The sequence below is a fragment of the Urocitellus parryii genome, chromosome 14 (genome assembly GCF_045843805.1).
Source record: "Urocitellus parryii isolate mUroPar1 chromosome 14, mUroPar1.hap1, whole genome shotgun sequence".
In the NCBI taxonomy this organism is placed as follows: domain Eukaryota; kingdom Metazoa; phylum Chordata; class Mammalia; order Rodentia; family Sciuridae; genus Urocitellus; species Urocitellus parryii.
Window position 1 is genome coordinate 11930705 of NC_135544.1, and position 144179 is coordinate 12074883.

The 144179-nt window shown below is 35.2% G+C and overlaps 1 long non-coding RNA gene across 3 annotated transcripts; it reads right to left on the minus strand.

Annotated features, from left to right (window-relative positions):
• Positions 1 to 18630: 18630 nt before the first annotated feature.
• LOC144250237 (uncharacterized) lies at positions 18631 to 97341 on the minus strand. Of its 3 annotated transcripts, XR_013342422.1 has the most exons (4): positions 97274 to 97341; positions 96213 to 96278; positions 22860 to 23003; positions 22614 to 22679 (listed from the first exon to the last, which is right to left on the minus strand). It is a non-coding gene; the product is annotated as an uncharacterized LOC144250237 (long non-coding RNA). The 3 variants fall into 3 exon arrangements; XR_013342423.1 differs by lacking the exons at positions 22614 to 22679; positions 22860 to 23003 and adding an exon at positions 18631 to 18838; XR_013342421.1 differs by having other exon boundaries at positions 22672 to 23003.
• Positions 97342 to 144179: the final 46838 nt, after the last annotated feature.

Here is a 144179-nt window from a genome sequence, read left to right on the forward strand (position 1 = left end):
GTTGATAATATCTATGTAGAGCTGAGCACAGTTATCCAGCAAAGAGTGGCCCCCCAACAACTCTAACAATCCCATTACTTGTTATACTTATTACCTTCTTTATATTGTGTACCTGTTATAGGTTACCTGGTAGTGACACAAACACAGGAATTGTTTTATGCCAAGTCTGGATCCCACTTTTGCCACTTATTATTCATTATATCTTTGGTAAATTCCTTGCTTTCTTGGTCTCATTTTTCTTTTCTCAGAAATGTTCCTAATAGATACCAGCCCAGTACTGGAAGCATCCTGACAACGCACCCCCCCAAAAAAAAAAAAAAAACTTGTTAGAGTTCAACATATTTTGCCATTATGATCAGCCAAAGAATTAATGCACAGCCCTTTAAGCTGATGGAGCTCACAGTTTAGCAGGAATGAGAAACATGTAAACAACCACAGCAGTGTGTGTCAGACATCCTATAAACACAGGTGCAATCTGCAGGGCAAGAGACTGCAGATTAGAGACCACGTCACCTCATTTTTAGGAGGCTGCATTTGAGGGTATCAACAAGGTCAAGGTGACAACACAGCTGCTTCAGCAAAGCTTGAGGAATAGCAAAGGGATTCCACAGGAGAATTTAAACTTGACTCTTAGAAATACCCAGGAAAATGGCAAGGTTGCATTATAGGTTTAAATATAAATTTCATCAGAAGCCTGGGAAATATTTCTGAGGTTCAGCATTCCGTCTACACACCTGAAAGCAAACCTTTGTCAAACTACAAATTCCATCACAAAGCAATTCTTCACATTATTTGGCAATCATTTGTCATGTAGTAATTATCCTTTTAATCCAAATTAAACCCTTATCTTCTGCTCTTCATCCAAAGTGTGAATATAACAATTACTGGGGAGATGAAAAGGGGGAGAATTTCAGAACCATGCCTTGTCATGAAACTAGATGTCATGCATTTTTAGCAGCAAGAAAGAAATACAGTATCAACACATATAAGAACTGAGATATAAGAATGTGTCTCATAAATACAACAAATTATAGGTTTTTAAAGGTCTTCAAAGTTCACATAGTGATCTTCTGGGAGAATCTATAGAAAGAAAGCAGGCTCAGTTATTGAGTACACTGGATTCTAGAAATTTCTTTTACATATCTAAAGACATTTACTTAATACAGGATCCTCTGGCATAGATCCAAAACACAGCAGCAGTGAGACCCACCACCACGGAGGAGCCTTGTGTGAATTTCTAATCATCCCCTGGAGGACCTGTTATTAATCAGATTTTGGAGCCTCACATTAGAGACTCTATTCAGTAGATTGAAGTGTGGTTCTGAGATCTGCACTTTTTATTTTTTTGTTTGTTGTTTGCTGTTTTTGTCATTTTTGGTGTATGACAGTTAATATGATTGTGGTTCATTTTGACATATTCATAAATGCATATAAAATAGTTTTCTCCATTTTAATCTTCAAAACTAATCCATTCCCTTCCCCCACTCCCTCCTCTAATCCCCTCCCTGTACTCTGTGGTCTTCCTTCTGTTTACATATTTAATTTTTTTAGCTGATACATTATAGTTATACATAAAATTGGAATACATTGTGGTACACTCATATATGCACCTAGTGTACTTTGGTCATCTTCATATTCACCAGTTCTTCCCCTTTATCTCCCCTCTTTTCTCTTATTTGATTCCCCATTTCTAGTCTGTTGATCTCCCTTCTGTTTTATTCCATTTTTCTCTAGCTTCTGCATATGAGAGAAAATATTCAACCCCTGACTTTATGAGCCTGGCTTATTTCACTTAGCATGATATTCTCCAGTTTCATCCAGTTACCAGAAAGGGACATATTTCATTCTTCTTTATGGTTTAGTAGAACTCCATCGTGTATATATACCACATTTTCTTTATCCATTCTTCTACTGATGGGCACTAAAGCTGGTTTCATAAATTGGCCATTGTGGATTATGCTGCTATAAACATTGGTATTAATATAGCACTGAAGTATGCTGTTATTAGTTCTTCTAGATAAATACTAAGGAGTAGGATAACTATAGGGTTTTTTTGTTTTTATATAAGCTCTCCAAGAAATTCCCAGAGCTAAGTGTAGAAAATTAGTGACAACTGACAAATGCAAATCTCACATGATAATGAGAAGTCTTAGGCTGTTAGATAAAAATGCAGACTTCAGGCCACAGCCAGACTTACTGTATCAGAACTTGTGAGCTCTGAGCCTACATGCTCTATTTTAACTTCCCATGCCTTAGATTTAGCTTCTGTCCTAGTGTGAACCTACGTACATGACAGAGGTCTATAAATTTTTCTGCTAACAGTACCAGTTAGTTCAGCACTGGGGACAGCTCTGAGTTTAATTCACTTTTACCTACTGGACTTGTTATGGAATTCTGGGTGAGTTCCATAGCCAACTGAAGTCTTAATGGCTCAGCTGTGAAGTATTCAGAGGTCATTGTGAAGATTAAATTGTAGCCAGTTTAAAATCCCTAGTAAATTTTCTGGCAGATAGTGAGAACTGAATATTCACTTCTCCCTGCCACAACTTTATTTATCTCTTAATAATATGAATTCAGATTTGAGAAAGTTCAGAATTTTTGTCAAGTAATTATGATCAAAACAAAAATAAGATCATTTTTCACTTCTGCTAAATCATAAAATAAAAATAAGGATAACACCAATTTCTGATAAAGCTGAAATGAAACTGGAACATGAATACATTACTGTAAGCAGTATACATTGGCAATGTCTGTTCAAAATTTGATGCGCTTTTAGATTTTTTTTTTAAAGTGATCAGATTTTTTTTATTTAACCATTTTCCTCCTGGGAAATTTACTTAAGAAAATTGCATTCAAGAATGGAAAATTATAATTTTTAGAAAGATGACCATTTCAGCATTATTCAAAAAATAAAGAATTTTACAACAGTCTGAGTGTCTAACAAGATATTGAACAAGAAACATCAGATTAGATGTAATGTTATTGCAAAGGTTTAAATATGTCTCCCAAAGTTCATATATGGGAAACTGAATCCACAGTGTATCAGTGTTGAGAGGTGGGACCTTTATGAGGTATTCAGATCCCTAGGGCTCTGTTGTGTGAATGAATTGCGGCTGTTAGTGCAAGAGTGAGTGAGTTATCAAGGGAATATATTCATAATAAAATAAGGAGCTCTCTTTCTCTCTTACACTCTCATGACTTTCTGCTTTCTACCATGGGATGACAGGTGAGAAAGCCCTCACCAAATATAGAACTTGACTTTGGACTTTCCAGTCTCCAGAACTTTAAAATATAAATTTCTGTTGTTCCTCATAAATTTCCCAGTTCATGGTTTTTCATTATAGCAACCTCAAAACATACTAAGACAATATGAAGCCACTACAAGTAACAACTAAAATTACACAGATAAAGGAAAAAAGTCACTATAATTTGAGAAAACCAAAGTATGAAATTGTATCTATTCCATGATTATAAATTTAAAGCATTTATATATATAAAGCATGGGAAATGAATAATTAAGTGGCTATATGGATGAAATGTTATGGTTTTGCTTCACACACAGAGGGTTCTGATATAAAGCCACCTTGAACATCTCTGATAATCACAAAAAAATATAATTTATATAGAGATCCACCCTATGTGGCCCTAAACAGAAGCATATCAGGTTTCCTTGACAGGAAACCAAAAGGAGGATATCCACAGGTGCAAGTCAAACTGGACACAGGAAACTGAGACAAGCCCAGAATCAGGTGCAAATGCAGGGCAGGAAGGGAGCATTGGTCCACAAGGCAGCTGCACTCTGATGGGATCAGGAGTGTGGATACCCTCATATGATTGTTAGGTCATGAGGCATGGACAGATCCCTCTGGCTCAATGAATCAGGAGTGAAACCAGCAAGAGTGCATTTTCACATAACAGTTTAAAAAGAATTGTGAATCAAGAACAGAGCCAGGCACTAGCTTTGATGCCTTAGAGAACAGATTACTCCTGTCCTGTGCCTTCCCCTCTCCTCCATGTCTCTACCTGCTCCAAGGCCATGCTCAATACCCTGGGCAGAGTTTTGTTAATTAGAATTATGCAGGGAATGTATTCATTTACTAGGGCAATCATAATAAAGTGACTCAGATCAGTAGATTAAGCTACCAAAATTTATAGTCACACAATTCTGGGGGCTGGAAATATGAGATCAAGATGTCAACAGGGTTGGCTTTCTGTGAAGGTTCTCCTCTTGGCGTGTAGATGACAATCTTTTAACTCACATCTTCACATCATCTTTCCTTTGTAACTATCTGTGCATTAATCCTCTTCTCTTATGGACACCAATCAGATTGAATGAGGAACTATCCTAATGACCTCATCTTAAGTTAATCACTTCTTGAAAGGCCACAGAATACAGTTACATACTGAGATTCTGGAGGGTTAGGACTTCAATGTATGAATTTTGGGGTGGAAACAATTCTGCCAATGGCCATTGCCCTACTTAGCTCAGAACATGAAAAGACTCCTTTGAAAAAGATAGGTCTCAAGTCATGTGACACTGTGTGTGCCTGGGTAGAGAGACTCTGGGGTCTGGGAAATATCTTAATGACTGCCTTCCCTAAATTCTTATTTTATATAATAGGATGAGGCTTGGGAATTAAGTCGGTCTCACAAAACTTTAGCTGGTGAGTTCACTGCTCATTTTTTAATCTTCTTTACCTATTGGCACACTAAACAAGGCTTCACTTCTTAATTTCATCTTTCTCATTCCTGGACTTTCCTTTGAAGTAGTCCCAGTTGATTGTGTCCTAAATAGGGGTCCCTACAGATGCTGACCTCAGTATGGAAGAATTCAGAGCAAAGGTCAGAGAATATAAGACTCATGCTTCTCACGCCTGAGGTGTGGCTCTATCAGATACCATTGAAGGCCAGGGAGTCAAAGGCTCTATCATATCCCAGATGAGGCCTTTCCTCTGTAGGCTCCTGGCACAGGCAGAGTGGAAGAGCAGTTCTCACCAGAGGATTCCACTTCCCCACCTAGCAAGAGGAAAGCCCAGGTCAAGATAATCCCTGATCCTGGGGATCAGTTAGGCCATGGAATTGTCTCTCTGTGCTCCCCATCTGACTTCTTCTCCACACTCACCCTTTTCTAGCACTCCTTGCTGATCCTTAGATATGCCAGGTACCCTTGTTCTGTCTGAAGAATTTGTAGTGGTCACTCATCTCTCTGTGAGACACTTCCTTCAAATGTCCACATGGCAATGTCCTTTATATTCTCTCACTAAAATCTATTTGATCATCCCGTTTTAAATTCCAGGCTCTATGCCCTCCAGTCCGGACCTCTTACCATCTATTCTATTTATGTGTTTCTATAGCAATTATCATATTCTAATATATTCTATGATTTATTTAGTTTATTTTTGTTTATGGTCTATCTCGGTACAATTTTAGTCACAACAAATTTTAGGAAGTAAGCAGATATTCAATAAATAGCCATTGAATGGAATGAATGAATGAATGAATGAATGAGTAGCAGTGTGTGAAAACTGAGTACTCTTTCTTATAGGCAGTTTAAGTTATTCAATAACAAACATGGAAGGAGAGAAAAAGGAGTGATTATAGAAGGGGGTGACTGGTTATTCTTCTGTGTCCTGAATTGGATTGTAGAGGAATAAAAATTTCAACTGTCATCATATAATAGCTATATGTCTTATATTTACTGAAAATCTATTTTACTCCAGTCAATTCACAATGTTACATCACACAACAATTACATTTTACAGGTCCAAGAAAGTCCAGAAAAAAAACAGGTGACTGGCTCAAGGTCACACAGCAAGTAAGAAGAATGAAATCAGCACTCAAATATAAATCAGTCTAGCAGTCCATTGCAGTCCATTGTCATCCATTTAGTAACATACCAGATGCTAACACTCCATCTTTATATTCCTGGAGGAACAACATTGCAAATGGGGGAAAATTCATTTTCTAAAGATTTTGAGAAAGACTTAGTCTGACCCCAGTTTTATTTTATTCTGAATACCAACTCAATTCTTCCAGAGGAACCCCACTTCAGTGTTATTGATCAGTTTTAGGGTGTGTCCTCTAGCATTTGATATTAATAAATGTTGAAATATATCTTACATGATGAGGGAATTTTATAAAGTGAAGAGAATTAAATATTTACAGCGTTACCACTCTTTTTTTTCTTTTCTATATTCTTTCTTTAGCGTGGGGGGGTGGGGTAACAGATGGGCAGTAAGTGCCATTGGCTTTCCTAGACAAGGGATTCATTTGTGCAAGTTCCTGCCCATCATCACATGTATCTGCTCAGCTAGGGGACAGATCCCACAAGATGTGCACAGCAGGCCTGGGACTTGGAGTCACATATGTCTGAAACAGGTATGAATCATATCACATAAGAGAGGGGTAAAGAGCATTCATTTTTCCTAAAGTGGAATTTAATATATGTTTTCAGTTCCCATTTTGACAGGTGCAAATATTTAATCTGAATAGATTTAAATCTGTCATAGGCAGCTGGTTCATGGTTTCCTTACTGTGGAGGAGAGGCCATCAGATGCCATGTTTTGCTGAAGATGGGAGTAGAACAGATATCCTATCCAACAGAACAGGGAGAGCAGTGTTCACACTCTGAAATAAACCAGCAAGCCCTCTTCATCTTCCCTGATTTCCTCATCTGAGATGGTTAGTTTCATGTGTCAACTTAACTAGGTTAAGGGTTAGATGCCCAGCTAGCTGGCAAAACATTATTTCTAGGTATGTCTTTGAGGGTATGTTTCTGGAGGATATTAGTATCTGATTTGATGGACTGAGTAAAGAAGATCCAACTTTAATTCTAAGATATTTTGATAGAATATTTTGGGTTTTTTAGGTATAGAATCATATCATATGCAAATAATGATAATTTGAGTTCTTCTTTTCCTATCTGTATCCGTTTAATTTCTTTTGTCTGTCTGATTGCTCTGGCTAGAGTTTCAAGAACTGTGTTAAATAGAAGTGGTAACAGAGGGCATCCCTGTTTTGTTCCATATTTTAGAGGGAATGCTTTTCAATTTCTTCCATTTAGAATGGTGCTGGCCTGGGTCTTATCATGAATAGCCTTTACAATGCTGAGTTATATTCCTATCCTTAGTTCTTCCAGCATTTTGAACATGAGGGGATGCTGTATTTTATCAAATGCTTTCTCAGCATCTATTGAGATGCTCATATAATTTTTATCTTTGAATCTATTGATGTGATGAATTACATTTTTTGATTTCCATATGTTGAACCAACCTTGCATTCCTGGGATGAACCTTACTTGATCTTCATGCACTATCTTTTTGATATGGTTTTGTATTTGATTTGCCAGAATATTATTGAGAATTTTTGCATTTGTATTCATTAGAGATATTGGTGTGAAGCTTTCTTTCTTTGATGTGTCTTTGTCTGGTTTTGGAATCAGGGTGATATTGGCCTCATAGAATATGTTTGGAAACGTTCCCTCTTTTTCTATTTCATGAAATAGTTTGAGAAGTATTGGTGTTAATTCTTCTTTAAAGGTCTTGTAGAACTCAGTTGTGTATCTATCCAGTCCTGGGCTTTTCTTGGTTGGTAGGCTTCTGATGGCATCCTCTATTTCCTTGCTTGAAATTGATCCATTTAAATTGTGTATATCTGCTTCTAGAAATTTGTTGATGCCTTTGATATTTTCTATTTTATTGGAGTACAAATTTCAAAATAATTTCTAACTATGTTTTATTTCTGTAGGAATATTTCCTTTTTCATCACAGATGTTAGTAATATGAGTTTTCTCTCTCCTTCTCTTCATTAGCATGGGTAATGGTTTATTAATTTAATTTATTTTTTCAAAGAATCAACTTTTTGTTTTTTCAAGTTTTTCAATTGTTTCTTTTGTTTCAATTTCATTGATTTCAGCTCTGATTTTAATTTTTTCCTGTCTCCTACTGCTTTTGGGGTTAATTTGTTCTTCTCTTTCTAGGGCTTTGAGATGTAAAGTTAGGTCATTTATTTCTTGATGTTTTCTTCTTTGAAGGAATGAACTCCATGCAATAAACTTTCCTCTTAGCCCTGCCTTCATAGCATCCCAGAGATTTCAATATGTTGTTTTGGTGTTCTCATTTACCTCCAAGAATTTTTTAATCTCCTCCTTGATATCTTTTGCAACCCATTGTTCATTCAATAGTGTATTATTTAGTCTTGATGTGTTGGAGTAGCTTTTATTTTTTATTTTATCATTGATTTCTAATTTTATTCTATTGTAGTATCCAATGGCATTTCTTATAGAAATAGAGAAAGCAGTCATAAAATTCATCTGGAAAAATAAGAGACTCAGAATAGCCAAAGTGATCCTTAGCAAGAAGTGTAAAGCTGGTGGCATTACTATTCAAGACCTTAAACTATACTACGGAGCAATAGTAACAAAAACAGCATGGTGTAGGACAAGGGTGCAGAATAGAGGCCAGAGTCTAACCCACATAACTTCAGTTATATTATACAAAGGCACCAAAAACACACATTGGAGAAAAGATAGCTTCTTTAACAAATGGTGCTGGGAATACTGGAAATCTACATGTAACAAAATGAAATTAAACCTCTATCTCTCATCATGCATGGAACTCAACTCAAAGTAGATTAAGGACCTAGAAATCAAACAAGAGACCTTTCACCTAATGAAAGAAAAAGTAGGCCCAAATCTCCACCAGGTTGAATTAGGCCCCAACTTTCTTAATGAGACACCTGTAGAACAAGAATTAAAACCAAGAATCAATAAATGGGATGGATTCAAACTGAAAAGCTTCTTCTCAGCAAAAAGAACAATAAATGAGGTGAATAGAGAGCCTACACAAAGTGAACAAATATTTACCACAAGCATGTCAGATAGAGCACTAATCTCTAGGATATATAAATCACTCAAAAACCTTAACACCAAAAAATAAATAAATAATTAAAATAAAATAGCACAATAAATAAATGGGCCAAGGACCTGAACAGACACTTCTCAGAAGATGAAATACAATCAATTAACAAACATAAGAAAAAAATACTCAAAATCTCTAGCAATTAGAAAAATGCAAATCAAAACTATTCTAAGATTTCATCTCACTCCAGTCAGAATGGCACATATTAAGAATACAAACAAGAATAAGTGTTGGAGGATGTGGAGAAAAAGGCACACTCATATATTGCTGGACTGCAAATTGGTGCAGCCAAACTGGAAAGTAATATGGAGATTCCTTGGAAATCTGGAAATGGAACCACCATTTGAACCAGCTATCCCACTCCTCAGTTTATATACCTAAAGGACTTAAAAACAGCATACAACAGGGACACAGCCATATCAATGTTTATAGCAGCACAATTCACAATAGCTAAATTATAGGACCAACCTTGATGCCCTTCAATAGATGAATGGATAGGGAATCTTTGTATATATACACAATGGAACATTACTCAGCATTAAAAGAGTATAAAATCATGGCATTTGCAGGTAAATGGATGAAGTTGGAGAATATAATGCTAAGTGAAGCAAGCCAACCCCCCAAAACCAAAGGCTGAGTATTTTCTTTGATATGAAGATGTTGACTTATAATGGTGATTGGAGCAAGGAACATGGGAGGAATGGAAGAATTTAGAGAGAGCAAAGGGAAAGGAGGGGAAAGGAGCGGGCAAGGGATGATGGTGGAATGAGTTAGACATCATTACCCTAACTACAAACAATCAGTGTCTTGAAAAATTGTGCTCTATGTGTGTAATAGGGAATGAATTACATTCTAACATCATATGTAACAGATTATAATAAATTTTAAAAAATAAAAATACATCATATTATTTAAAAAATAAAAAAAAACCAAGATCCACCTTGACCAAGGTTGACAGGCATCATCCACTCTGAGAGAATATAATGTAAAGCAGAGAAAGGGCAAATTTGCTCTCTACTTGAGCTAATGTATCCATCTTCTCCTGCCCTTGAACATCAGATTCCCTGGTTCTCAGACCTGTGAATTTCGATTGAGATTGGCACTATCAGCTCCCCTAGTTCTCAGGCCTTTCGGTTTAGATTGGATTTTCCCAGGCATTAAGTTTGCAGATAACAGATATGGGACTTGTTAATCTCCATAATCATATGAGTCAACCCACCATTATAGAAAATCTATATATCTCCTATTATTACTTTTCCCTGAAGAACTCTAACTAATACATCTCCCACATTTTCATCATCTTTTTCTGGAGAGCATCCTACAGCCCCTGTGTACTCAACCATACCAAGAACTCTCCCTTCCTGTTGGAAGATCATAGAAATAGGAAGCAACTCTTAGCATAAAGCCCAGGCTTTCTCTCTCAAACATACTAGAGGCTGAGACTTGAGCTAGAATCCAGGATATGGGGCACCTTATCCAGGACTCAAATTCAACTCAGTTCTCCCTTTGCTCTCCTGACTCCCTCTTCTACACACAGCCCATGGACTTTTTAATAATCTGGGAGCAAATTTGCTCAGCTCTCTATTCCTTTTTCCCAATCCACCATAGATAACTGAGGTTTATCCTCACTATTCTTTGTAGCTTAGAACTTTTAAGATAAAAGCTTACATTCTCCAAATCCCTAAGCATATCCCTTCAAAATCCATCAGGGAACTCAAAAGCCTAGAATTGACTTCTCTATTTTCTGGGTCCTACTATAATAACTCTAACTTGTGGCAGAAAATCCTTTCATAGACTGAGAAGAGTCTTAAGTTTAAAAAATTATCAGACAAAAAACTAGCAAAATAATAACTCACTAGCCACCTTACCCAATGAGCAAAATAGTTGGCCAAACTCATCTATAACTATGGCAATCCTGCTAAGATAAACTGTTAGGCATATCTGTGTTGTCAGGGACATGGAAATAAGGAGAATTCAGAGCAAGGCAATCACATATCCTCTTGCTTCCTGGCAGGTTTGTGTCTGTCAAAGCCTGAGAGTTTTATTTTTTTTATTTTCATATTTTTCCAACTAGTCTGTCAGCTACTGTGTGCATGGCCTAAACTGGTGCTTCTCAAACTCCTGCAAGTCACTCAGGACATGGTCAAAATGCAGATTCAAATTCAGCAGATCTGGGGTATTGTCCAAGATTCTGTTTTTTAAAAGAGCAGCCAGAAGCAAAAAGTGCTGGTCCATGGACCCATCTTGAAGTACAAATTATTAGCTTGAATTCACCTGCCAGTTTAACACATGGATTCTATCCTTCAGACATACAAAATATTGACAACTTTTAATTATCTATCTTTTCTTTGTGCTGTTTGACCTCTGTCAAGGAGAACTACCCAGAGTAGATGATCATGTATATCTGTTTTCTTCAGTGCTCAGACCAAGCTTTCATGATACTTTGTTTCATTTATGTCTGTCCAGTTTTTTTTGTTTTGATACAATTTCATGTCATAATACATCATACTGCACTCTGGCTTTAGGGATTTTTTTTCATCTGATTATTAAATGATGTGATTATGTGCTTCCTTTCTCATTACCTGATACAGTGAATGGTCTAAATCAGATAATAGTGATTGCTCTAATGGATAAATGATCAAATGAATGAAGCTTAAGGCTTGACAGGTAGACAAAGGTGTGAAAAAACTCTTATTCTCCCAACTGTCTGTAGGTCACAAAGCCTGTGACAGAAGAGGGACCAAAGACCCTGAGATTTTGTTTTGTCACTAATGAGATGAATTGATGTGTGTGAAGCTATTCGACTTGTACCTCCAGCACTCTGGGAAGCAACCAGAAATTGGTGAAGATGAAGATGTTCCCTGCTGCTCAAGGTCCCCCTCACCACATAGTGCAGATCACAAGGGGATGTGCATGATGATCATTACCTTTTGAAGATGGGTGAATTCATTTCTGCAGAAGCCAGTTCCAGGTTTATTCCCATTAATCCCCTGCTTGATGAGAACGGCAGGGTGTACTGCTAATGGTTCCTGGTTGCTTTTGGGCTGATGTGAAATGCCTGTGATAATTAGCTAACTAATTTAGTTCTGTTCTCATTATTTTTAATATAAAACGGTTTGTAGGTATTTTTTTTCTACAATGATTTCTGGTCTAAATCCTTATTATCGCCATTGAAAATAAGCCAATAGCATTCTTCTCCCCATTCTCTGGGGTATCTTTCTTGTTCACTTTTCCTAGTGCTTCCTAACCTGCTTATGTATGACCTGTTATCTACATTAAACATGGAAAGCCTTTGGATTTCTCCCTCATGACTTCTCTTTTTGGTCACAAGACTTTCATTGCTGTTGGATTTCTCTTAAATGTTCAGAGATTAGTGGAGATTTTTTTTTTTTCCACAGCTGTTGTGGCAGAAAGAACTACATAAGATTTACTTAGCACTTTCTGGTACTAGAAGAACACGAACTTTCCAATTCGACACGTTAACATCCCAGACGTATGACATGAGCCACTCTCTGGGACTTACCCATCTGTTCTGAGTCTCAGCCACCTGGTGATTATGCAGAAAGAGCAGAATGTGGCTTTTTGTCCTGGCATGGTCATTAGGTTTTAGGACCTTACAAATCCCTGCATTTACAACCTGCTCTGCAGATGCCCTGTAGGATTTTTTATGGTTCATTGTGTTGAGTTGCTTTAAATTATTTGAATTTACACCTCCTTCTTAGAAACAGATTCTTATTTTTGAACAAATCAATACTGGACAGTCTTATATTTAGGAAAATTTCTAGCTAATATTGTAAGTTATATTATATGATTTTACCTATGTTGAAACTCAGCTACTTTATTGGTAAAGTAAGATGCTCTCTGGAGTTCACTTATCTGAAATGTGATAACATGAACCATGGAATGGTATAACAACATTTAAATCTCATATGCACTGTGTTACCATGGTATGGCTTTTCAAAAGATGGCCATAAACCCTCTGATATTCTTCCTGATGACAGATGGGGTCTAATTAATTTTTATCTTCATTATCTGGGCTGGGCTCGGTAAGCTGCTTTACCAGGAGAAGTTACATTCTAAAATTTCTGAGAGCAAGAAATCAGAAACTTTGAACCCAGACTATTGGATGATTGACATCCCACTGCACAGGATATCAGACACCATATAAAGAATCTAACTACTCTTATACTGCCATGAGAAAGCCCAGGCTCAACAGGTGGACAGGAGAAGGAGAAAGGGAGAGAGCTTCAAAGCCCTTGATTAGGCCATCTCAGTTCAGGAACGATAGATAGGTAGGTAGATAGATAGATAGATAGATAGATAGATAGATAGATAAATAGATAGATAGCTAGATAGATAAATGTCATTGTGAATACCCAATTCAACAGAGCTTTCAGTTTACTTCAGCCACAGCTATGGGTAGGAAAATCAGTGAATGAGCCATTCATCTGAACCCAGTCAATTCACAAAGCCATGAGAGATCATATTGAAGTGTTTCTCTATTTATTTCTGTGTTAAGCTAGTAAGTTTCAGATGATTTGTTAAACAGTTATAGAAAGTAGAATAAATAAGCAAAATTTTCAGTATCCTCATAAATAAGCAGAGATATTGATGTTATCTCTTATGAATATTGAGGATATTTAAGTATAAGTAGGTCAGTCCTTTAACACATTACCTGCAAGAGGAGATTCTTAACATTTTCATTTTCTCTTTCTTTCCAGTTCTAACAATCTCTTAGCTGACACCCCATTAGATCTGTATTTTATCTTCTAAAATTCAGCTTTCTGAAACATACTTAGAAAAAATGAGACACTTAAAATCATGCATTTATTTCATTAGTCATTACTTTTAATAATAGGTAAATTTTGGCCACAGAGAAACACCAAAGAAAAAACATTCTGGAGAATCAAGTTTTACAGAGTTCAGGGTATATTTTGTATTCTCCAGTTTATTTTGAATATTCCTAATTTATGTGTAAACCTTGTTAATGTCTGCTAGTCTTCTTCAAGCTATCAGGGCACAATCTACAGAACATCCTGTTAATGTTCACTGATCACTTTGTCACTGTTTCTCATTGTCACAGAGTTATCATGCAGCAACTTGTCCCTACACAGCAGATTCATGGCTCCTATGATTTTTTTTTTTTACTGTATTCAATTTTACACCCATGGTTTTTCACTTATTGGTCAGCTGTCACATCTTAGACCTGACAGGATAATTGTTTCTAGAGATATTTCTGGACCCCCTGGGACAATGGCAAGACTGCAGATGTCTTCCTTTAGGTGAGATGCTCCTCCATAGTTCTGCCGGCTCTGGAAGGTCTGGGTGGCATGACAAAAAAGAGTCTACTGGGAAGAATTCAACAGACATACCTAGACAGGCCCATGAATATCCTAATATCTAGCCCACCTGAGGGTTAGAGAGAGTCCACTTGAGAGCCAGTAAGCTGCAGCTGTTCACACTGATCCAGCTCTTCTGTGCCCATAGTAGCCCAGCCCATGGGACTCATCTTCCTGCTTCCCCTGATGGGATGGGGGCTCTTTCTGGCCCCACTTGATTGGGGCCTTAGAAATTTTTTCAACCCTTGCTAACCCCAATGCCTTCTCTATGGGGTCTGGAATTCATTCAGCAAGCTGCTGTCTGTGGCCTTAATCACATAAGATACAGTAGAAAGAACCAAAATGCCATCATCCTTGTATATTACCACCCCTAGAGATGAATAAAGAAAACAAAACAAAATCAAGCCTTGAGTAACAGTGCCGTTCACAATGAGCCAAACAAAGATCAGTCATCTCTCTCTGGAAAGCACTGCACATTTACTAGCATCATCCCAATAACCATAATAATGACTGCTAATATTCAGAGAGCAACCATATGTTCCATGCATTGTGCTCAGCCTAGTCTTATAAGTTAGATATTGCCATTAGGCATGTACCATAGAGAGGAAATGGAGGTCAAAGAACTTGAGGGAATTCCTTAAAGCTGCACAGTGAGCAAGGAGGAGAGCGAGGTTCCAAACCAGTGACAGTGGCAGAGCTTGCTCGAGTAACTGCACCACAGTGCTACCCAGAGGCTCACTAGCCTTGCCAGCCCACTGACCCTATGTCTGCAGCTCAGTGATGACACAGCCCAGGAGGCCTATGGCTTTGTAGTCTAGAGAGGGCATGGGAGCTGTCTTCAGATCACTGTCAACGTAATGAGAGAAGCAGAGAAGACTTACCCTCCCCCCCCCAAAAAAATTAGCAACTCTGACCCCATGATTAGGCTTACACTTTTCCTATCCAATAGTGGCATGTTTACAGGATTTTAAATTCTTGTGTTCCTTTAAAGAATTACAATCTTGGAAGCACCTCAAAAATTTCACATCCCTTAACTATATATTTCTGGTTCTGCCCTACTTTGAATTCCTGGTGGGAAATAGTGTAATTATTTGTGAAGATTACCTGGAAACATAACATTTTTTTTTCCTCCTCTCACCCACGTGTCCTTCTTAGCTATCACTCTCCTTAAATTGAAGTGGAAATGATTTCATAAATTAGAAAGTCCACAAATGTCATTCAGACATATTACTTTTTATAGTTAATTTGTATTTAATTTTCCTTTACCTACTTTTAAACAACAACTCTTTTCCAGGGTTTTAATTAAGCCTGAGTTGTTCAAAAGTCTATGTTTTCTCTCTTATTAATAGGGGATTTAAAAATTCTCCCAGCCATTTTATATTTAGCCATTGTGTATTCTTCGTGTGAATAATGAACAGGCTATGTAGCCTATATTTCTAATTCTTATTCCTTGAAACTGAGTAATTTAAATTCTCAGGAAATTCAGAAGGATCCCCTGAGGAATTTGATTTGGTTTTTGGCTGTACATATGGCATTCACAGAAACCCTAACTTGGTAACTTTATTATTCAAATAAATATAGAAAGATAAAAATGTAGATGGTTTTAACAATATGAATTTAGAAATAAGAATCTTGTAATTTTTTCCCTTATGATTTGTTAAAAATAACAACAGAAATGAGGATGATTGTCAGTCTTGAACTTTACAAGTTCTAATTGAGTGACTAAAAAGATTGCTCTTGTAACAGCAAGTTGTACCCCAAAACTATTAGATAGAACAGACAAAGGAAAGTTGAAGTAAAATGGTGTTTATTTCTTTCCCCACACCTGCATTACCCAGAGAGAAACAATACCAACTATAATGAGAAACAAGGAGAGGGATTTGTGTGTATGTGTGTGTATGTGTTTGTGTGTGTGTTTTAATCTTTGGCTCTAAAGAGACACAACTGATCAGGTAGTTAACAAAGGTTGTTTTCTATAACCTAAATATAGGCGAGGGTGTTTCTCATGAAACTCTTAAATGGAAAAAGGCAAAACAGAAATCCATTTTTAAGTGAAAATTTTCAAGATTCTTAATCCTCTCATTTGAGTGTGGGCTGATGGACCAAAACCTGAATCATTCATCTCAGATGCTGTAGTCTAGCCAGATGGGAGCCCTGTTTGTGCACATATATCTGTGTGGTTCTTCTGTAGCATGGAATTGATTTTACTCAACATTGCAGACAGCTGCTTGAGGTTAAACTATACTACCCCTGAGTTAACTTCATCCTAACCAAACTTCACCTTGGAGTTGGGTCCAATAAGTTTCTGCAGCACTGACCAATAATCTCTAGCTCCTCAAATGGAAGGGTATAGCCTGGTTCTTCCCATTTTCTCCTGTTTCTATATGTTTCTGTACCTTTCAACAACACTCCAGTTACATCTGATCATTCCATAAGTCATGACAAGACAGATGCTATTCTTTAGTGTTCCCTCAATGTTTGGTCTGGATCAGCCGGGTTAGCATGGGTTCAAAGAATTCAGAATAATCTCTTTCCATGTCTGACCTTCCCAGAGGGTCTACAGTGCGGTCCATGTAATATCTTGGGGATGATGATGAATATTTTAGGAGGTCAGAACAATCCACAGCAAAAACCATAGTCCCAGAACAAGAAGAAACAGATTATCCTGAACTAGAATTATGACAAACAAAGGCTACATATGTGAGATAATCTTCAAAATAAATGTCATGAATTTCTATCCCAGGAAAGGAAAATTAGAGCTTGTGGACTTTTTTTGCTGATAAGAAATGCCTGGCTAACTAGAGCCTTGTTGTCAATTCATTATGAGACCAATCTTACCCTAATACAAATCCAGACACAAATAACAGATTGGTAAACCTGAGGAATATGGACCCCAAATCTTCAACAAAATACTAGCAATCTGAATCCAGAAACATATTAAAAGACTAATGCACTTTTGCCAAAAGGGATTTATCCTTGGATTACAAGGCTGGTTTAAGATATGAAAATCAATGGTGTGTTAATAAAAAAGAAGAAAACTACATGATCATTTTAATACATGGAAGAAAATTATTTCACAAAGTCCAAAATCTTTTCATGATAAAAAAAAAAACAATTAAACTAGTAATTGAAGGGATCATTATACATCACAGAGAGAAGCTGGATGCTTTCCCTCTGAAATCAGGACAAAGCAAAGATGTCTGTCCCCTCTTACTACTCTTATTAAAATAAGAAATAAAATATAATTTAATATTAAAATAAGGATAATATTAATAACATTAAGGTCATTATTTTAATTAATAATTAACTATAATTAATGTTAATAAGAAAAGTAATTATTATAAAAATAATAATATAAAAAATTAAAATAGAAATAAAGAACATCCTGGTTGCAAAGAAAGAAGAAAAGTCATCACTATTTACAGTTTACATAATCTTACATGCATAAAATACCCCAAACTCACAAAAACACTATTAGAAGTAATAAATGAGTTCAGAAAGCTTACAGGATAAGCTATCAAAATTCAGTATTTCTAGCTGGGTGTGATGGTGCATATTTGTGATTCCAAATGGTTGTATTTGTGATCATTTGCTATACAGCAATAGAAAACTGAAGTTCCTTACATTAAGAAGAAGAAAGAGGAGGAGAAAATACAGAAAACTTCCCAAGACCACAGAATCCCCCTTAATATTAGGGATCATTCTCCTCTTGCTCCTAGGAAACACTCCTAAAACAATTGCTATGTTCACTGTCCTCATTTACTTAACCTACTTTCTCCTTACCCCACTCCAATCTGGTTTCTCTTACTAACCTTCATTCGAAAAGTTATTTCTGGTCTACATTGCTCAATCCAGCAAACAATGCTCAGTTGAGCAGAGCTTGACTCAGCCACCCTTTCCTATTCCTTCTTAACCCTTTGTCTTGGTTTCTGTGATGGTTCAGGACTTCTGCTCCTTCTTTCCATTCCCATTTGCATGCTTAGCCCCTACTATGCTATGCAGAAATTAAGTTATGATGTCTGTCAAGATTTGATCTTATGTTTGGTTCTTTTCTTGTTCCATCCCTTAGAAGAGTTAGTAATTATTGATCTAAGCTCCTAAATATTTAATCCATCTCATTGATACTGTAAACTTAAGGAATCAAGTTTGGACAAAACTTAATCATGTCCAAGTGCACATATTAGTAATTAGCAGTGCTGGGTTTCCAATGGCAGTCTAGAGTTGGTAAAGCCACACTACCATCTGCATCCCTGACTTCACATAATATCTACAGGGATAAACAAACTGCCTGCTCTTTCCTTAAAACCTAACCCTTCCGTCATAATCTTTGACATAACAATACCAAAAAGTTAGAAGCTAAAACAGCAATTTTTTATTTCTCCCAGATGCATGGGTTGGTTGAGGTGTTTCTCTTCCTGTTCACCTGGAGGTTGCTCATTTGGAGGGCCAGGAGTCTGAAAAGTCCATTCTGGCTTCATGTACAAGTCTGATAGTTATTGCTATCAGACTTTTAGGTTCTCAGGAATTATTTTTCCATATGTGTCCTTTTATTCACGAGTAAGTTAGAACCACTTTCAAACACTGCAAGGGAGAGAAAGCAGAATGAGTAAGGAATTTTAAGGTTGGGTCTCAAAATATTAGAATTCCAATTTCAACACATTAGTCAAAGTAAGTTCTGAGATGGATACTGATCCAGTGAATGGGGAAGAGATGCCACTTCTTGATGGGAGAAGCAACAAAGTCACACTGTAAAGATATGTGGAAGCCAGGGTGGGAAGATTATCATGATAATAGTTTTTAACCCTTCAACACAACTCCCATTTAAAACAATAAACAAACAAGCAACCTCCTCTTTCCACAACCTTCCCTTTCAGTGAATGGCAACACTTTCATCCACTGGGAAAAAGTCATAGTTGTGAGCTCTAAGATCTACTCTTCCTTACCCACACATGGAGTCCATTTCTGGGCCTTGATTTTTTATCATATGCATCACCGCAAACCTAGTCCAAACTGTCACCAACTTTGTTTGGTATATTAAAATACATTCTTTGGTGTCCTTCTAATCTACTGTGCTTTGCAGCTACCTATGTATTTCAATATGAAAATTTGTTTATGACATCAGCATAGCTCAATCCATTACCGGATCCTCATAATTTGCTCATAGGGTAACCATCAAATTCTTTTTTGATTTATCCCCCCCCCCTTCCCCAGTACTAGTGATTTAAGGGATATTCTACCACTGGGCTTCATCCCCAATCCTTTTTAACTTTTATTTTGAGCCCAGACTGGCTTTGAAGTTGTGATCCTTCTGTCTCAGACTCCCAATTAGCTGGGATTACATGTGGGTGCCACCATCCCTATCATCAATTTTTTTATAAACTGGAAGATAATCGTAATTTGTCTTCCTTTAACTTCTATGGTCTCTTTAAGCCCAAGGCCTTTGATCATGCCATTTCTTCTAAGTGGCATGTTTATCACCTCCCTTTGACCTGGCTAACTTCTAGATTGTCATTAGATTTTGTTTCAAATATCACTTCCTCTCCATGACTCCAAAACAAGATCTCCCGTTTTATTTTCTAATACTGTGCATAATCCTTACTAGGGTTGTTATTTTATAGGTGTAGTTTTACATGCTTGATGAATAAACCTCCCACAAAATTATAGATTACATAAGGAAGGGCAGAGTCTTATGCCTCAAGGAGCATACTGGACAAAGTGAACATAGAATAAGAATTTGTAAATAATTGAATATATGTATGAATAGCCAGAGTCATCAGATATTTTTTATATACCAATTCTCCACTCTTGACAATGTTACAGTAAGGAAGTTATTTATTTTCCCAAGCTAGGATTCCTTATCTGTAAAATGAGAGTAGCTATGCAAGTATTCTGCAAGGATTAAATCAGATAATATATTTTAAAAGCTTGTAGCTGAGCTCAGTTGTGCACATCTGTAATCCCAGCTATTAGGAGCCTGAGGAAGGAGGAACACAAGTTTAAGTCCAACTTGGACAGCTTAGCAAGACCATGTTTCAAAATAAAAAATAAAAAAGGGGGCTGAGGGTGTAGCTCAATAGTAGAGTATTGACCTATATGTGAAAGACCCTGGGTGCAATACCCAATACTGCAAAAAATAAACAACACAAAGTTTCTCATACAGCACCTGAACTACTTTACATGTTCAGTGTTCTGGCAATGTGTTCTCCCACAGCTTCATCTTAAAACAAAGCCCTGGAGATGGGTGGGATTTTCCCAGTATCAGACAGCTTGACATGAGCCTGAGTTGCATTTTTACCACATCCAGGCCTGTGTTGTCTTATTCATCTGTGTGACATGCTCAAATTTCCATTTTGGCAATATTTTTCTGGCTGCAAATTGTGTGTGTGTGTGTGTGTGTGTGTGTGTGTGTGTGTGTGTTGAACAATGGTCACCATTCCTCTCTCAAACCAGACCTTTAACATGTAGGTGGAATCCCATGCCCTTACAACCCTCAACCCCCAAGTGTCCTACAGGAAGAATTATAGAATTCAAAGGCTTTTGTGTGTAAAGCTGAGGGCCATTATAATTCTAAGCCCACTGTTGTTCCATAATCCAAGTCAGGTGATGCACATTGATTTGCTTTTGCACACACACAACATCATCTCTGTGTTGTTATTATTCTACCAAGTGATTCAAGCGGGATTGTGCATCAGAAATGCTTTGGGATGCATACTGTTTGGTAAAAGGCATTGCTTCTCTGCTGACATGGTGTGCAGGGGTTTAGTCAACAGCTTGTTCTCTCTGCTTTCACAACAAGAGCTTCTGAACTTCAGGATGTCTAACAGGAAACTGAAACAATCGGAAAGCAACAAGAGAAAGGTCCATGGGGGGCAGCTATGGCTGCAAGGCAGGGGGTCTGCAATTCACAATTCCTGGTTCCTGTGTCAAAAGCAGCAGCCTGACTGACAGCCTGGGGAGAGAGCCTTTCTCTGTCTTGCTTCCTGGGCCGCATGCTTACCTTGTCTTTTACTTCCCTTCTCTTTCTGGGAAAGGAAGTGAGAAGATCATTTGCTGTTAGTTGCCGAAGGGGTTTAGGAATGCTTTTCCACTTAGTACTGAAATCAGCCCACAAATTACCATTCACCATCATGGACCCTTCTTAACTGGGCAAATCCAGACTGCCAAACCTATCTTCTTTTTCTCAGGTAGAATTATCACTCTCAGGTTGATATTTTCTTTTCTTTTCTTTTTTCTTTCTTTATTTTTCTTCCTTTTTTTCTCTTATACTAGTCTAATGTGGCAGGGGGGTGGGGGGTGGGGATCATTGTTGTGTAATTAAACCAAAGGTCAAATCAATGTTTATTTCTTCCTCAAGTTCATATGCTGAAGCCCTAACCCCAATGTGTTGGTATTCGGAGGTGGCACCTTCTGGAAGTAAGCAGGATTGGAGGTCATGAGGGTGAGGCTCCTTGATGGAATTAGTGCCTTACAACATGAGACACCAGAAAGCATGAACTGAGGGAAGGCCATGTGAGGACTTGGCAAGAAGGAGCTTTTCACAGGCCCGAAAGTGAGCCCTCACCATGAACTGAATTAAAATAGCACCTTAGTCTTGGAATTCACAGCCTCCAGAACTGTGAGAAATCAATTTCTACTGTATCTAAAGCACCCACTCTACAGTATTCTGTGATAGCAGCCTGAGCTGACTAAAGACAGCCAGTCAAAGGGTACCATTCAATGAAAGAGATATAAAAAGATGTCACTTTTGTGATCTCAGAGGAAGCATGGGCAACTTGGTAATCAGGTTAAAATGAGAGCAGAAGATTGGGAGAAGCAAATGAAGAAACTGCATACATTTTTGGTTTCTCATGGTTAATTCCTGAATGTACCCTGTGACTCAGCTCTCTAAGAGCTGGGGCCAACATAAGCTGAAATCATTTCAGTGGATACTTTGCAGTTTGTTTGTTTTTCTACTCTCTCTGCTTCCTGGTGGCCATGTGCTAAGCTGTTCTCCTCCTCCACACCATTCTACCATGATGTTCTGCCTCCTCTTGGGCCCAAAGCAACCAAGTCTGCCATCTATGGAGTGAAACCTCTGAAACCATGAATAAATCATTTTCTTCTTTTCTTAGACCCAAGACCTTGAGGAAACCTCAGTAACAAAAATTACTCACCAATAAGAATTAAAGATCCAATATAACTCTCAAAGGATCCATATAAGTCACCCCTCATTGAACCACCCCAGAACTCAGGGTTCCCTGTCCATAAAGTTAAACGATTGAACAGCCTTATACTTAATATTTTGTGTTCTCTTTGTATTAAATGGAACTTTACATGTTTCTTAGATGCCCTGTGGCATCTAAGCTATGGTGCACACCTGTAATCCCAGCTATTTTGGAGGCCAACACTTGAGGATGATAAGTTCCAGACCAGCCAGGGAAACCTAGTGAGGTATTATTTCAAAACAAAAAATAAAAGAGGGGATGTAGTTTAGTGGTAAAGCACACCTGGTACTTCTAAATAAATAAATATACCAAAATACCCCAAACACTTATTATCTTATAGTTTCTTTGGGCTAGGAATAAGGTCTTGTAACCCAGGGTCTGTCACAAGATTGCTCAACCATTGGAGGATTTGCTTCTGAGAATGTTTCCATGATTGTTGGTAGGGATCAGAAACTTGTTGGGCTTGGACTGAGTCCTCTTTTAGTTTTTTGTCCCATAGGTCTCTCTACTGGGTAGCTCACAATAAAGTAGCTGGCTTCCATCTGAAAGAATAAGAGAAGAGCAAATGAAAAAATGGTTATAGTCTTGCTCTAATTTAATCTTAGATGTGCCAACCCATTGCTTTAGCTGTATCCTATTCATTAGAAGTGAGTCATTGGCCCAGTGCCCTCCAGATGAGGTGATTATATGGGCATGAACCAGGAGGTAGAACAGAGGTGACAACACAGAGGCAGCCCACCACACGCACACTTCCTTCCAGGGTGTCACAGGCACTTAAAACTCCACATGCCACAAATCAATTCTGTGGATGTTGTTCCCAAACCTGCTTTTCCTTCCAGATCACTCTTGAATATAAGTCACAGGTTGTCATCTACACAGTTTATTCTTTGTTTGTGTTTTACTTTTATTTTTGGCATGTGAGTTTATTAAATTTACTCTTTTTGTTTTCTTATGTTTTAAAATTCTGGAGGGTGGGGAGAATCTGGGAAGCTGATTGATGTAAGCTTGTGTTACGAGTTGAGAGACCGTGGACCACAGTACAGTGGGAGGAGAGCACAGTCTGTATGTGTCATTTCAGGAGACTTCATGGAGGGTGAATTTCTGTCTGAAAGATCAAAGATCTCTACTTTTCTTTTTTTGCCTGGCCTGGTCTCCCTCTACCCCATTTCCTTTCTCTTTTACAACTGTGTGGCATGGTGATATCTGGCATCCTTCCTGAGGTTGCCTTCACTCACATGTCATGTGGAAGCACTGCTTCTTCTAGAGTTAATGGCCTTCCCTTGCTGAGACTGTGAATGACTTGTCTGCACAGAACACTGCTGCCGAATGTCAATGGGAACTGGGAACCCAGAGGAGTGGATCCGAATTATACTATGCCCTTATCTCAAGGCCAGCTCTTACATTTTCAAGTCAGAAAGCTTAACATCTCCACCACTTGCTTCCTTGAATTCTCAAGCAAAGGAATCACAAGATGGTTTAGATCCCTTATGTTACATATGTTGGCTGTTTCCCTTTATTTTTTTTGAATGTAAATAGTACCTCATGATGTTTTCATATGAGCATTTCTGTTGATGATTTTTCTGAGATCTGGGATGAGTTGGAGGTAAGTTGAGGCAAATTATAAATGTGGATTCAACTGCCTTCTTTATACAGAATTTTCTTTTCAAAAAGAAAGAAAGAAAAACTTCATTGCCTACCTCACTAACAAAATTTGATGCTATTATAGAGACTTAATAACGTCTTGAAAATTTCTCCTGTCAAAAATAATTAGCCACCAGTTCCTCCTTGTCCAACCATTTATTTGTCCTTCCCAAAGAACTCTAGTAGATTACTAAGAGCTAATGTTGCCGTGTTCTCAATAGACTGCATTTCTGAAAATAGCATTATGCCTGCAACTTTCCTGCATGGAAGTAAAGCTAATTTAATTTCATGTGCTCTATTGCTTTTTCTGGAAACTTTCTGAGGGTTGGGGCACATCATGGCATGCCCTCTCTGGTCTCTAAAAGTAGCTGTTTGTATGACCATGGACATGTACATTAATTATGGTTTATACAATTTATCCTTATAGTTTACCCAAAAGTTTGGCTGGAAATTCAGTTTTTGTGTTTTACTTCATCAAATAAAGCAAAACAACCAGTCTCTATTCTCTTTTACATTTTACTTGTCTACTAAGATTACTTGGGATTGACATTCTTTATAAAATCTTGTAAATAAGCTCCAAAATAAAGTGTACGGAAGCTTTGCTGTTTTCTTGTCATTCCCGGGCATGAATATACTACCAGAAAGATAAAGTGGCTCCAGAGATTTAAATTTATTTAAAGAAATCTTTTATCATAAACTGTATCCACATGGCCAGTAGTCCCTGGGAGTGCCCAAATGTTTACTCTTATCTTCGTGCTTTATTTTTCTAAAATTTTCTTTACATGGTTAGAGCCATACTTTTCATTTCCACTCAACAAATGCTTAACTGTTTTGGTATCCTCTGTTCTGAAATTGAGTAAACATCTTGTGGATATCAATGACATCAGGGCCTCCACTTGCTGCCAACCATTTCAAACATCAATTTTCTTTTTATGCCTCTAGTATGTGTCTGGAGGCATTTGTCTATATTTCCCGGCTTAGCTTTTCTGCCACTTCCTATAGTTGTCAGTTATCTGAGCATTTAGAGGATTACCTCACTGTTCCCCTTCTCAACTTTTGACAGAGAATCTCTGTAAGGCTAGTGTCCATTTTTTGCTGCTCTGTACCCATCCTTTATTTCAACATTATTTCCTAAAAAAATCACTTTTATGAACATTTGACATTTTAGTGCTAACTGCCTGGATGCATTTTTATTCATATATTCTTTCTTTTCCATCAATAAGTCCTTCTCTTTATGATGGAAACATTTCTTGTGAGTTTGGTCAAACTTCAGGTGGAAGCAATGCTTGTTCTAGACTTAATTTATTCTCAGTGTCAAAGTGGAATCAGCTAATGGCTTTGATTTTTATTTCACTGATAATGTTCAAGCAATGACAGGAAAACTGATTTACTTTCTTGTCACCAGATTTGTCAAATCCACATACATGTAACAATATATTTTATCTTTCCTCCTGCTACCAGGCACCTAATACTCCCATTCTAAACAAGGCATCATATTATGCACTTGGTTTAACTCATTTTCTTCTATTCAAGGGCTTTTGCTCCTACAAATAAATCATCTCTTTTCCGCATCATCAAATTTTTCTTTTTAATGAATGATTCCCATTAGCATGTAAACATAATACAATATTTGCCATCGAAAACAAGCAGCCTAAACCCAGTGAATGATGATTGATGTAATTTTTCAGTTATTCAAATTTTACTTCAGTCAGATTAAAATTACATATATAGTCAAAATGTATATGCATTAACAACATGAATACTTCCTTGTTTATTGTAGAAAATAAATAAATAAGGCCAACAAATTTTCATGTATTTGTTAGCCAACTGTACAAGTTCAGTGTAGTCTCTTGGCATCAACTTTTTTCTATGAACTATATATAAAAATTCTTTAACTTTATTGACTTCTTTATTTTAAAGAATAATTAACACATATGATCTGGTTAAATTGATGATATTCATTGTAATATTTCCCTACATGTGTATATCATGCATTAATTGTATCAATTAACCCTTCTACATTCAACCTCTCCCAAACTCTTTCCAATACCGAAAAGTTCCTTCTAATCTCTTTCCGAGCTCCTTGCCTCTTGCCATTCTTCTTATCTAGTGACCACTATTCTGTTGCATGTTTGTACAAATTTGACTTATTTGATTCCTTCAATGAGTGAAAATGTGTGGTATTTGTCTTTCAGCATCTGACTTGTCTCACTCAACATAATGTTTTCTGTTTGTATCCATATTGCAGCAAATGGCCATATTTCATTCTTTTTATGACTGACTAGTATTCCACTGTGTAAATATGCCATGTTTTCTTTATATGTTCATCTGCTGAAGGGCATCTGGTTTGGTTCCATATTTTGACTATTATGAATCGTACTTCAATAAACAAGGAAGTACAAGTATATTTTTGGTATAAAGATTTTTAACTTCTTTTCATATACACATGGTATTGGAACTGCTGGATCATATGGTAGTTTTATTTTTAGTTTTTTGAGAAATCTCCATACTGTTTTCCATAATGACCATAATAACTTACATTCCCATCAGCAGTGTCTAAGTCCCTTTTCTCTGAATTCTCACCAGCATTGTTATTTCTTGTCTTTTTGATGGTGGCCATTCTAATTGGGTTGAGATAATAATCACATTGTGATTTTTCAAATTGCATTTCTTTGATGATAAATGACAGTAAGCCATTTTTATGTATTTGTTGGCCATTTGTATGTGTTCCTTGGAGAATTTTTTGTTTAGTTCTTAAGCTCATTATTTTAATTTGGTAATTTTTTGGTGTTCATTTAATTGAGTTTCCTACATGTACAAATTCTAAAGGCAAGTCTTATTCCAGAATAAGATTGACCCAGAGCATACATGTTTTAATTCTTTGACTATCATCAAAACAAAAGCATTTTTAAAATTCAAAAAACAATTCCTAGATTCCTGATGAGGAAAAATAGAGTTTGAGAAACATTTTCATTCAAAAAGAGGATAGGGAATTAATTCCAAAACTCAGATGTGCAATACAATGGCAAACATTTATTTATTTACCCTGAGTATCTCCATATCTCTATGGATATAGAGAAAAGAGAGGGCTCAAAGACTTGAATATTCCAATCTAGTCATTTCTTGCATTTTTCCAATATCAATATTCAACATCAAAATGATCCTTTTATATATATTTAGGTAGTGTTTATTACTAATAAATGTAATCACTCAAATAGATTCAGACTTCATAATCATCAGCTAAGTGAAGCATTGGTATGGTGTAGTAGAAAGCAAGAAAACCAACTACTAGAGCCAGGAAACTGAGTGAGGCCTGGCTGTATGTCCTTTGGGAAATTGTTTTTCTCTTTACAGATTGAGTGTTGGATTAGATTATCCATATGGTCTCATTTGCTCTGAAACTCAAAGAATATTTTTTTGGCTAATAATAATTAAACTGCTTTGATCTCTTCCAAGTTACATTTCAAAATGCTGTTATAAGTGCTTAATATGGATTACATAATTTAATCCCACAATAATCCTTTGAATTTTGGTACAATTAATATCATATATAAAGACACTGGAGCTTATAAAGGTTAATTAATATGCCCAGAACTTCACAGCTGGTAACTGGGAGAGCTGAGACTTAAATGTAGGCTGTGTAACACAAGAGCTATAGACCTCTAACCATATCAAAAGGCTACCTCTCTCAAAGTGTAGACAAATTCAGAAAGAGTGAATGATAACATAAATTGAATGATTGTTTATTTTTAAAAAGATTTGTGGTGGGATTAAAATTCGTGATATTATAAACCTTGTCATTTCCTCATTCAATCTACTTGTTCCCAGGAGACTCCCCTCCTCCCCGAGAATCAAATATTGCTTCAGGGGAATGATTTCACATAATACAGGGAATAATGATTCAAATTTTATCCCTTTGAACATCTAAGTTGATTTTTAAACTCCTAGGGAAGGCAATTAGTCTATTGAAGTAAAATTTGTGATGTTTTTGAAATTTAAATGTCTGGGCACCCAGACATATTGAAACTAAGTGTATGTTCTAACCAATGTATATTAAAGGGCAAAAATGAAGAGCATGTCTATCCTTCATTCAGAAATTAGAGTATCCTAGGCAGTAAAGAAGACACAGGAAGCAAGTAAGGTTGAGTTCCAGAATAAGGGTCTATGATGATTCTTCTGAGTCTAAAAACCTAGGAGGAGGAGGCAAGCAATAAAAGTTCCAATAACCCTGCTAGGGATTTGGAGAGTAATGAAGATGTCTGAAGGTTTTTGTTTTTGTTTTTTTAATTTTTATTGTAACCCCGGAGTTTGGCAGCCTCTCTGAAGATCCTAATAGAAAGAAGACCCCCAGGAAATGAATGTCAAGAGTGTATGTGCCTCTAGTGAAGAATCAGAGGGCTTGAGACAATCTTCAACAATTTTTCTGAGTTTGTGTTAACATGTGATAACATCTTGTTTTCCTTGTGGATTGTGTGAAAGTTACACAAAAGAGACTTTAATTCTGTAGTGGACTTGAATTAGGGATAATGAAGATACAGAGTGAAAGGATTCAGCTAGAAAGATCAGGAAAGATGAGTAGTGATGACCAGATGTCAGAAGAAATAGAGAAGTATCAGCAGGTACTGAAGATGTTATAGGAAATACTGTAGCTCAAGGTAGTCCTGATTTCAGCATCTCTTGACTCTCCTTATCCTACCATTTAAACTCCAATCATACTGACTCTCTTCCAGTTCCTGAAGTGAATTAAACTCTTGTCTGGCTGATGTTATTTTCACGTGTTCTCGTGCAACTCTTTTCCTGGTAACTTTGTGTATCCTTTGGTTTCAATGACTATCATTTCTAGAATATTCTGCTTTGAACCTCTATCCAAATCAAGACTTTATTATAACTTTTATCATATCATTTTTTTAACACTAACGTTTCTAATTACACATTTATTTGCTGAATGCTTGTGTCCTCTACTAGACTATACTCCTCATAATCATATCTGTTTTGTTTCTTGATCAATTTCCAGAAGGTGGCCCAGTAACTGGCACACACATAAGTTTTCTTTTGAATAAGCAAATAGAAGAATGTCAGTCAGTGATATGAAAGCCAGGTTTCAAGTTTGATGGAAGAAAAGATTTTTTTTTTTAAAAACATGCTAGCAAAAATAAGAGTTGGGATTTTTGCAGTTGTAAATTATAGAAAAGCAAAAGATAAAAAATTAGCTCTTTCGTATCTTGGGATACATGGTTTAGCCTAGTGCAGAAGCTCCATATTCATCAGAGCCTTAGATTCCATATATTTTACTGTCCTGATTTCCCTAGAATTTTCCTGTCTGAACCATTGAGATGGCCATACAAATTCTCCCACAAAAGACTTCTCTTTATGTCTTATCAGCCAAACATTCAGTGGCCATATCTAGTTTCAAAAGGGCTTCCCAGCTTCAACCAGAGTTCTGTTATCAAAAAGGAGAGAATGAGTATGTGTTTGCACAACTCAATGTCTAACAAGGTAGCTATGATGAAAATTGGAGGGACTGGAACAAGTATGGGCCATTCTAATTAGAGGGGCTCTACTACATTGTGTTTCATGGCTGAGAAAAATGAGGTCAGCTAGAATGAGTGTCTGCACCCACACATTTCTTTCCATCATTCTGATAACATAAGGCTCAATCCGGGCAACAAATGGTTTCACTTCTGCTGACATTTTCAACAAATTTCATTTGAACTAAAACTTTATGAGAAATTCCAAAACATCCTCAAAATGCTTAAGCAGTTTGCACAATGTAAATATTTAAAACAAATATATCCAAATACATAAACACCGACTGTCTCATCTTTCTTGTAGATAAATCCAAACATGTCAATGGGGCGGTAAAAAGTCAGCTATCTTTGTTCGGATGTTCTTTAGCATATTCTCAGATACAGTGGAAAGCATTTTGGGGGTGTTCTTTCTGTTAATCTTTTTATCATTGTATAGCATTTTAAAATACAGAGACATAATACTGCTATTGTTGATTATGCCCAATTAAAATGTCATCCTTATAAGTGTGTCCCACTCACAGAATGAAATTTTAAACGATGAAATAAAGGTTCTGAAATATCAGCAACTATTTTGTGTTTAATTATACCTTATTTTAATCAAATAACATTCTGTTCTTGCAAAATATCTTTTATAATATGTAGTAGTTCATCTTCTAATGATTTTCTTTATTTTTCTTTCTGGTCAAATTTGCAAGTTTCTGTTAATAATAACTTCTCATTTCAAGTATTAGCTTTTGTCAAAGTTCTATCACATTGAAGTATAGTAAATTGATTACCCATTCATGGTAATAGAACCATGGCAAAATAACAAGAAACAAAATAATGGTCAATGAGAAAGTATTTATAGAAGTATGAAGGGTGTCCTTGATACTTAACATACATTATCTAGTTTAAAATGAATCATGATTATTTTTAGATTTCATTCTTTTTTTTAAAGAGAGAGTGAGAGAGGAGAGAGAGTGAGAGAGAGAGAATTTTTAATATTTATTTTTTAGTTCTCGGCGGACACAACATCTTTGTTGGTATGTGGTTCTGAGGATCGAACCTGGGCCGCACGCATGCCAGGCGAGCGCTACCGCTTGAGCCACATCCCCAGCCCTAGATTTCATTCTTGAAGAAAATAAGTTCAAACACATTAAACATCATGTTTAAGGGTATACAGCTCACAAAATAAAGCCATATCTATGTGACTCAGGGCTTGTACCATCCCACTTTTGAGTATATGTACTCTCTGTCCCTTTTCCATTAATCTTCTGACAGATACTTCATTCATTTAAGAACTCAGAAAATGTAGCTAAGGAGGACTGACTTATTTGCTTTCTTGGAAGATGTGGGTCAACAATTACATTAGCTCTTATCAAAAGTTCATAACCTAGACATCCACAGACCCCTGTTGAATTTAAAAAATATGTGTCCGAGTGCCTATGAACATCTGAAATTTTATGTGTTTATTTAGGGAGACTGTTCATGGGCTCCTTCAGATTTTTACAAGAGCCATGATTTCTAAAAACCTAAGACTATAGAAAAATCAATAAATATTCATGAATGATGAACATGAAAAAGTAGTAAGAAATTCGTTGATACATTCCTTTGAAATATAGCAATGCCTTTGTTTTTTTAAGGAAGCTTGAGTAGATGGTAGGTGACACTTGTTGAAATATATCCACTACTTTAAATTACTTACTATAGGAGAGTGTGTAATAAATATTTTTCCAGGAGGCTGTTGACTTGTTGAAGGTACTGAAATGTGTGGTAAGAACACAGAAGAAAAGGTTTGAAGACTGAACTCAATTGGGGATTCAGATCTTTTCTTCTCTTTGAGGTAAGTTTCTTAACTTTTCTCCTCAGTTTAAAAAAAAAATGAGATGATGATATAAGTCCTGTCTAGCTAACAAGGGCAAATGAGATCATGGGTATAAAACAAACAAACACAAACAAATGAACACCATTATTAGTAACAGCTAATTGAACCTCTAGAGTTTTCTACTGCATCCCAGGTTTTATAATGACACAAGTAGGCAAGTCACTTCACTGAGCTGGGACTTTACATTCCTCTTTGGAAAATGAGAATGTCCTCTTTTCTTTCTGTCTCCCAGAAGCAGTGTTTGGGAGAACAATAATAACCAAGGGATAGTCAAATGTTATTTCTGCAGTGAGCTTGGCTATCTGAAATGGCATCTAGTTCATTAATGCAACAATGAACTAGGTTCTTTAACTAGAACTGGAACAATGAAGTAGGTGCATTAACTTAATCATTCACTCTTCCCTGACTATGATCCTTTTTTCACTACATGAGGTTAAATTACTTATTTGTTCCTTTGCTTATTGTTCCTTTGCCCCACTACAGGGGGAAAAATCTGTGAAGCCCAGGGCTTTATTTTGCCATAGACAGTAGTTAGAATAGTACCTGAAATATAGTCAGTATTGGTAATGAGTGTCAGGTAATTTACACATGTAAATACATTGATAAGATTAAGAGAAAAATACTACCACATAAGATTTAAATTTATTACAACTCACCACTGACTCCTCCCTTATTTTTCTGTTATTTTCTCCTTAGATCCTTTCCTTTCTTCCCAGTTATGGATGAGGTCCTCCCCAGTTTCTTACCACCACTATCACAAACTTCCTGCTTTATCTACACTGGGCGTTTTCAAGTCATCACTGCAAACACATCACAAGTGTCAATGGCTTAAGCTCCAGAGTTAGTCATGAGGGGGCATCCTGGTTCTGTCTTACTAAAACTTGTTAACCTTTTTAAGACTTTATTTTTTTCCCTATAAAATAAATTTTTAAATTGAGAATAGAGCCAAAGAAAAAGAAACTAAGAATCTTTTCAAACTTTACCTTGACTAATGGGCAAAGACTAGGAAAAAATCTTTAAAATGAGAATTCATAGGATAAACCTGATGGCAATTAGCAAAGTAAGTGATTTGTAAAGTAGTAATGTAGACTTTGATCAGGTTTCAAGTTTATCAGCAGCTTTTGTAATGTTCTATCCTTCAGTAATTATGCCAACAGGCCCTCCTGTAGTTGTTCTTACTATTTGGACTTTAACAAATCCCCTAAAATGTGTGTTTTCCAGGGAACTTTCAACTGTAGTCAGAAGCACACCAGGAGTTCCTATGTGGGCAGAGGCACAGATTGTTGGGGCCATATGTGCCTGTGGACTTCAAGTGTAATCATGTACTAAGAAACCTTCTCAGATTATTTCTTCCATCCAAAACCTCCTACTTGGTTCATGTTCCTCCTTCAAACCATGGCACATAAGTCATTTCATACTGAGAGTTCTAAACTTTCTCGGTAGGAAGGTGAAGAATGAAGACATATGAGGTAATTCTGGGGAAAAATCAAGTTATTACAGATGCTATTATTTTAATGATTTTGATGAAAACAGAAAGTTTTAGAGTCAGTTATATGCTAAGGTGGAGTTAGGTGTAGTTGATTTCTCACTTTTGGATATTAACAAAATCCATTCTACCTAAGTCTGTTGGGAGGATGGGTCCTAAGAATTGGCTGAGATTATTTGATGTGGTGGGATTAAAAAAAGCTATAAAAATCTAGGTACAGTGGCGCACGCCTGTAAATCCTCCAGCTGAGGCTGGAGGATTGTGAGTTCAAAGCCAGCCTCAGCAACAGTGAGTGCTAAGCAGCTCAGTAAAACCCTGTCTCTAAATAAAATACAAAAATGGATAGGGATGTGGCTCAGTGATTGAGTGCCCCTGAGTTCAATTCCCAGTACCCTCACCCAAAAAGGGCTATTACTAGTATCAGATAAGTCTATGAATGAGATCTTCCTACAGAAGTTGCTATGAGATGACCTGTTTTCCCATTGGCTCCATAGATTTTTTTTTAATATTTATTTTTTAGTTGTAGTTGAACATGATACCTTTGTTTTACTTATTTATTTTTATGTGGTGCTGTGGATTAAACCCAGGGCCTCACACATGCTAGGTGTGTGCTCTACCACTGAGCTACCTACCTAGCTCCGGCTCCATAGATTTTAACCAGATGATTATGATAATGAATGCTTTTTAAAAATTTTTGACCTGTTTTATATTTATACATTGACTAGATTCAACTGGTTTTAATGAGAAGCAAATTAAGAAGCTATGAATTTAAGTTTTACTTATCAATCCACAAAGGATGCTGTATGTACCTGCATGCAGGTTTGTACCTGCAGGCAATTTGTCTCCATATAACAGTAATTGGCTTGGTCTGCTACAATTTAAGTCTATGTCATTTTTGTCAGAGTAGTAGGGAAGCTTACAAGTTCTGTTGCTATATAGGAAGGTACTGTTACTGTGGATGCTTTGCCTGTATCTCCTTAGCACTCCCCATTCTGTACACACCAATGGATTATAACTTGTGTCCCAATGGTATGTTTCTCAGTTCTTTTTTATGTGGCAACTTGGAAATATCTGGGTAATAATTCTAAGAGCAGACTAACCAATGACTGACAGCGGATAAATATCTAGCTTCCTTGACCTTTGAGTTGAACAAGTTTGTGGCTTGCCTCATGGAGAGTCCCATCAGCTCCCAGAAGAACTGAGCCCTAACTGTTGGACCATGACAATCTACTTAGTGATATATTTTGCATAAGCTTCCTTTCCTGTCTCACTTCTTCATTTCAGTCCTTAGGCTTCCTGGGATTATTTCTCAAATAATCTATTACACTCAAATCATTATCTTCATCTTTTTTCCTAGAGGGAACTTAACCTAAGATGGGGTCAATAGGATTCAGAAGCGCTGTGGCTAGTAAGACAGATGCTATTCATTCATTCTTTCATTCATTCATTTATCATCTACTGATTGGCGGCCTGCAATGTGCCCATAACTGAGGTAGACATTTTAATGATGAATAATACTTGGTTTCCCTGTATTGGGAGCTCATAGTGAAATATCAGGCCTTTTAAAAGCTAAGACTATTTCAAAAATATTTTCTTGCTGTTTTAGGAACCAGATTCCAAATCGACAGGATGAATTAATAAGGAGAATTTGATAGTTCTTCATTTGTAAATGATGGGGCTTTAGAATTAAGCACAAAGCAATGTTAAGGCAGGGTGGCTCTTGTCTACATGAGCTGCCATTTTGTTTCATACGAAAAGGGAAATCTGTACCATACTAACTGAACTCTCTATATCCAACTCCTAAGGGTGCCACTAGTGAATTCTTTCATAGTGGCTTCCCTGGGCTTATGATGGCTCCCAAGTACAAGATGTTATGTTCTCAACTCTTGCAATATTTTTTCTTTAAAAAAAAACCACACAGTTTTTGTTTAAAGTAGTGTGTAGGAAGGTTTTAGAAAACACGTTTTATGCCCTCTCTCTTGTTCAGTTCCCTCGGTGCCATCTGGTACAAGGGAGAGCCTCCCTAATTGACACTAATGACTGGGAGATCCATTACAAATTACTGAATTTTGCAGATTAGCAAACGTGATTAGAAAAATCAAGGGGTCTGCATTGAACTAATGTATTTGTTGAGAACTAAGAAAAAAAAGTTTAAACACATTATTAGAGCTTAATATTTTAATATAAATAGATATTTTATAGGGGTGACTATGCTATTAGAAACACTGGAACAGAATGTTCTGTGGAAGAAATTAGTTGCAATTTAAAAGGAAAATGTGCTCATGCTTTATGCATTTTCTGAACCCTACCAATATCCACAATGTGTAAGAACTAAAACTTAAATAAAAATTTTCGGTAAAAATCCTAGAGGTCATCTAGTGTCATTTATTCTGATACAGGAAATACAGAGAGTTTATTTGTGTATGTGTGTCTCTTTATGCTGTGCCTTATTGCTTTATAATAACACTGCTTATGTTAATGGAAATTTTGTGGTTTGTAAGCATTTTAAATGTCAGCTGTTGAGGCCCTTAACGTTTATTATTCTCAATTCCCATTCCTCTGTTATCCTTGCTCTTTATCAGTCAACAAAATTGCCCTCTTCCTCCCACACACCAGAGTAAATAGTTTAACACACAACCCATATATGCATACAACTTTCTTAGGCCCAGCTGTGTGTGCCTTCTGGATCCTTCAGGAATTCAGTCATCAAGTTGGGGTGAGAGAGGGAGGGAAAGAGAAAATGAATGTAGATATTTGTAGCAAGGACAATTTAGAGATTTTTTTCCCTACCTTAAAGTGTTGTGATATACAGTATGTTATATGCTATTGTAATGTGAGTTATTTGTCAACTTTTCAAATTAAAAAAAAAAAACTCCTTTAAGATTAAGTGAAGTGTGGGATTTTGAGCTTCAGCTATTGTTGCTCTGAATTACCTACTTTTCTCATCACAAGAAACTGGGATGAAAAAAGGTCACTTTGTTGAGATACAGTAAAAAGCCAGCAGGAGGAGTGTCCAGGCAGAGGTGGCTGAGAAGTAACCCTACCTGCTTTCTCCAGTTGCAGGCTTAAGGACACAACATCCTAGCTTGCATGGGACATAGTTAATGCTTCTGTGACTAGAAGCGGGAAAAGTGAAGGAGGCCTCCTGACTCTGTTTTTTTTTTTTTTATTGGTTATCCAAAACATTACAAAGATTGCAGAATCACAATGGTTACACATCCACATTTTTACATAATGCCATAATAGTAACTGTTGTATTCTGCTACCTTTCCTATCCTCTACTATCCCCCCTCTCCTCCCCTGATTATACATTTTTTTTATTGTTGGTTGTTCAAAACATTACATAGTTCTTGATATATCATATTTCACACTTTGATTCAAATGAGTTATGAACTCCCAATTTTACCCCATATACAGATTGCAGAATCACATCAGTTACATTGATTGACATATTGACATACTCATGTCTGTTGTATTCTGCTGCCTTTCCTATCCTCCACTATCCCCCCTCCCCTCCCCTCCCCTCTCCTCTTCTCTCTCTACCCCCTGTACTGTAATTCATTCCTCCCCCTTGTATTATTTTTCCCTTTCCCCTCACTTCCTCTTGTATGTAATTTTGTATAACCCTGAGGGTCTCCTTCCATTTATATGCAATTTCCCTTCTCTCTCCCTTTCCCTCCCACCTCTCATCCTTGTTTAATGTTGGTCTTCTTCTTGTGCTCTTCTTCCCTAGTCTGTTCTTAGTTACTCTCCTTATATCAAAGAAGACATTTGGCATTTGTTTTTTAGGGATTGGCAAGCTTCACTTAGCATAATCTGCTCTAATGCCATCCATTTCCCTGCAAATTCTATGATTTTGTCATTTTTTAATGCAGAGTAATACTCCATTGTGTATAAATGCCACATTTTTTTTATCCATTCGTCTATTGCATCTAGGCATCTAGGTTGCTTCCACAGTCTTGCTTTGCGAATTGTGCTGCAATGAACATCCATGTAGCAGTGTCCCTGTAGCATGCTCTTTTTAGGTCTTTAGGGAATAGACCAAGAAGGGGAAGAGCTGGGTCAAATGGTGGTGAATTAAGAGAAATGATGGCATCCATTGATTTAAAACAAATAGGAAGCTATTGAAGCCATTGCTTATTTTTTAAAGCCCAGGTTTCCTCTAACACGAGCTCTTCATCTACATTTCGTTCTTGAAAATGAATTATCCCCCCAAATTAAACAAATACAAAAGCAGTGATAAAAACCTAATTCATTCTGTTATGTTCATGTTTCATTTAACACAATATATTAAACTTTCTCTAAGAGGAAATGAAGAGGGGATACAAATACATAATACAGTTTTGGTTTTTTCCTACTGCTTCTTTTGTAATCAAGCTTTGTGGAACTTTCCCACTCCTCACTGACCAAGTTGAAAAAGATTAGACAAGATCATCCTACTTCAGAGAGTATGTGGACTTAGCCTTCTCCCACTTCATCGTAACGTCTAGGAGTATTTTCTCTAATGTTTTCTCTTTTCTGCTGTTTTAAACACGGTCAATATTTTTGTTTGAAGACTCCTCTATAACTTGAGGCTCCTAAAGAATTTTAGATTATGAAATATACATGATTTAGTCACTGAATGGATTATGCTTATAATAACTAAAACCCCACGGATCCTTCTAGCAAATGTATTTATTAAAAGAATGATTTTTTTCCCTTTGGTTTTTATAGCACGAAAATATGTTCACTTCATAACTTCTTCCTCAGTTTTTTAAATTTATTTTTAGCCTCAGTTTGTATTATTTCACCCTGCTGACAGAATTGGGAAGAACATAATACAAAAGAAGGGTTAATTGCCTACACTTGCTAAGAGAAATGCTTGACAGCGGTGGCAACATTGAATTGAGTTCAGGACAAACTGAGTTGGATGGTGCAGCCATAAAAATTGCTCTGGATAAGGAAGTGTAAGGAAGGTTTCAGGAAACAAAAAGCAATCACCTATGCACCAGCAAATAAAAGAAATATCCATAGTGAATGGAGAGAAGCTCTAATCTCCTTCGATAAGGAAAATATTCTCTTGGCATTCATAGATAAATTGGTAAAGGATGGGAAGGGTGCTGAGTTTTGTTTTGGTATTCCTGTTTGTTATTGATGCAGTTGAAAAGCAGTCATTTCTCAGAACTTTTGAGGTATTTCTCAGCAGTCACCATAATGTTTATCCAGAGGGATATGGGCCCAATAACTTCAGCAACCAAATTGGCTTAAACACATCAAAGGTCTCTGTAGTGTTCAAAAAGAACCAATTGTCTTTTATCCACTGTTTAAATTGAAAGTGAAAGACAGTAGACATTAACCTGAGGTCTCCAATCCACAAAGCAGAATTGCATTAAAAGGCCCTACTTGGAATGACAGTCTGGTAATATCACTATGGCTCTAGTGCTTTAAAATAATAATCACTCTTTTTGTAGATCTGGAAGATAGAATGTAAGTGAGAAAACATTGTAACAAATGCAGGCCATAATAGGGACATTTCATTTGAGCCTTGGGAAATGTTTTGTACAATGAGCAAAGTATTCAGACAAGGGAAAAAGACTATAGTTATTGTACATTAGACTCCTCTGTAGTTATATAAGACACAAGTCCTTCTTCCACCCAGACTTTCTAACATGATAAATATTAACCCCATTTCAAAGACAGGAATACTAAGACACATATTTCTTTTTGCTTTAACTTGACTCATTCATAGTCATAATCAATTAGTACCAAAATTGAAGAGAAGATGAAATAAATCTTTCAACACAGCTCTTCCTTAGAGCTATTAAGTCCCGGGTTTCTGCTCATTCTGTCAAGTTCTATTGCTTCTTCTTTTTAATCAGCCATCAATTTTTCAAAAGGACTGTGTTCTAATTGAAGACATAACTACAGTGCTATTTCTGAAACCCTGTAGATAGACATGTCTGCTTGCTGACCTTCTCAGCAGCTGTCAGCATTCTCTGGTCTTGAGCCCTGGTTGTGTAATAGTCCCCAGGTCTCCAAGTCTCCAATCACTTGTGGCATAGTGAGAACCTAGGCTACACTTGGTCCCCAATGTATCCAGGAGTGGGGCTTTTGGGAAGTAATCGGATTTTGAGGTCTCCGAAGTGGCTTAATTCTTTTGATGGATTAATCATTTGAATAGATGACTGGGAGGAGGTAGAAACTATAGGCAGGTGGTGGGGCATGGTTGGAGAAAGCAGGGATGTGCCCTTGGTGACTATTTCTTGTCCTTCATTCCTTCCTACCTTGCATTCTCTGCTTCCTGGATACCACAAGCTGACCAGCTTTCCTCCACCATGCTCCTGTACTATGATGTTTTTCCTCAACTGAGGCCCAAAGCAAGGGCCTCAGTTGACCATGGGACTGAAACCTCTAAACTGTGAACCCAAACAAAATTTTTCTCCTTTAAATTATTTACGTTAGGTACTTTGGCCACAGTGATTAAAAAACTAACACACCATGAGATTTTGTCTCATACACAAAATTATTAAAGAATTATATGAAATCACCTCCAGATGGTGTGTATATGAAACAGGAATTAATTTCATATTTAGACTTGGGTCCCATCCCCCAAGATATCTCATTATATATCTACAACTCTTCCAACATCTGAAAAAAAATCCCCAATCCAAAAGACTTCCAGGCCCAAGCATTTTGGTTAAGATACTTAACCTGTACTCACTAATTTTCTTATACTCTCTGAAACTTATTTGCCCTATAGGTAAAAAGCATGTATTATAAATCCTAATCCACAAGGTTGCTTTGAGGACTCAACATTATAATGCTCCTGCCACAGTCTCTGGTATAATGGAGCCCAATAAATGTTTGTTCTTTATTGCCTTCTGTTTATAATTGCAATGACTCTACCTGAGTCTGAATGGGTGTGCGGTGCTGGCAGAGACTATGTTTTATTTCAGGCAATATCTCTCACTACAGCAAAGTTCCTGGAACACAGCAGGGGCTTAAGAGATGAGATGTCTCAGCTCATAGCAGCCTGTCCTTGTTTATGATGCTCCAGACACACAGGCCTTCCCTCTGTTCCTGTCCCAAGCTCCTTGCTGCTTCCTTTCACAGTTGCCCTTCTCTTGGCTGGAATGCTAGTCCCACAACTGGGTGGCGACCTTCCTCTTGTCATTCAAGTACCATCTCAGCAGGCTACAGTGAAAGTGTCCCAGTTATTCATACATTTAGTCATCCCAAGTGAGGGTCCTGTTCCAGGCCCAGATCCTGTGAGTGATCTTTCAGGCACAACTGCAAGGCTATTCCTGACAGGCCTCTTGTGTGTGGGGTGTTGGGGTCAAAAGGAGGGGGGGAGTGCCACAGCCAGTATATTGCAGATTTTCTGGAGGGACCTTAGTGAAGGATCCATCTCCTCACTATCTCCCTGAGCTGACCAAGCCCCTGAAAACATATGCATATCTGTCTAAGCTCCTTCAATTGGAGACCTGCTTATCTAGCCAGGACCGTGGCTGACCTTATATACTTTGACTTCATAACTTTCTATCCTAGTCCTTCCTCTGCTCCCTTGCTCCAGCCCATGTATCCATTAAAAGACAGAAGCCTTGTGTTTGGGGCTCAGGAGATGCAGGAGATGATTCTCTCATCTGCATTTCTTCTATCTTGTCCCCTGTGCCAATCAAGGGTGAAATGGAACGCAGCTGACCATCCTTCTTTTTGCCTCTTGCACCATTGGAAGCTCATGAGTAAAGATTTGATTGTTATTTTCAATTTAGTTCACTTATTAACAACATCTATATGTGATTGCTGTTTGAAATTATTGTGTTTACTTTTTTGGTCTTGTTTACTGACTTTATTTCCTGATTTGAAGTAAAGTTCCATGATTCTAGGGACCTCTTGACTCTGTCTATTGCTACACCTATACTACATAGAAGAGTAGCTGCCCTATACTAGCTCTTTGATAAAAAAATATAAATACCAAATAAACAATAGCTACAAACCTGGTAAACTGCTTGAACTTGGTGCTTCTCAGCAAGCAAATCTGTGTATGCCAAGGACAGCAATAAGATTCAGTTCTGTAAAGCTAGTTCTCATGTCACCTTTATTTTCCTGGATGTAAACACTACTTGTATCATGTTCATATTCCACTCACCAGAAATTCATACATTACCTCTTATAAGAACACTTGAAATAAAATTCTATATAACTTACTGTGTTCTACACTTAAAATTTCTATTTGTGCTATCTGATACTACTTGCTAGTTGGCTAAGATATTCTTCACTAGCTTGTTAATTTTTGCTTATCTTATTAAATACCCCATCTTTATACAACTTTCTTCTTTTGGGTTCTAGAAATCTTACTTGACCAATTTCATTTGTTGTAAAATAAAGGTTGGTAAGTTGTGGTCAATAGGACAAATCTAGCATGTGGCCTGTTTTTGTACAGTCCTGGAACTTTTTACATTTTTAAAAGGTTATTTAAAAAAAGAATATATGACAGAGATAGTATTCCTGAAATATTTACTATCTGGCTTTTTGTAGAAAAAGTTTTCTGAACCCTGCTCCTGAACACATCTAGCTAATCTCCATGGTACCAACACCCACTGATTCATTTGTTAGCAGCCAGAAAGATGCACTAAAATGGCAAACTAAATTCCAAAAAAACTACTCACCTAACTGTAGGTGAAATAAACTCTACTGTGTTTGACTTCTGTACCAGGAATTTAAGCTTTTCAAGGTGACTTCTTGCATAAATCAAGGTATGAAGTTTCACTTGTGACTTTTACATAGCAGACATGACTGTGTATTTTATCTTCTCTTCTAATCAGAGCACAGTTGAAAGCCTCCTTTGGACTTAAGGGTAAAATGCTTGTTATGATGTTTTTGGCATCTAAGGTCCTGGTGGCAATTATTTGCAACAATTTACTCTGAACCTTATAAAAGATCGCTATTGTAATGGACAGTTTCTAAATTCATCCTGGCAAACATGAGACAAGTAGGCTAAGGTATGAAGGGAAGGGGATAATAAAAGCAAAGCAGTTAATTAGCAAAAACACATCCATCAGAAACAAAGAACTATGTGGTCCTCCACTAAATTTTCTGTTGTTTTGATTAACATGCCCCACGCCCCTACCCCCCCCCCAAAAAAAAAAAAAAAAAGAAAAAAGTTAACTGCATTTAACAAATATAGAAATGTCTTTTTGGCTGTGAAGAGCAGTAACCATTCATCAAACCCACAGCAGGGCCTAGGTCAAAGTGTTAGATTCTCATGACCTGGTAAACAGTAAATGTTCAATGAATATTTGCTAAATGGTTACTGTTCTTCACAGCCAAAAGGATTTTTTTCTAGAACTAATGGAACAATGAAATTGACATTCGCTGAAATGGAAAAAATTATAGGAGGTAAGGTTTGGTAAGAGTAAACTGGAGGTTGGCTTCTAGACTTGTTTTGAGATAACTGTTAGACATCCAATTGGAGACGTAGAAGAGACAGATGAACCTATAGGTCAGAATGAACGTTTGGGGCTGCAAGTGTGTGTTTGGGGGTTGTTGTTTTATAGATTGTATTTAAAGGCATGAAATGAAATGAGGCCTCCCAGGGAGTTAGTACACTTGAAGAAAATGCATGACATCTGAGGTGTGGGCTCCAGGCATAGAAAATGTGGTAAAATAAGCCAGGGACATTGAGAATTAATATCCAGTAAAATACTGGGAGAATAAAGGGTAACATGGTGTTAGAAACCAAGTGACAAGAATGTCTCAGGGAAGATGTGACCAGTTCTGAAAAATGCTGCTGATGTGTAACAAAATGCATATTGTATTTAGCAATGTAGTGTCCACCAGTAACCTTTGGTGGAGAAGCTGGAGGTGGATTGGGTTCAACTGAGAATAGTATGGTAGTAAATACTTTCTTGAGTAAATCACTTAAATGCAATATTATGGTATAGCAGACATAAAAGAAATTGGATAATAACTTGAAAATGCATAGCTTCAAGGGAATTATTTTTAAAGGGAGAAATTTTAGCATATTTGTATGTTGATGGGAATGAATAGTGAATGAATTATTTTAAAAAGCAGAAGAGAAAGAAGAAAATGTCCAGAAAGGTGTATTTGAAGGCCTGGTATCCAGAAGATTAGAAAGAATGGGTTTTGGTAGGCACATGGATAGCCCATCCTTCATCAAAGTAGATGTAGACTGAGAATTATCATGGTAAAAGTAGGTAGAAATCCTATATATATATCGCTTATATTTTCTCAGTGAAATAAGAGCCAAGACTTGAAGAGTGATCGTGGAATAAATGTGAAGTAGGCAACAATTATTGGCAGCTGGCAGCCAGATCAGGGGTGAGGATAAGTGTAGTTGTTATGGGGCTGTGGGTGCAGTATAGGCAGAGCAGAAGCTCAAAGGTGCTAAATCTAGAATGTAGGGTCAGACCACCACAAAGCTTCAGGTTCAGGTGGAAGAAATCACAAAATGAACTAGACTTGGGCTAGAAAACACTGACATTATATATATCAACTTGCACTTTCATTTAACAACAAAAAATAGCAGCTGTGCCAGTTTGGAAAGACCTCAGAATGGACACCCTGGGCCTTAGGATGATTGTTCATTCTCTAATGGTACCAAGACCTGGAAGTTAGTCAATAGGGCTGTGGAAAGTGTAGGAAAAATATTTAAGTTATGAGTAATTGATTAAATGCCAAGCCTCACTTTTCCTGTGCTATTTTAATAAAGCAGCGAAGTCTGAGATCCAGAAGAATTTGAGTGAAAAAATAATATCTTAGCATTTAACTTTCTTTTTTTAGTTGGTTTTACAGTTAATCTATTCAAACCCAATTTAGAGATCTCCCTGTTATTCATGTTAATAATTTCCCTAAGGTTTTGCAAATTTATGAAAATCACATCAAATGCCATCTAGTTAATATCACCATTTTATTGTTGATAATCAATTTATTTGGTTATTTTCTTAAGGCATGGCTGTAGAAATTAAATGTATGCTTAACTTTATCTACAAATATTTTCTGGCAACATATTTGTTATTTTCATGGCTTTTATGAATAAAGGGGAAATCTTAAAAGCTAGTGTTCTACTATGTTATGTTTCAAATTTGTAGTCTTATATGACCTTTTTATTTCATTTACAATCATGCTAAAATGAGCTTTTTCCCCTCGTTACATTCTTAAGTACTAGAAAAACCTTTATACTAAGCTAACTCTAAAGACCAATCTTTAACATTTAATAGATGTATTGTAAGTACAAAAGGCATAAGCTCATCAAACCCTTGATATGGAATTTCACTGTATTTTATAGCTTATAATTTTATTTTCTCATTACCTAGCAACAATGTTGTTCAAGGTTAAACTTTGCTATTCTATAGTTCTACATGGAACATATTGATATTAGATTAGAGAGGAGTTGTTGAATGGCTTGCATTCTATAAAACCTAATCAAGAGGAGCTATTAGTTTGCAATTGATTTGGTATATACCAAAATTAACCAAAGTTTTCCATTAAATTTTACCTTTAAAAAGTTGCAATGGAAAAAAAAATGGCAATGGATACATTATAAATTTAGTTGCTACTGTCTACTAATCCAAAGCACAGTTTCCTCCTTGGGATAAAATGAGATGACCTGGGAATCTAATTTTTTTCTAATTCTAAGGTAATACGAACATTGTTGAAGTGATATGAGTCTTTGCACATGTAAAAGAGATCATCTATTGCTTATCTATTTGGTAAGCAAGACCTACCTTGCTTATCCTTTATATGTTTCTTAGATTCATTATCTTCTCTCTTTGTTATACTACCACCATCTTAGTCATAACACTGCAAGTCTGTATTTGTACAATAGCTTCCAAGTTGGTTTTTATGTGATATATATTTTGCATCCCAGGTTGTTCACTAACTCATTCATTCAATAAATATTTACTAAATATATTCTATGTTCCAGGTATTATTTTGTTCAGCTGTGATAGAGCAGACAAAATACTTTATTTCATAGGGTTGTAGCATAGGAAGAAAGACAATAGTAAACCAGTAAAATATACATGAGTTGAATCTTTATGAGTAGCATGAGGAAAGTAAGGAGGGTTGAAAATTAGGAAAAACTGAAGTGGGGCAGGGTGGAGTTAAAATTTTAAATAGAATTGTCTGGAAAGATCTACTGACCTTTTAGCTAAAACTGCTCACACATTTATTGGGAGTACCACACCCATTGAGTTCAAGATAATGTGACTTTGTAAGTTGTGCAAGGGGGAGAAAAATATATAAACACAATCCCATAACTCAAGGAGACAAGACTCCAGTAGAGGAGCTAATAAACTCTCCCAAATAAACCACCAAGTAAAAAAAGAGGTGTCCATAATATAATGTAAAAAAACACGAGTCCAGATTTATCCTCTGCCACTTTTCAGTTGTATAGCCTAGGAAAATTTCTTAACAATGCTAAACATCAGTATGTTCATCTGTAAAACTGAGATAATAATAGTACCTATATCTGTGTCTAAAAATAATTACAAAGTATAATAGCTGTTTTAGTTGTTTTTTTTTTTCACTGCTGTGATTAAAGACCTGACAAGCATAATATTTAACACAAGGGTGTGGGGGAGGAAAGCAGCTCAGGGCATGACAATCAGGAAACAGAGAGAGCTCTGATCACTAGGGATAAAATTTAGATCCTAAAGGCCCATATCCAGTGATCCACCTTCTTTAGCTACTTCCCACCTGCCTACAGTTATTACCCAGTTAATTAACACTTGTGGATAAATGCAATGATTAGGTTAAAGTGGTCATAACTCAATCATTTAACATCTAAAGTTTCTTGACTGTCTCACACATGAGCATCTGGGGTGAAACCTCATATTTACACCATAACACTATTGCAGACATACACAGTATTTATTGTGCTTTTCAGATATTAAACTTTTTTACAAATTGGATTTTTGTACAACCCCTCATCCAGTGAGTCTATTGATACCACTTTACCAACAGTGTGGACTCATTTCTTGTCTCTGTGTCACATTCTCCCAATATTTCAAAGCTTTTTATTATTATATGTTTTGGTGAACTCTAATTAGCGATATGTAATATTAATCTAGAAATTGTTTTTGAGGTGTCAAAAAACATGGAAGCCAGTGAACTTAATTGATTAATGTTGTGTATGTTCTGACAGACTCATGGATTGATTGATCCTCCATTTCTGTCTTTCTCTTCAGTGCTCCCTCTTCCCTGAGACACAATGATGTTAAAATTATGCCAGTTAATAACCTTACATTGTCCTGTATGTGTTCACGTGAAAGGAAGTTAAATGTCTCTCATTTTAAGTTAATTGCTAGAGATGATAAAGTTTAATGAAGAAGGCATGTTGAAAGCAGATATAGACCCCAAACTAGACCTCTTGTGCCAAGCAGTGACCAAATTTGGAATGCAAAGGAAAAATTCTTGCAAGAAATTAAAAGTTCAATCACTATAGTGAACAAAAGAATGATAAGAAAGCAAAATAATCTTCTTGCTGAGATGGAGAAAGTTTTAATGGTCTGGTTAGAACATCAATCCAGCTACAACATTCCCTTAAACCAAAGCTAATTCAGAGCAAGGCTCTAACTTTGAGTCTATGAAAACCAAGAGAGATGCCAGAGCTTCAGAAGAAAAGTTTGAATCTCACAGAGGTTGGCTTATGAAATTTAAGGAAAGAAGCTGTCCCCATAATGTCAAAGTGCAAGATGAAGCAGCAAGTACTAATGCAGAGACTGTAACAAGTTGTCCAGAAGATTGATTGAGTTAAGGTAACTGCGGATGAAAAGGGCCTTACATTAGAAGACTTGTGTAGCTAGAGAGAAGTCAGTGCCTGGTTTCAAAGGCTGAAAACTTCTCTTGCTAGAGGCTAATGCAACTGGCATTTTGTAAGGCTTTTGTTGCCATACTGATTTCTCTGATGGGGCTGGGCAAAGGAAATGGAACACCTTCAGGAAAGGACTCACCATTCTAGATGTTATTAGAAACATTTGTGATTCATGGCAGGAGGTACAAATGTCAACATTAACAGGAGTTTAGAAAAAGCTGATTCCAAACCTCATGGATGAATTTGAGAAATCAGTGGAGGAAGTTACTACAGATGTGGTGGAAATAGCAAGAGAAATGCAATTGAGCTGGAGCCTGGGGAACTGGCTGAATTGCTATGGAATTTTAATGGATGAAGAGTTCTTTCTAATGGAAGAGCAAAGAAAGTGCCTTCTAGAGATGGAATCTCCTCCTGGTGAAGATGCTGTGAACAATGTTTAAATGATAACTGCAAATTTAGAATATTACCTAAACTTTGTTGATAAAACAGTGGTGGGGTTTGAAGCAATTAACTCCAATTATGAAATAATTTTTACTGTGCTAAAATGCTATCAAGCAGCACCGCATACTACAGGGGAATCTTTCATGAAAGGAAGAGTTAATTGCAAACTTCATTGTTGCCTTATTTTAACAAATTGCCACAGCCACCCCAACCTTCTGCGTCTTCTATGGGGGTAAGTCAGCAACCATCAACATTGAGGTCAGAGGCTTCAGCAGCAAAAAGTTATGAATCGCTACAATCTCATATGATAGCATATTTTAGCAGTAAAGTATTTTTAAACTTAATTTGCTACAATATGGTAAAAGCAATTTTTATGAATTTCTGGCATTTTGTAAGACTATTGTTGTTATACTGTGATATTTGCTTTAGGGCAGTGATCTGGAGCCAAACCTACAATATGTCCAAGATATGCCTTTCCTTTTTTGTTTTGTTTCTTTGACTTGGTACTATAGCTAGCATACAGTGAGTTGGCACTTAATGTATGTTTAATGATTGGTTAAAAGAACAATAAAATATTTATTTTAGGAAGTGCTTTTTGTTTTAGTTTCACCTATTGTGCATAAACTTTGTGTGTCTTTATTTGTTTTATGGTAAATCTCAGCTAAGCTTTTTATATTTATGCTTGTCTTTTGAATTATCTGAGCTATAAAAAATATCTGAGTACAATAACAACCGTGAATTGAAAAAGAAAACAATCTAAAAACACCACTGATTAAAATGTTAAATCTTTGCTGCATAAATATAATTTTCAATGAACAAAAACAAATGTTAACATTAAATTCACAGTTATTATTGCTAACCTCCAGGCTTCCTAGGCAGAGTAAAAGAGTGTTTACAAAATGAATGAGTCTATTTCCTTGTGCTACATGAAGGTTTTAATTTTGATGACAATGAAAAGCATCTCTAGTACATAAGTAACAGCTATTTACATATTAGATTGGAGTTGGTCTTTGCAATTTTTTTTCAGGTAGAGTAAAATAAGCTGTGTCTCATTTTATGCCAAAATGAGGCTAATCAAAGGCATCAATCAAGTTCCTACTATAAAGGAGACAATATGAAAAGAATAAAAGTAATATATATATATATATTTGTTTTTTTCACTCAGTCATTTGGCACAATCATAGAGACCTATTACATGACTTTTTTCTAACATTTTCGCATCTTTCAGTATGTTTAAATTAAGAGCCATGTTTAGGATTGCATGAAAAGCCACAATCCTTCCATTAAAATCATATACCTAGTACATTTCCAAAACGGTGAACCTGATACAAATAGAACTAGAGAAATTGTTTTTGATGCATCTTGGCTTTTGCATCGAAAAAATATTGAAATAAGCACTCAAGGCAAATAGTTGTCTTTCAAAGCTATCAAAGTTTTTCCCCCTCATAGAGTCCATCTGCTTTTGAAGAAGAAGGAGTCTTTCACTTGGAAACAGAGGTCATATTAGGAATAAAAAGAAAAACAGTACATGCATGACTAACAAAATCCTCTCATTCATAAGCAAAATTTTATTTAAAATTCAAATCAGTAGCAAACCCTATCCAAACACTTTCTAAACAAGAAGAAATGAACTGTATTTCTATGGAGATAGTTTGTGAAGCATAACGTATGATAGAATCTTTCTTATCTTTCATGTGCCCTTGTTTACCATGAAAATTTCAAAAGGTCATGAAGAGGTACAGTTTAACTTATAAACAATGTTTAATTCAGATTATTACTTGTCATTCTGTATGAAAGCAAATAATTAATCTTTTAACCCAATTATAATAATTTCACTACACCAAAACAAAACTGTTACAATACATACAAGGAAATGTTTTTCAGTGCTTTGCTATGCTGGGGATTGAACCCAGGACCTCATACATACTAGGCAAGCACTCTATCACTGAGCTACATCCCCAGCCTCAAAACACTTTTCTATCATTAAAAATAAATTTAAATATAAGTTGTTACTAAATAATATTAAATTCTAGAAATTGTTAGTTATGTTCAAGCATGGGGCAGGAAGTGATAACATTTGTATTCTCATATCTAGCATCTTTATTGGCAAGATCAGCTAGCCATCTTTGAATTTTTTACGTATTATACAACTGATTTGGGAAAATACTTGTATAAAATACATTATACAAAACTAATGTTAGTAGATCATTTGGGAAATAAAAAGAAGCACATTATTGGAAGTGGAGATCATTAGAAATTTTAGTTTGAAAGTGACTTTGAATTAAGCTCTGAAGACAAAGCTTGTCATTAAAAGAGAAATATGATAAAGGTAGTTCTTTTCATAATTCAAAGTTCTGGATGTTAATTGTCGCGACCCCTTGCCTGCAAGGAAGATGCAACTCGGGAATCTTCTCTCAGCAGTTTATTCAGGTCCTTGATACTTTTTCGTCTATCTCCTGGATGCCCCTCCCAGCCTTAATAAAGCACCTCAAGCCCCAATGCGAAGCTGCCACGTGGACTTTTCTCACAGGGTGCCAAGTCACAGCATGCCAACTCATTCTGATAAGGAGTTGTTTGTCACAGACTACAGGGGAAACCAGCGCCATCTTGTAATGGCGACCACAGCTCACAGAAACGGCTCACCACAGTTAATAATTTTATATATCAGACAATTAATCTTATTTTTCACTTTTAGTCAAGTGTTTAGCATTGTGTCTACATTGCCATCCTGGGAAAACATTTGATGAAGCCACAGAGTGAGTAGTGTGGGTAACATATTTTCTTTGAATTACATCAAATCCATATGACTATTAACACTATTAACAAGTACAATATGTCACCATGGGAAAATAATAAAATAGCTTATTAGAGGTGTTTTGGAGGAAGAAGCCAAAGTTTTTCCATTGTTCATAGACAACTTCTTAACCAGAATCAAGCAGATAGAAACCAAACTTCTCTTACTGACCCAGTGACTATTGGAGGCTTATATTCAAAGGCAAGTAGATTTCTTAATATTCTACTGCAAATTAGGTGGAATTCTTCCCACAGTGACAAGAACTTCCTAGAGACTTGTAGTATAGCACACATTCTCTTGGTTTAAGTCTTTTTATCCTATGAAAAAGAGAAACAGAGGAATAGAATTGCACATGTTCAGTGTCTCTTTTCATGCTCACTAGTTAAAAAAAATCATTCTGAGATAAAGTCAGAATGTGGGTAGAGAGTCCAAGGATAACTAGCCATTTTCTAGATGGCCCCTCCCACCATCTAGAAAACATCAAGAATGGAGATATAGGTTACCATTGAACGCAATACAACTCTTTATATGAATTCTGACACAGATAATGAATAGTGTTAGATAGACAAAGACTCTGTAACCATAATTTCTATGTTACTATTTATCAAGTAGTTTCCATGTGCAAATGAAAGTGCTTTATACAGATGTTTACAACAAGGTGGAGTTTAGTAAGTATTTGAATTAATGAAAGGATAATATAAAAGCTCCAACTGAACATAAAAATCAGAACCACATGTTCATTCAGTTAATTGGCAGTATCATTCCAATTGGCTTTGTTTATGTGTTGAAAAAGAGAGAAAAGCAATATTCAGAGCTTCTATTGCCCTGCCATATATTTAAAGTAATTTCTTTCATGATGGATGGCAAAAATTGGCCTCCATTTTTTTCTACACTTTGTTTGATGTAATGTGATTGAGCAATGTTCTGGGATTGGCAGTGTACCTTGCCTGGGTCAGTAGGATGCAGCAAACATGACCAACCAGAACCTGGAACGTGCTTCAAGGAACCATTTGGCTTACGCTCTCTCTTCTACTGCTGCCATTACCATGAGATATACTTGGTGTAGTATGGTTGCCTGTGAGAGATAAGCAGCAGAGCTTGTTTACTCCAGTTGTCTCACTTGAGACCTTGGTAGATAAACTCAATGCCAAGCCAAAAAAAATGCAGCAAAGTTTAGCAGATCCACCGGGAAAGCATCATAGATGCTTGAACATCAAAGCCTGTATGACACTGAAGTTTTGTGATTCTTTCTACACAACATTATTGTATAGCTTCATTCCATTTCTATCTTTCCTTTCACTATTCTCTCTCCCTCAATGACTTTCTCTCTTCCTTTTTTTTTTAAAAAAAAGATAAATCAAAATCTATTCATTACTTGCTATGTGCCCGGCCCTATGCAGAGAACTGGGGATGCAAGGATAATAAGCCACTAACCTAATCACTTTATCCCAATGTATGCCAAATCTCCTCACAACAATCCACGCTCTCTTATGACCATCAAAGTCAATAGGCTATAAAATTAAGTGACTATCTGCAGCCAAGTGTAATTTGGTTAATTGTAGAATTCAAAACCTTTGAGCATCTAACTAAAAGTAAATAATAGACAGTGCTTAGTCATTATTTTTATTGTTAGCTCTACCAGCATGTCTTAGAGTCTGGGCATAAAGCCATGTGCTAATCTATAAGATTACTGGTGTCCAAAGTGCCAGGAACAAAACGCATCAAGTAGAAGGTATTCTTTTTTTTTTTTTATTGGTTGTTCAAAACATTAAAAAGCTCTTGACATATCATATTTCATAAATTAGATTCAAGTGGGTTATGAACTCCCATTTTTACCCCAAATACAGATTGCAGAATCACATCAGTTACACATCCACGTTTTTACATGGTGCCATATTAGTAACTGTTGTATTCTGCTACCTTTCCTATCCTCTACTATTCCCCTTCTCCTCCCCTCCCATCTTCTCTCTCTACCCCATCTACTGTAATTCATTTCTCTCCTTTTTTTTCCCCATTTCCCTCACAACCTCTTATATATAATTTTAGAGCCCTAATATCCAGAGTATACAAAGAACTCAAAAAATTAGACAATAAGATAACAAATAACCCAATCAACAAATGGGCCAAGGACCTGAACAGACACTTCTCAGAGGATGACATACAATCAATCAACAAGTACATGAAAAAATGCTCACCATCTCTAGCAGTCAGAGAAATGCAAATCAAAACCACCCTAAGATACCATCTCACTCCAGTAAGATTGGCAGCCATTATGAAGTCAAACAACAACAAGTGCTGGCGAGATTGTGGGGAAAAGGGTACTCTTGTACATTGCTGGGGGGACTGCAAATTGGTGCGGCCAATTTGGAAAGCCGTATGGAGATTCCTGGGAAAGCTGGGAATGGAACCACCATTTGACCCAGCTATTGCCCTTCTCGGACTATTCCCTGAAGACCTTAAAAGAGCGTACTACAGGGATACTGCCACATTGATGCTCATAGCAGCACAATTCACAATAACTAGACTGTGGAACCAACCCAGATGCCCTTCAATAGATGAATGGATTAAAAAATGTGGCATTTGTACACAATGAAGTACTACGAAGCATTAAAAAATGACAAAGTCATGGAATTTGCCGTGAAATGGATGGCTCTGGAGCAGATTATGCTAAGTGAAGCTAGCCAGTCCCTAAAAATCAAATGCCAAATGTCTTCTTTGATATAATGAGAGCAACTAAGAACAGAGCAGGGAGGAAGAGCAGGGAGAAAAGATTAACATTAAACAAAGACACGAGGTGGGAGGGAAAGGGAGAGAAAAGGGAAATTGCATGGAAATGGAAGGAGATCCTCATTGTCATACAAAAGTAGAAGGTATTCTAATCATAGGAACTGCGTAGGCTAAAATATATACTAATATGAAACTATCTAAATTCTGATAATATAACCATCAGTGTTAACAGCCACACTTTTAATGGCCTTATAGCAAAAATCTAAATCTTGTATGCTTCATATTTTAATTAAAATTTTTATTATTAAAAACTCCAGATACACATTAAAGTAAAGAAAATAATATAACTCAATGTCATATGTACCTGTTAACCCAAACTTAGTGATTATCAAAACTTAGGGTCAATTTTACCTCATTTGTGTCCATGCTCACCTTCCTCAACTTTATTTTGAATCAAATTCTAGTCATCAAATTATTTTGATTGTGATTGTTCAATAAATATATCTAAAAGGTGAAATCCTTTTTTAAAACATCAGACTTTATTCTGTGATTAGTATTCTATATTATAATAAAATGTAACTTATCATTAATAAATCCCATGGTCTACTTTCAAATATTGCCTGTTGTTTCATTGTCTCATAAAAGTGTTCAACAGCAAAACAATTGTATGCATTGTAATTGGCTAATATTAAATCAATTAATTTTAAGAAGTTAATCCTTTTTCTCTTTTTTCCCTGTAATTTATTTTTTGAAGAAAATGAGTCTTTCATGTTTAGATTTTGTTATAGTTTTAATTTTGTTATGGAATTTTAGACCACATCCTTTTGATCCTTGTATTTCCTGAAACATGGAAGTTCTGTCTATAGACTTTATCATATTTCAGTTAGATACTTTGTTTAAAATACACTTTAAGTGCAATTTTGTATGTAACTAACAGGAACTATGGGTGGCTATTTTTCTAAATGTGTTATCTAAATCTATTAATTCAAAAAGGACTGTGCAATAGTGGTGCTATAATTATATTTCTTACATTTGATAGCTAGAACATGATTAACAACAGATATTTTCAAGAAATATTTGGTTCCTCTGAGATATGGTTGGTGCAAGAAAAGGTGGACACATGAATAATTCTTTTCTCTATTAACCAATTTGCAAAATAATGAATAATGAATTACATCTTCCTAAGGAAGATGATGATTTTGTAAAGATTCTTCTTTCTTTTGCTCTCCCTCTGTTGCATTCTGTTTTTAAAAATAATCTAAGAGTCCACAGATTTAATATTTTACTCATTTTATTTCATTGGCTACTGAGTCTTTCTGAATAAACCCCAGTAGTTTTCGCTAGATTCTTTTACTTTCAGGTTGACAGAATGTTCCAGATTTAATCTCAATTTCTTTCCCAGAACTATATTTAGTCACTCTTTGAGGGGTGCCTTATTTCTTTGTGTGGAAAATGACATTTGGAGACTTTAATATGGACACACTAGTACAGTTATGCAACTAGGCTCATTTGTAATTTCTGGGTCTTTTCAATGGAAGAGCTAATGCATGCATCTACAATATTTAATGAACTCACGTGGCTTCCTTGAATTCAAATGCAGAGATAATTGAATTAGAATTGTATATATAACTTCATTGATCTTACATCTGTATCTCTTGTCAACCAATGCTGAAAATCCCATTGACACAGTATGATTACTCAATTGCTTTTTCTCTAAGTACAATACACATATATAATCATTTCAGAAAAAATGTCACCAGCACTAGCATTACCACCACATTCAAAATATTTTGAAATTATTTTTCAGTTGTTTTTGTGTTTAGGGTATATAAAACAAAGTATATACAAATTTTGGATTTAATTCAAATGATTTCTCTCTTACCTTAGTGATTCAATAACAAATTTGAATATGTAAATAGTAAAACTTTAATTTCATATTCTAAGACATTTTGATGACAGAAATTTTAAATTTTTTTCATAATTATTTAGAGCACTTTCTTTTTTTGAAAGTCAAATTCATAGAGAAGAAATTGTAATTCATTTCCAAAGTCTTTAAAAATTTTTTATGCCCACAAAGATCTTTGCTTCTTGATGTTCATACCCTGGTACTGTTTCCTCCTTGCACTAAATCAGGTTAATCAGTATGACCAATAACATACTGTGAAAGTGATGATGTGTGACTTCTGAAGATATGTCATAAAAGACATGTGGCTTAGCCTTGGTTCTCTGTATTCTTACTCTGGATAAACCTCCACCACTGCTAATGTATTTCTGAATACTTCATTGAGAAAGTTCTCCTCTGGGTCTTTTCAAAGAATTGAGTATTAAATATGTAAATGGCATGTAATAAATCTACTTCTACAGCTGTGCCTTCCTAAACCTTCAGCTCTCTCTCTTGACATTTCACTAAAGAAAATCTAGCATGTCAATGTTTTAAATATAGGGTACTTTTGCAGGGAAGTGGGGTACTGGGCATTGAACCCAGTGTTCAAGTGGTGCTTGAACACTGAGCTTCATCTTCACCCCTTTTTATTTTTTTTGAGACAGGGGCTCCTTAAGTTGCTTAGGGCCTTCCTACATTGCTGAGGATGGCTTAGAACTTGTGTCCTCCTACCTCAGCCTCCAGAGCCACTGAGATGACAGGCATGTGCTATCACATCCAACAAATATTGACTACATTTAAGTCCATGTTTTGGTTTAAAGACAACTGTTAGGGTTATTTGTAGCTGTAGGAGCCAAAACATTAAGTCCAGAGTCCCCCCAAAAAAATGCATTCATGGGGCTGGGGTTATAGCTCAGTGCTAGAGTGCTTGCCTCATACTTGTGAGGTACTGGGTTTGATCCTCAGCACCACATAAAAAATAAATAAAACAAATAAAGATATTGTGTTCATCTTTAAAAAAAATGCATCTATGACAATCATTTGGCATAATCAAAAGTTATAGTCTGTCTTCTATGGTTTGATGTTCTTAGAATTCATTTTCACATAAATTTCCCAGTTTCTGGAAATATAAATTAACAAAACATGGCAATTATTTTGGACTATAAGTCAACTTCCCTCAAGCCTGCTGAGATCTGACTTTAATTTAGGTCTAGAGACATAGTGGGTGGCTTAGGTTGGGTTTGAGGTACATAAAATATTTTTTTAACATATTGTGATCTCGGGTAAGTTTATTACATAGTCTTCAAACAAAGGAAGGCTAATTTGTTCAGACATGGAAAGAGAAGCCTTTTCTAGTAAAGAAGATGCCTCAGAAAACCAGAGGGTTTGGGTCCTCAGCATTATTTTAAAATGGGCTTCCAATCCAAATCTCTGGATCCCAATCTTTCCTATTCAATGATCACACATGCAGTCTGTGAATCTATAAGTTAAACTTACATCACATTTCTTCAAGCTGCACAATTAAATGTTGGGTATTAACTTTAGAGGGGTTGATTTTGCAGCTGTAAATAATAAGTCATTCCTTTAGTTCTGCCATAGAATAGAAGCGCTCTAGTTCTTTGTGATTTAAAATCCTATTTTAGTACTATAATATATATATATTATATTAAATATATATATATAAATTAAAAAAATATATATATATATTTGGTATTGGGAATTGAACTCAGGGGCACTCAATCACTGAGCCATATCCCCAGCCCTATTTTGTATTTTACTTAAAGAGAGGGTCTCACTGAGTTGCTAAGCACCTCACTGTTGCTGAGACTGGCTTTCAACACGTGATCCTCCTTCCTCAGCCTCTTCAGCCACTGGGATTACAGGCGTGTGCCACCATGCGTGGCTACCTTCTACTTTTGACAGAGCCTAACAAGTTGCCAATTGACAAATAATTTTCAGAGTTCCAGCCCCAACTCAAAGATCAGGATATAAAAGAACAGATGTGAAACGGAGGGATACTAGGTAAATAATTGCACAACCATGGGTTTTTCTATTCTCATAGTAGAGTATACATGACTTAAGGCATGTTTTCTACCTTCACATATCCAGGGCTTCTTCCTCTCTTATTAACATTAGATATCCAATAATATGGGCTTGTGCGCTCTTGAGATCTATACCATCTGATCCTCTCTCTACTTTCCCTTGGAATTTCCTTTTACTTTGCTCCATTCTTTCCTTCCTTCCCTATTTAGTTTCTCGTTCCAGTAGTTTATTTTCAGAATGACTGAGTCCTGGAAGCCATTTGGTTTTTAGAGTTTACAAGGCTCAGGTTGCCATGGACTGACCACATTCAAAAAACTCCTTTGCCTTTTTTTTTTTTTTTAATTTGGAGAGCGTATGACCTCTTTCAGTCTTAGTTGCATAGATCTTGACATGCAGATGGGTGGCGTCTTTATCTGGGTATGAAAAACTTGATGAAAATTTATTTCATGGAGTCTCTGACACCAGGGTTTTGGAAAGTTCTTTGCCTTATTTTTGTGTCTTCCTGTGTGGTTGCTGGTACTGCATGTATCTTTGGACAGTTGCAATTAGGCCCAGCCCTCCCCGCCTTTTTTTTTTTCCCATTCTGTGGATGTTCTGTCATCTGTCATTGATTTTGTGTAAAAGCTGCCTGTGATTTTTTTCTTTGTAATAGCTCTATTTCCCACACCATACATCCAATTCATTCAAAGTATATAATTTAATGAATCCTGAAGTTGTATAACAAACATCACTATCAATTCTGGAATATTTTAATCACCCTAGAAAGAAACCAGTTAGTAATCATAATTCAATAATTTCATTCCTACTACCAGCCTCTCTTCCAGAGAGCAATAGCTAATCTCCTTTCTATAGATTTGTCTATTCTAGAAACATCATATAAATTGAATAATACAAAATCAGTTATTTTCTAATTGGCTTCGTTCATTTAGTATAAAGTTTATATATATATATAGATAGATATCTGTCTTAATTAGTGTACTTGTAGTAAGACTTGAAATGTGTGAGTTCTCCACATTGGTTATACTAATTTAAGGTTATTTTGGCTATTATATATTTTAGTATTAACCTGTCAACTTTTCCAAGAAGTCCACTAACAATTAAATACATATTATGTTATATTTCTAGATCAATTTGGGAAGTATTACCATCTTAATAACATCAAATATTCTGATTCATCAACATGAAATTTATTTTATATTTAGATATTCTTTCTTTTTCTAATTTTAACCATGTTTGTAGATTTAAATATACAAGTCTTACACTTTAAAACTGTTTTTTTATTTTTTATTTTTTGTTTTTAGATAAAAATGAAGGTAGAGTGATATTCTGAATATTATACATACATGGAGAATGGCCCATTCCAATTAGGATTGCATTCTTGTGGTTGCACATACTGTGGAGGGAAAAAAAACTTATTCTTAAGTGTTTTATTCTATTTGACACTTTTATAAATGGAATTATTTTGTAATTTTTTCTTATTATTTTTTGTATGTTAATTTTGTTTCCTCCTGCAACTTTGTTAAACTCACTTATTTATTCTAATGATTTTTTAACTAGATTCTTTAATTCTTTTGATTTTCTATATACAAGATCATTCCATCTATAGAGATAGTCTTACTTCTTCCTTTCCAATCTGTATGTTTTTTACAAAACAATTCCTGGCTGGAAGTTTTAGGACAATATAGAATGGAAGTGGTGGGTTCAGATTTGTTTTTCCTGATCTTACTAGAAAAGTATTTAATCTTTTCCTATTATGTGAAAACAGCTTTGGAATTTTCATTGTATTACATTTATATGGTTCTTTCTGTTTCTAGTTTGTTGAATGCTGTTATCCTGAAAAGGAATGAGTTTCTTTAGTATATATATCCTGTGTCTATTGAAATTATCCTATATTTTTGCTCTTTTCTTCTATTAATATAACATATTGTGTTGATTCTTTGTTAAACTAACCATGTATTTCTGAGATAAATTCTACTTGATCCATTTTTGTGATTTTGGATTTGTTTTCCAATATACTGTTAAATATTATTCTATCTGTTTTCACAGGGGATATTGCTTTCTAGTAAATTTTTTTGTTTGTCTTCATTGGATACCTGGGTTTGCTATCATAGAAACACCTCATTGAATGAGCAGGAAAGTGTTTCACCTCATTTTTCTGCACTGATTATGTCTATGCAGATAAATATAGGCATCTGTGTCAGAACAAAGGGAGGAATGAGTGAAAAAGATAAGACTAACCTTGCATCAGGATGGATCTCTGCTGGGCGCAGTGGCGCACACCTATAATCCTAGCAGCTTGGGAGACTAAGACAGGAAGATCACATGTTAGAGAGCAGCCTCAACAACTTAGGTAGGACCTAACAATGTGAAACCCTATCTCAAAATGAAATAAAATAAATAAAAAATATTGGGCATGTAGCTAAGTGTTAACTTATCCTGGATGAAATTCACAATACCTGCCTTCCACCCAAAAAGATGGATCTCTGTAGGCTTAATTATTAAAATGTGGTTCTTTGGGCAAAGACTGCCAGATTTTACCATCTCAAAATGGCTATTTGGCCTTGTAAAGAGCAAATTATTAATGCTGACCTGCAAAACTTTAGGATTGGCATGAAGCTTCCATGAACAATCATGAGTAGAAACATAAAGTGCATAGTGACAAGTGACCCTCCATTATTGATATGATTGATGGCAGAGAGTCATAAGTGGTAGAGAGTGATCACCAGAAAGAATAGCCTCAAGGGAAGAAATCCTTTGTCCATGAAGATGAGTTGGAGAAGAGGTTACAGGACTGAAAACATGAATTATGGTTTGGATTAGGATGTGATAAATGAGATCCTTCTGTTTATGTTCAGTGGAACCCAGAGGCTACTTGAAACAGTTAGGAAACTAAACTGCATCAGGAGACAGACAGCTGCATGGTAAAAGGGTCTTTAAAATACTTAATTGACATGACCTTTATCTCCTTAAAAGGAGTACATTTACTGCCATTCCTCAAAGTCCTGGGGTCATCTGTGTATCTCAATTTAGTTTTTTCAAAATCAACTCCCCAGGATTGCATATTGACCATCTCTGAAAAAGAAAAAAAAATTACTATTTCAAGAACTAGCTTTGTGAAATTTTTAAAAGATTAATTTACACATTTCTTTTTTAGTAGTGTCAATCTTGCAGAATTTTATCCAGCTGAAAATAGAGAGAAAGAAGAATGAAGAATAAAACATCTATGAACTCCACTTACTGCAAACTTGTCCACTAATGGGGTGACAGCAAGCTTTTGATGTCTGCTTGAGAAATTTCTAGAATGTGTGAATGACTATTCTGCTCCTCCTTTTTCCATGCTCCCTGCCACCAAGGAACTGTGCAGGACCACCAAACCTTGGGGTCTAAGTTTTTGCTTCTGGTTTGTTATTTTTGCCTCCTTCTGATGCAGGGGATTTGCCTGGCTGTCACATTTATATATACTGAAGAACTTCAGCCCAATTCTTGACAATAGGTAGCTCTCTTTGCTCCCTGCTGAGGTCAGACTAAAATTGCTGAAATCATCAGTTTCTACCATCAGTTTCCACCATCACCCCCTTCACTTCTCCTTCCCCTTCACTTTTCTTTCTGCAATCCAATTCCTTTAATCACACATATTACCCTCCTGATATTTCATACTTAATTTTCCACACTAGCCATTAACTAAAACATCAGGGTCAGAAAAATATAAACACACATTTTTCTATCTTACTTTTATCCTGATATAATGCTGGGTAGGGTGTCGTTAGCTTTTTTATCTGTAATAGTCCAAGATAAAACAACATGAACAGCTACTTGCTTAGAATCTCTTGCAGATTTAAAGAAGGAAGAACTAATTGCATGACAGTTCCTGAGCCATGTACTTTTTACGTGCTTATAAAAGGCTTTTAATTTTGTGTTAGCTGTCTCATTATTAATGTAAACATGAAGACAGAAAACCATACCTGTCTGACCTTATTGAACTCTATATTGAGTTGTCTTCTTCATGGATGGATGCAAAGAGAAATTATAGGGCAAGATGATGAGTAAACCCAGTAGCAACTTATGACATCAAGAGCTTCAAATTACTGGGAGATAATCATATCCTAAAATCTCATAGTATTAAGTTTCTGCAGAGAAACAGTACTATCTTTCATCTATCTTTGTTTCTATCTAGCATCTATTTATCTATCAAGCATCTATCTCTATCTACCTATATCATCTATCATTATCATCTATTCAGAGACCGAATAAGAGAAGAATCAATATTGAAATTGGCTCTTGTGATTAGGGAGGCTAAATCCTATGATATATCTTCAGATATCTGGAGAACCAAGAAAACTAGTGGTGTTATTTAGTTTGAGTCTAAAGGCCTGTGCACCAGGGAATTAAGGGTAGGAGAAGATGGCTGTCCCAGCTCAGGAAAAGTGAAAGTTTATCTTTGTGTTCTATTGAGGTCCTCAACAGATATGATGTCTTTCTAAGCTGGGGAAGGTGGTCATCCTTAATCTAAGCATTCACATTCTAATCTTTTCCATTAATGCCCTCACAGACAATCCCAGTGTAATGCTTCTCCAGATATTTTAGTTAAGCCTCCCTTAGCCTGGTGAAATTGACTATCACACTAATAATAGTCTGCAAATTAACAATCGAGCAGAATGAAATTCAGGTTTTTTCAAAGCAAATAGTTTTCATTCCAATCATCATATCATGTACACTTATACTAGCTAAGGATCATGCTGATGAAGGGCTTCTTTTTTTTTTCTTTTCCTCATGAGCTCATATTTAAAAGTAGACAAGATTTCTGACAGTATGTGTGTGTGTGTGTGTGTGTGTGTGTGTGTGTGTGTGATAGAGACTTAGAATTAATGTTTAATTTTCCTATTCTGTAGTTACACCAATGTTAAAATGAGGAAGATAATATCACACCAATGTAAGTGAAAAGATGAATTAGATAATGCCTGTCAAGTTCCTGTAGCTCCTTAGAGAAAGGTATCATCATCTGATTCAAGCTCACATATAAATGAATAAATGTGTAAAGATCAAGAATTTACTTCATTTTCCTGAAATTATATTATAAAACATTGAATGTATTGGTATCTTGTGTTGCTACTATACATTGGACTTCGAACTCTACTTAGGTTCAAATTTAAGACAATGCATTAATTTATACAACCTAGGCAAGAGCTTTATGATGAATAAAAATGTGAATATAAAATAAAATTATTCACATTTTTAATATGCTTCATGATTAAAGAATAAAGCCACTTGATAAAAAATAAAGATGACACACCAGTATTAATCTTTTCACTATAACTTACCATTATGTTTCTACAGGCCCTTCTTCTAAATGTTTCCCATTCAAAAATTTAAAACCTAATTTAGTTGGAGGAAAATTTCAACTATGATTTTCTCAAAAGGGCTGTTCTTTAAATTGTATCTCTCCCCCCCTTTTTTTTGATTAATGACCTTGTTTAGCATTACTGGAATTGGCTAATCCTCTACCTGTAAAAATGTACAATGTTAGTCAAAGATATTGATTAAAGACAATAGAAATCAACTCCAGGGGCTCAAGAAAAATTGTGAAATCATAAAGTATTTTAAGCAGCTCACAGAATCTTTGGATAGATCAGAGAAATAGGCTTGGAGGGTAAGTACTTTAGAACAATGTCTAGAACACATGAAAGAATGATATAATTGTTGCTCATCCAGGGCTTGTATCACCAACATTGGACGCTTCTGCAGTAACCTTGACCTCTGCTGCTTATGGAAACTAAATAGGGTCTATGGTTAATATAACCTTCATAAAATATTCCATTTGGTATTTCTCTTCTGTGTTAGTCATATGTTCATCACTATGACAAAATATCTGACAAAAATAACTTAAAAGAGAAAAGATTTCAGTCCATTGCTGATGTACTCCATTGCTGTGGACCTATGGTGAGGCAGAACATCATGGCTGAAAGAGTATAGTGGAATAGAGCTTCTCATCTCATAGTGACTGGAAAATAGAGAGGCAAAGAGGGGTGGGCAGGGACAAGATGTTATCCTCATCCTCAAGGGCACATGCCACTCCCTTCAATTAAATCCTACCTCCTACAGTTTCCATCACCTCTCAATAGTGGATCCATCTATGAACTCACCAGTGGATTGATCTATGATGAAGTTAGTGCGCTCACGAAATAATCACATCCCCACCCCTGAACATTGCTGGAAGATTCCAAGCTTTTAGCACACAATCACTGTGGGAACATTCCAGATATAAATCACAATATTCCACCCCTGGCTTCCAAAGACTGATATGCATTTCACAATGCAAAATGGATTTAGTCCATCATCAAGAATCCCCAAATTTTCTACAGTTCCAATATTTCTCCAAAGTACAAGTCCAAAATCTCCTCTCAGAACCAAGAAAATGCTTAGCTGTCAGCCCCTGTAAATAAAAATGCATGTTTCCAACATACAAAGACACAGTATATATAGTAGTATAGAGAGAAGGGATAAGACCAATGGAAGATGGAAATCCAGCAGGGCAAACATTATGTTCTCTAGCTCCGCATCCAGCATCAAGGGCAAGTGGTGGAGAGATGTTAACTCCAAAGGGCGCAGGAAGCCCCACTTGTATGGTCTTGCTGGTTGGAGCCCACATGACCTCTCTCGAGCTCACTGTGCTCACTGCCTGCAAATATTTTGGGGGCAGATGTTCCATATTCCTAGCCTTTCTAATTTCCTAGGGTCTCCATTTCAGCTTTGGATTCACTCTCACAGTTTCATGCACTGTCTGTTCAGACCACAGGGATTTCAACCTGCCACACATTGCCTGGCCTCCCAGCCATCTTTGTGGAAGCCTCAGTGACCCCAAAACTCCTGCATTGTATGTACTTGAGAAACCAACATCATGTAGATGACACCAATGTCTTCCACCAGGTCAAACAGTAGCCAGGGGTCCCCTTAATGCATACCTTCAGAGGCCTTTGAGTTCCCAGATAGGTGAACATAAGAAAACGATTCCTGGGGAAACAAATTCATATGTGGCCCTGTGCCAGCAGGGCACCTTGGTGCTCTCTTCTCAGTCATTCAAGCAAAGTTATACCTTTTCATCACTGAACTCTGATGGGTTATGTCTAGCTAATTCCTGAGATGCCATTAAGGCATCTTGTCCAGTTATAAAGGACATGGTTTCTTTTTAGTGGCATTAATCCATTTAGCACCCGTATCTTCCTTGGTCTTATTTTTACATGGATTTTTCTGCAGGTGTTTCACAACTTTTCAGTTTGCTTTTTTGCTTCTTGTTTTCACTGTAAGTCTGGGTAAAAGCTGCCAGTAATATACATGCTACCACCTAAATGCTGTGTCCTAAAATTCTTTCTCCAGGTAAATAAGTCTATCCCTTTAAAATCAGCCTCAAAGAAAGTCTCAGGACATGGGTGAAATGTAAATGCGATCTTTTCCAGAATGTTACCCGTGTGGCCTCCAGTCCAATTCCCAATAAAATCCTCATTCCCACCTGAAACTTAATCAGCACACGCTTTACTCTTTTTTTTTTTTTTTAAGGAGAGAGAGAGAGAGAGAGAGAGAGAGAGAGAGAGAGAGAGAGAATTTTTTTTTAATATTTATTTTTTAGTTCTTGGCGGACACAACATCTTTGTTGGTATGTGGTGCTGAGGATCGAACCGGGCCGCACGCGAGCGCGCTACCGCTCGAGCCACATCCCCAGCCCAGCACACGCTTTACTCTTCACATTCCTATCAGCATTCTGGTCTTCTGTGCTCACATACTTGTCCGTTAAGCTTACAATATTCTAGTGCTTCTCTAGCCTGCATCGCCAAACCTTTCCAGGTCTTTTCCACAACATATTCCAAAGGTATAGTCATAGAAATGAACCCATATTTGGTACCAATTTTCTGTTAGAGTTTTTGTCACTGTGACAGAATATCTGAGGAAAACACTTGAGTACAGGAAATACTTATTTTCTTTCATGGTCTCAGAGATTTTATTCTTTGGTCACTTGGGGAATTGATTCTGGGCCTGTGGTAAGACTAAACATCATGTCAGGAAGGGTGTGGTGAAGAAAAGCTTCCCACCTCATGGCAGACAAGAAGCAAATAAAAATAGGGGCCTGGGATAAGATGTAGTTCCCAAGGGCACAACTCCAAGGACCCACTCCCTTCAACAGGTTCCCACCTCCTATAGTTTATATCACTTCACAATAGTCTATTTAGCAATGAACTCATCAATGCACTAATCCATTGACAAGATTAGTGCCCTCATAATCAAATCACTTCCCAATTGCCCCACTTCTGAACATTACTGGAGAGTGATCAAGCCTTCAATATATGAATATTTGGGGGGGAATTCTAGATGTAAATTATAGCCTCTTCTCTCTTGTATGTGTGTGTGTTTGTGTTTGTGTGTGTGTGTGTGTGTGTGTGTGTGTGTGTGTGTAGGGGTGCTAGGAATTAAACCCAGAACTGCTTTCACAATGGGCTGAATCCCCAATTCTCTCAGTTTTTTAAAATTTGAGACAGGTTCTCACTAAGTTATGAGGGTCTCATTAAATTGCTGAACCTGGCCTTGAACTTGGAATTCTCTTGTCTCATCCTCCCAGGTTGCTGAGATTACAGATGCTTGCCCACCATGCCTGGCAACATCCTCTGAATCAAAATGTGCTCTGATTGCATATGACTTCAATATAAATTCATTTAGCAAACAGGTGGCTTCCAATTGCCCTTTCTTAACGTGACCCTGTATCGTTAGCCACTGACCATGGAATTATTGAGAACATGTAGATTTTCTCACACTTTGTACTATTTAATCTCAGAATTATCCATGGCTCTGAACCAAGCTACATATGGCTACTTACCTCTTTAATTTCAAAGAGTACACAGAGAAAGTGAATTTTCATTTGAAGTGATTTTAAATTTAAACATGACTTGACTCAAATAGTATTGAACAGCCCAGTTCTGAAACATTTAATGATATCTAAGAATTACACAAGAAATATTTGTTGTTTTGGTGAATAAGTGATGTTTCTCCCCTAGCCAGTGCTTCTCTCTCCACACTCATTTTGCTGCAGACATATGTATGCTTAAGACTGAGTTCTCTCTATATTGCACACTCACGGCAGATCTCTGTAACCCCAAAATGATGATAGAACTAGGAAGTAACCTAATTAATTTTGCCCCTTTCTTCTTCTTTTGTCTATATTTTCATGTATGAAACTGTATTTTGATCCTGCTTGTTGTAAGTTCCTCTTCCCTTCTTTAAATGTTAGGATGTATAACATTAGTTCCTTATTTTTCCCTTCGGATGAGGATATTAGCAGGAAGACATCAGGTCAATAACATGTGAAGTACTCTCCTTTTATATATATATATATATATATATATATATATATATATATATATATATATACAAATGAACTTCTCCCTATATCAGTGAAAAACTCCTGGATTATAAATACCCAAGTACATCTAATCTGAAAATTAAACAAATACAATATTTCATATTCATTTTTATTGTTACTTTGTTACTGGCAAAACATAGACTTGAAACCAGTGAAATAAATAAAACCATTTCATTAATAAAGGTAAAAGTAGGGAGTTTTTCCTTTATATACTTATTTAAATTCTTAGAATACATTTATGTGTTTTACCAATTTTCTCAATTTAATAGTTAAGTTCTTCATCTGCTTATCAATAAACAATAGACATAATAAGCAACACACACACACACACACACTTTGAGTAAGAGCTTCTGTCTTAATTTGGTATATTTAGCATTGATTCAATATGATTAAATGCGTTGGTCTAGAGTCTTGTTAATATATCTCCTTAGACTGATCAAATATTATTTTATGGGGCTGGGGATGTGGCTCAAGTGGTAGAGCACTCACCTGGCATGCGTGCAGCCTGGGTTTGATCCTCAGTGCCAATACAAACAAAGATGTTGTGTCCGCCGAAAACTAAAAAATAAATATTAAAATTCTCTCTCCTCTCTCTCTCTCTCTCTCTCTCTCTCAAAAAAAAATTATTTTATGATGAGTAATGGGGGGTGTGTCTCTGTATGTCTATGGTCTTCACCCAAACCACAGTTTTACAAAGTCAATCACTGTGTACACATTTTCTGAATGTATTAGCATAAAACTCGGTGAAGATACCAAATATGCATGTTTTCTGCAATCTGGAACAAGGTATGCCATCCTGGAACCCTGCTGTGAAGATTTCTGTTCCAAAATTTGGGCAACAAAGCCTCTTATTTCTAGGATGCACAGTTAGTGCTACTATTTTTATTGTGTAAATTCTGAAACTCAGTTGTTGGGGTCTCATGGGGTTTGCATAATGGACAGACAATATATAGAGTCTGATAGGCTGAGACCATCAACCTAGGTAACAGGAAAGGGGTGAAGAATCATGCTTCTTTTTCATCCATTGATTTATCTTTTAATGACCTACTACGCCTATATGGTACTAGGGAAATCCCAGGGAATAAGAAGCAAGTAGTTGTTTTCTGTCGGGGTGGGGGGTACCGGGATTAAATTTAGGGAGACTTGACCACTGAACCACATACCCAGCACTATTTTGTATTTTATTTAGAAACAGGGTCTCACTGAGTTCCTTAGTGCCTCAGCATTACTGAGGCTGGTTCTGAACTCACGATTCTCCTGTTTTAGCCTCATAAACTGCTGGGATTACAGGCCTGCACCACTGTGCCCTGCCAAATAATCTCTGGGAAATTCTAAGAAATGGAAAAGTCCCATAGAGTGGTGATACGAAAATATTGTCCAAAATGGAATTAAACAGTGACTTCAATTAAAAAAATATTTCAAAATAGGCATATATAATCTGAGTAGCAAAATAATAAGAAGAAATAGCTTAATCTCATCTGCAGAAGGAAAATAGTATGCATGAAGAGGACCTCAATTAATGTACTTGGGCTGTCATAACAAATATTACCGACTGAGCAGATTAAACAATGTAAATTTATGCCTCATGGTCTGAAGCTAGAAGTCTCAGATCAAGTTGCAGCAAGTTTCAGTTTCTGGTGAGGGCTCTCTTTTTTTCTTTCAGATGACTGCTCCCTTGCTGTGTCTTCAACATTGCTATTCTTTTGACAGCACATGGACAATGAATGAGTGAATTCTCTGGCATCTCTTCTTATAAGGACATTAATCTTATCAGAACACCCACTTTTACCGTAAATACCTCCTTACCTCCTTTATAAGCCCTATCTCCAAACATAGTAACATTGGTGGTTAAATCTCCAACATACAAATTTTGGAGGGAGGGACATAATTCAGTCCATAGCAAATATTAAGCATATTTTATGATATATATATATATATATATATATATATATATATATATATATATATAAAATATACTATATAAATAAATATAAATAAATATATAAATAAAAGAAATTTTATTTATATATAAATTTCTTTTGGAAACTCCATATTATTTTCCACAGTGGCTGGACATCTACTTTTTTTAAAAAAATATGGTTCCCTATTCTGTATTCTTACCTACATTATTCTTTGGAGAATTGCTCATTCTGCTTTTTTTTTTTTTAAATTGAGCTATTTGTTTTGTTTTTGCTGGTTTTTTTGCTTGCTTTTTTTCTGTTGAGCTTTGAGTTCCTTATATATTTTGGATATTAACATCTTATCATATTTATGGTTCACAAAAATTTTTCCCACTCCAAAGGCTGACTTTCCATTTTGCTGTTTATTTCCTTTGGTGTGCAAAAGTTTTTTTTTAAAACTTGATATTTTTTTACTTGCTTATTTTTGCTTTTGTCTACTGTATTTTTGGTATCCTATCCAACAAATCATTGCCAATACCAAAGTTAAGAGGCTTTTCCCCTATATTTTCTCCCAAGAGTTTTATAATTTTCAGTCTTATGTTGATTCCATTTTGAGTTAGTTTTTTTCTATGGTCATTAAAAAGGTACAATTTCATTCTTTGCCATGAGGTAGTTCATAATTATCATCACCATTTGGTTGAAGAAACTTTCCCTCCCTGTGATATGTTATTATTGGCATCCTTATCAAATTTATTTTTCTGTATGTACTGGAGTTTATTTTAGGGATCTCTATTCTGTTCCATTGGTCTATGTCCTTTTTTAGGCTATTAATATACTCTTTTGATAACTATAACTTTGAGGTAGATTTTGAGATCAAAGAATGTGATGCCTCAAGCTTTGTTCTTTTTTGCTCAGCTTTGTTTTGGCTATTTGAGGTTTTTTTATGGTTTCATATGAGTTATAGGAATAATTTTCCTATTTTTGTGAAAAATGTCCTTGGACTTTTGATAGGGATTGCATTGGGTATATAGATTGTAAACATGTTAGCAATGTTAATTCTTTCAATGCATGAACATGAACTTTTCCCCATGTATTTGTACCTTCAATTTTTTTCATCAATGTTTTGTAACTTGTCTGTTTGCAGATCCTTTACTTCTGTGGATAAATTGATTCCTATGTACTACTTTTTTGAACATACTACTATAAATTGGATTCTTTTCTTGATTTCTTTTTCAGATAGTTCATTATCAGCATATGTAGATAATACTAATTTTTGTATGTTGATTGTAGCAGGAGAATTTTGAAAGAATATTTGTCCTTTACTGCACTGATAACTCCATCCACACCGATGGGGGAGTAACGGTAGCAATCTTGCTTACTGGCTTTGCCATCCTTAATATACTATTCCAAAACCTGGTAACTGTTGAACAAAACAGAGGCTATGGCAATAATTTCTCTAAGAACTATAACCCCATGCCACATTATTCAGTCTGGCCATACTATAGATTTAAGGGCCTTTGATGTAGTCTGTTAGGTATTTTTGAATTCTAAATATGCATTAATAGAACAAAAAGACATAAAACATACAATAAACAGAAAAGACAAGAAACATGCAAACTAACTAAAAAGTCACATTTTTCAGAGATTGTAAACTAGAGCATTTATTATAATGATCATGTCAGTCTTAGAGTATATATTTATCTTCCCCTGAGATAGTATGTATATATTTTAAATTATAATGAATCTCATATAAGTTTTTCTCCCCCTCTCACCAAGTTTGAAGTATACAGTCTTAAGTCAATTTTATTTATCTGAAATATTTTAGATATTGTGTATTACATATCCACCAAAGTTTGATGCATCCTAATTGTTTGCCTGTGACTGAGAACACAAGAATTAAGTGAGCTGATTGTATGTATATTTTTCCTTGAGATAATAATCACTTTTCCTTGCTGAAAGTTAAAAGTTACCATACAATTTATTTTCACAAAGGAATTTCTCTGCTTAATTCATGGACATGTTTATTATGGAACATTCTCTGAAGTAAAGAATAATATATTGTGAGCATAAACTGGTAAACAGAGACAAACAAACAATTTTTCCAAGAGACAATGAATATGTATTCAATAATATTAAATAAAGCAGAATTTCCTCCAAATTCTACAAACAATGGCTTTATACTACAGTAAATAATGAATATCATTAGTGTTAATTTTATATAGGATTTATCTGCATTTATTTTTAATTGGAGCAGGTGCTTGGAAAAATAAAGAAAGATAGTACACTTTATTCCTTCTCTTTACTCATAAATATTTTATCTCAAAGGATCCACATTAATATTGTATTTGGCTTTTCATTCAGTCAGCTAAGTGATAATCTTGTTATATCATTATAACACTGATCAATTTTCATTGAAAAGAAAGGAAGCCTTTAATAAAATATGAACCTGCCAATATACTTGATTATCTTTAGTAATAAGGAGAGGCTTTTTGTTCTATTGGTAAAGTATAAAGAAGTTAAAGGAATAATGTTAAATACTCTTTGAATTTTGAATATATTTGAATACTGTTTAAAAATATAGCAATGTTTTTGGTTATAATATTGGATTAACTTATTTTGAAAAAAATATGCAACATGGGAGAATTGACATAGAAAAGCATGAAGAAAGTATAGTTTTATAATGTTTCAATGTCTTAGAAAACTTTCTAAATATTCATCCTGGCAGTTTAATTAAGATTTTAGAATAGGTTGGGTGCAGTGGTGCTTGTTAGTGATCCCAGCAACTCATGAGGCTGGGGAAGGATTTGAGTTCAGCCTCAGCAACTTAGTGAGGCCCTACACAAATAAACAAGATACTATCTCAAAATAAAAAATAAAAGAACTGGGGATGTTTGTGGCTCAATGTAAAAAATGCCCCTAGGTTCAATCCCCAGTACCCAAAACAAACAAAGATTTTAGAATAAATCTCTAAAATGGAAATATCTGTGTTGTCATTTTTTTAATTATCCTTATATCCATTTTTTGTTTGAACTGTTTGATAGTCAAAATAATGGCTCCCCTAGCAGCCTACCACACCCTAATCTCTGGAATTTGTGAATCTGCTATATTACATGGCAAAGAGAAATTAAATTAACAGATGCAACTCAAGTTGCTAATCATCTGACCTCAAAATAGTGAAGTTTCCCTGGATTATCTGTTGTCTCCAGTGAAGTAACAAGGGCTTTTAAATATAGAGAAGGTTGTCAGATGAGGTGAGTGATTTGATGTGAGAAGAACTTGATCCACACTTGCTAGCTTTGAAGAGAGAGAAAAGAACCTTTAGCCAAAGAACAGGAGTGGCTCTAGAAACTGGGAAAATCAATGACAACAACAACAAAGAAACACACTTCCTGAGAGAGCCCGCAGAAGTGAAGACAGCTCTGAGGTCACTCTCCAATCCTAGAGGCCGCCCTCTTGTCCTAGCTGCTTGTCCTTCTCCTGACATGAAGACTCACTTCTCTAAAGTCAATGAGAGAATGGAGAGCCTGTCTTTTCAGCCTGACATGGCAATGTCTTAGGTAATGTAATGTAACCAAATTAAGAAAGGGACATTCCCTCATACTCATAGATCTTGTCCACATTCAAGAGGAATATGTATTCAACTTGAATACAAGGGACAGAGTTTTGGAACCATTCTTCGCACCACATTCTAGGTGCTCCCTGTCCCCTGTATGTACATACACACACACACACACACACACACACACACACATCTGCTTAAGCTTGTAACATGTTTTATAATATATCTTATAGATCTGATATGACACACATCAGTTTATAATATATGTCTTAATTTTTTTGCTACTTCATTTTAATATTTCTGTTTTTAAAAATATTTATTTTTTAGTTATACTTGAACACAATACCTTTATTTATTTATTTATTTATTTATTTTCTTTATGTGATGCTGAGGATCAAACCCAGGGCCTTGTGCATACTAGGTGAACGCTCTACTGCTGAGCCACAACCTCAGCCCCTATATTTCTGTTTTAACTACCAGTTTCCATCTGATTCATGACAAAGGTATAAAAAAGATAATTTCTCTGTACCTTTTCTCTCATAACATTTGATTGCATATCTGTCATCATCAAAATTTCAGATGATCTCTCTTAATATTTATTTACATTTAAAAAGATTTTTCTTTATCTGTGAAGGCAGAGTAAAAGTTAATTCCCTGCTCTGTATTTCTGGTGACAGGAGAAACAGTAACAGAAAAATCTTCACACTAATCTAGCTTTAAATCCTCATAGGGTCAAGTAATTAATTAAATCTCAGCACTCCTTTGAAGGAGATTGGACATTTTTTCAAATGAGAAAAATTATAGCTCACATCTTGAATTAAGTCATTTTTATTATCAACCTCATGCACTCAAACTTATACATAAGAACAACAAAAAGTTTTAAAGATTTCTTATAGGAAAATGTATTGAAAATTTTTCTCTGAAAAGCAGCTGATGATATTATAAATGATAAATATTTCTATAGTAAATTTATAAAAGTATGTGATAATTTTATGAGCCAAAAAGAGGTAGGGAATACATAAAATATTGTATGTAGATAAAATCTTTTAGAAAATATAAATGAGGCTGCAAGCCACGGGCGGGCGGGTCAGGCCCAGCAACCAGCCAAGTGACAGCAGCTACACGCGCCTGCGGGGAATGCGGACGGGACCCACTAGGACAGGTCCGGCGGATGGCTGAGGGCTAGGCCCGTCCCCTCCCCCAGTGTCTGCAGGTAGGAGGGACTGTGAACACAAGCAGAGCGGGCCCAAAGCCTGCTGAGGGGCGGAACCGGCCCCTCCCCCAGTGCCTGCAAGCTAGGCGAACCTGCAACCCATCGGGAGGTTAGGCCCAGCAACCTACGGAGTGACACAGGTGCCCCTGGCGCCTGCTGGGTAGGTGGACCTTTGACCGACCAGCAAAGCAGACCTAGGGCCTGCCAGCATGGTAGATGGATCACACTAATTGGAGGAGAATCACAGCCACTACCTGCCCTGCAAGGGTGATTTTTCAACTATACAAGAGCAATATAAATAAATAGAGGGAAAATATCAAAGACACAACAATTTCACCAAGCAGAAAGAAACGCCAGCAGTATGAAATGACAAGGAAAGAAAGGACCACAGGCAATGCAGGTCAACTCAACTTTAGAAGAGGTAATAGCTGCAACAGATGGAATGTCAGATAGAGAGCTCAGGACATACATGCTTCAGATGATCTGGAGTCTCAAGGAAGACACGAGACAGCAAAATCAGACAATGAAAGATCACATTGACAAACAAATCCAGGAAGTAAAAGATCAATTTCACAGGGAGATAGAGGTAATAAAAAACAAACAAATAGAAATACTAGAAATGCAGGAAACAATAAACCAACTTAAAAACTCAATTGAGAATACTACCAGCAGAGTGGATCACTTAGAAGATAGAACATCAGACAATGAAGACAGAGTATTTCAACTTGAAAAGAACATAGATAGCTCAGCAAGTCTACTAAGAAACCATGAGCAGAACATTCAAGAGCTATGGGATAATATCAAAAGACCAAACTTAAGAGTCATTGGGATACAGGAAGGCACAGAGCTCCAAACCAAAGGATTAAGCAATCTATTCAGTGAAATAATACAAGAAAACTTCCCAGACTTGAAGAATGAGACAGAATCCCAAATCCTAGAAGCCTACAGGACGCCTATTGTGCAAAATCATAAGAGATCCACACCTAGACACATTATAATGAAGATGTCCAACATACAGAATAAGGAGAGAATTTTAAAAGCTACAAGGGAAAGGAAGCAGATTACATTTAGGGGTAAACCAATCAGGATAACAGCTGATCTCTCAACACAGACTCTAAAAGCTAGAAGATCCTGGAATAACATATTTCAAACGCTAAAAGAAAATGGATTCCAACCAAGAATCGGGTATCCCGCGAAATTAAGCTTCAGGATGGAAGATGAAATTAAAACATTCCACGACAAACAAAAGTTAAAAGAATTTGCAGCTAGAAAACCATCTCTTGAAAAAATCCTTGGCAAAACACTACAGGAAGAGGAAATGGAAAACAACAATGAAAACCAACAGTGGGAGGTAAGACAGTAAAGGGGGGAAAATAATCAAAGAGGAAAACAAATCAGGTTTAATAGCATTAATAAACAAACTGTGGCTGGAAGAACAAACCATATCTCAATAATAACCCTAAATGTTAATGGCTTAAACTCACCAATTAAGAGACAAGGGTAGTTGAATGGATCAGAAAACAAGACCCAACAATATGCTGCCTGCAGGAGACGCATTTGATAGGAAAAGATATACATAGACTGAAGGTGAAAGGTTGGGAAAAATCATATCACTCATATGGACTGCGGAAACAAGCAGGAGTGTCCATACTCATATCAAATAAAATAGATTTTAAGCCAAAGTTAATCAAAAGGGATAAAGAGGGACACTACATACTGCTCAAGGGAACCATACACCAACAAGACATAACAATCATAAATATATATGCCCCAAACAACGGGGCTGCTATGTTCATCAAGCAAACTCTTCTCAAGTTCAAGAATCTAGTAGACCACCATACAATAATCATGGGAGACTTTAACACTCCTCTCTTACCACTGGACAGATCTTCCAAACAAAAGCTGAATAAGGAAACTATAGAACTTAATAATACAATTAACAACCTAGACTTAATTGACACATATAGAATATACCACCCAACATCAAGCAGCTACACTTTTTTCTCAGCAGCACATGGATCCTTCTCAAAAATAGACCATATATTATGTCACAGGGAAACTCTTAGTCAATATAAAGGCGTAGAGATAATACCATGCATCTTATCTGATCACAATGGAATGAAACTGAAAATCAACGATAAAAGAAGGAAGGAAAAATCATGCATCACTTGGAGAATAAACAATAGGTTACTGAATGATCAATGGGTTTTAGAAGACATAAAGGAGGAAATTAAAAAATTCTTAGAGTTAAATGAAAACACAGACACAACATATTGGAATCTATGGGACACATTGAAAGCAGTTCTAAGAGGAAAATTCATTGCTTGGAGTGCATTCCTTAAAAAAAGAAAAAACCAACAAATAAATGATCTCATACTTCATCTCAAAATCCTAGAAAAAGAAGAGCAAAACAACAGCAAAAGAAGTAGAAGGCAAGAAATAGTTAAAATCAGAGCTGAAATTAATGAAATCGAAACAAAAGAAACAATTGAAAAAATTGACAAAATTAAAGTTGGTTCTTTGAAAAAATAAATAAAATTGGCAGACCCTTAGCCATGCTAACGAAGAGAAGAAGAGAGAGAACTCAAATTACCACCATACGGGATGTAAGAGGCAATATCACAACAGACACTTCAGAAATACAGAAGATAATCAGAATTTATTTTGAATCCTTATACTCCAATAAAATAGAGGATAGTGAAGGCATCGATAAATTTCTTAAGTCATATAATCTGCCCAGATTGAGTCAGGAGGATATAGACAACCTAAACAGACCAATATCAATTGAGGAAATAGAAGAAACCATCAAAAGATTACCATCTAAGAAAAGTCCAGGACCGGATGGGTATACAGCAGAGTTTTACAAAACCTTTAAAGAGGAACTAATACCAATACTTTTCAAGCTATTTCAGGAAATAGAAAAAGAGGGAGAACTACCAAATTCATTCTAGGAGGCTAACATCACCCTGATTCCGAAACCAGACAAAGACACTTCAAAGAAAGAAAACTACAGACCAATATCTCTAATGAACCTAGATGCAAAAATCCTCAATAAAATTCTGGCGAATCGGATACAAAAACATATCAAAAAAAAATTGTGCACCATGATCAAGTAGGATTCATCCTTGGTATGCAAGGTTGGTTCAATATACGGAAATCAATAAATGTTATTCACCACATCAATAGACTTAAAAATAAGAACCATATGATCATCTCGATAGATGCGGAAAAAGCATTCGACAAAGTACAGCATCCCTTTATGTTCAAAACTCTTGAAAAACTAGGGATAACAGGAACATACCTCAACATTGTAAAAGCAATTTATGCTAAGCCTCAGGCTAGCATCATTCTGAATGGAGAAAAATTGAAGGCATTCCCTCTAAGATCTGGAACAAGACAGGGATGCCCTCTTTCACCACTTCTGTTCAACATAGTTCTCGAAACACTGGCCAGAGCAATTAGACAGACGAAAGAAATTAAAGGCATAAAAATAGGAAAAGAAGAACTTAAATTATCACTATTTGCAGATGACATGATTCTATACCTAGCAGACCCAAAAGGGTCTACAAAGAAACTATTAGAGATAATAAATGAATTCAGCAAAGTGGCAGGTTATAAAATCAACACGCAAAAATCAAAGGCATTCCTGTATATCAGTGACAAATCCTCTGAAATGGAAACGAGGACAACCACGCCATTCACAATATCCTCAAAAAGAATAAAATACTTGGGAATCAACCTAACAAAAGAGGTGAAAGATTTATACAATGAAAATTACAGAACCCTAAAAAGAGAAATTGAAGAAGACCTTAGAAGATGGAAAAACATACCCTGTTCATGGATAGGCAGAACTAACATCATCAAAATGGCGATATTACCAAAAGTTCTCTATAGGTTTAATGCAATGCCAATCAAAATCCCAAAGGCATTTCTTGTAGAAATGGAGAAAGCAATCATGAAATTCATATGGAAGAATAAAAGACCCAGAATAGCAAAAGCAATACTAAGCAGGAAGTGTGAATCAGGAGGTATAGCGATTCCAGATCTCAAACTATACTACAGAGCAATAGTAACAAAAACAGCATGGTACTGGTACCAAAACAGGCGGGTGGACCAATGGTACAGAATAGAGGACACAGAAACCAACCCACAAAACTACAACTTCCTTATATTTGATAAGGGGGCTAAAAGCATGCAATGGAGGAAGGATAGCATCTTCAACAAATGGTGCTGGGAAAACTGGAAATCCATATGCAACAAAATGAATCTGAATCCCTTTCTCTCACCAAGCACAAAAGTTAACTCAAAATGGATCAAGGAGCTTGATATCAAATCAGAGACACGGCATCTGATAGAAGAAAAAGTTGGCTACGACCTACATGCTGTGGGGTCGGGCTCCAAATTCCTCAATAGGACACCCATAGCACAAGAGTTAACATTTAGAATCAACAAATGGGACTTACTTAAACTAAAAAGTTTTTTCTCAGCAAAAGAAACAATAAGAGAGGTAAATAGGGAGCCTACATCATGGGAACAAATCTTTACTCCTCACACTTCAGATAGAGCCCTAATATCCAGAATATATAAAGAACTCAGAAAATTAGACAATAAGATAACAAATAATCCAATCAACAAATGGGCCAAGGACTTGAATAGACACTTCTCAGAGGAGGACATACAATCAATCAACAAGTACATGAAAAAATGCTCACCATCTCTAGCAGTCAGAGAAATGCAAATCAAAACCACCCTAAGATACCATCTCACTCCAGTAAGATTGGCAGCCATTATGAAGTCGAACAACAATAAGTGCTGGCGAGGTTGTGGGGAAAAGGGTACACTTGTACATTGCTGGTGGGACTGCAAATTGGTGCAGCCAATTTGGAAAGCGGTATGGAGATTTCTTGGAAAGCTGGGAATTGAACCACCATTTGACCCAGCCATTCCCCTTCTCGGTCTATTCCCTAAAGACCTAAAAAGAGCATGCTACAGGGACACTGCTACATCGATGTTCATAGCAGCACAATTCACAATAGCAAGACTGTGGAATCAACCTAGATGCCCTTCAATAGACGAATGGATAAAAAAAATGTGGCATTTATACACAATGGAGTATTACTCTGCAGTACAAAATGACAAAATCATAGAATTTGGTGGGAAATGGATGGCATTAGAGCAGATTATGCTAAGTGAAGCTAGCCAAGCCCTAAAAAACAAATGCCAAATGTCTCCTTTGATATAAGGAGAGTAACTAAGAACACACTAGGGAAGAAGAGCACGAGAAGAAGATCAACATTAAACAAGAATGAGAGGTTTGAGGGAAAGGGAGAGAGAAGGGAAATTGCATGGAAATGGAAGGAGACCCTCAGGGTTATACAAAATTACATACAAGAGGAAGTGAGGGGAAAGGGAAAAACAGTACAAGGGGGAGGAATGAATTACAGTAGTGGGGGTAGAGAGAGAAGAGGGGAGGGGAGGGGAGGGGAGGGGGGATAGTAGAGGATAGGAAAGGCAGCAGAATACAACAGACATGAGTTTATCAATATGTAAAGCAATGAAGTGTAACTGATGTGATTCTGCAAGCTGTATACGGGGTAAAATGGGAGTTCATAACCCGCTTGAATCAAAATGTGAAATATGATATATCAAGAACTATGTAATGTTTTGAACAACCAACATTAAATTAAAAAAAAAGAAAACATAAATGAGAACATATGAAGCACTAACTCTATACATGTGCTGATAACCTCTCTTCTCCAGTGCTCAACTCTAAAGTTCACAAATCAATTATATACCTTATTAACATACTGAAATTTTCCATTTGTGGTTAAATGCAACTTGAAATTTTTCAAAATTATGAGTGTTGAAAATGATTTTTAATGTCTTATATTGCGGGGTTAAGAAACAAAATATTATTTGTCTATGCATCTTAGTTTTTAGGAATGAAATAGTTTTTAAATAAGAACTATTCCATCTCTCCAAGAGAGGTTTGTATATTTAACTAAAATGAGGCCATTCATATGATAGAAGGCCGCAAGAAAGATTTGCAATCTGCAAATCCCATTTGGTTAAAAGACTAAATAAATGAAATCTCGCTGCTTTTTAAAAAATCATAAAGAGAGAAAAGAAAAATTAAATTCACTAGTAATCCTATTACTACCTCCTCGAATGTCTCTGCTACATAAGGATGGATTTCCTTCAATTCTCTCCTCTTTGTTCCCAATGGAGTTGTCATGTGATGGAGCATGTCTTGTGGGATATAATCACAAAGTCTATTTATTCTTGTTTCCTCCTGTCTCTTTCCATTTATTCTGTTGACTAATTCTTTCTCTAGTCCTAGTTCTTTTCCTGGAAGAAATTTATGGCAAGTCCCCAGGCTTCTCTAGTCACTTTCACATAAAATCTTCTCCAAAACAGTCATTAATATTTTCATTCCTCTGTAATATTCAACATTTTAACCTCATTCAAAGTACAAGGTACACCCCATTTCCTAACTGTGTCTGTTGTAGGACAGGTAGATGTACTAGGAAAGAAGGGTGCTGTCTGCTTTTTCTCTGATTTATATCTTTGCTGTCCTTCATCTTGTCAATCACAGGTCTACCCCTAAGGGGAGAAGAAGAGGGAAAAAGGAAAGGAGATAAATATTTGACTGAGACTGTTTAGAGCTGGAATAAGTGGTTTGGGAAGCTGGGTATTTAAAGCTAACTTTTCTACATTGCTGGTGGGACTGCAAATTTGTGTAGCCAATATGGAAAGCGCTATAGGGATTCCTTGGAAAACTGGGAATGGAACCACCATTTGACCCAGCTATCCACTCCTCAGTATATACCCAAAGGACTCAAAAACAGCATACTACAGGGACACAGCCACATCAATATTTATAGCAGCACAATTTACAATAGCTAAACTGTGGAACCAACCTAGATGCTCTTCAGTAGATGAATGGATTAAAAAAAAATTGGCATATATACACAATGGAATATTTTTCATCAATAAAAGAGAATATAATCATGGAATTTGCAGGTAAATGGATGCATTTGGAGAAGATGATGCTAAATGAAGTTAGCCAATCCCCCCAAAACAAATGCCAGATGTTTTTTCTGATATAAGATGACTGACTCATAGTAGGGTAGGAAGAGAGAGCATGGGAGGAATCGATGAACTTTAGATAGGGCAGGAGGGTGGGAGGGGAGGAGGGGAGCAGAGGGTTAGCAATGATGGTGGAATGTGATGGACATCATTATCCAAAGTACATGTATAAAGACATGAATTGGGGTGAACATACTGTATATACAGAGATATGAAAAATTGTGTCCTATATGTGAAATAAGAATTGTGATGTATACCGCTGCCATGTATTTAAAAAATAAAAGCAATTAAAAGCATGATACAAAATAAAGCTAACTTATCATGGAATAGTCTCATAGGTTCTTTGGAGTCTGATCTGCCTGATCTCTTCCCAATAGGAAAGGAGTCTTCACCTGCTATTCCCTTGTCCAGGTAATGGCCTCACCTTCTTGAAATCTTTCTTTCCCTAATTCTCAGTCTTTGCCCCTCTAAGTGGAAATCCTGGGCAAGATTCAATGCAAACTCACTAGGCTGTCTTTCACATGAGATTCATGTCTTCTCACCTAAAAAACTCCCTTATCTTTTGTCTGGATGGTCTTGAGACGGAGTGATCCCAGCAGCAGACTGACTTGTGGAGTTATTCATGCTCAGAATCCTCAAGCTCATTCTGACACTGGCCCTCTTTGGGCACCAACAACAGGTGACACAATGGAGCTTTCTGAATAGCTTCCTTTTTTGTTCTCTATTTAGTTGAGGAGAAGAGAGATTTTATTCTTTCTTCCTTGGGGAGAATGGTGGAACTTTTGCTCACAAGCATATCAAAGACTTGGTCAAAAATCTCTTCAGATCCTCTATTTCTCCTCTTGATGCTGTTAAGAGGGGTAAAAACAGGGTTTTCATAACTTCCTTTTGTGAATTTTACATGAAGGTCTTATCTTTTGTTTTGGAATGTAGCATCTAGTTTTTGATCCTCAGAAGAAATTATAATAAAATATTCCTGTTGTAGCATTTGATTACACTAGCTTTAAAAACAAACAATACTTATCTATATTAATATAATATGTAGTTTTTTGCAATTTTATAATTCAATTTTGTATCATATTTTATTCAATTATTAAGTTCTACTTTTTTCCTTCTTTTTAATGTTTTTTATGTTATAATATATTCATATGTTCACACAATAAAACAGTATAATTTGATCAATTTTATTCTTACTACATATTTCCTGAAAACATGATTTTAATGTCTGTATAACACTTAATAATATAGATGTGCTATCAATTATTTAATCATGTTCTATTGTTGGGCATTCATATATATGATGATTTTTAAGTACTATTATGAACATATTTTTGTCACATTTCCTTTTGAAAGGGGTGCAACAATTTAAATTATCATGAATTACTGAATAAAATTTATAGGAGTCTGTTGACTTGGATTAGGGTCCCATATTGGGCCCAGAAGGACAAAACAATATGGGGTTATTCATCCTAAGTACAAACTAACTTATGAATATATTCATGTAATAAATAGCTGAGTTTCAGGCAGTTGTAGTAACTGAGCTTCAGTGAATAGTGGGTTTTTAGCTGACTCAAATAGGAAGGCAAAGTGTTAATCAAATAAACTATATTTTATTTTTTTCCCCTGTTCAAAAATACTGCTTGATCATAGCAGGCAAAGAGCTTTTTGATTGTGTTCTGAATCTGTGGGCTGCCTGATTCATGAAAAAAATCTTACTTATTTTTACTCAATAAACTCAATTAAATTTAAAGTTGTCTAAGTTTTTCCACTAACAGTACTGTTTAACTAAGTACACTTTTGATAGCCTTGAACATGCATTTTTCAATTTAATAGATAAAAATAATGCATCATTGGTTTGTCTATTTGCATTTATTTGACAGAGAAATGTTTTTTTCATGATTATTTTTCTTTTTCCTATCTGATATGCTCTTTTTAAAGTTGGTTTTTCCCCATTATTTGTATAATTTATATTTAACACATCATTTTATATTATTGTTGTTGCCCTTTTTCTTTCTATTTTTCTACTTCTCTTTCCCTTCTCTTGGTTTGAGACAATTTTCTGATTTTTTTTACTCCTTTTTTTCTTTAATGGCTAAAGGCTACAGATTGAAGCCCTGTTCTTTTAGATGTTTTCTAACACCTTTAATACTGAATGTTTACCAAAAGTTTAAACAAACAAACAATGTAAGGTTTATATTTAGTGACTTTTTTTCCTGAATAAAACATGTAAGTAGGATAACTTTCCTGTCTTGTGAATTGCCTCCTAGTATACCCTCCTAAAACCACACTCCTAAAATTGCATATCAAGTTATTTAAATATATAAAATATTTTAACAAAAGTTGGTGTGAAACTTGATCCAAAGAGTTTTTTTTAAAAATTATTTTTAGTTGCTAATAGACCTTTATTTTATTGATTTATTCATTTTTATGTGGTGCTGAGGATAGAATCCAGTGCTTCACATGTGCTAGGCAAGCGCTCTACCACTAAGCCACAACCTCAACCATTGATCCAAAGAGTTTTACATTTTTTTTCTTAATGCAGGTCATCTTCTAATAAATTTTCATAAAAGAATGTGAATGTTGAATCCTCTATGTTAGCCCTGCCCAATAGACATATAATGCAACCCACAAACAGAAAGCACATGTAAAGATTTTTAGTATTCACACTAAAAAATGGAAAAAGAAATAGATGAAGTGAATTTTCACTTCTAATGCATACTTTATTTAATATGATATGTTCAAAATAGTATCAACATATAACCAACAAAGCTGTAATAAAGTACTTTATATCTTTGTACCAAGTCTTTGAAAAGGAATGTTTATTTTAAACTTAAAAGTACAACTCCATTCCAAGTAGGCACATTTCAAATTAAGTAGTCTATTGGAAAGTCCAGTTATCTTTCTTAATTTTTAAAAACTAAAGATGAAAATATTTAATTAATTTATTTATGATTTATTTATTTTGGCACACTTGGGATTGAACCCAGGAGTGCTTTAACACATCTTCCAGCCCTTTTTGTATTTTTATTTTGAGACAGGGTCTCTAGAAGTTGCTAAAGCCCGCGCTAAATTGTTGCTGAGGCTGGTTTTGAAGTTGTGATTCTCCTGTCTCACCCTGCAGATTCACTGGGATTACAAGTGTACAGCATCACACCTAATTGAAACTAGTCTCTTATACTTATCCCTATTTTTACTCACATGTTGTTCTTGCTTCTTGTTTCTCTTCTTGCTGGTTTCATTTTCTTTCTTATTAGAGAACTTTCATTAGTCATTCATGAATAGTTGGTCTTCTGGATATAAATTATTTAGTTTTTCTTTTTCTGAGAATGTCTTATCTACACTTCATTCCTAAGGTATACAAAAATTCATTTATTCTGTGTTGAAGTTCTTTCCTTTCAAATCACTTAAAAAGTGATTTGCCAATTTCTTCTAATGTTCATGGTTTTAGATAAAATGTCCACTCTTATTTGAACCACTGTTCATTTCTAAGTAATGTGTCATATTGCTCTAGTGGTTTTCAAGATTGTTCCTTTGTCTTTAGTTCTCAAAGTTTTATTACGATTTTTCCTGGTAAGTGTTATGGGCTTGAGATGATGAGTCCCCCGCAAATCTCCAGTGTTAATACAGGATTAGATTATGAGAGTCTTTACCTAATCAGTTTATTAATACATTTGAGAAATGATGAATAATTTCAAAGAACTACCATACTGAGTGTCATAGTGTTGATATGAGATATATTCCCAATGATCCTGTGTTAATGCAGATAAATTTTGATGTAAATTGATTAGATTATAAGAGCTATAACCTAATTAACCCACATAACCTAATATAATCCATATATCCTAATCTAACCCATGCTAGTTTGTGTTAACTTACTGGGTGGTAACTATAGGCAAGTGGACCATGGCTGGAGGAGATAAAGGTGCGTCTAGTAAGGAATCATCTTCCTTAAAGCATCCTTCCCCTCTCTGTTTCCTGGCCATCATGATCTGATCAGTGCTACTGCATCATGCCCTCTGCCATGCTGTTAGGTCCAGGACTATGGAATTAGAAAATCATGGAATTTATCTCTGAAAGCATGAGCCAAAATAAACTTTTCCTTTTCTTCTTATAAGTTGTTCTTATCAGGTATTTTGGTCTCACAACAACAAAAACTGTAATGCAGAAATTAGAACTGGGAGTGTGGTTATTGTGGTGACTAATCTGATCATGTGATTCTGAAGCCTTTGGAAATGGTTTATAGGAGGACTTTGGAAAAGTTTGAAGATGCAGGCTTGAGAAGACTTCTAATGTTATAAGTAGAGCATAATAGGTGATTTTGGTGAGAGTTCAGAAGACCAGAATGCTGATAGAATTATGGATAGTAAAGACTGTGCTTAGGAAGTTTCATGGGGAACAGGGACTCTATTGGAAGCTGAACTAGAGGACATTTATGTTACATTCTGGGAATAAACTTATCTACATTTTCCTCATATACTGAGAGTTTTTATGAGACTGAATTTAAGGTAATGACTACTAAATCTCATGCAAAAAATTTCAAGGCAGCACAGAATTCAGGCAGTGGCATGGGTATTTCTGGAAGTTTTAGCCAGGTTTACTATAAGAATGAGGAGGAAAATGCAGAGAGAAAGAATTTGCAAAGCTTGCAGTTTGGATAGAAAAGAAGCACATATCAAATTGTGGCCAAGGAAGATGTAATTGTTGAAGAAATTACCATCACTGAAAAGAAACTAAGTACTTTGAAGAGAGATAGAGGAAAGATCCTGCAGGACACATCAGGAATTGGTAGAACTACATCCATTGAAGACTCAAGGGTGTAACAGAAAAATGTTCTTTATGAAGATATGATGGGAGCACCCTGCTTACACAGGAGTACGTAGGAATTGTTTCCCTACAATTTGTTTCATCATGCTCAACCATCCAGACACTCAGAGGCTTCTGCAACTTGGTCCAAAAAGGCCCAGCTACTGTTGAGCTGGCAGAAGGTCCCCAGTATTCATGTGCTGCTAGTGCAATAGTAATGCAGGTCTCTAGAGTTAGAGGATCATGGATTTCAGAGCATGTCCTGAGAGGTTCAGCAAAGTGTAGCAAGATAAGAATATCTTTGGAAGTACCTGAGAGGGTAATGCATGAAGATGTGAGAAGGAAACAAAACCTGCAGAGAAGACCCCCTTAGCTTAAGTGATGTTGGTAACTTGGAATTGTGGACAGCCTAAGAGAGGAGCCATGTGGGCTGCAAATGGCAAAGATTTGGGGTGGGATTTCACAAGACCTTTGAAGATCACTTATCACCACCATGTGCCCAGATGCTAGACATGTACCTGTAGGACTTGTTTGCACAGCTAGGCTTTGCCTTGTTTGGTCCCACCTCTTTTTCATATACCCCTATTTCTCACTTGGTAATGCTTACTCTGTGCCATTGTATATTGGAAACATGTAGCCCACTTTTTGACTTTTTTACAGAAGGACACAGCCATGAATTTTCCTTGAGTCTCAGATGAGATTTTGAACTTAGGCTTTTGAGCAATGCTGGAATTGTTGAGATCATGGGAACTCTTGGAGATGGGCTAAATCCATTTTGCATTGTGAAGTGAACATAATGGTGGTGGTGGGGGGAAGCAGGAACAGAATGTTATGTTTTGGAAATGAGGTGTCCCACAAAAGTTTCTGTGTTGACAGATGAGGTGAAATCATCTCATGGTAGCCTAATCCTTGGGTTAATCCATTTGATGGATTAATAGTTTGAAAGCACTACTGTTCTGTTTGGTAACTGTAGGCAGGTGTGGCATGGCTGGAAGAAGTAGGTCACTGTAAATGTTCCCTTAAAGATTATATTTTGTCCCCCTGGATCCTCATTTTCACTCTTGCTTTTCATTGCTATTTGGCTTTTCTTTGTGTGGTACCCAGAGTCTCATCTGAAAACCTGGAAGTTTTCCACACACTAATTCAGCTCCCAAAAATCTGCCCCTTAAATTTGGTCAATTTCTCATGTAGGTTGTTCAATAATCTGTCTAGGAGAAGGGAGGTGGTGGTGAGGTGGTAGGAACATTTTTTACACCCCCATACTGTTAACTGAGGCAAGATTCTATTCTTCTAGGCCATGCTTTTCCTAATTCTTGGCTTGAGAGAACCGTCTTGTCTTGGGTTTTTTTACCCATGCTAATTGGCATATCTGAGTTCTTGGCTCCTCAACCCTAATTTTGGAATATATGAGAAGCAAAAAGACAATCCAGGAACTCACTGCTGTGAAATTCCTCAAATCACAGGATCTGCCTTCTTTCCACATTTTTACTCTTCTTATGTTGATTGTTGTATTTTATCCCAGGGCTTTGTCTTGCACTTAGGGGAAGAACTAAGGTAAAAAGAGTCTATGCCATTACATTTGGATATGGAGTTCTTCTTGCTAAAATGAAATTTACCTTTATTGATGTTATTAATGGTTTTGATAAATCAGTTTAAAATAATTCACAAATATATTGATATTCACAAATACAGTCATTTCCTTTTAGTATGGATATTTATTTAAAATTGTGCTGTACTCTAGCAGCTAATCAAGTTACAGAATATTAGTTGACATGCAAACAATTATCCTTCATAGTAAAACTCTATCTTATCTAGTTGATAACTATCCTTCTGAGATAAAGAATGATTTTCCTTTAGTTTTCCTTTCTAATAATATTTAAGGTCTTAATACCAAAGATAAGATTCAGAACTTGAGAGTAATCCATTTTAATATGTAATCTTTCAAATGCTTTAATAATTTGAAAGAAATGGCAAAGAAGGATTATTCAGGGATTATGCTGTTAAGAGGATCTAATTATATTTAACCATGTTCTATTAGAGTTAATATTAGATACTGAATGAACTGATTTGTTTATGAGAAAAGTTTATGCCTGATCCTACAAATACTTTCACAATGATTTTTGCAAAAATAGCTAAGACTTTTCAAGATACATCAATGAGATACTTCTGTATTTTGATGATCTTTTTGTATATCTTGTAAAATTGCACATAAATTTATAAGATGAGAAATATATTATCATATTTAAGACCAAATATATTATTTGCAGTCATTTAAAATGTGCTTTATAAATGGGTAGTCATCTCTTAATAATATACATAATTATGGTTTTAAAATGTATGCTATATATTATATTGCTGAAAGTTGTTTGATAAATATAGAATAAACATAAAAACGCATTTAAATAATTAAGCACTTTATAATCCTCTTAAATATCAGAAGGAATGTTTTGGTTAAATTTTTCTTTGCATATACAGTTCACTTGAGAAAACTACATTATGTATATTGTAAATCATCTCAGAATTAAAATCTATGAATTTAGTAAATCATCTTTTGATTTCATAATAATATTTATTGGTTATTGATTTTTGTTTTTATTACTAGTGTGTGATACAATACTTCCAATATATTTCAAATTTATATATTAGTTAAAATTGGTAAAATAAGCAGATGTTATGTTTTTAAGTATATTAAATCTCTGAAGTTTATGAATTAGTATAGAATGGGGAATAGCAGGCTTGTTCTCTATTCAGTTCTATAAATGAATTATGGACAACTCATCAGACTACTCCTCAGAGTTATATGAGGGCACTAGTTTGTGACTTCTTTCACAAGGGTAGTATGAAATATTATCTCAAAAGCATTATGAATGTCTTAAAAATGGACATTTTTAAATATAAGGAATTATGTTGATAACTTGATGTCCTTGAGGAAAAATAAACATATATTTTTACATCTAAAATATTCTCAACAGTCAAATCATCATGTTTAGAGGTAGAAGTGTTACAATTCTATGTCAGTAGCAATAATTGGGGAGATGTAACAAACATATGCCAGAATTAATGCAGAAGTAACAATATGGGAAATATTCTACCTCAACTTCTACAAAAAACAATACATCAGTGTGATTTATAAAATCATGTCTACATGATTTTCTTAATTTTCTATACCCAAATTAGGATTTAGAGTTCATCAGTGGACATTAAGTCATTTGTTTGGGGGTAAATAATGAATGTCATCCACTAGGACTGTTGAAGAATGCCATTAAATCATATATTTTACTCATGTTTAGTCACATTACAAGTGACATTGAGTGGGGTATTTTATTGTCTAGAAGATATGGGATTTCCTATTTTGTCAGAAAGAGTTGTATTCTCCCCCCATAAATCATGTGTTTGGAGATATCTTCTCTACCAAATTAACCAGATTAATTTGCAGTCATTTATTTATTGAACAATTGCTATTAACCATTTTCTATAAATTAAAGACTACTTTTTACTGTGGGGATACTGTCTCCATTTAAAGCTAAAAATATTTCCCATTTCATAGTAATTGAAGACATAAGCAAATTCCTGAGAACCAAAAGTATTAAAAGGGCTTGTTATAACTTCTGGCAAAAGCAAAATATCTAGGTGATTTGCTTTATCTGTTCAGATTAAGTGCCTTATGTTTCTAAATTTAGAAAATAGCCCAAGGGTCCTTCATTACTAACTCTAGACACCTAAGGATACAGTGAATCCCTCTAGGGGAATTGCCCTGTAGCTTAAAACTCTACTGAATTTAAATACTTGGACAATTTCCCCAAAGTTTATCTTGATCTATTAACTGCTATATTTGATTAATTCTATAGTTGCTGTATTTGACTTAGTGCTCTTAGAGAAATGAAATGAAGCAAAAGTATTACACCCCCAAAATTGCTCATGTTAATACTTCTTATATATTTTCTCTTCGTACTTTTCATTGATTCTGGATTTTAAGATATGATTTCTATTTCTCAAAATTTGGATGAAATCAGTCCAAATAAGAGTTTTATATACACTATTATTTAAGTATTAGATTCTAAAGGAGAAAACAGTGTGTGTTATGGGAATTTGCCAAGCTACACTTCTAACCTGGACACCTCTCAAATTAATATTGTTTGCTTAATCTCACCTGACTGAGACTTATGTTACTGTCCTGTAAAATTAGTCATATAATGAAAAAGTGTTAATAAAATTTAAAAACTCGTTAGCTTTCAAGATAATATAATCTAACCTCTTTCAAAAATTTTCAAAACCTTCCTTTTTTTCTATCCTTATGTAATACTTTTACCATTATTACAGAAATATAATTCTGAGGAACAACTTTCCCATATATTATCCAAATGGTGTCTGGGAGGCCCAACCTTTCATATGCCCCTGTGCTGCATGCAATCTCATGTCAGTTCTGGACATAGCCATGGGACTAGATTTTGGCCAATGCAACATCAACAGCAGACATTAATCGGTTCTCTTTGGATATCCTTCTTGAATCCCAGGTACCAAGAAATGATGGAAGGCCAGGCAGCCATGTGGAATGGTTCAAAGGAGTAGAAATGAATTTCCGACCGACAGCCCCAGGTAACAAGTAAATGAAACCACTTGGACCATTTATTCTACTTAAGAAGCCTATCTGATGTCACATGAAGAAATGAGATTTATCATCCATCCACAAACCCACAGAATCATGATTATAAATTTCTGTTATTTTAGCCCAGTATTTTTTAGAGGAGTTTGGTTCACACTAATAGAGAACCAAAACATAATCTTCCTTATTTTCTTTCCACAGCAGGGTTAGTTCCTCAGAGTATCTCCCTCATGACTATTCAGCCCAGAGCCATATTTAGAAGCATATTCCATGCATTTGAAAAAATTGAAATTAAAAAGAAATTACTTATCTCTCCAAAGAGCTTATAATCTAGGAGAAAACAATTACATATTTAACTAAATTTGAGTTTGAAAGTACAAAGTTTCTTGAGAGCGTCAAGGTAATATACTACAATGATTGATTAGCAAGAAGAGTGAAAGTATCATGGAGGTTGCTGAGTATGGTAGCCATGAAAATACACCACTTGGATTTGTGGCGGAGAGGAGGACAGTTGACCAAGAGTCCCAGCAATAGATCCTCTGGGTCCACAACTGTATTGCAGTTAAGACCATCTTTCCCATCAACTCGAATCTGCCAATGACAGCATGTATCTCAGTCCATACACAATGCCTTAACAAAATACTGCACACTGGTGATTTTCAAGTGAAAAGCATTTATTTCTCACAGTTCTGGAGGACGGAAAGTCCAGGATCAAGGTGCCAGCAGGTTTGGTGTCTGGTGAGGGCCCACCTTCTGGATCAAAGACCACATCTTCTACTTGATACTTTACATGGTGGAATGGGGAAGGTCTCTCTCCAGTTTCTGTTTTGAAAGTACTGATCCCATTTATGAGGGTGTAGTTACCTAATCACCACTCAAAGTTTCCACCATCTAATACCATCTCCTTGGAAGTTAGGATTTCAAAATATAAAGGGGAGGGCATGTATTGAGATTTTAACAGGAAGTGTTCAATTAATTCAGGCAAAATTTTTTGAGATATGAAATTTAGGAGACTTGAAATTGATGATTTCACATTGGCCTTGTTGAAACTTTCACAAAATTCTGCTGCAGGATGACACACTTCCAACCTGATCCTCCTTCAGAATTCTGTCCTTGTCTTCTTCTTCATCATCATCTTTAGTTTTTACTTGTTTCACTTGTTTTGTGTTTCCTGCCAAAAATCTCTTATGTAGTTTATTTCATCTTGGCATTTGTTTCTCAGGGGAGCAGAACTAACACATCAAGCATATTGGGCTTTGAAAAATGGGACTTGAACACAACTTTGAGGAGAGATAGCATATGAGGTGAGAGAAAGAATTTTCAAAGGGATTTGAAAAAGAAAGTTTTATGTCTCATATATAAAACAAAAGTTAACATGAGAATTTGAATTGTACTTCAGGAAAAGTGACATGCAGCAGTCTAGATTAAAGAACACCAATAGAGTAGAGGGAGGAAGGAAAGGCTTAGGGAAGTACTGGAGAATGATATCTACCAAATTATGGTAATTCCAAGTAAAAATATACCACAATAAATCCTGTATATATATAAAACACTAATTAAAATAATAATAATAAAGATAATAAAAGGAAGGTCAGTAGATTAGAGCAAACAGATCATGAGGAGGGAGAAAAGGAGTGAAAACAAGATACTAGGGAATGAGATTGATCAAATTATGTTATATGCATATGCGAATATTGCATAATAAATCCCACTATTGTGCATAACTGTAATGCACCAATAAAAATTAATTAATTGAAAAATAAATTTAAGGAGTCAATTATTTTTTATCTCCACTTTACAGATGGAGAAACAAAAGGTCAGAGAGTCAGATAACATAATTTAACTTCAGTGCAGAATTTGTAGGTAGCCAAAGTAGAATTTGATACTAAATTTTCTAAGAGCTCTTTATGGTTATATCAATTTTAAATTTATGTTAGTTAGTATTCAGCTAACTAAGAAGGAAATCAGTGAAGAGCATCTTCACTAGAGAAGTTTGATAAATGTTCTTGCTCAGTGTTTTAGGAACAAAAAGTAGATCTTCAATTATACGAAAAACAACAACAAATGTTAATTTGACAATATATTTATTGAATACATAACCATTTGAATAGCCTTGGGATAAAGAGTTTTAAAAAACACAAAAAATTATATTCTAGAGATGTTAGTCAAACAGAATTAAATATTTTTAGCATTTATGAATGAAAAGACTGGTTTGGTATCAACTGCTTCTGACTACCAATTTATATATTGTCATAGGAAAAGAGTGAGATTCCCTTACATCACCATATAATAAAGTTTTTTTCTCTTTTGCTGTTATGCCAAATTTAATTTATAGACATAAAACCACTGTTATGGGTTTTTAAAATATTTTTTTAAAATTTTTATTGGTTCATTAGAGTTATGCATAATATTGGGTTCATTTTTACATAATTATACAAGTGTGGAATATAATTTGCTTCAATTCAGTTCCCAGTAGTTAACCTTTCCTTCTCCTCCTCCCTCTGTTCCCTTTCTTCTGCTCTCTTGAGCTTTCTTTTATTTATTTATATATTTTTTAAGTTAGTGCACTGTGGATATACACAAAGGTGAAATTCACTGTGGTATATTCATATATGTATATGAGAAAGTTTGGTCAGATTCATTCTAGTGTTCCTCCCTTTTCCTGTCCCTTCTTTCTCCCCCTCAATCCTCTTCCTGTATTCCACTGAGCTCTCTTCTGTTTTCATAGGATTTCCTCACGTCTTTCCCTCCCCCCTTATTTTGGTATAGCTTCTGCATATGAGAGAAAACACTGGACCCCTTGACTTTCTGGGTCTAGCTTATTTCACTTACCACAATGTTCTCTAGTTCCACCCATTTTCCAGCAAATGCCATAATTTCATTCTTCATTATGGCTCAGTAAAACTTCATTGTGCATATATCCACACTTTCTTTATCCACGCATCTTTTGACATTCATCCAGTCTGGTTCCATAAAATGTGAAAGCAATTTACCTTTGGTGAGTTAATGCACAACACTCTGTATCCATATTCTTTTAAATGTTCATAGCTTTTCGGTGTTTGTGAAAAACATTTCTCTCTCAGGATGTGTAAATTTAGTCTAGGTGTATTTTTGATAACTTGGAGAAGTAGCTTTCCCAGAGCAGATTCTTTTTTTTTTTTTTAATCCAGAGGAAAATGGATATGATCACTGTATTGGAGTGCTGTTTTTTTAGGGCCTGCGTTGCTATGGTCTCACTGCTTCCCATTGCACCCAGACATATTATCAGACACAGCCAATTATTGGCAAAGTCTTTCAAATCATCTTTATAATCGCCTGCAGTTATTTATAAGAAATGATAGATTTAGAAAGGAATGCAGATATTCTATCTTCCCATTTCTTTAAATTAAAAAAAATAATTTCTTTACGTTCTATAAGTTCCCATGAATAAAACTTCAGAAAATATATTTTTATATTATTAATTTTTAAAGTGTTTATATCTGTGCTTTCATATACAAAATGGCATATGTTTTCATAATATACATATAATATACACATATGTAAGCACTTGCAACACGCATACAGTCACAATCTTATTCCACAGTAAAGCTGAATTTGCACTCAGGATTTTCTCCAAGTCAGAATAAATCTCTTCTTCCCTCATGCACAAACACATACCATCTATGTACCAATATAAAATTATGACTTCAAAAAGTAAAATGCCATAAAATCCTTAATTGCAAGGGCATTAATGGGAACTCCTATAATATTGGGAAACTGCCCACTGAATAATACCTCCCCAGAGAGACTTGCTGACTACACACCTGCTTCCATAAATGAAAGCTGAACCTGTTCATTTCATCCCTCTACCTTTAAAACCGCTGGAAGCCCTCACTCTTCTCCTTTTGATGATATATCTCTCATATGAGTGACGAGTTTATCCGTGGGATAATAAAATGTGTTAGGATAGTCATCTTGACAGTGTTTCTGCTGATGTATTAATTCATTTCCTTTCATGTGCTATATCACCAAGATGTCTGACCAAATTTTATGAGAGGGCTCACTGAAGTGAAAATCAAGCCAATGAATCGTTTAATATGAACTAATGAAAACCAGATATAAAAGGCTTTAGTAACTGTTTTGAAGCTCTAATTGTTGAGTGGATGTAAATTCTGAGTACTACTAAGTAAAGGAAAGGACTGTAATGAAGAAATTGGGATCACTTTGTGATAATTAGTTTAATTAAATAGTCATGTAAACAATGATGTTCTGGATGAAGCCACTGAAATGGAAAGAGGAAAATGGCTTCTCTAGGTGGGAGATGCACTTAGGAAGGCAAAAAGGTGTACTTTTTTTTTTCTACAGTTTGAATGAATTCATTATTAGCATGTCATAATAATTTATACATAGCACACTTTTTACTAAAGAAATTCATTAGGGAATTTTTAATAGTTTCAAATAAAGAATTAACAAAATATTTTAAAGCTTCTGTTTTTGTTTATGATATTGACAGGGTACATTTATGGGTTTACCATTTGATGATTTATTACGATACACGAAGAGGATATAAAAAGAAGACAGCTATAGACACAGCACATAGGTTGTTCTTGATATTAAAAAGTATTTTATTGTACTAAAATGGGTAATGCCTGAAGTCATTGATTCAGGAAAAGATTACCAATGAATATTGAAAATAAGTAGTGAAATACTTTTAAAGAACAAGATATTGGTGGGATATCAAAGTATAATCCAACAGATAACTTACTAAATGCAACACACACACACACACACACACACCATGTTTAAGATCAGAAGTTTAAATAAGTAATCAAATTTAGTATCCCCACTGAAAATGTTTCTTGATGTTATGCAGCAAAGATCATGGAACATTCTTTATGTAATATTTGTGCCCAAAATACGTAAACTGAATTTAATTGTGAAGAAACAAGTAATAAATACAGGATGTAGGGCATTCTAGAAATTACATCCTAACAAACCTATCATGAATTGAAAATATCAGATGCAGTACATGCATTTAATACATGTAACCACCTGTACATTATAGCTTAACCTAATCTACCTTATTCATGCTCAAAACAAGTACAGTAGCCTACAGTTGGGAAAAATCATCTAACACATGCTTAGTTTTTAATAAAATATTAAATATCACATGTACCTACACTGATGAACATTTGTAGACATGATGGGATGAGGAAAACATAAAATCCACTATCCAAAAAACTCTGGCAACAGAGTAAACTGTAGAATATTCAGTCTTTCCCCTCATGATCCCCTGGCTGACTGGGGGCTGTAGTTTGCCACTGTTGCCCAGCGCTGGGAAAGAGTATTGTATTACACATCACTTGCTTGGAAAAAGATCAAAATTCAAAATACAATGTCTACTGTGAAAGCATATCACTTTTGCAGCATCATTAAGTTGGAAAGTGGTAGACTGGAAGCACCATAAGTCAGAGACTGTCTGTATTTGGATAGAACTGCATTAATATTGATTTTCTTAATAGAATAACATAGGTGACTGTCATATTCATAGAAGATTATGCTGAAGTAGGATGTAAGTGTCACAGTGTTTGCAACTTTCTTTCAAATAGTTTATCATAAAAATTAGAGCAAAAGATAGAGAAGATGTGACAATGTGTTTACAGTTTAGTTGGCAGTATATGTGTCATGGTACTGATCTTTAAACTTTTCTGCAGGTTTAATTTTCGAACAAAAATTGAAGGAATTGTATAGAGCCTTTTAAAGTCAAAGATAAATATGTTTGGGGCTTGCCAAGTAGCTATATTCTTTGCTGAAAAATTTAGATCTCTTTATAACTAGTTACTAAACTCTGGTTTTTGAGGGGTTCTATACAGATAAATTAGATAATTCAAAGTGATAATTATTCTCTGACAAGTAACAATCCAGATTTCTCATGAAATGAAACACTCAAGAATGTACATTGGTTTTGGCTCAATATATCTACAGGGAATTATATTTAGCTTTCCCAATATAGATGAAAAATTCTAAAGAGAATAGTCAATGCAGCTTTGTAATTTAGACCAAGAACATTTAATTTAACACATTTTAGAAATAAAAATCTCATTCTTACAAAGACATTCACTTGCATTTTGCTATATAAGCATTTAAATATCTTTGAAAAGTGAAGAATTCTGTCATTCAGTTATTTGGTTCACACCATTTACATGACTCATTCTATTTAATCATTTGATTTCCTTTAGTGTTGCAAATAGATACATTCAGATGCTTGCCAAAAGTCATGCAGAAAAATGATGTTAAGAGCATATAATCTTCTCTTTTTTTATGACAAATCTCTCCAATGTTATAGCACATTTAAAAATTTTTTGATCTTTGCATTCCCAACATGTTAAACAGATAGTGCTCATAAACAAAGAACTAAAATTATTCTTCAAGCTATTTCTCAAAACAGTGAAATTCCTAAGTATGAAAGTGGAAGTTAATAGGAGTTTAATTACATGAATTTCATGCTTTGTTAACCTGGTATATTATTTTATATGATACGGTAGAACCTTAGGAATGCAAGGATAGTGTAAGGTCATGCTGTGCTGTGGTCTGAATGTTTGTATTCCCCCAACTCATATTTCGAAATCTGAAGCCCTAGGGTGATGGGATTAGGACATAGGCTTTTTAGTAAGCAATTAAATCATGATGGTGGAGTCCTTAACATTAGTATTAGTACTACTACAAAAAAGACTGAACAAATCTAGCTCATGTGTTTGTGCCATATGAGGATGGTGAGAGAAGACGCCTTCTTTGAACTAGGAAGCAAGCCTTCACCAATACTGAATGAGCCAGTGCCTTGAAAGTGGACGTTTCAACCTCCAGAACTGTGAGAAATACAATTCTATTGTTCATAAAATATGAGTTCATGGTATTCTATTATAGCCCAAAGAGACTAAGACATTTCAAATTCCATCAATAAATCAAATACAAAACTCACCTTTGCAAGAGAAACTGAAAAGGCATCGATAACATTCAAATAGTTTCTTTTTAAATCTCATCCATTCTGTTAAAAAATAAAATAAGGAATGTTATTCCACAATAACATTATAGAAAACTTTTGCTCTAAATAAAAAAAAACTCGCATTATATTTAACAATACAATTTTAAAGACATTCCTCATAAAATCAGAAGAGATATTTTAATAAAATAACACTATTTTCTAACCACTATTTTCTTTGGATAGTGTTTCAGTTAGCTTTTTGAGTGCTATGACCAAAAAAAAAAACATGATGAAAACAAATTTAAAGGAGGAAAGTTTATTTGGTGCTCATGGTTTCAGTGGTCTTAGTCCACAGGTGGCCAACTCCATTGCTCTGAGGTTGGGGTGAAATAAAATATCAAGGTTATGGATGTGGCAGAGGAAAGCAACTCAGGCCATGGTGTAGGAAGCAGAGAGAGCTCTGCTCACCGGGGATAAAATATATACTCCAAGGTACACCCATAGGGACCTACCTCCTTCAGTCATACCCTATCTGCCTACAGTTACCACCCAGTTAATTCATTCAAGTGGGTTAATGCACTGATTAGGGTAAGCTTCTAAAAACCCAATCACTTAACCTCTAAATTTTTCTGATTGTGTTCTTAGGGACCCTCTCATATCTAAACTATAATAGATAGGCAATTAGATATAAAGTAGAAGTGAAAGCCATAAATTTGGAAATGAGGAGGAAAAAAAAAGATTACATAGAGACTATATTGGTATATTGTTTAAAATAAAAGTGACAATTGGGAAAAACAGACATAAAAGGGAAATTCAATAAAGTATTTGAATCACATAGAATAAATAATAATTTTATTGTTAAAAAAGTCAATTACTTAGAAAATACAATGGAAAACAATTTCATTCATCATAGTAACAAAATATAAACACTGAGAACTAAATTTAACAGAAAGCATGTAGCATATATGTGAAGAGTTATTCATTTTTTGATTAATGAATAAACATTTAAAATTACAATATTTTCAATAATAGGAAAATAGTTCACAAACTTTATATACCTACTCAGTGGAACATAATGAAATGTTGAGAAGGCTCCACAATAGCTTGCTTTCCTTATGATCTTCCCTTATGAACCCATCAGGTAATAAGCTAAAAATATCAGTATATGTAAAAATAGAATATGACCTTCACAGTTGATATACTTAATTTGGCTTTTAGTGATAGCCAAAAGGGCTATATTTGGGACTTTGTTGCCCGCTGTGGATGACTGAGTCTTAAGTCAGATCTTCTAATTCAGATTTATTTCCCAGCAATGGGGATCAAGATGTATTGCAGACCAAAGATTTGTGTCCCCTAAAACTCATTATTAAGCCCTGGCTGCCAGTGTATCTGTCTTGGACATGGAACTTGTAAGGGTAAAATTAAGGTTTAATTAGGTCCAGAGGGTTGGGCCCGTCTTGATTTGATAAGACACAGCAGAATGCTTGTGCTCTCTCTCTCTCTCTCTTTATCCTTACAGATAAGAGATCACGTGAGTTCATAGCAAGGTGGTGGCTGCCTAGAAGCCAAGAAAAAAGTCCACCCTATTTTTCTTGGACTTGCCAGTCTAAAACCTGAGAAATTAAGTTTCTGTTGTTTAATTACCCAGTCCGTGGTATTTTCTTACAGCAACCCAGGAAAACCAGTAAAGGAGGGAAGAAGAAATGGAGCAAATTTTTGGCAGAGTACAATTATTTGTTTGAAAATTGTAGGCCGGAGGTAGCTGCCCACCACACATCCTCTGAACAAAGTTTCATCCATCCATTTGTGTGCTAAATACCATCCTCTCACCTCCTCTAGAACGTGTCTTTTCATTATCATTTATTCCCTCCTTTCTGTGGATTTTTGTTAACAGAAAACATTCAAGATCTGACCATTCTTCACCCCCATTTATTGCTAGTATCTAGGTTCATGTGCAATCATTTAACCTAGCAAATTTTTCTTTCATTCTTATGAAAACTGTCAATTAAAAGTCATTTGTGTCATTCCTAACAAAAAGTGATAATAACTTAGTAAAACTGGGTAATTATAAAGAACTCCTGAATTTATGTTTGATAATAAGAACTGTTTCAAAAGACTCCCAACCATAACCTTGCACAAAGTCTATCTAGCACCTGACTGACCTTGGACTAGTGCCAACCTTGTTATTGATCTTTGAACATTCTTGATTTTGTTTCTTGGGACAAAGATTGTTATTTTTAAATTACTTATGGGATCCCTTCATTTTGCCTTTGAAAGATTCCCTTTACCTCATTCCTGTGGCTGAGCCCATTGTTAGATTTTATACTGTTCTTTAAAAAATCTCTCTCCCCACGCCCCACCCCACCCCCAGTATTTAGTTTGACTGTGTTCTTTCATCCTTCCTTGTGTCTCCTAATTCATTCTCAACAGCGATTCTTTTTTTAAAAAAATAATTTAATCATGTTACCAACCTGCAAATGTCTCCTAATGACTTTTTTGGGGGTGAGGGGTATTGAGGATTGAACTCTGGGGTACTCAACCACTGAGCCACATCCCTGGCCCTATTTTATATTGTTTTACTTAGAGACAGGGTCTCACTGAGTTGCTTAGCACCTCACTTTTGCTGAGACTGGTTTTTGAACTTAGGATCCTCTTGCCTCAGCCTTCCCATCAGCTGGAATTACAGGCGTGCACTACCATGCCTAACTCCTAATGACCTTTTTTAAAATATATTTTCAAAAATTTATTCTAATTTGTTATATATGATAGTAGAATGCATATGAATTCATATTACACATATATAGCACAATTTTTCATATCTCTGGTTGTGTACAACTTATTCACACTATTTATGTCTTCTTAAATGTACTTAGAGTAATGATGTCCATCTCATTCCACTGCCTTTTCTACCCCCTTACTCCCTCCCTTCCCCTCCCTCCCCTTTGCCCTATCTAGAGTTGGTCTAGTCCCCCTATGCTCCCCACCATCCCCATTATGAATGAGCATCCTTATATTAGAGAAAATGTTTGGCATTTGGTTTTGGGGGATTGGCTTACTTCACTTAGCATTATATTCTCCAGCTCCCTCCATTTACCTGCATTACCTCCATTTAAAAAAAAATCTATTTCATGGTAAAAAATAAATTTCTTACTATGGCTTTTAAAGAGCACTTGACCTCCTGTTAACGCCCTGGCCTGATATCCTCATTCTTTCCCTCTTTTTCACTCTGTTTCCGTCAATCTGGCCCACTTTGTTGCTGTTTGAACATACCAGCCATGGTTTTACTTCAGGAGTCTTGCTCTTTCTATTTATCTGCTGAGAGCATTCTTCCCCAAGATGATAACTCCATGGCTCATCTTCTTACTTTCTTCTCTGGACATTATTTAAATGGTCATTTAAATGGTTTTCTCCATGAGCTCTCTCATGGCTGCTGTTATGGGTTCAATTGTGTCCCCTCAAAAATGACACATTGAAGTCCAAATCCTCAATACCTCAGAATGTGACTTTATATGAAAATAGGATAGCTGCAGATGTAAATAGTGATGATGAGGTCTCACGGGAGGGGACGGGGTCCAAAGCCAGAATGACTGGTGCTCTTATAAGACGACCAAGTGAAGATACAGAGAGAGCAGCAAGTGCTGATGAAGGCCAAAATGGAATGAAAGGCAATGCTTGCTTGAGGGAAAAGATCACAAGGAGGGTCCTGCCCAGGATGTAGAGCAAGCAAAACCTGCCAATGCTGATTTCAGACTCTGGCCTTCAGAACTGAGAGACAACAAATTTCTGTTGTTTGAAGACACCCAGTTTGTGGTATTTTTTTTTTTTTATGGTGGATTTAGGAAGCTAAGACAGCCACCCTAATTAAAACTCTAAATCTTTTGATAACCCATTCCCCTAATCAGCTTTATTTTTATTCCTACTACTTTTCTTCACCTGTCCTACCATACTGTATTTTATTTTATATATTTTGCTTTGTGCCTCCAACACACTCCAAATGCCAGCAATGTGAGTCTGAGATAGTTTTCTGTTCTCTTCATTACTCTCAGCATGGAAATACAGTCCTTGAGCTGTTACAGGTCCTCAAAACGAATTTGTTGACTGAAGGAATGAAGACACGAACGAGGGAATGAGCCCAGTAATTGGTTCCGTCTCCAGGGGGAAGAAGAAGGTGTTTCAAAATGACTCGAGTGTTTTGGAAAATTGCTTCACTTACTGTATAAAACATGGTGAGTGGAAAGAAGTGTTCCCTCTTATAAAATACTACAGCAATTAAATATAATTTTCTGAAGAGTTTCAATGATATGAAGAATTCTTACCATTTTCTAAAAAGGTAGTTTATAAAGATAGTTTCTACAATATAAATCATAACTATGTAAAATAGACATTCTTGGATAAGGACTACACTAGAAGGAAATATTTTAATTTTATGATGATGTTTTGATGAAACTGTGTGATAATTTTGTCAAAATTATATTATTTTTTTGAGGCAGAAAGAGTCTATTCTGGAATAAGAAAAAGGGATTTATGTACATATAGTAAACTTATATAAACTGTTAAACAGATTTTTTTTCCCATTTGTAAATGTTGATTTGAGCACAACTGTGATTTTATATAATAAAAGTACCATAATATATTCAAATGTTCAGATATGTTTTTTTCTATAATCTTTCTTACTATATGTGTGCATTTGTATTTATTTATATATTTATTTTATGGTATACAATGGGATATTTTGTTATATAGACAATTTATGAAATCATTGCTACAGTGAAGCTAATAAGTATATTCTTCATTTTATGTAGTTACCTCTTTCTTGTGGTGAGAATACATAAATAATTCTCTTTTAGCAAATTTCAAGTGTATGATATGTTATTATGAATGATAGTCACTGTACTGTGCATGACTGCCCTTTGACCAACATCATACCATTTCTCCAGTTCCCCCAACTCCTGGTAACCACTCTTCTCGCCTCTGTTTCTCTGAGTTTGTCTTTTATAGATTCCACATATAAATGAGATCATGCTATATTTTAATTTTTGTATCTGGCTTATTTTTCTTAGCACGATGTTCTCCAAGTTCACCCATGTTCTCACAAATGTGGAATTTCTTTGTTTATTAAGGCAGAATAATATTCCATTGAATGCACACATATTCTCTTTATCCAGTCATCTGTACATGAAACACAGGTTGTTTCCACATCTTGGCCAATGTGAATAATGCTACAAGAAACAAGGATGTGCAGACATCTCTACATGATAGTGTTTTAATTTCCTTTGGATTTATCTACAATAGGAGGATTGATGGATCATATTATAATTTTATTTTGAAATTTTTGAGGACCCACTATACTGTACTAATTTATCTTTCCACAAAAATGTGTAAAGTTTCACTTTTCCCCACATTCTCACCAATACCTATTATCATTTGACTAACATAACTGAGATGATAGCTCAATGTTGGATTGATTTGCATTTCTTTGCTATTAAGTGATGTGAAATATATATTCATATGCCTGTTAGCCATTTGTATGCCACTTTTGAAAAATAGTTAACTCAGACATTTTGCTTAGTTTTCAGTTGGATTCTTTTGTTTTTTTATTTATGTTGTATGATTTTTCAAATAATTTTTTCAAGTTTAGTTGGATATTAATCTCTTATCAGAGATGTTTTCTTCCATACCATAGGTTTCATTTCATTGATGCTTCCTTTTATTATGCAAAACTTTTCACTTATTTTTCTTTTTGGTAGTAGGGAATGAACCCAGGAACATTCTACCACTGAGCTACATCCCAGTCCTTATTTTATTTTTGAGACAAGTTCTCACTAAGTTGCCTAGGATGACCTTGAACTTGCCATCCTCCTGCCACAGTCTCCCAGTTGCTGGGATTACAAGAATGTGCCCCTGCACCCAGCAAAACTATTCATTTTGATGACGCTTTACTTGTTTATTTTTGCTATTCATTTTAGTATTCTTCAATTTCTGTACAGGATGAAATTTACATAAAGATAATTGTGTTCTAAAATGCTTTTTAAAATCTCCCTTGATCTCATAGCTGTCCGTGACTTTGCATCCTATCAGGAAAGAACCCAGAAGGGCAGCTGTGGTAATTATATGACTAATTTTCAAAACCACATCATCGAATGAATCCACCATAGTGTCTAGCTCTATTGTGTTCAGTAAGATTAGAAGCAGAATTATCCACTGGAACTGTCAGGTCCAGAGTATTCTACCTTTATTCCTTCATTCCATTAGTAGGAAGATGATGGAAATAGATGCTAACCAGGAGTGAGCCAAGAACCACAAGCATCTAAGTACAATACATGCTCACAAAATGGACATGCTATATTCGACCTCTATCTCATTGGTAATTTGAATTTGTCAACATGATTCTAATTGGTAAAAACTAAATTACATGCAAATTCCTAACAGCAAGGGAGACTGGAAATGTAGTTTCCGATTATACTCTTTCTGTATATCAGAAGGTTGTTGGAATGCAAGGTAATTACCCAATAGATGAAAAATAATCTTCTTTCATTCCTAACATATATTCAGGTAGAATAGGGTAACCAACATGTGAGGAATTGTTGAATAGAAAATAAAACATTTTTAGCTTGTCCCTTCAAGAATAAAGAAAGAATCAAAATCAAACTTCTTCAACTTTTTTTATTGATCAAGAATATTCTCTCCATCAATGTGTCGATGTGAAGGAGACTCAAATAATTACTGGAGAATAAATATACAGGAGTGAAATGTAATGAAATTGAGAACAAGTTCTTGTTACCTACTTTAATTGTTTGTGGATAATTTTTCAGATTTTCATGTTTGTGGTATGCAAAATATCCCTTTTTTCCTCATGAACATGGGATTCAATAAGCCACTCACTTAAAAATGGATACATTTGATTGCATAGGGACTTATTTTACTTATTATATAACTTTTTGAAAAACAGCTTTTAGACTATAATACAAAGGGAGTGAAGACATTAGATTAACAAGAATCAGGCCTGTGGTAAAATGACTTGGGGCTGCATTACCTAGGGAGAGAAACCCAGTAATGATACCTGCAGACAAGATAGATTAGTTTTAAAATATTCTACCCATGTAAACATGAAATAATTTTTGTGGTTTATGAATCAGTGCAGAAAGTAAAGTAAAATAACTGTATTCTACTTCCTCTGCTACATGATTTTCTTTGTACTCAACATTCTCTTGTATTGATATTGTAACTAGTTGGCAGACTGGCCAAGGGTGGGCTACCTTTGGCACACCCAAAGAAAGTAGTACTGAAATTTTAACGAGTCATTTTCTGATTCTGTAATTTTGGTTAGTTAGGTGAATGTTGGTTAAGGTCCCCAAGCATCTTATCAACATGAAAGATGGGGAAATATAGCAACTTAGGGAAAATACACTTTACTCTAAATATATACGTCAGTGAGTGGTGGGCTTATGATATTCAGGACCACCTCTATTTTAGAAAGATGCCTTGCGAAATAAACAGAGATCACAGAGGTTAATAAAAAGTTTGAAGTTGAAGATGATGGTAGCAATAGAGACATATTTTCAGGAGAGGAGTGACTGCAGCCTGTTACACCATTGTGTAGTATTTCTGGGAGCCACATTTTGACAGCATTCCCAAGGCTTAACAAAGAATATAGCAGATGTTGTCAATAACAACCAACTTAATACTCTAAATCACTTGTACTCTCTTTATTCTTTTCTCTAGATTCATAGTCCTCCCCTTTATCTTTCCTCGATTCATCTGTTCACCTGCCGTATCATAAGTTTATTGAAATATCAAACTTTTGGGATTTTGATCTAGGTCTTCCTACAGATTCAATTGTTCACTTTCTTTCTTGAGTGGAGAAATCTTGAGTTACCATCTATTTAGGAATAAATTTTCACAAGTATCTTGTATTTCTACCTGTGCTGTGAATGAGGCACTGATTGCCCTTTGTTTTGGAACATCTTTTCAAGTATGTTTGAACAGCATGCAGCCTTAGAAACCACAGATTGTGTCTTTCTTAAGAGCAAAGGCCAAATTTGCTTTCAGCCTTGGAAGATAGAGATAATATCTCCTTTTGGATCAGAAAAGACAGCAGGCAGTTTTGGTGCTTGTTATAAAAGTTTCCATGATGGCTAAAGATGTTGCAATCCATATCTGTAGGTGTCCATCCAGGACCATCTTTATCACCACAAGAGGAAATGTAAAATAATAAATAAATAAAAAACAAAAAACCAAACAAACAAACAAAAAACAAACTCATGTTATTTGCTGCACTTGAGTAATAAAGTCTTTTGAACTTAACCTAGGAGTCCTGTATCTTTTTAACTAACCTTGAGTCTGTGGTAGGCTAATTGTTAGTTTGTGAGTAGTATGAAATCCCAGATTACTCATTTTTTTTTTCTGTCTATCTTGGACTTTATGATTCACCATGATAGGGTGTAAAATTCAAAGGTTTTTAGTGTTCTAATTTTGGAACATTTTATTACCTCCAAAAGAAATTTTGTATCATTTAGCTATCACCACACTAGCTTCCTTACCCCATCTTAATCTTATTTTATCTATATATTTTGCCTATTGTGGAAAATATATAGATAAAATAAAATATATAGATAAAACATTCCAGGTTGATATAAATATTTTCAAAATCAATAAATGCTGCAGCATTTATCAAAACATTGGTCTTTCAGAGAAAATGAGGATTCAAATTTCTCCAGATTCTTGCTAACACTTGATATTGTCTGTTTTTTTTTTTTTAATTTATCAAAGATATCCATAAGTGTGTGAAGTGGTTTCTAATATCTTTGATTTTTGTTTCCATAACAACTATGATGTTAAATGTCTTTTCATGTTCTTACTAGTCATTTGTATATCTTCTTTGAAAAAATGTTTATTCAAATACTTTGCCCATTTATATTTTTATTTATCTTTTTATCATTAAATTATTATAGTTTTTTAATATTTCTATATCAGCTATATAATTTGCAAATATTTTTTCCCATTCTTTACTTTTCACTTTTTTGACGATGCCCTTAGAAACCCTGAAGCTTTAATTTTAATGAAGTCCAGATTATCTATTTTTATTTTGTTTAGTATTGCCTTGGTATAATATCTGAAAAGGATTTGTATAACATGAGGTAACAAAAATTTATTCCTAATTTTCCTATCAAGAGTTTTATCATTTTGACACTGATATTTAGGCCCATGATCTGTTGAGTTGATTGCTCCGTATGCTGGAGGGTGGAGTTCACCATCATCCTTTTGCATGTGGACTTTTAGTAGTTCAACAATCATTTATTTAACATGAAGAATGATACAATCCACCTCTACACTGTCACTCCTGTCAAATAGTCATTGACTATAAATGTGAGGTGTCCTTTCTGGAATTGCAATTCTGTTTCTATAATTTATATGTTTATCTATTGCCTGTTTTGCCTTGATTACAATAGTTTTGTGATACACTTTGAAATCAGAAAGTGTGAGTTCTTCAGCTTTTTCTTCTTTTCCAAGAATGTTTTGGCTAGTATAAATTCCTTGAATTTCCATATGAATTTTAGGATTATTTTTTAAATTTCTGAAAAGAAAGCAGATGAGATTTTGATAGCATTGCATTGGATTTATAGATCAATTTTGGAAGATTTTTTCCTCTTAGCAGCATCAAGCCTTCTGATCTTTGAACAAGGTATGACTTTCCATTTATATGTCTCTGATTTCTTTCAGAAGCATTTTACAGTTTTCAGTGTTCAAGCTGTATGCTTCTCTTGTCAGATTTATTCCTATAAATAAATGTTTATAGTAAATAAATGTTTTTTTAAAAAAATTACTGTTTGGATTATTTACTTTTTTGTAGTTCTTAGAAATCCAAATACTTTTTTTGCATATTGATCATAAAATTTTGCTGAACTTATTAGTTTTAATACTTTTAAAAATGGATTCTCTAAGATTGTGTGTATGTAGATAATGTTAAATGCAAATATAGTTTTATTTCTTCGTTCTAGACGCCTCTTAGTTTTCTTCATGTCTAACTATTCTATGTACAAACTTAAAATTTGAATAGAAATGGTGAGAGTAGACATTTTTGTCTTATTATTGGCCTTATAAGTAGAGGATTAAATCTTTCACTGAATATTATATGTTGTTAACTGTGGACTTTACATCAAGGAAAATGAAGGGGTTCCCTCTTATTCTTCATTCATTATTTTTCTTGTGAAAGATTATTGTATTTTTGTCAAACATTCTTTTCCCCTATTGAAATAGTTCAAGGGCTTTTGTCTTTGTGGTACATTCATTAATTTTAATTTGCATGTTATCATGTAATTTTTTGGACCTTTGTAACTTCTTTGACTTCTGCATTCTTTTTTAAAAATGTTAATTAATTAATTTATTTTTATTCTAATTTGTTTTTATTTGACAGAATAATGCATTACATTTCATATTACACATACAGAACCCACTTTTTCATATCTGTGGTTGTATGACCCCTTCATTATTTAGAACTGGTTTTTTATTCATATACTTGAATTCTCCTAATTTATTTGTCTTACCAATTCCTTATTTCATTCAATTGTGGTTGGAGATTATGCTTTTTATGAATTTAATACTTGTAGATTTATTGGGGCTTGTTTTATCACCTAGAATACAGTCTATGTTGGAGAATGTTATTCATGCATTTAAGAAGAATGTGTATTCTGCTATTATGGACAGAGAGGTCTATAGAAGTCTGTTAACTTTTCTATTTTTGTTTCATTCTTTCGTTCTTCCATTTTTATTACTGTTACTCTTTTGCTTATACATTAGTCAGGGTTCTTTAGAGGAACAGAATCAACAGGAAATATAATTATAGAAAGAGGACTTATTAACTTGGCTTATTCGTCCAGAAGCTGGATAGTCCACAGTGGCCATCTGCAGGCTGGAGAGCTGGAAGACCAGTAGCTGTGCAGTACAAGAAGCTGAAGCCCTAGAACAAGAGGGATCAATGGTGCTCCCCTCACCTGAGACCAAAGGTTTCTGGGGAATCAGTGGGAGAGTCCACTTTGGAAGAGTGAAGAAGCAGGAGTCTGATATCCTCAGAGGAAGGAAGCAGCAATCAAGAACCCTTTCAAGAATTGAGCTTGCATCTGCTGCTGCTTCCTTGTTCTTTCAACTTTTATTCCACCAAACCATCATCCTATTGGTTGGTGCTACCCATTTCAGTTGGCTATCCATGTGCCAATCATTCCTAGACACATCCTCTCTGACACACCCATAATCCTCTTAGTCCTTGACATCTCTTAATCCGATCAAGTTGACAATTCATATTAACCATTACAGTTTAATTGCTATATCTGTCACTGAATATGGAAGACTGAAATCTCCAACAAATACTGTTGAATTTTTCTGTTTCTATTTTGTCAGTTTTTCTTTCATGTGTTTTGGGCATTAGATGCAAATGTATTTATAATTATTATATCTCCTGGGTGGATTGACCCTTTTATTATTATATGGTGTCGCTTTTTATTTCCATTATTTTTTTAAAAATCTATATTGTCTGCTCAAGTAGCCACTCTAGCTTTCATATAATTGCTGTTTCATGATATAATTTTTCCATCCTTTCACTTGTGAATATCTTCAATAAATTATCATTTCATTTATTTATCTTAAACTCCAAAATTTCTATCTGGTTCTTTTTCATAATTTTAATCTCCTCTTGATGTTCTCTATTTGATGAGACATTGACATCAGACCTTCCATACTTATTTAGTGCTTTGAACATGTTTATGATAGCCATTTTGAAGCCTTTGCCTGTTAAATCCACTATCTGGGTCCCTTCAGAGGTAGTTTCTATTGTTTACTTTCCTCTACTTGTTTATGGGGCATTTTTCCAGTTCTTTGCATGTTTTACAAATTTTTGTGTTAAAACCTGGGCATTTTGCATACTATATTGTAGTAACTCTGGCTAATCATGATACCATTCCCATTTGGAGTTTGCTTTTATATTTTTGTTTGTTCAATGACTTTGCTGGATTATGAAACAGATTGAATAATTGTGTCCCTCAAAATTTCTGATTTTTATCAGCCACCTAGACTATGGCATTCGGTTGTAGCAGACCAAATAGACTAAAATGAACTATGTTAGTGAAGTCTATATCTCTAACATGTACAGTCTCTAATTTGTCTGGTCTTGGGCATTGTCACTGGGGGAATAGTGCTTTTAGCGAGACTCTTGAGTGTCTTTTTCCCTTATTTGTTAAGCAGTCTCTTTCCCTGGGTACCACACCTCTGCTCATGACTGATTGGCTATTTTATTCCTTTTAAAAAATGTCCTGGGCATAATTTGATCTCAACCTGATCCAATAAAATATGGTTCTTTTTACAAGCATAGTCTCTAAGGCCAGGATCTGAGAGTTTTTATGACTCTAGGAAGGATCTTTTCATCTGTACCTTTTCTCTGTTCTCTCTGTTAAACTTCTAATTGGGCTACTATTTAGCTTTTTGCTTTCATAGAGGCACCATCCTCCTCTTAATAGCTTAACACCAAAATTTCTATTATTTTTAAGAGCATTATTTGGCTTTTGTTTCCCATGTTCTGTTTGACCTAGTCAATTTCCTTAGTTACAGCTTTAGATCTCTAAGTTTTTATAGTCTGCCTCTCCTCCTGGTCAAAACCCATGTGCCACTGCTCCTGAGCTCAGGAGAGTGACAACAGGGTGTTTCTATTGGATGTTAGACTTAATTTACAAGAAAAGCTCTTCATAAGGAATGTATCCTTTGGCATATAATCCATACCTCTTCTACCCTTTAGAGATTCTACCCTTGTGAAAAACAGGAGCAAATACAACCAGGCCTTTTGTATTCTTGGTCTGCTGTGTCTTGGAGAAAGCTTTCACTTAATAAGAGTAGGCTGAGTGAAGAATCATACCTCTCAGTTGCTCTTGTCTGGAAGGGCCCTTCAACCACAAAAAGCTGAAAGTGTGATACAAAATGTTGGTGGCTCATCTCTAAAGGGGTGTAACTGTTGATCTATGGCAGAGGCTGGGAAGACAGAGAGTCCTGCATTTCCTGCTGTGCTTGCCCAGAGTAGGAGCTTCCATCATATGGAGCTGGTGATAAGGTGGGTAGAAAAGAGAATTCTGCCTCAAATTCCACAGGGTCTTCTTTTTCTTACCATGACTTATTAGATTTTTCTGAACATGAACTTTCCTGAACTTATCTTCCCTTCCTTGTTCTTGACATCATCTTCCTCTTTTGCTTTCCACACCACCCTACTGGAGAGTTCACTACCCAGAATATCCTGAATGCTTGAATCTTAATTTTAGTAAGAGGATTCAAATTAATTCACTGGAACTAGGAAAGTCAGAGACAAAATAGAGCATTTGTTAAGGTAGGACTTACAGGATTGGATCACAGAAAATGAGTCTGTGGCAGAAAACCAAAGATAACTCCTATGTTTTAACTTCAGTGTGAGACAGTAGAAATACAGGAGAAGAAAATAATCTAAGAAGGCAATGAAATCTTTGTAACAATGTGAGAGTAGACTTTTTTTTTTCAGAGTGTGGGTGGTTTATAAATTTAGAAGTTAAAATAGCTGGCATACAGTTCTTGGTTATTTTGTGGTTTTAAAAAAATTTCCATTTTGTTATTGCAAATCTTTATCGAGTTTTAAGAATACTAAGATTGTGTGTATGATTACCTCACCAAAGAAAAACTATTTTCATTCTTTATATATACAATCTATAAGAGTAAGCAGAGGAAAAATAGCAAGAAATTTTGATTGGGGAGGGAGTTCTGAAGAAGAATTTAGTGCCCAGGAAATATATGTATGTTTGTTCTTTAGAAAAATCTTTGTACTTATTGAGTAGGGAGCTGAGCTCTCTACTGGGGCATGCCATGTCAACTCAAATAATTTTCTTTGGATATTACATACCTAAATATGAAAGGCAGAAGCCTAGAAGACCAGGGCACAATAATGATTCTACTACATTTCACTTATTCTTACTCTGCCCAGTTAAAATGTTTTAATCTAGAACTGAGAAAACTGATCTTTACTGAGAGACAGATTTGAGAGTCACCAGTTCCCTAGGAAGAGGCTGACACTGAAGAGAATTTCTAGAGAAAGGGAATGTGGCACAAGAACGGAAGAGTGAAGCATACCAGAGACTAGGGGAATACTAGCTTGAAATGATGGATAAAGAGAGATAAATTAGTAGATTATTTAGGAGAAGTGAGAATAAGAACAAAACAGCTGTACAATAGTGTTTATGAAGGCAAGGTTTTTTGTGCACGTGTATTCATTTTAGAAGTAGAAAGGTTTGTTAAGCACCAAGACAATCCTCTTACTTGAATTCCTTTATCGTAGCAGGTGGCTAATGAGTGTGGTGGATGGTGAATTAGTTTTCACTGGATGATATCTTGGTCTCGTAGTTCTTTTCAAAAGACTGAGTGCTTTCAGAAAGTAGCAAGCAGAAATCCCATAGATATTAACAAGTATTTATTGTGAACTTCCTGTGAGTCTAAGTGCTTTATGGATAGCAATGGGTTCTTAACTGGGGAGATCAACCTTCCAATTTGGCAATTTATGAAGCTACTTGGGATTGTCACATTTGTGTGGGAATTCTGCTGGTATCTAGTGGGTAGGATTTTGGGAATACTGATAAAATAACTTAGGATGCACATGACAGACCCCTGCAGCAAAGAATTTTCTGACCCCAAATGGTGATAGTTCTAAAGTTGAGAAATCCTGATGAGAAATAAAAGTGTTAAGCTTCACAGAAGCACTTAGAAATGGATGCTGTCATTACTTTCTTCTCTCAGCTGAGGAAACTAGGGCACCAGGACTTTGATAATTTTTGATAAGGGTTAGAGCCTAGATCTGGGTGAGAGTAATATGGCCCTTGGGCATCCATTAAAAACTATGCTGTATTATGTTTGTAAATTACCTCTATAAATGTGTGACCAAGCTCTGCTACATTAACACATCTTATTTGAATGAACTCAATTAGAACAAACGTATCTATTTAAATGCATCTTTCCTTACCTGAACAGTATGTCTAAAAGGACTGGAATATTTGTTCTTCCTATGCATGGAGCAGGACACAGTAACTCACACTTGTTTCTGGTTTTAGAAGCAGTAGAGCAATTTTTTATTTATGAATCCTTATTTCATGTCCTATTTATTTATTTTTAAAGCTTATTGGCTTAGCTTTTGCAAGTTTAGGCTTCAATTGACAGTAGAATTTTCACATAAGCTGAGATCATTTTTCTCTTCAAAAATTACAAGTGTACATGCAGAGACTCTCTGAGCTTTACCAAGGCTTTTAAGGAGTACGTTTTAGTCATAGAGGGGCGATTGATAATAGCAACAGAGATGTTGTTTCAGCTCTGAGCTACCACAATCACCACTTGCACTGCTGTAAAAGCACTCTCTGGAGGAAAATTTTCTATTTTACCTATACTAAGTACTTAGTGTTTTTTAAAGATTCACCATGTACCCATCCAGATTTATGTAAAGTAATGATTGTAGTGCACTCCATCATTCTCTCCGTATGGCACAGTTTGAAGATTGTATTTTTTCCCTCAACCCCAAGAATGTGTTATTGCTTGGTGTAATTACGAGTGTTTTACTGAACTTTTGTGTTATAGGTCGAAAATAATGCACTGGATGTTTTAAGACCCTTTGCTTTGATACTACAGAATACACCATTACTCTCTAGCATATTGATTGTGTTTTAAAATACTGCTCATACAGTAAATATTGTTATTTTACCACATACCCTCTAGTTTTTGTTTTCCATTCATTCTCTCCTCCTTCCTTCTTTCCCTTTTTTTTTCCATGAGGCCTAGCTCTTTGTTGAAAATTAAATAAACTAGTATGAATGCATTAGAAGTTCTGAATTTTTAAAAAAATAAGCTATTTGTGTTGAACTATTTTGTTTATCAGAAAAAAAAGTTTATCTGTTAAGAAAAAAAAATGTAGTTGTGAGGAGTTATCAAACAATTTCAGTTCCATAGTCTTTTAGCTATATGAGGTAAGTACTCTGAAATGCATTGGGATGAAGTTTGGAGAAAGGTTGCTTATGGAACTGTCTAGGTTAAATTAGCAAAGACTCTGAGGTCTTTTAGTAATCTTGCTATTCTTTACACTAAAAGCTTTTTCCTCTTTAGGTACAAACATACTCCAAATTAAATATCAGGACCTTCTCAGTCCTAGTGACCAAGGGGGAAAAAACAGTCAGTACAACAAATACAGTAAAAACAGAAGACAGTTTTTATTTTCAGAAAATGTAATGTTCTAGGCGAATGAAAATCAACATAATAAATTATTTCTTCATAAGATATATTTTTCTATTCTGTTACATTAGATGTGTCCACAGTTACACTTCTGTGCAAGTTAGAATGCTAAAAATAATTGTCTTCTCCCTAAACCTCACATGTATCCATTCAGTTATCTAAGTCAGCCAATCCTGTATTTTTTAATATTCTGAAATCTACATCTTCCTCTCCAATGTCACTATCTTGATTTAAGCCATTATTCTGTCTTGCCTAACTTATTATGACAATTGTCCCTTCCTGAGCAACATGTTTCCATTTTTTTTTTGTTTTCTCCATATTGAGTCATTCATCCGAGGGATGTTTAAAAAGCATCCGTACTACTTTGTGATTTGAAATTAGCCTGTGTCTCTCTGCTATCTTTATGATTAGCACACAGTTCCTTAGCATAGTCAGCAGGGTCCTTTATAATCCAATCTTCACCTTCCCTCAGGTTCATCTTGGGGCCTTCTCCACTCCACACACACTGCTTCAGGAACTCCAAATTATTTCAGAGCCTGATTGAAGCCTGTCGTATTCCTTCCTTCCTCCATCCCCCCCTACCTCCCCTCTCTTTCACTCCCTCGCTCCTTTCATTCTTCCTCTCTTTCTTCCTCCTTTTCTTCCCTCTTTAGGGAAATTGTTTTATCATTACCAATAATGGCCCTTGCTCTCCATCTTTACTTGACTCAGCTGACACTTGTCATGAAGGTGTCTCCCTCCTGTTCACTAAGGTAGTCAGTTTACTTCCCACCTAAAAAGTGATATTTCTAAAATATCAATGTCACTTGACAAAGTTATGTGACTCTGTTCTAAATTACCCTCTGTGAATTCATCATTTTTGAAGGTTTTATCACTCTGTGTTTTTATTGTTGGTTTCTCATCTGTCTCAAGCACATGACTTTGAACTTCAGAGCAGGGATTATGTTTTGCAAATTTTATGATCACTTGTCTAATTCAGTATCTAGAACAAATTTGGAGAATAATAAATGTTTAATAAGCCTAGTAGCTTTTATTTTACTGCTAGGGGAGAAAAGATTTGAATTTTTTTTTTTTTTTTTTTTTTTTTTTGTGTGTGTGGTACTTGGAATTAAACCTAGGGTTACGCCACTGCTGAGCTCCACAACCAGCCCTTTTTTTATTTTTTATATTGAGACAGGCTCTCCCTAAGTTTCTGAAGCTGATCCCAAATCTGGGATCCTTCTGTCTCTGCCTCTTAAGTTGCTGGATTCACAGCCATGTGACACCACACCTGGACAGACTTGAGTTTTTTAGATGTAATCATAAGTTTCAATAGTTTTGGAAGAAATCACAAAAATAAACAATATTTCTTGTTAAAATATTAATAATACTTGAGCTACAACACTTTTTGAGAAAACATGCATACACAGACATACACAGAGATGTAAAATATTGAAATAAATTTTATAAATATATCAATCCTCCTTGTGTTTATAGCTGCTGAGCTCTAATGGACCAGCTTCAACTACTTTAAAGATTATCAAAGTTCTCTACTATTTCCTGTGTAATATTAAACTCTGGTTTGTGTATATTAGGCCTGTGTGAGTTTCTGTATTTATTTTCACTTGTTTTAGTGGAAAGTTTGGAGAGGTGGGAGAGAGACTGTTAACCACATGTAATTTGAACCTAGCAGGAGCTGATGCTATAATCTTCATTCTTTTCTTTAATTGTCCCCCTAGATTACTGTGTAGCCCCATAACATCACATTTGCCAGTTATAACATAGTCAGTGTTTTGCTTCCCCACTGGAAACATGAGCTCATTGATAGAACATGTTTTCTTAGCTTCTATCTTTAGTATTTAGATCAAAACCTAAGGTTTACAAGATATTCTAAGTATTTTTTTTTTAAATGAATGAAATCTTAGTTTTTCTGAAATAATATGCTAATTTATTGTATACATACAAATTTCCATTTTATTATGAAAAAACCTCCTAGTGGTATACATTTAACCGTTTGTTTTGTTTTGTCTGTTTTGTCTGGAAACAGTAAGCCCCAAGGGAGCAAGACGAAATAGCCTCAGAATCTTATACATACTCTAACACCGGTAACTTCTTTAAATAGAATTGTCTTGTTAAAGGACACTGTTATCGTTTGGATGTGAGGTGTCTCCAAATCTCACGTGTGAGAACATGCAGGAAGGTTCAGAGGAGAAATGATTGGGTTGTAAGAGTCTTAACCCAATCAGTGAATTAATTACTGATGGGATTAATCAAAGTGGTACGGTATGGCAGGAGGAGATGGGAAGTGGAGTGTGGATATGGGGTATATATTTTGTATCTGGAGAGTGGAATCTCTCTCTGCTTCTTGATCACCATGATATGAGCTGCTTCCCTCTGTCATAATCTTCTGCCATGTTCAGTCATGGAGCCAGCTTTCTATGGACTAATATCTCTGAAACTGTGAGCCCTCAAATAAACTCTTCCTCCTCTATAATTGTTTTGGTTGAGTCTTTTAGTCAGAGTAGTGAAAAAGCTGACTAAAACAGACACATATTCATTTTTAAAGGAAATAATAAATTCCTTTTATCATATCAAATTTCCAGTAAAAGTCTACATTACCACATTGTGGTAAATAAAATCATGGCAAATGCTTTGAATTAAGGTGAAAATTGTAAATTCCTAGTATTAGGATTCTCCAGGGACATAGAACTAATAGACCTGGAATCCAGAGTGGCTAGATGGTAGTAGTAATTCCCAGTTCTATGGAGTCATTGTTCTGTCTCCCAATAGGAAGTATTTCTCCCTTTGGAGCTAAGACCTCTAGGCCAGCAGAACACACATGTGTGGGAGTAGGAAGCAAAAATTTCCTTTCCTACTGTGTCGTTAAAGGTAATTGTGAGTGGTGATTGGTCCTGTTGTTACTCCTTAACACCTGGACACAAGTCTTAGCTTTGGGAGAACAGGATGCTGATTCAAAGTGTTTGTGATGCTACTTTTGGTTTATTATTTCCCTAGTAGAGGCAGTTCTATTAGCTTCCACTAGGCTTTTCTCACTATTATAGCACTTACTCCACAGACTAGGAACAAATGCAGGGTTTCTGTAGGCTGCTAGATATTTCTATTTGAATCATGCATTATGGAACTAGAAGGACCCACAGTAAGATAAGTCGGAGTTAAGACATCATTGATTACTTGACTGTCATGAGATCTCACACTGATTGGTGGTTCTTGTGATGTTTTGGGTTTTCTAGATTTAGGGCCAAATTAGAGCCAGTGTGCAGTTGTCATCTCAAGTTCTGATCCTACCCCCTTAGTGCACATTTTTACTTGCAAAATACCATGAGTCCTTTTGAAAAAGACTGGCATAAGTTTGACAGAATAAGTTTGTGGTAGTATGCCAGGGTCCTTCCTTCAACAGCACCCAAACTGCCTTTCAGAAAGAGTTCTGGGTCTGCAAATTAGCTAATGTTTGGGAATTGGCTCTGATTCTCTGCTTTTATGATCCAGGTTGAACCTTTGTCCATTTGACTTAGAACTCTTCTGCTGATAAAGATGGAGTAAGAATTTAGTAAGCTCCTATGTGGTTCTTCTGAGAAGACCATGATTAATCACCCTGTGCAAGTTAGGATATTTTGATTGTTGCTTTGACTCTGCTGTTCACTACTATAGCCCTATGCCTTTAGCAGTTCAGTGGCACCAGTTAGAGTCTTTCCTATTACTTCTTGGATCCAATCACCTGTACTCTTATTGCATTTACTTTCCCTAATTAAGTGACTGAAATTCCCACTATAAGTTTTAGCCTACAAAAGAAAACTCTTTAAAGATGTCAGGGCTATCCTCCACAAATTATTTCTCCAAGTACTAGTGAAGGGCATATTTTCTGGAGATGCACACACACACACACATGCACACACACACACACGCACACACACAATCACACATATGTGTATATATATATATATATATATATATATATATGGTCTATTACATTTATTACATCTATTATATTTGATAAAGGGTGTTTGGCTCACATGACTATGAAGGCTGAGTAGTCTCATGATATGCTGTCTATGACTCAGGACTCAGAAAAGCAGTTGTATAGCTTGAAAGCCTTTATACCAGGCGCAAAAAGGTAGATTCCATTCAGAGGCTGAAGCCCTGAGACAATCACCAAAGGTAGGAGATTGATGTTCTAGCATAGCAGTAGGCAGAGGAAGAGTAAATTTACCTCTTCCCCCTTTTATTCTATTTAGGCAATAAATGGATTAGATGATGTTATAGTTTGGATGCAAGGTGTCCCCCAAAAGCTCATATATAAGACAATGAGAGAAGTTTTAGAGGAGAAATCTTTGGGTTATGAAAGCCTTAATTCAATCAGTGAATTGATCCCCTGATGGAATTAATTAAGTGGTAACTGAAGGAGGGTAGAATAAGGCTGGAGGAGGTGGGTCATTGGGGGCATGTCTTTGAGGTCTATATTTTGTTTCTCGTAATGGAGTCTCTCTCTCTGTGCTTTCTGATCATCATATGAGCCACTTCCCTCTGACACAGTCTTCCATCTCACCTTGAGCCTCCAGGAATGCAGCAGCCACCTATCTATGGATTGAGGTCTCTAAAACCCTGAGCCCCCAAGCAAACTTTTCCTCCTCTACAATTGTTCCTGTCAGGTCTTTTAGTCATAGCAGCAAAAAAAGCTGACTAATACATATAATACCCACACACATTGGGGAGGGCCCTCTGTTTTATTCAGCACTCCAATTCAAATGCTAATCTCCTCCATTTAACACCCTCACAGAAGCCCCAAAATAATTTTCAATCAGATATGTAGGCATCCCATGGTCACAGCAATGAAGAGCTGACTAACACACCATTGCAGCCCTGCTTCAGCAATTCAGTCTCTTTGTCTGACTCTTGGGCTGATACTTGGATTGTATACTGGTGGAAATTCTATCATGGGGAAGAATTTTGTTCGGTTGATTAACTATTTAATCATGTTCCCATAGGATTTAAAGTGCTTTTAAAGAAAAATACATTTTATATTGACTCATTTTATCTTTCATTTTTATTCTCTTTATTATAGCATTTTAAATATACAGAAGAGTGGGTTTCAGTGCGGTGTATTCCTACATGAAAATAACTTACTTTGATCATATCCACTCTTCCTTTCTTTGCCTCCCTTTTTCCCTCTCCTGATCCCTTTCTTCTTCTGTGATGATATCCTTGCTACCTTCATGGTTTTCTCTTTGCCTTAGATGCCATATATAAAGAAAATAATGTGATTCTTGTCTTTCTTTGTTTGACTCATTTTACTTAGTATTATGATCTTCAGTTTCATCCATTTTACTATAAATATTACACTTTTGTTCTTCTTTGTGGCAGAATTATGTTTTATTGTGCATTTTTATCCATTCATCTATTGATGGTAGCTTAGGCTGATTCCTTGACTTGGCTATTGTGAATTGCATATAATAAAAATGGCTCTGCAGTATCTCCATAGTCTGCTGGCTTTAATTCCTTGGCTATCTCCTGAGGAATAGTACAGCTGGATCATAAGGTAGTTCTATTTTTAGTTTTTTGAGGAACATTCATTCTGATTTCCATAGTGACTGAACTAACTTCATTCCCACCAGCAGTGTATAACCTGCTTTTTTTTTCCATGTCCTTGCCAGCACTTATTGTGTGTGTGTGTGTGTGTGTGTGTGTGTGTGGTTTTTTTGTATTCTTGATGACTACCATTCTGACTGAGGTGAGATGAATTGCAATGTAGTTTTGATTCTCATTTCCATGATGGCTAAAAAAATGTTAAATATTTTGTCATGTATTTATTGGCCATTTATACTTCTTTTTTAAAATTTATATATGACAGTGGAATGCATTATAATTCTTATTACACATATAGAGCACAATTTTTCATATCTCTGGTTGTATACAAAGTATATTCACACCAATTTGTGTCTTTATTCATGTACTTTGGATAATATTTTTTTGAAAAGTATATGTTCACTTCATTTGCCCATTGTTGATTAGGTAGTTTGTTTCTTTGGTGTTTTCTTGAGTTATTTAGAAATTCTGGATATTAATCCTTTGTCAAAAGAACAGCTAGAAAAGATTTTCTCCCATTCTGTAGTCTATCTCTTCACTGTGTTGTATCCTTTGCTATGCAGAAACTTTTGAATTTCATGCAGTCCCATTTGTGAATTCTTGCTCTTATTTCCTGAGCTATTTAATATTGTCTATGGAGTATATAATGTTAATACATATGCTACAAGAAAGGTAGTTCTCTGAGTGTGCCAGCTGCTGTTTTGTAAGCACATGGGAACAATCTTGTGGTTATTGAGTTATGAGTTGAATTCTGTATCTCACCCATTACCTCAGAATGCCACTATTTGGAAAGAGGGTTAACACAGAGGTAACCGAGTCAAAGTAAGATGATTAGGGTGGGCCCTAATCCAATGTGACCGGTATCCATATAAAAAGAGAGATTTGGACAAAAACATGCACACAGGGAGAACACAATATGAAGATGAAAGCAGAGACCAGGATGGGACATCCATAAGCTAAGATACATCATGATTTTTCAGCAGAAGCTAGAGGGGAGGCTCAAAACACACTCTCACAGCCCTCAGAGGTACCCAGAGAAAGCTAGAGGTACACCTTCTAGCTTTCAGAACTGTGAGAGAATAACTTTATAGTGGTTAAGCAACACAGTTTGTGGTACTTTGTTACATCAGTCATAGGAAACTAATGAAAATTAATGGATGCCAAGTAATGAATGGCTAATATTATTCTCATATATGGGGTCTGCAGTTATTCAGGGCATCTGACAAACAGGTACCAAGAAAAATGATGTGCAAGGTTTTTTTTTTTTGGTTTTGTTTTGTTTTTCTCTTAATTCTATATAAAGATGTAAGAGAAATAGAAGTAAGCCAGATGAGGCTAGACGGATGGAGATACCCTAGATTGCCTTATAGTCTAAGGAGGTTTGGTTTTCAAAGCCACTGTGGTATTTTTGAGCAAAAGTCAGCTTTCAAGAATATCTTGGGTCTTCCGGGTACAGTTTTTCTTGCCATAGTCACTCACTGTCTGTGAGAGCTGTGGGAGGTATGTTCTCAGCTCGAATGAGGTTGTGGATTTCCAAATGCAATCTGAGGGGCCCTTTGTTAATCCCACTCTCTGAACAGGGAGTTCTTTCTGCAAGGCCTCAATATATTCTAGTCATCCCCATAGATGCTCCTCAATTAAAAAACTGATGCAGAATATAGTATTTAAAAGAAAATGATTGAAGTATAAATTCTTATAAGAAAGAATAAGAAAAATTTAGTCAGCTAGCATGTATTCCAAAGTAGAGTAAATTGTGAAAATAAATCAATCCTAATATGTAAGGGCTCAATGCAATAGAAGCTTTTGTTGCTCATGAGGCAGATGAGTGACAAGAAACTTGGGATGGGGATAAATGAGTTGCTGTTCCACACAAATATGAGAGATGCAGGTACTGATAACTCCCATCTTTAATAAGTGGCTTTTATGTTTGCCCTTGGTTGGGGGTTGTGGTTACTACCCAGTTAGCTAGAATGGGGAAAATAATGGAGAGCTGTGTGTGGAGATTATTATGGTCAAGGCTTTGAACTGGCACAAGTTTGTTTCACTCATGTCCCATATGCTAATATTCAGTTGTTAGACTTCATACACATGTAAAGTAGGCTGGCAAATATACTCAAGGTGTGTGTACAGGAAAGAGAAGAATGGAAGTCAGTCACAGTGGCACATGCCTGTATTTCCAGAGACTTGGGAGGCTGGGCAGGAGGATGGCAAATTCAAGGCTGGCTTCAGCAACTTAGTGAGACCCTGTCTTCAAAAAAATAAATAAATAAATAAAATGAGCTGGGGATATACAAATGATATATTAATGAGTGGTAAAGTGGTAAAGGATTCCTGGGTTCAATCTCACATACCAAAAAAGATTTTAAAAAAAAGGAGGATGAATCTGGGTGTACAGGTAGCCCCAGCACCTGGAGATGATCACATATCAGTTTTGAGTATTGGTGTCATCAAGGGAAAAAATAGTATAAAAGAGTGAGATTCTCTTTGTATACAGCTGTTCGATATTATGCAAATAGAGAAAATGGTCATTAACTAATGCTTTTGGGATTAAAGATAACTAAAATATATGGATACATATTACTATCAAGTAAATAAAGTAAAGTAAACATATACTAGGAAGATTATTACAGTTCTATGTTTCATAACAGAATAATTTTCCCCCAGGTTTTGTGAATAAAAAGACACAATTAAGTACTCTAGAAATAGAATTACAGATGGTCCAAATGAAAATGTATGGAGGTGGATAAATCCGACATGTTGAATCAGTCCTATAAATAAATTCCTCTTTCATTTTGTTTTACTGGCTTTTAAGAGTGTATTTTCAGGTTCCTCTTTTTTTGGATTCTCTGTATTCTCAATGTGTATATACTCAGAGGCTTGTACTAAGAAAGTTATAGAAAAACAAAGAGATACAAAGTATACTTTTAAGAGCAAAATGGCAAATAATAATAATGATAATTAGGAATAAATTAAGACTAAGCATAGATAATACTAAGTATCAATAATACTTTCTAATCAAACCCAAACCAGGATCAAATCAACCATATGTTATTTAGTCCTTCCTACGCCACCCATGCCTAACAGTGTGCCATGAGCATTCTGCCACCTGTCAACAGCCCCACCTTTCCTCAAAGAGCACTGAAGCCCAATGTGTAATAAAATCTAACAATTATTAGTGATACCCTCAGGTGGACCTAGATGAGAATGTTAGTGTTGCTACTAATGATCTGCATGACCTTGGGAAACCTGCAGATGTTTCATACTCTCCAAATCTCAATTTATTTATCCATAAAATAGGAATGACAATACAGTCTTGTAAAGTTGTTTATAAGGAACAATGAGATAATCTGTGGTTACCACAAACCAGACATTCAATCACAAGTTATTACTATTTATATTACTATCATAATTTTTTCTAAAGAAAATCTACCCTACTAGTTAGTAGTATCCAAAAACAATTCTCAGTTTAGACCGAAATGGCTGAAAGTTTACTTGTGTAATTCCTTAATGTAAGAGAGTGGACGTCCTGGAGAGGGGAATCTTAGATTTCACAGGGACTTCCTAAGTTTTTGTCCTGTGCCACATGACAATTGGTGTCTGCTCTTTGGCTTCACTTTTGTGAAACTGGTGATTGCATCCATAATCTTCTCTTCCTATTTACCATCGTTTCCAATGTTTAATCTTACTCCCTCAGTTAACCGAATTTGTATCTTATCAGGGGCTGTCAAGCCCCAAAGTCTAGGTTTTAAAATTGCTCTTTGATTTATAATCCTTCCTTGGATTGCTTGCTTTGCCCCCAAAGGGTACTGTCCTATTATCCCAATGCCTTCTTCACATTTTTAACAGACACCAGTATAAAAGTAAGTTATTCATATTGAATATGAATGAAATTTTAGTATCACAATCTTTAGATTTATAGGATCACTTCTTTCTATATTTTGTTTTTCTAATGTATCAGATTAAGCAATGCCTTATGTGTCAGATTAAATCAATTCATAGGATAAATGATAAATGACTCTGGGACTTTGTTTATCCCATGTTTTAATGGTTAAGTAGTAAGATTATATTGTAACTTTGGTACAATTTTGATGAAAAGTTTGAGATGAAAAAACTAAAAATATGCAAATTTCCTTTTGGATTTTCTCCCTCCTTCCCCTAAATGTAATATGCAGATTTTACAAGAAGATCATATCTCTTTTTTATATGTAGTATATTCATTTTAATATCACTTCACATTGAAACTGCTCAAGTTTAATTTGAAGGAAAAAATGCTTCCTTGTGCAGATATTTCTTTCTAGATCATATAAGTATTAATTCTTTCATCTGATCATTTTTGTTTTCATTTCACTACCATATCCCAAGATATTATATTAGGTGTTGGTTATTAAGTAAACAAGACAGATACTATGCATGCATTCAGAGAGTGTTCACTCTAGTAGTTCACGAAGCTAAAATAACTATCTTTACATGGAACATTTTTCATCTATGAGATCATTCCTTCTTGCAAAGAAACTATTGAGCCTCTATCTATACTATCTGATTTCCTAGGTTGATGTATACAAGGATCAATAAGGAAATCCATTATCATGTTCTGAACCAATCCGGATGAAGCCAAATGGTTTACCTACATTCAAAGAAATTCAGAATATACAGAACTCCAGCTGTATGAAAATAGAGGTTTGAAGAAATGGGAGCAGAGTCATCACTTCCATGGATTCTTCTGCTGAACCATACTGTTCTGTACTCATCTCTGTTCTCATTCTCCTATTTGTTTTGGGAGTTAGGCTAAAAATACCAACACAATGCTCCATCCCTAAGTCAGTGCTTCTTCAGCCACTTTGGTTTAGTGAAGCATTGAGCTCTATGAAGCAAATGACTGTCTCTTTTTCTCCTAGATATGCTACTTAAATAACACACCAAAGCCTTGTATGAAAAGAAGGTGCTTCTTGTTTAGAAAGCAACCTCATCTCCTGCATTATCAGGAAGATATGAGGTGGCAAAAACTATTTTATAGACATCTTTTTAAGTGTGAAGAAAAGTAAAGACTATTATGTAATACTAGATGTCCAATTATACTTATGCAAATGATAACATTAATCTCAAAAAAATAATTGAGAGAGTCAATGAATTAGAAACTGGATGCTCTTAAAATAGACCTCTTCATTGTTTTAAAGTAATCAGTGCATAATCATAAAAATGGAGATTACTGTATAAAGGGCTAAGGGAAATATTAAAGCTCTTCCCTGTCCATGTGCCTGCCATGACTTTTGCATATCATTGACAGAACATCTAAAGAATGCTGACATCTTTAGCAGCCTCAGAAGGACTCAGATCCACTCACTTTCCTCAATGCTATCACTCCCTCCATTCCAGGATCTGGCCAGTCTTTGAGGGGGATGAAGTGTCTTTGAGGGGATCAGGAAGTCACTAAGGTTGTCAAAATGGAGCTTTCTTTGTACTAATTTGTATTTAAGAAGCACCACTGGGAATAAGACTTTGGTGTCTCACCTGTGGAAAGGACACTGAAAATTTGCCCAAGGGACTCCCCAGCTACATGACTTCAGGTATTTGTGTTTCCCCCAATCTGGTGATGTCTTTACTTCTCTTTATCTCTCACCTATCCCTTTTGGTTTTACTCTTGCTTTCATAACATTACCAAAATAAACTCTATCTTGTATAAAGAAAGTGTCTTTATTGTCTATTGGACACTTTATTGCTAATATTTTTAAATGATGTATAGAACTAAGAGACAAAACTACCTAAAATCTTCCCATTACAACTTAAAAGTCATTTTCTATGTAATTCTCGAGTATAAGATTTTGGAAAAATTAATAACTTAGATTTTACCATACTACAGTTTTGCTACAAAAATTCTCTACAAAATTCACCACTGAGAAAATCAGCAAAATGAAATTACTGTTATCCCTTCACTGTTGAGGTGGGTGAATTTTTACTATTTTAAAATAAGGTGACATTTTCAATAAATTCGAGCATCAGTGACAGAGCAATTCTGATTTAGGAATACTACATTATTTCTTCAACTTTAATCTCATATGCATGCTAAAGATGCATATTTTTGCAACAATGGTTAAGACTATTGTGTTTGCATATGTGTAGTCTGTTATGCATTTTGACAGCAAATTAGTGCAGTGAATTCATGACACAGAATAACACAGGATTTTCCTCACAGTCTTTCTCTTTTTCTTGTAGAATTTTCAAATAACTGCTCTCATGTACTATAATTGTACTATGATTACTGACTTTTGTTAAAGAAGAAAAAGATTAAATAAAGATGAAATTTAGTTCATCCTTTTTAATTCATAAGAGTTAGGTCTCATTATTGGGTCCAAGTTGAAATGGCACCATAGTAGGCACTCGTCACTTGTCACTGACTGACACAGGTCTGAGGAATGAGAGATACTGTGCTTCTGGTTATTATTTCACCCATTGCAGTGCATTCCCACCAAATGGGAAATAGCATTCAGCTTGAAGTATGTGAGAAGGGAGGAAGGGAACAATTTAACCTAAGGTCTAAAGAAACACTCTGTAGATTGTTCTTAGCAACAAATAGAGAAATGACTCCATTTGTTTCCTCATGGGCTGCTCACTGGACTAGCCCTAAAGTAGAATTTCATTTGAATCCTTACTGGTAGGCATTTTTTTCTTCACCTCAGAATGAATTGTTATTCATGTCTTTAAGACCTTTTAAAGAGAAATTGCAAAGGGTAGGATTTGGTTCTTTTTGTAATCCTTTAAAGAGAAACAAATAGAAAAAAAACAATAAAAGTTTTTGAAGGCATTAGATAAATTAGCTGTGAAGAACAGATTTTGGTGACCATTCAGAAAAATAGTCAAGGAAAAGAATTAAATTTCTCTTTTCTTTAACTTCATCAGGATAAAAACCTACATTCATGAAAAGTTACTTTGGACACACTAATTTCAAGAAAAAGAAATTCTTCCTTGTACCATTAATTATTAAATTATAAAATGGGTTAAGAAAGATAATATATGCATACATAAGCCCAAGAACTTTTAAAAATAAATTACATGTGCATGAACATACATTATACATGTACACTCTCTGTCTCTGGTTTCATCCCCATTTTCTTCATATTCCATTATGGTGCCACATACAGACTGTAGCAGCAACAGCTATTCACAGATATTCACTAATGCATCCAATACATTCTCTTGCCGAAGGGAAGTTGCTCTCTATAGCACCTTTCCCAATCATGCCCTCAATTAATGTTTAAATCACTCAGCCACAGGAACATTGAGGATCTTCCTTGGCTGCTACACAGTAGGGTAGAGAGATGTCTGGAGACATTTAACCTAATTTCTTTTATTTTGATTTAGAATAAGTTTTGCATTATTTCTACTACCTAAAACTCACTTTTACCATGGTCATGGCTTTCATATCTATCAAGAGATACTGTAATGATAAGAACAATCCACTTGACCATCATTTTGCTTGTTTATGTGTACCAAGTTGTTTCATTTCAAAACGCCCTCCTAACCTTTTCTTAGACATGCTTTGTGATCTGACCAAACGATCCACTTTAGTACAAACAATTGATTGCTTCCTTCTTGGGTTTATGGCCCAGTGTGTGTTTTAAAATGCAACATTTACAAATGTGATATGACATAATATCAGACAATAATTTCTAATTTTATTAATTATCTGGTTCTCTACCCCTAATTAGCAGAATAGCTTAGAAAAGAAAGATTGATTTCTTTTGTGGGATAGTCACGAATACCACAATGGCCTAAGGCACCAAATTATCACAAACCATCATCCTCCAATTAAAATGGCCAGAGCTGACCCGCTCTTTATTACACATTAATCTTCTGTTTCCTCTGAATGCACCAGTGAGTTCAAGGTCTGGATGTGTATGACTCGCGCAAACTCTGTGCCATTAAGCTGTTGCAGAGAGGAAAACTATTCTTCATTGCATTGAGGCTGACATGAGATTCTTTTTAAAATGTGAAAATTGGAAGCTTGGAGTATATTTAAATGAAAGATGCTAGTTTTTATAACTGTCATTTAGATGGTAAAAACATTGTTTTTCATCATTGAAGCAACTATATAAAACAATGTGCTCTGAAAATGCTGAGCCTATATATTAACATTTTTATACAATAGTGTTAGCTCATTTTAGTTTTACGTCTGTGAAGACATGATAAAGCCAATATAGTTTTTTCTCAACTTTTGTGACTCACATCTTGGGGACTAATGGCTGCCTGGTGGACATTCTTGAGGGCCATGGCAGCAGCTATGAGCTATGGTTGCAGTTCTTTTGACTACAACAGTCCAAAAATGTCACACACAATTTCAGCAAAAGTCTACCAATAATTATTACTCTAATAGTTACCACCTGTGAAATTTTATAATGGACTGTACTAAGTGATATAGATTACCTTATGTAATCTCAATACAATTACTCAAAATAGGCCATATTATTATTACGACCACTTTACAATAAAAAGGGTGACCTTCACTAACTTGACTAAAGGCTTAGAGTTAGTATGGCAAAAGTAGAATAAGGCCTATCTAGCACCAAACTCTACACTTTTTAAATTTTTTAAATTTTGTTTTAATTAGTTAACATGACTCTAGAATGCATTTATGCACTTTGATATATTACACATAGATGGGATAGAATTTTTCATTTTTCTGAGTGTACATGTTGCAGAATCATATTGGTCAGGTAGTCACATATATACATAAAGTAATAATATCTGTTTCATTCCACTATCTTTTCTATTCCCACACCCCCTCCCCTCCCATCACTTCCCTCTACCTAATCTAAGGTAACTTTATTCTTCCCTAGTGCCCCCCACCTTATTGTGAATTAGCATCCCCATATTAGAGAAAATATTCGGCCTTTGCCAAACCCTACACTCTTGCTGACTGCACTGTATGACGTCTATCCCCTCTATCCAAATGATCTTAAATACATTTATTCATTATTTATTAAATATTCATCTAAATAAGGTGGTAGAAACTTGGAAATTATACATTTCATTCTGAGATATCCCAAGAAAAAATAGTTTCTTGTCAATTCTGAAACATAACTACTGAAAAGTTCAATTATTTAGAATGTAATAATCTTATTTGTTATTTTCTGTGTCTGAGGCTTCTGACTAAAAGCATTTTCAAACTTGGAAAAATGTTTTACATTTTCTAAGATGCTGGGATATGATAGAATATAATTTTTTTGAGCAAGACTACACTATAATTTTTCCCACATGCATGAAATAAAAGGCATTAAAGACACAGACAGAGTTGAAATCAAAGGATCATCTGAGTAGAAAAGCGAGTGGCAAGCAAAAATTCAGCTCCAGTAAATGAGTGGCTGATCCATCAGTCTTTTTCATTGAAGTTTTGATCTAAATGAATAACACCAAAAAGAGGCCAAGAAAAAAAAATAAAAAATCTTGCTTCAATGAGGGCAAAACTAAGTGTAAGCTAGGTAATATCCTCTTTTTTAAGTACTCTGAAGAAAAAACTTTAGGGTGGAGGCACACCTAAGGAGCAGGACTACTTCTAGGTGTTTAAATGAGAAAAGACAAAGGTTAATTTTAAAAATAGGCTAATATCAAAAGAAGGGTCCCTTGATTCACTCATGACATCAATCTGATCAGATACTGTGATCATTATGCACCCCAGGGAAAACTCATTTGACATTTCCTTCAGAAATACAGAGAGATGTTTGGAATGATTTAGAAATACCCTCATTTAAAAATCATGGCTCTGTCCTGGCTATGGGAAGAATGTTAATCACATTCATTTGGGGAAATTTTACCAACGTGATGTATGTAAATATAATTCAGTGTACTGAATTGGGTGAACGCTGGGGACATACAAAAACTTACAAACCACCTGAGGCTTGAACTAAACAGCAAAGGAGAGTTATTTGTAGATATGCCTTAATTTTTCAAGTATTTACTACACATTATGATTAAAAATAAGACAGTAGCTTCAAAGAGAGTGACTCTCTAGAGTTTTGAAGAATAAATAGGAGTTTTCCAGAAATATGAAAACAAATTAGGGTTCTAGGCAGAGAAGAGTAGGAAAAGAGGGCCAATCATTTCCTGAAGTTTTTAAGTCACTCACACTAAAATCACCTGGAGTGTTTGTTAAATGTGTCCCATCCCAAGTATCACAGCCAGTGATAGTAGGAGACAAGGTTTTACATTTCTACTAGACATACTTACACAGTTTTTACAAACATTAAGGTTTGAGAATGGTTGCTATTGGTGATGGAAAATGTGGAGAGTCAAGCAACAGAATTTCACAATCTGTTTTACATTTGCAAAGGATATGCTAGAGGGCTATGGATAGTGAAAAAGGATTGAAGATGATGGAGAGACCTGTTTTAATGATGGATGCACTGATCTCTACCTTCCTTTCCTCATCTAATTTATTTTAATCTGGCTTTTTTCCCCCTAAACACACTCTTGTCACAGCCACCAAGAATCGTTAGTTCACCAAAGTGTTAATTGTCAACCTGAATCTCAACTGCATTTGAAAAAAAGTGACCATGCACTCTAAAACATTGATATCACATGATATTCATCTTCCTGTCTCTCTCTCTTTCTGCTACTTTTCCAGATTCTGCAGAACCTGGACTTCTTCTTTGCTGCTTCTTTTACTTATTTCTTGAAATAGTAGCTATAAATTCCAATCCATATGATTAGACCTCCACAGATGTATCGCCCAGGCCCTCTATTTCCCTTTTGTCACACACTGATATATTCAAATATTTACTCTCAATTTCCACTCTGATGGTAGAAATCTCAAATGATTTATGTTTAAAAGGGGCTCCCCTAACCCATACGCAGTCTTCCTCTAGTCTTGTTCATCTTGAGTAATGGCATCCTCACTTCATCAGGTCAAATATCTGGTACTCATTCTTATTTCCTATAATAATCCCCCCTTTTTTCCCCCTCAGATTTCATGGTTGAAGGCTGAGGATATAGCTCAGTTGGCAGAGTGCTTGCCTTGTGTGCACAAGACCCTGGGTTCAATCCCCAGCACCAAAAAACAAAACAAAACAAAAAGATTTCATGGTTGATCCATGGAAGCCCAATGAAACTTTCCGTGAATTTTATGGTGATTTGAACAATTGACAAACTCCTTGACTACTACCGCTCTTCAGGTTGCCAGAATCACCTTTTGCTTAGCTGAGAGTAATAATTTCCTAATTCAGCTCTCTGCCTCTACCTTTGCCTCATATGGTAAAGTTTCCATAGTTATTCTGAGTGATCTTTAAGAACATAAATCAGTAAATGTCACTTTCTTTTTCAAATCATCCAAAGTCTATCATACTTAAAATAAAACTCAAAGTCCTTTCTAAGGCCCACAGCATCCTACAACTTTCTTAGCAGTATCCCCCATACTTAGATTTTGCTTATGCTGCACTAGCTATAGTGGTTTTCTTTCTGTTAAACACATAGTTTGCTTTACTCTGAGGATTGTCATTAGTGGTTCCCTCTTGGTGGTATCCTGTCTTTCCAGCTACCTGCATGTTCTTTTTTCTCATTTTATTCTGATCTCTGCTCAAATAAAATTCATGTTGAATGCCCTTTCATAGCTACCTTATTTAACAATTCTATCCTCTGTGTTATTCTGTATTATCCTACCGTGCTTTGTTTTTTTCATAGCATTATCCTTACTTAACATTGTAACGTATAGGTGTTTGCTTGCTTATATATTATCTCTCTTCCACATAGGAAGATAAGCTCTATAAGAGTAAGTACTTTATCTTGTTCACATTTTGATCCACTGTGCCTGGAACAGCCTAGAATATAGAAGGGAGACAAAGAGTATTTGTTAACTGAATGAATCTTTTGTATGTAAAATGTTGAAGCTTTAACAATGGCATTGTGAATAAGGGTGACCAGAAAAGGATGATTCTTTTTTTGTGAAATAAAAGTCATTTTTACTAATATTATATCATATTATGTTTTAAAATGATAAGATGAAGAACTAGAAAACATGAAAAATGTCAATGCATCTATTGTAAAAATGATAATACAAAGGGTAAGATGATTAATCTATCAAAAAATGGGACATCATCAGCAGATATAGGTTTAAAGGATTCTTGAAAGTGGATTTTATAGAGAAGAATAAGGAGTGAGAGAAGAAAATGAGCATCGATAAGTTCAATAGATATTCTGAGGCTAGGGATTGCTATTAAAAATCATGGGAGATTTGGGATAACTGAAAATATTTTACTATTATGAGGTTAGGAAAAATTATAAGGTAAGAAATAAGAATAGAAAAATGATCATATAAGATCATTTGAAGACCATACATAAATTACTGGTTATAAACCTTAAATAGGATTGTGGGAAATTGAAGAGTTGTAAACAGAGAGGGGTATCTATAGTGCACTTATTTTTGTCACTGCAGAGTGGAATAATTCTGAGGAATTCCATATAATTTGAGGAGTATCCCATCTCCAATCACAGTAGCTAAAATGAGCCAGATAATACTTCTCTCCCCTCCTAGGTAAACAAGGCAAGGATGTGTAGGTTAGATTTAGCCAATTGGATATTTCTCTTAGGGACATTGATACTCAGGAAACAAAGACTACTGTTGGTGGTAGTGGAAGAAACAAGAGTCCAAGGCTACTGTGGCTAGATTCTGTGCATTGCAGCTACACTGTGCAGTAGAAATCACAGCACAATGTTGGAGGATATGTATGTATATATACATCCCCCACCATTGGAGTGTGTGTGTGTGTGTGTGTGTGTGTGTATCTACACACACACACACACACACACATACTGGGAGAAAATTAGGAAAGGAAATTTACAGTGTATAAAAATCGAAATATAATTTTGTAAAACCTTAAGATTTTATGAAACTTGCTGATAAGAAAAGATGATATTAAATGGTATCCTAGTGATTTCAACAATTGGACTTCCTGAATTTGAGAACCAAGTTTTATTATATCTATAATGGTAGACCCATATTTGACAAATGCATGACAGATTAGATGAGTACAGAATATTAGATGGCTCTAATATAAAATTATAACATAAAATTTTAATTTTCTAACTTGATCAATTTTCTGTTACATTGTCATATTTATATTTTCTGTTATATAGAAATGAAACTTGATTTATTCCCTCAAGAATGTAGAAAGCTCATCTCTGCTGGATGAATTAATTTAGTGAGTTATCATGTAGTCCAATAGTTCACAAATATTTCTTAGAAAAAATAAAATGTTCTTAAATATAATATCTGGTAGGAGCAGACCTATTAAGGATAATTTAAGCATAAAGTAATTGTCAAGGGATCTCTACATATAAGTAGATTCAACTGACATTGTCATAGGATTGAATAATTGGAGGTTGAACTTCTTTAAGTTATATTGTGCTCTCTTTAATTATTATACTGCTAAAGCTCAAAACGTTCATTAAAGTTTGGTGTATTCATTTTAATGATTTCTTTTTTGTGCTAATGTCAGCCCAAATAATAACTGATTTTAATTATCTGGGTTTATTTGAAATTTTCCATGAGTATTTTAAATATTATAAATAGCTCATTAGCCTAAAATCATTCCATCTACTATATGTTACCTCTCTCACCAATATTTTGGACATATTCAATATGTATTGCATTACAAAACATTAATTTAATAAATATCAGTGAAAATTATTATTTGGCAAGAATACAATTATATGATGCTATTAATGTCATAGGAATTCAGTAACAACATGACAACTTGTATTATTTGAACATTACATGTATTAATTATAGCTAAATCATTTTGGGAAGTACATAGCAAGCTTAAAAAAACTTATCAATTAAAGAGATTTAAAACATTTAGAAGTAAAATCCTAGAGGTTAAAAAACTGAAACTGCAGTTCAATTGTTGAAAACGATGGTAGACACAGTATTTTCATACAAAAGTTAGTTGGAAGGAAACAGTTTTCTTTTGAATAAACTGACTATATTTATGATTTAGCAGAATCAGTTACTTTGCAATTGATTCTGATTATAGCTATTATCTGAACTTTAAGCACTGTTATTTCAGGATTTCACCTAATAGCACATATGAATCACTCAGAGCTTCTGCAAAACATGCAAAATATGCTCAATAATGATTCCCTTTGCATTAAAGAAGCATTCTTCAAGGCAGACTTTATGAAAGGGTCCAACCATGACCTTAAGAAATGACAGGAGTTTTTCATAAAATACAGAAACTGGGAAAAATTCAACACTTGCAAGGAAGATCATTAACCAAATGGCTGATATAGAACACAGCAATGGGGTTTGCTAGGCACTGGTGAACCAAGCTGAAAGTTTGATAGTGAAACATGTTACACATAATTAAATATGGATCCTTCCTAATCAATAGTGAGGACATAATTACTTTTCTCAAGGTTAGTTAGCCAGGGTCATTTGAGGGGACAGAAGCCAGAGTGAAGGAAATCAAGAAGACAAACTAGAGAATCATGCATTTTGGAGCTGAGAAGGCTATTAGGAGCTTTGGCACACTTGAAAAACCAGACCACAATTTTATCAGTATTCTCAATGGGGAACTATTAGACAAGGTCAAAAAGGAAGGCCTGTGAGAATAGATGGGTACATTTAAGCAATGCCTTCCTGCTTCACCAAGTTGCTTAATAATGGCTGCCAGATTTCCATGTCTTTGAACAAAATATTTTACATGAGCATCTCCTTAAACTATTATCTGATTCTGTCTTTTAAAAATGTTGTCATTTCTTTATGGACACTATCTGTGATGAATTAACAAATGTTTTCAACAGTGATTTACCCAAACTGTTCCAGCCACTGACTGGAAATCACAAAAGAAATAAATATGTAGGTAGGTATGTGTAGATGTTTATAAATATGTACTCCCCCAAACAGATCCACATGAGGGAGAGAAAAATGAAATAAAGAATATAACATTTTAGTCTGATCAAACAGGTGGCTGGTAAGCTCTCTTATAAATGTTGTGAATAATTATATCTTGCCTACTTCTCTCTTCTCCATTCCTAAATGTTTATTGAATGACTTCTATGACACAAACATTGACTATAGTGGATAAATACTTAATTTTAAAGATGTAAATGATAATAATTACAGAAAAAGTCAATTACAAGAGTGTGCCAAGGGTCATCAGATGACCAAGAAGTTTCCATATTAAAAACTGGAGAAAGGATGACGTGAGCTTTTAATCATTTAATACAATCCATCTATCTGACTTTTGATGGAAAAAGGTGTGAAAGGATTTTGAATTTATTCCAGGAACAAATATTGTGAATTTGTGTGTACCAAAGGATAATCTTTTCCTGAAATATTTTTTCCAAACATACTTGATGTAATTTCTTATCTCAGATCTTTTTTTCCAGAAAATTTATAGCATTCTAAAAATAGTTTAACAACCTAATAAATAAATTCTTGAAAGCACTTTTTTTATTACTTTTATTTCCAAAACTTTAATTTGTTCCCTGAAAATACATAGAGAAATAATTAATGTTTTTTATAAAAATGAATATATCATATTTATTAAGCATTATGAGGTGGTCAAATTTTGATCTGAGATAATACATAAAAATCCTTTGAAATTAAAGTCTGAGAATGGAAAGCCTCTTGGTTATTATTTATGCTAATTAAACTTGGGACTCAAATGTTAGTAAGTATCCTAGATGCCTTCAAAATACCATGCATACCAGGGTTAAGAAAGAAAGTTCAAGAAAATTTTGGGCTTGTAGCAGTCAGGGTTCTCTACAGAAAGAGAATCAGCAGGATACACATTTAAAGAGAAAGATTTATTTCTAAGAACCTTCAGTTTTTGTTGACTCCTTTAACTATTTCTTCATTGAAGCATTTTCAATTTGGGATTATTTTTTTCTGAAAGACCCTGATTAAGACACTGTCAGGTCCATAGAGAACATATTCATAGATCTTTGTCATACCCTTCTAATATTGAGGTGTAGATATTTGTAAGGTAGTTGTGATATTGTGATAGTTAATTGTGATATAATAGCAAATATGTATTTGGTCTTTGCCTTCAGTTCCTGATGCAGAGCTCCTAAAACCCTTTTATTTTCCTGAGCGATATGGGGTGCATGGTACAGCTTCTGTTTTAATATTTGGCCTTTTACCTGCTCCTGAAAAGGAGCTCTTAATTCCTTGAAATTTCTTAGGTGACAGGAGCATCTTTGGTTCTAATGAGGCAAAACTTTGTGGTTCCCTGGAGGTGGGCAAAATGTCCAGCTAAGTAGAATCTCAGGGCTTCCCTATCTTCTGGAAGAGAAAAGGTGCTTGAAATTGAATTCATTATCTATGTGATAAGGCCTCCATAAAATTCCTGAATGAGGGTTCTGTAAGCTTCTGAGCTGCTGAACACATGAGATGTACCAAAGGTGGTATACCTGGAAGTTCTGTGTCCTTTCCCTACACCTTGCTCTATGGATCTCTTTTATGTAGTTGTTCATCTATACCTTTGTAATATCCTTAATATAATAGTAAAGTTAATGTTTCCCTAATTTGGGGGAGTTGCATTACCAAGTTAATGGAAACTGAGAAAGGGGTTGTGCAAATCCTGAGTTAGAGCTAGTTGGTCAGAAATACAGTTCACAGCCTCGGGCTTGTGAGTGACATCTGAAATGGGGGACAGACTTGTGGGACTCGGCCCTTTAATTATGAGATCTCCTAGTAGATAGTGTCAGAATTGAATTAAATTATGGGACATCAAGCTTACATTCTCTGGAGAACTGGTTTTGGGTGGGGAGAAATCCCCGTATATTTTGATGACCAGGAGTGTCCTATGTTGTGCAAGTGTGAGAGTAGAAAAAAAGCTTGTTTTTTTCTTATCTTTCACCATAGTCACTGTTGACTGATAATTTTCCTAAACACTACTCTTTGAGCTTGATACTATGTGCCAGAAACAGTGCTAGGCATTTTGGATTTTGCATTTTGCATCGGACTTCTTTATAATTCTAATGGGTTTTATAGATAAGAAAATAGAAACTGAAAGAGGTTGGTTGCATGAGGTCAAAAAACTAATGGGTAGTGGCATAGGAATTTGCAGCCAGATCTCTCTGTAACAATATTTTACCATGCATAATAAATAATAGCTCCTTTGTTTCCATGATATTAATTTTGATGTGGTAACATGGAGATAAGTAATTCTGTTGTCTTCAGTATGATATATTTAACAAGCGTGCAAGAAACTATAATTCTATTTTTTCCTGGAACTCACCATCCTCCTTTTGCTCCCAGTTTGCCACATAAAATTCTATATGGAATATCCTAGGATTTGACATATTGTTCCCAAATTGGGAACACTAATTCACTGAATCGAACAGGCAGTATTTGTAGCCACTTTACTAGTGTCCTTGCCTCAGCAAAGGCATCTGTCCATTATTTGGAAAAGTGTTTTGTACCTATTTCTCTAGAGGTCTCTTAAAGCTTTTAAATATCACCACTAAAAACAGCAAAAGAAGCAATATGACTTTTAAATTTAGGAATGTTGCTGATAAGTCACTATCTGCCTCTAAAAATGTGAACAAGAATGAAATCTCTTTTTCTGGTTTATTGTGAGAAATCTAGTATGAGGCTCCAAAATGTTTCCAGAACCCTCTTATTGACTGTTATGTTTACTCATCTTATAATAGTAACTATTGAGTGAATAGAGTCTTAGAAGGTGTCCTAGAGCTGCTGCTTTGCCACACGTACAGTAGATGGCCATGAATAGAAACGGAATAAAAACATGCTGTTTACCAAACCATGATTTCCTTTCCTAAGGAGTAACAGGACAATGGTGTAGATCAGGCCCATATTGTGTAGCTTCTTCTGAGACCTAATCATCAAGGGTCAAAAGATGAGCATCACAAAATAGTGTTTATTCTTTTCAGAAGAGCCTGACTCACATATCCACCAGAGGTGGTAGATTAAGTTATGTCCTGAGGGACAAGAATGAAACCTATGCAGGAAACCAAAAAGTCATCAGCTTCGAGCCAAGTAGCCCAACATCAGTAAGCCTGTGTGTTCAGAGGATCTGCTCTGTGAATGGTTAGCCATGCTTTGCCTCACTCAGATTTAACCTAACTTCTACCTTCCCCTCCTTCCATTTTATTTAAACTTGCCACTTTATATTTTAGCAAAGAAACTTTATTTACATTGCAGCTTCTTTGTTCCATTAGCAAAAGTTTGAAATGAATGCATCATCTTTTTAATAGCTTTTTATTGTTGCATTGTAATTATATATAATAGTGGGATTCAATATAATATTTTCAATCTCATTTCCCAGTACTTTACTTCTCCTTTCCTTCTCTTCTGCCTCCCCCAACTCTTCCTCTACCTGACTTGCTTTCTATTATTGATATTTTTAATTAGTATGTTTCTTATATATTATATATATGGTACATTTTTTATATTTCATATATATATATATATATATATATATTTCATATATATATATATATGCATGTTCATTCATGGGCATAGCATAATTTAATAGTTTTTGTTCCCCAGTACTTTTGCCTTTGCTGTCTACTTTCCTCTTAATCCCATTCCTTTACTGTATCTGTCTCCCTTTTATTTTCAAGAGATACTTTCTTCTCTTTAGCTTCCACATTTGATCTTTGCCTGTGTGTGTGTGTGTGTGTGTGTGTGTGTGTGTGTTTTGTACTAAGTGATTGAACCCAGGGGCACTTAACCACTGAGCCACATCTCCAGCCCACCCTTTTCATTTTTTATTTTGAGAAAGGATCTCCTTAAGTTGCTTTATGGCCTTGCTAAATTGCTGAGGATGACTTTGAACATGACAATACTCCTGCCTCAATTTATTGAACCACTGGGTGATCTTTGAATTTCTGAGTCTGATGTTCACCATGGTGTTCTCCAGTTCTATCCATTTAATAGCAAATGCCATAATTTCATTCTTCTTCATGGCTAAAGAATAAAACTCCAATGTGTAGGTATACTACATTTTAAAAAAAGATTTAGTACATTTTGATTTAATGTGACAACTAAGATAATTTAACAGATTCATTGCAACACATGTAGAAGTAAAGTGATCTGTTCAAAGTTAGGTAGCAACTCAGAAACAAAATTAAAAGGATTCCAGAAAACAAGGAAGAAATCAATAAATAAAATGATGATGGCATGTGGAAGAGATACAGGATACAATGTGAAAGAACTCCTAGTGATAAAAGCTGCAAACACAACAAAGACCAGACTATTTAATATAACTCAAAGTAGAAAATAAATATTCATAAAACAAATATCCAGGGTATTATAAATAAATGATTGAACCAATAAATAAATGGGGGGAAAAGATAAATTTCTTGTATAGAATTCCAAATAATTTATGAAGCTTGATTACTTACTTCTTTCCAAGAAAGGAAATTGCTCCCCATTACCTCTCTCCTTGCTATGTTCTGGGCTATGTTTAGAGACTTGTTTCCAAAGACTACAATATGAAAGTGGTTGGGAAAGAAGGAATGACTTTAGTGGAGTAGTCTGGCAAATACTGCCTTGACCAGATGATGGAGGTTAGCACTATGAATGATAATTTACGTATTCTTAATGTGATATGATAAGAATGATATTTTGCCTCTTCAGTCTTCTCAAAAATTTATAATCCCAGCCTATAAATGAGAAAAGAATCAGATAAATTCAAACTGGGAACATTCTACAAGATATCTGACTCATTCTATTCAAAATTGTTTAGGGCACAAAAGCAAGGAGCATATGGCAGTCTTTCACATATCAGAGAGGACATGGTAACTAAACATAATGTATCATGAATGGAGTCCTGGAAGAAGAAAAGAACACGAGGGGAAAACTTGTGAATTCCAAATATAATGTAGAGTTTATATAATAATTATACAGAAATGTTGACTCTTTAGTTGAGACACATTTGCCATTGTAATATAAGAAGCTAATAGTAGGGGTAAGTTAAGAAGAGCTATGTGAGAGCTCTCCATATTACCATTATAATTTATTTATAATGATAAAACTACTGTAAAATTAAAATTTATAATGAAAATCAGAAAGAAAAAAAATCATTCTGAATACTAGAGTTGTTTAGGCCCAAAAACATTTTGAAATGAGATAGGTGTTTTTGTGTTTGTTGTTGTTTTTTGATGTAGTACTGAGTAAACTCTGTAAATTTCAATTGTTCAGCACATTCTAGTATGAGAGAGAAGTGTTTATAGTATGATATAAGTGAAACAACATTCAGCCCATTGCTTTGTATAAAGTAACTCTCAATAAATAATTATCAATTGATTGAATGGGATTACAAATTATTTTTTCCATAGCTTATTGATTTGTTCTAGTTTTCAATGTATCAAGCACATGGGCATAAGAGCAGCTTTTAAGATATGAAAAATATGAATCCCTAAGAACCATACTAGTAAGGATCAATAAATTATACAGCAGATTAGTCATCTGATAAGTAACTCATCCTGTGAAATGGTCCCTTGGTTTGTCCTGGAGGAGATTTGAGAAAGGTCCATCTAATCAAGGTGATTAGGAATCATGTTCAGAAGAACATAACTGGAATGGGATCAGTATGAAAGAAAAATAGGTAGATCAGTGACATTAACATTCCTGAAGATAACAACTATAGTATGAAGAAAGGGGACTCTGAGGAGAATAGTTTGTCAGCATTTTCCCAGCAGTCTTCATGGATGCCTTAGGCTATCATAGCTTGATGTCATTAACTATTAAGTTCATTCAACTAACTAACTCTCCTTGCTCTGATTAACTTTATTTCCCATGTAGATTTTTTAGTGAAAAGAGGGTACTCTAGGGTCACTTTGCTAGTTATAGTTCTCCTGACACATTTGTAAATTTGCATTCTAGTTTACTCATTAGTTTCTTGAGCATTTGGCTAACCTAGTTTTCATATTTGCAAAATATGTTTAATATTACTACCTACTTCATATAGTAGTCTTGAAATTAAAGATAGTGATAATTTCAAATACATGTTGTGCTTGGTAGATTGCCTTAGGTAGTTCTCATTAATTCTTCTGTTACGTTTATATTATTATTATTATTATTATCATTTATTTATTTATTTAGTACTGTGGACTGAACTCAGGTGCGTTTAACCACTAAGCCACATCCCAAACCCTTTTTAAGTTTTATCTTGTGACAGGGTCTTACATTGCTTATGGTCTCGTTAAGTTGTTGAGGCTGTCTTTTAAGTTGTGATCCTCTTGCCTCAGCCTCCTGAGCTGCTTGGTATTATGCATGTGCCACCACACTCAGCTCTTTATATTATTTTAAAATTATATTTGCTTGGCTATTGATATTGTACTGTTGTTGTTTTGGAGTAACTTTTATCTTCATCCTGAATTTGAGCCAATTTGACAAAATCCAATCCCTTAACCTGAAAATCAGAACATTCAACAAACACTCTGATGGAGTATAGCTTTGCTTGACCTGCTTAGTAGCCAGTTAATTTCCCCCTCATACCTTGGTGCGGGGTTTCTCTTTTTATGCCCATTACCTGAGGATCACACACTCCACACACTTGTGACAGCTAATAACAGGTAGCTAGGCTACTTCCTAGAGATTTCTTAATCCATCACTGAAATGTGGCACCTCTACAGTGGAACATAAAAGTTTTTTAATCAGCAGGTTTAGCAGCTGTGATAAATGGTGTGTATGATTTAAATTTTAGTAAAATTGTGTTTAACTGAAAATTTGGCCACTTCATGAAACTTTCACTGCAAAGATTAAGATGACATTGAAGGACTGCCAAAGGTACCATGATGTGATAGAAAGAACCACTTAGGTTAACATTTCATGAGGCAGTCAGTGTGTCACAAAGGAGAGTTCTAGTAAATATGTTCCAGGATGACTTTTTCTAGAATCACCTGGGGTATTTGTTAAAATGTAAATCCTTTGGCCTCAAAGAAGTTCCACTGGATCAGAATCTCCTTAAAAAAAAAATCAGGGATTCACAGCTTTAGAAAGGATCATAGGTAATTCTTATACATCCTCCAATTTAAGAACCTGGTTTGCCTTCATAAGAGAGAGAGAGAGAGAGAGAGAGAGAGAGAGAGAGAGAGAGAGAGAGAGAGAGAGAGAGGGAGGGAAGAAGGAGGTGGAGGAGGAGGGGGAGAGGGAGAGGGAGAGGGAGAGGGAGAGGGAGAGGGAGAGAGAATATGAATGTGCTAACAGATTTTATTCAGTTTGATCATGCACTTCCAGGAAAACTCAAATTTATAATTTACTAGGGAACAATAAAAAGGACAATAAGATATGATGTTCAAATATTACACCTTGTTAGAGACATTTAAAGAAAATGTTTCAGACTACGTTTTGTAAACTAAAATATTGTTGTACTCTGCATTTTACATAAGTGGTGTTTTAATTACAAAGGCCCTTTGGTACAGAAAGTTTATTCAATTTGCATAAAAATAGCTAAGCAAAGTCTCTGTTACTAGATTCACAGTAATTCAACCAAGTCCTGTTGTTCTGTTTTACATTTGTAAAAATCCTTCTGTTTCAGGTTGTTTTTCTTTCAATCAGGTTGTTTTTCTTTCTATCAGAAACAAGCTCTATCAAGCTTAATCTCATTGATAGCTAGCTTAATTTGGTTAATTTTCCCAGGTATGCACTTGAAAACAGATTTACTTTGTTCGTTATTTAATATTTGTAGTGCTGGAAATATCTATGAATCCCGATTTGTGGTTATATTTTCAGCTTCCACAAAACCTGTTCTAAGGAAAATGCACTGATTGGTTCATTTGAAATGAAATATTCATTCTAACTCCCATTAAATGGAAGCCATCACAATAATAGACTGCTGAAAACAATCAAGAAAATGATTTCCTTGTGGTCAAACTGAAGAAGTACAGCTTTGAGTCAGAGAAACCTATATTAATACCACTTCTCACCCATATAGCATAGAATAATCTATGGGCTTTCTGAGCCTCAAAGTGCATGCCTATAAAATGGGTTGATCAAAAAAGATAATATTTTTGTAAAAGGCTTGGCATGTACCTAAACAAAGTATAGTAGCTAAATGGATTAACAAAGAATCACTGAAAATAGTGGAACATCCCTCAGAGGACTGGCTGTGACTTCTGAACCATTTCTTCTACACAAAAGAAGTCTTTATTTTCAAGCACAAGGAATCCAGACTCTTAGGAGTACCAAAACCACATCACAAAAAAAAAAAAATAAGAAAAGGGTGAAAGTTATTTAGTAGTACAGCTGGAATGTTCAGTAATTTTAAGATTTTTGAATTGTAAAGTGAATGGATGTTATTTACTTCAAGAAACAATTCCATCCTAGCATGGTTGAATGAATTTAGAATACTTAAGAAAGTCATTGCGCTGTGAGAAAATAGCTCTGGATGCAGCTGACCTTATATTTTCTGTGTTACTTTCTTATTCTTTGACTACATTTCCTGTTTCCCCCTTCATACATAATGAATAAAAATTGTTTCTATATTTTATATTATGGCACACATTATTTCTTATTAACATTTTTATTTTCACCAAAAGAGAGCAAAAAGCCATTTCTAAGATGAAGAAGAACTAGGATTTTTAAGTCCTGAAATTTGTTATGGTTATTAGATCACTCCTGTGCTTTCTCAAAATACAAGTCATTTTAAAGGAAAGGACCTAAAAACTTTCCCTGGTTTCCTACTGATATAATTTCCCTATTACATGTGTTAATTAGACTGAATTGATGGCTTTATTTTTGCAAAATAAGGTTATCTGAACACTAATATTTTCATGATATGGAACTGCTGTTTTAAGTAACAGGATTTTGCTTTTTAGGACTTTCTGTGTACTCTCTTTAATTCAGATTCAAATAACAAGATATTGGAAAACCCACTTGAAATCAGTTTGCAATGTTTGAAAAAAGTTTTTATGCATCAGAAATAAGAAGACATGGATTTCATATTTAGCGTAAATGTAAATTAGAATGCCATGAGTCATTTTCAATGTAGGAAAACTTATTGACCTGTAATTAATTCTGGGCCCTCATATTGGACAAACTGAGAACAGAGCAAGGAATTGAATCCATGAAATTCTGAGAAAGAAAAATATTCTGGACAAACTTCATGAAAAGTTAGAGCCTTAAAGATTTGGAAAAGAAAATTTTGCTTGTTTTTCCATTTTGTTTTCATTATAGGTTTATATGCAAATTTTGCTCCAAATTTATTTTATTAGCAAAAATATGCAGAAATAGAATTATAGCAAGCAGGAAAAATTAAAAGCTGTTGCTATATATTGCTAAAAATATTCTATATGTTGCATAAAAATTGCTAAATTTTACCTACATATTTTTTGAGACTGCTGGTCTTACTAAATAATCATTTAGCATAGTACTTAAAAGTTACTGAAAATTTTGTAGTGAAAATTTTCTCTTCTTTTTTTTTGCTATATTTGTGCTATTACTAATGAGATACCAATATTAGTAGTAATTTCCAGTTTTGTGAACTGTTCATGAGCAATGACCATTTTTCTATTCAAGAATTTATATTATGCATCTGTATGAATTTTTCTATTTTTAAAAGTACTTATTTTTATGAGTCAAATTTGTTGCAAATATTTTCCCAAGTTTGTCATTTGATCCTTAAAGTATTTTTAAAATGATTTTTAGATATAAAAATGTATGTTTTATATATTTAAATATTGTCTTAGGTAAATAAATAAGCTGTCACCATGCATATTCTGTTAGGTCATGAATTTGCCTGTCTTCTACTGTGCTGTATTTCTAGCAAGTGTCTAGTAATTAGAAAATACTCAGGGAATGGTTTTAAGGAAATGAGTATTTGCAGGTTTAGCACCTTTGGTTATTAATAATGCTGGCTAAAATTAAATTCTATGGAAAGTTATCTATTGTTTGCTTTATTTTTCATCCCTTTAATTTCACGTTTAGAAGTCATTTATTACTGTGTTTTACTCAAGTTTCTATACTTGAGAACTTATATTATCTTTTCATACATATTTATGGAACTGAATTCAGTGCAAATAAAAATATCTAGCCAAATAGAAACATAACATTTTCTTCTCCAAATCCTTATTTATGTTTATCAAAATTTATATTTTCAAAAATTATTTATTGCTTATCTATACTGTGCCAAGCACAGAAGTTTCTTTGATTGATCAGTCAGAATTTTTGGAAGCAGGCAACACTAACAAACTTTGGCTCGACCAAGTTATGGGACCAGGGCTGAACTATAATCAGTAATGGAGGCTGCTCAAGAGGTAACGTGAAACCAATAAGATTGTTCAGGATGAGGTAATAGTACCTGAGGAGCATCACTGTCAGTGCTGTAAAGTCAAGTCTAACTCTTCTTTGTTTCTGTGTCACTAAAACAAGATTCAAAGATGAGAATACATACTTCTGACTGGACAAATCTAGATCACATATTTCAGCCTGAGTGTTAGAAAACAGGAAGAAAAATTTTCTCCAGCTCCTTCTATCTTCTGCAGGACATGGCATAGTCCTGCACAGTGGTCACTCAATAAAATAGGCAGGGACTGTTAAAAGTTGGGGAGAAAAAAATGACAAGTATTCTACAGGAATAGAAATGTTAAACTACAACAACAAAAATACTTATTTTTTCCTTCTTGCACCTTATCATGTGTAAGAGTAAAAATTATAATAGATATAAATATGGTATTTGAACTTTGATTAGTGAGTTAAAGATAGAGGCATGACATTATGAGAAAAATACATATATATATGTGTGTGTATATGTGTATAATATACATAATATCTAATGTACATATTATATATAGAATATATATATCAATTTTTTATATACTATATACGTAGTTTTTTTTTAATTTGTGATAGATATGCAGCTCATCCAGCTCATCCTGCTCATAATAATATAAGGAATTTATCAGCTAACTTACCTAAAAAAAAAAAAAAAAAAAAAAAACATTCAGGATTAGGTCTGGCTTTCTATGTAACTAGATCCAGTCTCAGACAATGTAGTGTGCTAGTTCTTGGTTCTTCTGTATACCTGTATGTACTAATTCCTTTAGTGTAGGATATATATTCAGGCAGCCTTGTTTTTGCATGTTGAGAAAACTTATTTTACATAAGCCCAATGAAAGAAAGTTTTGACACTTAAAAATCTCAAAGGATCCAGTGGG